The sequence below is a fragment of the Salvia miltiorrhiza genome, chromosome 3, assembly GCF_028751815.1.
Source record: "Salvia miltiorrhiza cultivar Shanhuang (shh) chromosome 3, IMPLAD_Smil_shh, whole genome shotgun sequence".
In the NCBI taxonomy this organism is placed as follows: domain Eukaryota; kingdom Viridiplantae; phylum Streptophyta; class Magnoliopsida; order Lamiales; family Lamiaceae; genus Salvia; species Salvia miltiorrhiza.
This window is the reverse complement of record NC_080389.1, coordinates 17,818,738-17,962,916: the sequence shown is the minus strand read 5'-3', so window position 1 is coordinate 17,962,916 and position 144,179 is coordinate 17,818,738. Positions and strand designations below refer to the sequence as shown.

Below are 144,179 nucleotides of genomic sequence, written 5' to 3'. Positions count from 1 at the left end.
GTAGAAGAATAATATAATAAGGTATAAATTTATAATTTAAAATATTAAATTTTTTTATATCTTATTTGATTTAAATGATACCACCCCTCCCTTAGGTATAAAATTATCCATTTCCTATGAAAAAAGGTGTTGTTCGAAAACATATATATATCATCTGCTTAAATTTTTTTATTACGTCAAAATAATCGAGGTATTTGATGGTAAATTAAGTTTATCCCTTCCTTATACTTATAACACAATAAGCGTAATTATTCAAACAGTCATACAAGCTTAAAAAAGTGGTTACATATTTGACAATATTCAATTACAAAAGGACACAAAAACATAAGAAGGTTGCACAAGCCAACGTCTTAATGAACTTCTTATTATAAATTATTCCTTGCTACAAAAGATTATTAAAATGATAAAATCATTTGAATATTTTGACTGTTACTTTCTGCACATAAACATAAACGTGTATGAGTTTATCATCATTAGTGTTCGGTTATTATGTTCGAAATAAAATGAATACGATGTTTGTCAGTGAACTATAAATTACGATCTAATATTGAATAGATGCCTACTTTTATTTAAGACGTGACATATAATACTTATATTATATAAGAGCAACTCCAGCGCGGTTCGAGCCGTGGGCTAGCAGCCCACTGCTGCTGCCGCATCTAGGAGCTCGAAAGGGGGCTCTTTAATGCGAGCCAGGCTCGAATGCTTTATATAAAGGTGCGTGCACAATACACACTTATTATAGATAAATAAAAAAAATAAATTTTACTCTATTCGTCCACCAAAAATATGTATTTTTTACCATTTCGGTCCGTCCACCAAAAATATGCCAAATTTATTTTTGACAATATACCTCAAACACTTTTTACTATTACACTCACAAATAATGTGCGACCAATATTCCACTCACAACATTCAACAAACACTTAACACAATTCCTAAAGCTCGTGCCAAAGCTATTTAGGCATATTTTTGGTGGACGAAGGGAATATTTTTAAAATTTACAACGGCTATTTTTCAGACATTTTAAAAAGAAAAATTAGCCTTTTGAAACGGCTCTTTCACTTTTCTTTTATTCTAAAATAATTCTATAAATACTCCCTCCATTTCATTCAGTTTTTCCCACACCAAATTCAACTCCTACTCAACATCTTCGAGCGCATATAGCTCGAGAGTCATTCATTCGTGATGAACGAATCTACAAGTCTACAACGGCCTCATTCATTCATTATTTTCAGCGATTTTTTTTTTAAAAAATTAGTTGTTTCAAACTACTCTCACTTTTTTTTGAAAAAAATCTAAAATAATTCTATAAATACTCCCTCCATTTCATTCCTATTTTCCACACCAAATTCAACTCCTACTCCACATTTCCGAGCACATATGGCTCGAGAGTCATTCATTTGTGATAAACGAATCTACAACTGCCGCCAAGAGGATTTAATCAAGCACATTTTAGCATGATTTAGTCTTATCCAGTCGTAGTTCAATCAATTTTTTTTTTTAACTATTGTAATGTTCTTTTTAATTATTATTAGTTTTTTAATTAATGTAATGTTAAAATTTAAATTTAATGTATTTCAATATTCAATATTTATTTTAATCTTGAAATGCATTTATTTTAAAGAAAATGAAAAATTAATTTTATAGAACCAGGTTTAAGAGCCTCATTGTGGAGTAGAGGTTCTTAAGGGGAACCACTTCTATAGAGTATAGAGCTCCAAGGGGGCTCTTGGACGGTGATGCTCTAAACATGTCAATTTTAAATGAATTACTTTATCAAATTTATATTCACAAGTATATTATGATTTTATTTAAATATATCACATTAAGTAATTATTAAATAAATTAATCAGATCTATATTCACCAAGTATTTTAAAAATATTTTAAAGCTCAACTAATATCGTGTCTTAAGAATTTTTAATGTTAGACTATATATATAGCAAACTAATCTATCTTTAATTCGTTGATATTCGACTCGACTTGCCTCATTCACACTCCTATAAATTATGACCCTACGAAACTATTGATAGCCAGCTCCACCAATTCACCATGTCTAATTCCAATTACCATTCTAAAATATTAGGTTCAAGACTGAAAAAATTGTTGCCAATGTGTTGGTGATGGTCACAACTAATTTGGACTAGAGCCTCTCAAAAGAGATCATATAAAAATATGTAGCAGTGCTGAGTTTATTAATTTATTGATATATAAATTAAAAGGAGATATCTTGTATTTGTAACAAACCAACAATAAGAGACAGTATTGGTACACATATATGGTTCCCTCAAAAAACAAATAAACAAAAAGATAATAGTAGTACATAAATGGTGATCATTTTATTCAAGGACAATATTCGAACACAAAATCCTGATTTCGCCTCTCCAACCTCCCCTTCACCCCTTTTGGTTTGGGGATTTGTAAATTCATTTGGATCTGCACCATTTTCTCTCTCATGTTCAGGTAATATTGTTCTTGTCATGCATCTTCTTTTTTGTGTTTCTTGAATTTACTTGGGAATTACCAGAAAACCTTTTACCTCAAATCATGCATGCATGTTCATGCATAATTCTCCTATTTATTTTGTGATATCTGGAATCCATTGCTTTTATTTCAAAGGCAGATTTATTTCACACAAAGTAAATGAGGAATAGGTTTCAGGTGATCCCATTCATGATATTAGGGAGAGGATTAAAGAAGATAAACTAAATTCATGCAAAAGTGATGGTCATAATCAAAGGATGATATTAGGGAGAGGATTAAGAAGATAAACTAAATTCATGCAAAAGTGATGATCATCATCAAAATCATGCATTCATCTTCACAGGGTCATTATTATTAGGACTAGTTGCATCTACATAAACTAACTTTTACCCAATTCTAATTTTTCACACGAACTAAAAATTATGCTCCAAATACACCAACTTTCAATTGTTTTGATTTTTTCACACGGTTGTCTACATGGCTTAAACGCGTACTGAACGACGCAATTGGATGTCTACGTCACTTCAGCTAGTCGCGATGGCACTAATTCAGCGGAAATTGACAACAGTGTGAAAATCAAAACAGTGGAAAGTTTGCGTATTTAGAGACAAGATTTTTAGCTCATGTGGAAAATGAGAATCGAGAGAAAGTTTGTGAATTCAGACACAATTACCCCTTATTATTAATATAGGTTAGATGGCCAAACTGTGATGACACTAACATTATAAACCACGATATAATGCTGCAGATTAATATGGATGTCATTTGATTTAGAGAGAGATAGAGAGAGAAAATGAGATAAAGGGAAGGGGTAAAGGGAGAGGCAGACCTTCTTTAGCATCATCTGAAGCGGAGATGGCAAAGCAACAATGGAAATCCAAGTCCTTTCGCAACCACATCGATCCTGATAAGGAAGAACAGCTCAAACAGAGTCAAAATAGGTAACGCAACGTCACCTTCAACATCGATATTTAGTTCAAACTTAACAATATTACAAAATATAGCTTGCACTTAATTATCTTCGTTGTTCACTTAATAGCCCAAGTCACAATTTTCGTCCAACTTAAGCTGATGTGTGTTCAAGAAACAGGCATAATAACCAATGATATGCCAACGAAAACTCTCATAAGTTGCCCAGAAATTGTGACTCGGGCTATAAAGTGAACAACGCAGATAAATACAGTTTGGACTATAATTTAAGAATAATTATTGATGCAATATGGTGTATGCAGCGGTTGAGGATCAAGTGAGCAACATTCTCAAGATCATGAGTGAAATAAAACACGGAAACAAAGAGAGGAACTTGAGGAAAAAGTCGGAAGCAATCGAACTCATCCAAGACTTCCACCAGCAGTATGAGAAGCTCTACATTCTCTACGAGAATCTGAGAGAGAAGGTAAAGAAGAGCGTCGATGGAGAGGACTCCTCTTCCTCTGCCCCCGACTCGGAAGCAGAATTGGATAATTACTGGAACGGTGGGAACGACGAAGTGAGCAGCGGCAGTTCAAGAATCTCGGAGAGGGAGAACCAAGAATCCGAAACCTCAGACTCGGAAGATTCCTTGACTTGCTCGAGTGAGGTGACTAAGATAATGAACAGCGAGCCGGGGTCTCCCTTCGACATCCTGAGGGACTTCGAGATCCAAAGGGAGAAAGCCGGGAAGACGCACCAGATGCTGGCTGAGATAAGGGATTTGGAGGGACAGCTTGCTGCATTGAGGGTCGAGGTTTCCACCCTCCGTGCAGACAAGACACGGCTGGAAGAGCAAGCACAGGACACAATTTCTGGGCTCGAGGCTCAGATTTTGGAAATGGAAGCCGAGGCTAGAGAGCAAGAGGGCGTTTTTACCTCGTTCAGGAAGCAGTTTGAGGGCGACAAGCAGCTCTACGCGGCTAGGATTACAGAGCTCGAGACTCAAGCTGAAGCGATGCAGCTCGAGCTGAGCAGCTTGAAGCATCAGAAGAGAGAATTGCAGGCCGGATTGTTGGATGAGACGAAGCACTGGTCATCTAAAGTCGAGGGGCTAATGGAACAAGTTGGCTCCCTGCAGCAACAGCTCGAGACTGTATGTAGCCACGAGGAAGAATTGATGCTGGAAATTGAAAAAAAAACAGAAGAAATGTCACGGTACCTGCTGCAGATAGAAGGCCTGAAAAACGAGTTGAGATTGAGCGAGCAGGAGAAGGAAAGCCTGCAAGTTAAGATACATGATTTAGCGTCAGAGGTAGAGTCTTTAAGCAACACCAAGAGCAACTTGGAAGAGAAAATACTCCACGAAGCATCTCAATCGAGTTTAGAGAGAAAGAAGCTAGAGGAAAAAGTGTCCGAACTGCAGAGAACTATTGTTACGAGGGAAAATGAACTCTCGACTGCACAGAACAAGTTGAAATCCTTGGAAGAAGGGTTTGGAAGTCTCACGAGCAAGTTGGAATCTTCAGAAAACGAGAGAAGCCGTTTGCAGCGCCAACTGGACAAGGAGAAAGAGCAAAACAAGTCCCAGTTGGAGAAGATCGCCAGAACAAACTTCCACAACGTGGAAAGGAAGATTGAAGAAATGGCTGTGGAGTTCCGAAAGCAGTTTGAGGACCAGTACAGGATCCTGAGCCGGAGGATTAGGGTTGCGGAGCAGCTGCAAGCCGAGAACAAAGAATGGTACCGGAAGACAAGAGACACATACGAGCAAGACAACCGGGACCTCCAAATGATGACGACCAAAGCAGCTACCGAGCTGAAGAATGTGAAGGTTACAGCAAATGAATTACTCACATTGATAGACTCAAAGACCTTGAGATTCAAGGAATGCACTGCCAGGTTCCAGAATCGGATCATTAAAGCCTCGCGTGGGATCAACTCTGTGAAGCAGTGGGCAGCAACGAAGAACAAGCCATCTCACACATGAAGGGTGATTTAGAATGCTTGCTGGCCCAGCTTGATGACAAGGAAGCTGAGATACTGGCATCCCGGGAGAAGGTGTGGAAGTTAGAGGATAAGGTGACAGAGTTGGAGAAAATCATAGAAGTGAAAGAAGATGAAATGCAAGTACTTACAGAGGAGAAGAGGGAGGCCATAAGGCAGCTATGTATTTGGATAGACTATCACAGAGGCCGGTCGGATTTTTACAAGGATTTGTTGACGCGGGAGAGCATCTTGACTGCTTCCTGGCAAGAAAACATTGTAAGAATTTTGTAACTCAGTAACCACAGCCACAAATTAATTCTTCTTCTTTTGTATTCCTATTCCCTTTAAACCGGGCATCGGAGATTACAGAGGGCAAGCTTCCTCGTGGAACCATCAAACATCGTTCATCTAAACAGCAACGTACAGTTTAGGCATTCAAACGTGAGGTCTTTGGTAGATTAACCTTGGCACCAGGACTGCAGTTGAACAGCCAAGACAAAAGCTCCCATCACACCTAATCAAAAAACAGAATAAAATCGAGCATAGAACAACACAATCTCATAAAAATGTATCCTTTATTTTGCATAAGATCTCAACTTGCAACGCATCAAATACTACATATTTATAAGATACACCATGTCAGTTTCTAGGAGGATAAAGCTCCCATAGCGCTATAGTGGCATCTTCCGAAGATGAAGCCATCAGTTTACTGTCAGCTGAGAATGTGACAGCATTACAAATCGAGTGATGATATTTCAATATAGCCAACGCATTCCCTTTGCGATAGTCATATACCCTCACCCTGTGATCCCAACCAGCAGTGGCAAAAATCTTACCATCGGGCCTTATCGAGGTGCCTGCTATACCGGGCCTCTCCAAAACCGTTTCTTTCTTGACCAAACAGGACCCCATCGAAGGATTCAAACTAAATGTCACAATTTTTTCATCAGCAGATCCAGAAACCCCTCCTCCACATGAATTGTCAATGGACAAGCTCAGGACTGTCTCCGAGTGAAACTTCACACTCGTCACCGGCAACGAAGGATTTCTCAAATCCCACAACACCATTGAACCATCCTCAAATCCAGCTACAACATTTGCATATACCTCTGATTCAGATGGTGAAAAAGCTCCAACCGCCATGCACATTCCCCTTGATTTTGTAGAACGATCCACGGAGCTCGAAGGCAGTTTCACAAGCTTCTCAGCATTGTTGACATCCCAAATCTCAACCACAGACAAATCTTCCCCAGCTGTGGCAACATAACTACGCGCTTCCAGCTTCATCGGGCTATTCTCACTCCCTGAAACCTCAGTTGGCATGATTTCAACACGGGGCTTGTTCAATAAAGAGAGCTTGCAGAAGTGATACGAATTCGTGTGAATCGCAGTGAGCGGGCTTCTGGACAGGCTGCCAGCTTCTCCTAAATCCCAGAGTTTGATAGCTCCATCCCTTCCTTGACTAATCACTCTGTTCTCCCCAACAGTGGCGATGCTGATGATGCCGTGAGCTGCACTGTGAGCCCATGATGATGAAATGGTCCTACGCTGCAATGAGTCCCAAATGCGCAATTCCCCATCAGTGGAACCGCTGAAGAGGATGTTCTTGACGGGATGCAAGCAGACATCCGTAACAGAAGCACGGTGGCCACGGAGAACAGCCACCGGATCAGGAGGAGGCCGCTTGCTCATTTTTTTTCTTTCTTTCTTTCTACTACTGCTCTGTGAGACAATTTATCAAACAGTTGGGGTACGCTACGCTCAAACCCCAAAAATATATCACGCTATACAGAGTAAACCTACCTTTGTTAGTTTGTTTATCTAGATTTCGGCAATTACACATGGAAGGGTCAGTTGATGTGTTCAATTGATGGCCGGTATTTGAAGAGATGGATGATTCCAAAGTATAAAACTGCAATTGTTTATGAGACTTTAGCTATCAAACAATCTTGGGCTATTTAGTTCGGTTTAATAAAGTCAATAGCCGAAAATGTAAAAGCCCACATTAAATTAAATTAATCACGTTTTAAAAAAAGAAAAAGAAAAAGAAAGACATGACATGTATAAAAGTCCCAAATCAGAAAGCCCTAAATTAACCTTCGCCTTCTTCACTCAATTAGACGCTGGCTTCAACCTAACTTTTCTATTTTCTTCAATCCATAAGGGCATCTTCACACAAATTCACTGTTGAAGCCCTCCGCTTTAGAGACGCCGCTTCCATTGACGATTCAATCTTCGATCTCGGTCCGCCAACGACTTCCACATTGCTGATAATCTGTCTAATTTAGTTCCACGACTGGATTGAGCATCGTAATCAAGATTCCGGCGGCGGCAGTTACGAGAGGTCAGAATTCGAAGAATGGTCCCGTAGAGTTTGAATTCCATAAGGAACCACCCTACAAATCCATCTCAAACAAATCATCTTTCGAAAGAATATGCAGATTTCTATTTCATTCATTCGACACTCCTCATCCTTAATTGCACCCAGAGCCCCTGATTTCCCACTCAAAAGATTCCTCTTTTTCAGCAAATACTCATCAATTCCAGCTCAAGATTTTCTCGCCCATCTGCAGAAAGATCAATCCCATATCGAGAAAACCCTGGACACGGTGAAATCCGATCTGGATTCTCGATGCATCGCACAAGTGTTGGAACATTGTGCTATTGAAAAGCCCAAATTGGGCATCAGATTCTTCGTTTGGGCTGCTCTTCACCCTACACACAGACACAGTTCGTATATGTATAGCAAAGCTTGTAAGCTACTGAATCTTGAGAAAAACCCTAGAATTATTGCTGATGTTGTGAATGAATATAGGGCTGAGGGTTTTGCAGTCAGTATTAAGATGTTTAAGGTGCTATTGAATTTGTGTAGAGAAGCTCAAGATGCGGAGATGGGATTGTGGGTTTTGAGGACGATGAAGGAGTTTAGGTGTATGCCTGATACGGTGTCGTATAATGTGGTAATTAGGCTCCTTGTGGCAAAGGTTCGATTAGATGAGTCAATGGGGTTGTTGAAAGAGATGCGTTCCATTGATGTTTATCCCGATATGGTTACCTATGGTTCCATCATTAAGGGCTTCTGTGATGCTGGAAATTTGCTGGCTGCTCTTGGATTGGTCAGCGTTATGAAAGGGCATGGATGTGTGCCCAATTCCGTAATCTATTCGACCATACTCGATGGAATTTGTATGCACGGGAGGTTGGATGTGGCGTTGAGATTCTTAGATGGAATGGAGAAGGAGGAGTGTAAGCCAAATGTGGTGACTTACACTACTATGATAAAGGGCTTTGTCGACAAAGGAATGACGAATGAGGCGCTGACGATCTTGGATCGGTTGTATGATTCAGAGGTGAGACCGAATAGGGTGACATTTGTTACTGTGATTGATGGACTCGTCAAAGAAGGGCAAGTGGAGGAGGCTCTTAAGGTGATTGATAAGTTTGGAGGAGATGGAGTTCGGTTTGATGAGCTTTATAACGTGCTTGTCTTGTCTCTATCGCGAGCAGGAAAGCATAAGGAGTCGGAGGAGATGTTTAGGACGATGCTGGCTCGTGAGCTGAAGCCTAGTGGCTTGACAGCAAGTAGCATCATAAAGAGAGTTGTTTTGGATGGGAGGGTGCTTGATGGATACTTCTTGTTTCAAGAAGTTGAGAAGTTGGGAAATGCGGTATCCATTGATCCTGATGTTTTCTCGAAGCTACTGACTTGCCTTTGTCAGGAGAATCATCTCACAGAAGCTGGAAGGGTGCTTGATATCATGGTAAAGAGAGGGATTCATCTAGATCCTGAACATTTAGAGAAACTTAGGAGTTGAAAAACCTTCATTGTTAGTTGAAGGCCTATAATTTAGAAAAAGAAAAAGAATGAGAAATCCTTGTATTTTGGCATGTTTGCATTGCTAGAGTTATGATGTGGTTGCTCATAGTTTCATATTGTTGCTTTCATAGAAAGGTTCTCAAGTCACTGGCTTCTCTTGCAACATGTTTTGAAGAAAGAAGTTTTGCTTGTCTTTTTCAGTGATCTTCTCTTGAGCCCCAAGTAGATGAGACAACTCCCTGTTTGTTTGTTTCGAGAAACCAAAATTTTAATATGTTTCAAGTAGCAGGTAGAGAGCAGCAGTACCTCAACCAGGATACATTTTTTTTCTTCTCTTTTTGGGGTAATTACGTCAAAACCCATGAACTTTGGCCCATTTTTAAACTTTTCCATGAACTCAATTTTTACCTTCAACTAGAACGATCTCTCGTGCGATGCACGGCGAGTATCGAAATTAAACGACATCAATTACTCAATAAAATTTTGGATTTGAAAACGTAAATTTTCAACTTTGTATAAAGTGTAATGACAATTATAGTTATTAAATAATTAATAAGCATTTGATAATGAAAATTAGCATTATATTTTATTATAATTATAAAGTATGATGCATCATAATAAATAAATAATTCGCAAATATATAAAAAAAATTGAAATTATATTTTTTTTTAATATATATACTAATTTCATCTACAAAGTTAAATTAACATTAATACAAAAAAATCATTTTTAAAAAAGAGTTATAAGATGAACCAATATATATTCCTTCACCTCTATTACATTTAAACTATTATAATTAAAAAAATATATGTAAACACAAACACATGATATTTACTTATTTTTATCTAAAAATACAAAAAAAAATTAATTAATATAATAGAAAAAAGTAAACATGTCATTAAAGAGAAAATTAGCACTCATTAAAGTAGAGAGGAAAGAACAAAATACTAATATTTTAAAACTTTAAATTATCATAACTTATTCATTCTAAATTATTTTTTTTTATCAAAAGATGAAAGATAAGAGATAAATTTTGTAGTAGAGAGAGAGAGAGAGAAAATATAATAACAACAATTATTAAATTACAATAAAACAATTTTCATATAATATTAATAACAACAATAATAATAGTGCAAAAAAAGGAAGAGATAAAAATATAAAAGAATAGAGAAAAAGAAATAGGAGATAGAAAAACAATTACCATAAATTTTTTAATTACAATAACTTATTTGTTTCAAATTCATATTTTATGATTTTTATACCAAATTAAAGATCTTGTCATTATCTTTAATTTAAGATACATATAGAATATCTTTCCATATATCAATTTTAATTTTTTTTTAAGAAAATCACTAAAGTATGAAAGAGAGAGTAGAAGAGAGAGAAATTGTATGAAAAAAAGAGTGAAAAAAAAAAACGTGTGATAGAGAGAGGAGAGAGAAAATGTGAAAAAATGCATAGGAAAAGGAAAGAGAAAAATTGGCGGGAACAAAAACTGGTGTTTCATATATATATAGATTCCCTGAATTTGCCATCGTTCAATTTTTCCACACTTTTCTTAAATCCCCTAATTAGAAGCCGACATGGCACTTTTTAAGTTGCCGGAAATATGACATGGAATTTTTCAGGCGAATGAATAAAACGACGTCGTTTGAGCCTAGATACCGACAGTGTTCGACTCCCTGCCCGATCTCCTACATCTGCACTCATCGGAGAATCAACTCTCGGGCGATATCCCGCTGGAGTTGGGACAGCTGAAGCTCACTTCCCTCAACCGCTCATCAAACCGAGAAGCTGAAAAATTACCCGACGAAGCTTCTTCTGGTCACCCTTGCGACCCTTGCGACAGCGCGTTTCCTAGTGAGAGAATACCGAAGGAAGAAGCTGAGCAGACGCTGCCGTTTTCCCCTGAAATCTTTGGCGAACAACAACGACAAGGTCAGAGGCCATCGCCGTTTCCTCTACTTCACTCCAGTGGCGGCGCCGCCCCTGACTCAGAAACCCTAGGCCCCCAATCGCTGCCGTCAGTCTCGGTCTCTGTCGACAATGATGGGGGATGGGGACCTTGGCTGCCATATTTTCTCCACTTGTTCCCCTTCCCCTTCTTCACCTTCCGGTTATCCTTTTCAATGCTCTCGAAAAATGTCAGATTTGATTCGAAAAATATCAGATCTTGAATTTCCCGTCATCGATTGTACAAGAGTTGGAGGCCGCCGGCGGATTTTCCCGTCACCTTCCCATTTCCCTTCTTCATCTTGATTTGGAGGAGGCTGGCGGACTTGGAGGAGGGGGAAGGAAAGTTGCCGGCAGATTCAGAGTAGCCCTTCCACATTTTTTATTTTTTTTGTTTATTGTTTTACAAGTGTCAATTCTTGAGTCCAAATAGGCGCCATGTCAGTTCGATTCTACCACGTCGGTGTCATGTCATCTCGGTACTCAACGGAGCTCAAAAGTATGAAAAAATTGAACGAGGCTTTAAATTCAGGGAATTAAAGGTGAAAATTGAAGTTCATGAAAAAGTTTAAAAACTGGCAAAGATCATGGGTTTTAGCATAATTACCCCTTTCTTTTTCTATTGTATGTTGGTTTGGAAATATACATTGAGGCGATCACCTCGAGAGCGCCCTCGAGCCAATATTAAGGTGAACACCTCCGATCATTGATAAATTAAGGCCTATGTATATAATCTATACAAAAAAACTTGGGTGTAACCGGGTGTACTGTACAATCGGGTTGACTCACATCCAAATTCTGACCCGCATTTTGATCCGAACTCGCATCCTGACCCAAATCGTGACACTATTCGGTTATACAAATGACATTGTCTATAATTGACATTATTCGATTATGTAAATGATATTGTAATATTTTAAAATGTTATTGTGTTATTTTCAAACTTGTAATGTCATTTAAAATATTATAGTGTCAATTAGAAGAAAGTGTCATTTATATTTTTGAATAGTGTCAATTATATGCAGTGTCATTTACAATGTTATAGTTTCATTTATACACAGTGTCATTTGTATAACAGAATAGTGTCAATTACAGGCAGTATCATTTGTATAAACGAATAATATGATTTACACGATTTGGGTCAAGATGCAGGACATGGTCTGGATGCGGGTCAACCCGATTGTACGGTACAGCCGATCGTAAACAAGACCACCTTCTAATCTATAATATAGTTCTTATATATTTCATGCGCTTCGTTATTGTTGTCCCACTTACCACACTTAGGGTTGTCTTATTATTATTATCCCACTTATCACACTTTGAGTTGTTTTATTATTATTATTATTATTATTCCACTCACCACACTTTGATTATTTTATTATTATTATTATTATTATCTCATTTCCATGAAAAATACTAATAATTAATTATTCAAAAGTTGTGGGTCCTATTATTTTTAACTAATTTATACAATTTTTCTAAATTTTCATGCCTTGGACAATAATAATGAGACATAGGTGGTCTTGGGTGCACTCAATATAACCCAAGACCCGCCGTCCCACGTCCCGACGTGACCCGCGCCCCCTCCTCACCCTAAAACCTAATCTTTAGCCACTATTTCCCCTTCCCTTTTTCTCTCCCTCTTTATCTTCTTCACTTTATCTTCTTCATGCACACACATCCTTCTCGCCGCCGTCATTGCTCAGCCATCTCCCTTCCTTAATGAAATGAAAACAACCACTCACCGTCGACTTTGCTGCCTTGTTACCTAGTGGCTGGGTAGATGAAATTTCTTCGCTCGATGTTGATGTCATGAAATCTCGGCCAACATCTTTGTCCTCTTTGATGTATGAATGTCGCTCTTGAGATATAACGATTTGAACTTTTGATTGTGTCGTAGAATCTTCCATGCATTCCACCACTTGAATGCAACGCCTTTGATCCTGATTGTGAACAAGGTTTGCGTCTTCTTCCTCATCATATCGTCGATATGGCTGTTTGGCCACTTCTCCTGAGCTTCAACCCATGTTTCACTTCATAGGTGACCCCCTTCTCTCCCAATGACTTTTTACCTGTCGGAGCGTGAATGGCTCGGGCACCAGCTCGTTGATCCGCTTCATCACCTTCCTTTATAGGCTTCATTTTTTTTGTTGATTGTAAATGTGCACTTCTTGTCTCATCACAAATACAAATATGAATATGGGTGAATCGAAATCGAACTGAACCGAAGAAAATCATATTATTGAATTCGGTTCGACATTTTCAAAATCAAATCCTCTGCTTTATAAACAAAAAAATACTGTGAACTTACACCAAGAAAAACCATCCCACCTAAAAAAGTCTAGCAAGTTTTAGACTAAAATTACAAATTTGGTTGAATTTGAGGCTAGTGAGAAGAATTAAGAATGTGAAAAAGGACTAGATTTGCTTGCGCTCTGCCTGGAGCGCCGTAACCAGATTGTTGAAGCACTCATCTGCATCTCCAGGTACGCTTTTGGGCATTAAATTCTCGGCAACATCTGCCGAGAAGTGTATTTCCTGTTGATGGCAGCAGAAGTGGTGTTGTGCTAACCACGAGGTTGTTTGAGGTGGCTTCTTATCTGGATCCTTCGAACAGGCTTCATGAGATGAGCTTGTTAAATGCAGAGCAGAGTTGGAATTTGTTCAAGCATAAGGTGTTTGCAGATGAAGAATGTCCTTCCTATTTAGAAACTACTGGTAAGGAGATTGCAAGAAGCTGCAAAGGATTGCAACTTGCGATTGTGGTGATTGTGGGGCTTCTATCTGATCCACAGTCACTAGGAATCCATCTTCATGGCAGGAGATTGCAGAAAAGGTGAAATCCAAATCGATGAAATACTATCTTTGAGCTACTTCGAATTACCTCAATATTTGAGGCCATGTTTCTTGTACATGGCTTCATTTCCAGAAGATCATCAGATCCATGCAAAGAAACTTATAGATTATGGGTAGATGAGGGCTTTGTGAAAATTTCAATAAACTCCAAGAGTTTTGAAGAGGTGGTGGAAGAGTGTTTAGATGAACTCGTTTTCAGTGTTGGAAGTTCTTCTAATTGAAGATCGAAGGTTGGAGAATTGGATAACTGAAAGTAGCCATTTCCCAATACTCAAACGGCTGCTGCTTCGTTCTTGTCGTAATCTCAATGGGATCACAAATGATATTGGAGAAATTCCAACTCTTGAACTCATTGAGGTTACATGCAAAGTGAAAAAGTCTCTAATGGAGTCCGCTGAATTGATACAAGAGGAACAAGAAGTATTGGAAAACAACATCCTTCAAGTTGTCTGCAGTGCTGTTCTAAAGGAGTCACTTGAATAAGGTACTATACATAACACTAACTACATTGGTTAAAACTTTCCAAGCTTAGTTTTTATATGTTAAGACACATCTAGTAATTACACTAACTATTCTTTGCTACATGCATCTTATCTTATCCTAATTTTATTCATTTTTGGTTAGAAGTTTGACAATGATGATGACATAAACATGATGATGTACCTTTCTCATGATTAAGAGATTCAAGGAGATCTAAAAGAGGATTGGAATGTGTAGTCATATTGAAGAGGTCCTCTAAAGCAATGAAGTTTGGAACTTGTTTTGATTTGTAGAAGTTTGTTTCGCATGTGAGTGGATAATGTTTTGAAGAGTGATAACATTGTGTGCTTTATCATGCGTATATGTCTATGTTTTTATGAAGAATGTTGATATTTCATAGTTAGTTTCTTTTTTCCAAGATACTTGGTTGCCATTCAATCAACTAGGTCACTCATACGAGAATAAGTTAAACCATAAAAATCACAAAATAGGTGTTAAAATGAGTCAAAGTTAGAAATATCCCTAAAGCTTATGAATGAAGATCAAGTCAGGGAGCACTAAACAGAGGTGATTGCTGAAATCAAGGGAAGCAAGCGAATGTCATCTAATGAGTTTGCATATTTTAATTAATTGATTATGTTATACATGTTGTAGCTTAATTAAATAATCTACTTGAGGTTTTAGGCTTAATCTTCTCTCTCTAAGCATGTTGAGAATATGAAATGACTCATTCCAAACACGATTTTCTGAAGTAAAAAATGACGTCAAAAGCATTCTAAAAAGAGTGCAAAAACCATGTTTATCAGTAATCTTCATCATACCGTCACCATTGATTCAATGCAAACTGCTTTCACAAACACAAGAAAAAAAAAACTTCGATGGCTAGACTACTTAGCACTGCAGAGAACTTGAAGGGTGGTGTTTCCCATATCTTCTTGTTCCTCACGTATCAGTTCAGCTGACTCCATTAGAGACCTTTTCACTTTACCTGTAACCTCAATGAGTTCAAGAGTTGGAATTTCTCCAATATCATTTGGGATCCCATTGAGATCCCAACAAGAATGAAGCATCAAGCGTTTGAGTATGGGGAAATGGCTACTTTCAGTTATCCAATTCTGCAACCTTGTATCTTCAATTACAAGAACTTCCAACACTGGAAATGCTCCTTCAGTTGTTTCCCATGTGCCACCGTCGCAACTACAACGTTTTAGTTTAAGCACTTGAAGATTAGGCAACGGACCAACAGCACTTTGAGGAAATTCCGAATTCCTCAAAGTCAGCTTTTTGAGATTATCAGGAAAAGTAATATTGTAGTACTTGGGCCTAGATAGAACCCGACGACCACCATATACTTCCAAATTCTCAAGTCGACGCAGATGTACCAGATCTCTCAAGCAGGCTGCATCGCGACCACCAGAACAATCCACCTTCAGTTTTTTAAGGTTTGGAATCTTCTTCAGAATCCGCTCACTACACGCAACATACGAAACTGTTTGCAGATATTCTAGAGCACAACTTCTTTCTTTGGGATCTTCAAAACAAATTACCCCGTGAAAGTAAACATGTCTTAATTGTGGCATGCACCACGGCACCAGTATCTCACAAGCTACTACAACTCCAAACTTGGAACGCTCTTCGCGAATGATTAAGGTTTGCAGATTTTGAAGGTTTGATAAGATTCTAGGAATATGCTGACTATACCTAATAGCAAGGTATCTTAAATGAAATAGCTGGAATAGTTGAGTTGGCAATGATTTCACATCAGCAGGTTCAGCATCCAGCACTTTCAGCAATCTAACATCCTCGACAAAGTCCAGTTTTACTAGATGATATGGAAATGACTCCACAACAGCAGATTCAGCATCCCACACCCTCACCCATCTAACGCCCTCGACAGAGTCCACTTTTACTATATCATACTTGGAGCATTTGATGGAGCGGATAATTGAGGCACCATAGCTTGAAAGGTAATTTAGATAAGAAGTATCAACACTTACACGACGCTCTTCCTTTATGCTTTCTATAAAATGTTCCTTTTCAATATGCCTATCCATCAGATTCAAGAAAAACTTACTTTCGCGAGCTTTTCTTATGCACAACTCCCGTAACAGATCATGGAGACAGCAACTTTTGATTCTGCCATCAGATTTCCTCTTTGTGACCAAAACAAGATTTCTCTTTACAAGTTCCTCCAAACACTCTTCAGCCACCTCTTCAAAGCTGTCAGAGTCGCTTGGATATTTCACAATGCCCTCAGCTACCCACAACCTAATGAGTTTCACAACATGGATCTGATAATCTTCCGGAAAGGAAGCCGTGTACAAGAAGCAGGGCCTCAAATATTGAGGTAATTCGACGTAGCTCAAAGACAATATCTCCTCAATTTGGTCATGCACTGCAGTTTGTGCAGACGTTACCTTTTCTGCAATCTTCTGCCATGAATTTGGATCCTCACTCACTGTGGACAGAAGCCCCGCAATCACCACGACTGCGAGGGGCAATCCTTTGCAGCTTCTTGCAATCTCCTTACCAATAGTTTCTAAATAGGAAGGACATTCTTCATCTGCAAACACCTTATGCTTGAACAAATTCCAACTCTGCTCTGCATTCAACAAGCTCATTTCATGAAGCCTGTTCGAAGGATCCGGATAAGAAGCCACATCATACAGCCTTGTGGTTAGCACAACACGACTTCCGTTGCCATCATCAGGAAATACCCATCTGACGACATCCCGTGCCTCACTACTCCACATATCATCCATCACAACTAAATATCTCCTGCCCATTAAAATTTTGTGCACTTTTTGATAGTCACTTTGTCCCAATCCACCTGTGTTGTATTCTTTCAAGGACTCCAGAAGACTAGAAAGAATTCTCTGTGCACTGTAATCTTGTGATATTGTAACCCAAACACGAATCGCAAAATGGCCTACTGTTAATGGATCACCATAAACGTTCCTGGCAAGAGTAGTTTTGCCGATGCCACCCATACCACAGATTGGGATTGTTAAGAAATGATATCATCATGGTGGAGAGATAAACACTGAAAATTGTTTCTCTCTTTTGTTATTATTTCTGAAGTATGCAATGGTCTATTTATAATACATTACATATCTTAAAGTCATACCAGGATCCCTATTATTAAGGGATCCTTGGTAAATATTTCTCATGTAAAATAAATGCAGCTTCTCTTTATGACTAATGCAGCTCCTCTTTACGACTAATGCAGCTCTTTATGACTTTTGTTTGTGTTATTTTCAACAGGGATGACTTGGAGTGTTTTGAATGGTTCTCCACATAGCCGATCCTTGAGGTCTAGCACTGTTAAAACATGCTATTATCATAATGCATAGAGAAAGATAAAGGAAAGCAAATGATTGTTATTGTATTGATTGATGTATTGCTTTCTTATTTCCTTGATTACAATGCATCCTTATATAGTATAAGGATAGATAAAAAGTCTTACAAAATCTTCTTAAAATCAAATATACACACTCTTATATTCAATTCAAAGATCTGATCTTTGAATTGATTTTAATACTTTTGACTATTGACTCTTATTTTCAACACTCCCCCTCAAGTTGAGTGACGGGATTTCCGATACTCAACTTGGAAAGAACATCTGAAAAACTTTTGGAGTTTACAGCCTTAGTTAAGATGTCAGCGAGTTGATCTTCGGATCTGACAAAGGGTAGGGTCACGATCCCTCCTTCGATCTTCTCTTTGATGAAGTGTCTATCCACCACTACATGTTTTGTCCTGTCATGTTGCACAGGATTCTCTGATATACTGATAGCAGCTTTATTGTCGCAGAACATCTGACACGTCTTTGATGGTAGGAGACCCAGTTCTGAGAGTAGTCTTCTTAACCAAGGAACTTCGGTCAGACCACTTTTGATTCCTCTGAACTCTGCTTCGGCACTGGAGAGTTTTGAAATTTTAAATAGTTTTTACTCGTATTTAGGAGTTCTTCATTTGATTTTGAAATTTTAAATAGTTTATACTCGTATTTAGGAGTTCTTCATTTTGATTTTGAATTTTTTTTTTTTTTTTTTTTTAATTTTGAAATTGGGCTATGTTGTATCTGTGGCCCTACAATCAAAAAACCATCTTTTATCTCTATGTGGTTTATCACTAGAGATTTGATTTGCAGCGGAAGTATTTAGTGACTTTCTACATAATTGAGAGGTGCTTTTAGTATTATGTAGAAAACTAGGACACTTATGTAATTTTTGGAAATCAAGTGGGGCAGATTGTATATCATGGGGTGACATTTGTAATAAACGAGAATCTGAGGGACTTATGGGCAAGGCATGGGGTATTTTGTGTAAATATGAGAAATTAGGAGGGTTTGGTGTAAAAACATCAAACCCTATACCTGAATTCTTAGAAGTTCCGCCTCCTTCATTCGGCTCTTCCCCATTCACGCCAATCTCCTTAATTCGGCCTCCTCCAATCTGCCCAGACTCCGGCGACCGGTCCACAGCCACCGCCGCTGCCTCTTCTTCCTTGGTAAAATTGCTGCTGTTTGACGGAAGTGAACTCTTGAGGGCTGCGAATCTGATGAACAGTTCGTCATCCGCCGCTTTGCTGTCGCCGGCGTGAGCTTCTTTTGGGGAATTCTTGAGGGCCAGGAAACGGCGGTCGAGATCTGGGTCGATGGCGGCGGCGCCGGAGCCGCGCGCCGTGTGGGAATCGACGCTGAGTTTGAGAAGCACGTCATCCTGCGCTGCATGCAGCAGCTGCTCCACCTCATCGTCGTCGCTCGCTTTCTTCCCTTTGGCAATTTTGTGATTGTTTTCCCACCACTCCGGTGTGTTGCCTGGACCGGCGGCGGTGTGTGGCGGTTGGACCTCAGGCTGCTGAGTAGGGCGGTGGGTGGCGGCGAGTCCGGCTCCGACCCCTCCCGATGATGAGGCGTCGATGTCGGAGCGATTGGTTGCCGGCTGCAAGTTTTGTAGTCGGGCGGCCTCCCTTTTCACTTTTGAGAACGCCGACTCGACTGAGGTAACGGGAACTTTCTTGAGAATGTCCCGACAAAGTTTATCATATCTGCCATCTAATCCAGGGAGGAACTGAAATAATCGGCAATTTCCGATTAATTTTCGGTGCTTATTAATCCCTTCTTCATTGCAGTTGATTGGATTTGGGTCTCTTCGACCCATTCTGTGGATTCTGTTTGGATTTGGGTTATTTGAATCTGTTTGGTTTATGGTTTCAATCTCTCCTGGCATTTTTTTTTCAGGAAATGAAGAACAGAGGCTGCCTTGATTTGGTGAATTGGCTAAGAAAGGTTTTGGTTTGGGATTATGAACGATGATGATTTGTTTCTGAGTTCCTAGGATTGAACTTGCTCTGATACCATGTTGAAACATTGTATTATCATAATGCATAGAGAAAGAGAAGCTAAAGATTGTAATTGTATTTCTTATCCCATCTTCATATTACACTGATATCTATTTATAGAATACAAAATGAAGCAAAGTCCTGCAAAATCCCACTAAAGTCACACACAATATATCTTTTGACTTTTGCTAAATATTTCTATACTTCTAGATGTAGTTGTTTCTTGACTTTGATTAGTATTTTCAACAAGCACGTGATCTTCAAAACCAACCATGGAATCTTTGTGGATGGATGGATCAGTTGATGATGTACTAGGAGCAGCAGAAGTATCAACGTCTTTGCTGCTGGAGCTATCCTTGATTTCCTTCACTTGTGCAGCAATCAAAGCAATCTCCTCCATCACTCTTTCCATCTGGAGTTCATGTTTTGAACTTCGATAGCATGCAGTTTCCTCTTCCTCCTCCTCCTCATCGTCATCATCATGTAAAACAATCGTATCACTAACCTTGTCGGCCGGTGCGAGTCCAGATGAGGAAGCAGCCTTGTCGCTGCTGTTATTCTTCAGGGAAATTGCCTCCGCCATGATCGAATCAATTTCATTTCCCATCTTTTTCAAGTGGTTTATGAACTGGAGTTTGGACTTGAACATAGCAAACTCGGTTGGTAAAAATCTCCACTTGTCTCTGAAATGAATGTGATTTCTTTCCCATTTTAAGAAGCTCTTGGTTTTTTTCACTTCATTTACCACGTCGCGAATTCGGCCTTCCAATGTGCCTTTGTCTTTGTCTGTAGCTTCCTCGCGAAGAAGATTTTTCTCACGAAGAAGATCTTGGCCACACTCCTTCAACATTTTTTTCAGCTTCAAACTAGTATCCTTGATCATAGAGTCCCGGTCGAGTTCGTCGTGGATTTCAGACTCTTCATCAGAAGACAAGGAAACCTTTTCCAACACAAGATATTCCAAGATATCTTCTGCTTCATTTGCCACTTCCTTCATTCGCTCTTCCAAACTCTTGAATTTGTCTGGAAATTTATCAAGGAAGTCTTGAAAGGGAGTAGCATACTCAAGGAGAGATGTAATTTGTTTTTCCTCTTCAACAGAGACGGAATATTGATTGCTGTTAAGGAATCGGTCTATGGTGTTTATGAGGGAGACAAGAGCAACATAGGCCATCTCTGATGATGATGCAGGAAGCTATTAACTTTTTTTTTCTTTTTCTTTCTTTTTTTGTAGTGGCGAGATTGAAGGAAGAATAAACAGGATGACCTACACAGAGAAGAATTGAATGAAGAAGATAGTCCACAAAAAAAAAAAAAAAAAAAAAGCAATCAAGCAAAGTAGTGCAATCGATTACCTTTTTGTGAAATTGTTCTATAGCTACTTTTACCAAAAGCCAAAAAGCATGTGGAATATAGATAATTTTTGTGTGGGTCACACCCACATTCTTCTTAACGAAAAAGAGACTAAGAGAGAGAGAAAAAGTTAATGGTGCCCAAAAAAACTTGTTTTGCTTGATTATTAATATACTAGAAATTTCACACCGCGTAGGACGCCGCTATGTTTCTATAATTGCTCCGTAAAATATGGGATTAATAACGATGCTAGTCAAATCATTTCCAAGTGCAGCCATAGTATACTATGACTTGTAGAAGAATTTCTATAAGTCATTAACTCATAAAAATTGCAGCAATCCACAAGTACAGTTTACATACAAACTACTTAAATATTTTTAAGAAATTATGCATCATATATACACAGTGCATTCAACCGGAAGCTACATTGAGGCATATACAATGCACACACAAAAGACAACCTCAAAATGTTAATAAAATATCACCGACATGGTGTAATAGAACCAAAACTCATAGATAGAATTGTACAAGTACATACAAAAGTTACCTCAAAGTCTCATCGAATTTTTCACTTTATGAGTCCAATATTCTTCGCTTGATTGTTACATCACCCCTTGGTTTGAGTGCTGGTCATGTTTGTGGGATTATTTTGTCTGAAAAGTAATAATAATAATAATAATAATAATAATAATAATAATAATGATGATGATGATGATGATGATGATGACGATGACGATGACGATGACGATGACGATGACGACGACGACGACGACGACAAATTAACAATAATGTATTTGCATACTATCCTATATTATTGATGACGTCATTCAACTATTAACATCGTTGTTTCATGTAGAATATTCACCATTATTACACTTACCTTTATTTTGGTCGGCAACCACTGCAATGAACATGTGGATGTCCTTTTTTCTGAAATTTGCCCACATAAAAATAAGCAGCAACCATCCAAAACAACGAGTCTTTTACAATTTCTTTTTTCAAGTACTCAATTTTTGGTCTGAAAACTCTTGCATGCTAATCAACTCTATTATGACTGTTTTCAATAGGAAATGATCAACTTTGAATTTCCACTCACTTTGGATTACAAGTCATTGTGAGAAAAATACCTCGGAGTCCATATTTCCACTCACTTTAGATCATGCAGCCCACCTATGACATTGGAACACCCACCAGTGTCAACAACAACACACATCTTTCTTTTTATCACTGTCTTATTTGAAAATTACAAACCACAATCAATAAAAATATTAATAGCAACACCACTTACTAAACAATCTCACATAATGATAAATTGAATTGTGCAAATCTAGACACACAACAAATATAATTATGCTTGTCTCATGCTTCTCGACCGAGTAGCTAGAGCAGGTGAACACTCACGGCCGAAAATATTTGGCATAGCCATAACAATTGCAGATGGATGAGGTAAACTAAAATGTAAACGTTTTGAAGTTGTCGCATCGCTGTGTGTGACATTTGAATAGAGATTTAATCTTAAATTCACACCAAAACAAATACAACCAACAAAAAAATTGAGAAATACATGGCAGGTGTGATAACACAGCTCACAACATGCACTATAGAAGAATTAAAATTACCATGCACCATACTCTAAAGCAAAGACATGGAACCAATAAACTAAAGGTAAGTGTGCAACCGATACAAATGAGCCCCAGAAAAAACAAAGAAAGCTCATCGGTAACCTTCTTTGAAAGCACACATCTTCTTTTTGCCATAATAAGATATATAAAAAATGTGACCAAAGTCACGATTGAGAATTCAGTAATTTAGTCAGTCATATAAAAAAATATGAAAAGAAAATAAAGCACAAAAATACTATTTTGAACAAAGTAGGGTAGTGAATCACCGAAGGTGCAATAAACCGATGAAAAGTGTTACAACAAATAAATTCGATGTGAGCAAAGACAAGCGGACCGTGAGGGCACCCGTCGAAAACCAGAAACTGAAAATAACAATCTTCGTATAACACAAAGTAACAAATCCTTAAAAAACCTAAAGGCTAGAGGCAATAAGCCAAGTCCTAATCCTAGAGTAACAAATCCGATCTAGTGAAAAATACAAGACAATTTACTCACAATCAACATCAAAAAGTAAAAGATTTTGCCAAGAACTCAAACAATAAAATTAATCAAATTAACCATAACAATTCCTATTGCTGCTGAAATGGAAAGTTTATTGAAAAAAAAGAAAAGCTGAAAACCCTTGAAAGCACAGGCGCAGACAAAGGAGTGAGCCTCAGGAAAGAGAGCTCAAAAAACAAAAAACCCTAACAGCTGAAAAGAAGAAAAAAGAGAGAAAAGGAACAAAAAACCAAGAGAGAAAAAACCAGACGAAGGACACCCGCAAGAGATCAACCAAAGAGATCGTCTCCATCCAAAGAATCTTCATCGTCCAACAAGTCTCCCCATTTTTTCTTAGGCCGAACAGTGTCAGGAGGAGAATGAGACATTACACCTCCAGCCACAGCCGACATAGCACGAGCTGCATCGGACTGAGAGTGAACCACAAAATTCTGCATGATTCTGCCTTCAGATTGAGCATGTTGCGCTTTGTTCAAGAACTCAGTCGGCAAAGGGGTGTCCAGAACGGTTCTCTGCAACACGGCACCCGCAGCAAGCCCAGCTGCTTTTTGAAAATCCGAAGACATACCATTCTTGATTATACGCCGTAGCCGGTGCTTGATAGAGGAATCTGAAACTTTCCCCTTCTTGGTAGTCCCCTTTGGACGCCCTCGGCCTCGATGCTCCACCAACGTCTCTGGCGTCACAATCTTAGCCCTATCTTGGCAGACAGTATCAATCTGTGTAACTAAAACAGTATTCGTAACCATCGGTTGTGGGGAAGGAGAAACAACCTCTGTTATAGAGCCCATGGCAACCATGGAAGTTGCCGAAACCGCCGTGGGAGTTGCCCGTTCAGTCGAGGAATCACCACCATCTCCTAGGGTGTCACCAAATAACTCTGGCTTTTGAGAGGAATCCGTCATGTGAGATTCATTCGGACCCTTTCCCTGGTCAATCGCAGTGTCATCTTTAAGGATCTCAAACTGATTAGACGTTGCAATACCTGAAGTAACCGCTCTCGAGTCGTGATCAGCCTCAACCCCAGACTTCTTAGGAGCCTCCGCAGTCATCGCCTTCTTATCATTGGTCTCCCTAGGTCGAGGCCGCCAGACCGAGCGACTCCTAGCTCGCTGGCGCCTTGACCTGTTCCTGCGTCCCCTACCGCGCTGGCCCAAGGCCGGACTCGAAGGTTGAGTCGGAGAAGACGGTTCCATATTATTGGCCTTAGACTCCGGGGAGAGTTCCCGGCAGCTGTCTGTCGAATGCCCGATAGTAGAACAAAGACTACAGAAGAGAGGCAGATCTTCATATCGAAATTCAATTTCGAACTTGTCCTCATCACATTTCACATCAAGGAATGAAGGGTTATCGATAGCAGCGTTAATTTCAACCAGCACTCTAGCAAAGTTACCCACTGACCCTCTAGCAGACAGCCCATCAATAAGAAGAGGGGTACCGACATGTCGAGCAATACCAGTTAAGACCTCTGGATGCCAGATCTCATGGGGCAAATTGAAAATACGAACCTATACCTGAGCCAAGGAGGACTCCAGCTTGTGCGGATTGAAATTCGGGGTCCAGACTTGTAGAAAAAGTATCCCAACACGCAGACGCCAAGCATTCCTAGCAAAGGCAGTTGCAAAGTCTTCTTGTGATGAGAATTACAATTCCTATTGTTAATATGGAGCAATAAGGCTACAACATTTGTTAGCCAAGCAAAACTTGGCCATTTTCAGAAGCACCACCTGGCAAATGAAAAGAAAATGATTGTTAATTGACAAAAAAACATTATTTGAGCATACACGCAATAAATTCTTACAAGTTTTAAAGAGATCTAAAATGAAGAAAACAAGTGAAATCATAACTTGTTTGTTGTAGGATTGGAATACTTAAACCAATCTCACCTACGATAACACACCTCTTTGATTTCTTCGGAGTCTTATATGAAAATTATCAACCACAATAAATAAATAAATATTAGCAACATCACTTAAAAGAATAACAAACCCACATAATGTTAAGAGATTACCAAATCTCATAGATCGATCAATAAATTGTATCAAGAACTCACATTAGCATCCACAAAACCTCTACGTTAAATTAAATTGTGCAAATTTAAACTTAACTTGACCAACATAAATAAATTTGAACCTATCAAATGCCTTGACCGAGTAAGAAGACCGAGCGAGCACAGCCTAAAAATAATTGGCAATGCAAATAGAGGTGACAAACTAAGTTTAAGCCTCTTGCCACCATTCAGGTCCAAAACAAAGACACAGAAAAAATGAATTAACAGTAAGAACGCGTAAAAAAAAATATAAAGAAAACTCGAGAGTAAGTAACCTTTAGTTGAAAGCACACATCCTCTTTTATCCTTAACAAAAGATCTGAAAAATGAGACCAAACTCAGAAACAAGAAGTCACTCGATTAAATAATAAAATATGTAACAAAACAAAACACAAAAAAGAATACTATTATGAGAACAAATTAAGATATTGACTCTCATAGTTGCAATAAACTAAGAATCTCGGTGGGAGCACAAGCAAGCAAACCAAGAGAGCATCAATTGAAACTAATCAGAAACCAAAGATAACAATCTTCCAGTAACACAAAGTAATGAAACCTCAAAAATCCAAAAAGGCTAGAGGCACAAAACTAATATGGGCCTAATCCTAGAGTAATGAACCCCGTCCCCTAAACCTAAAAATGAGAACTATAACTAAACGACCATGCACATCTAACAACAATGGAAGAGTGCAAAACCGTGAAGACGAAATATTACAACACAAATAAAAAGCAACACAAAAATAAATGCACCTTGAAATTTGGAGAGGCGGAATAGCTTTCTGATTACATAAGAAGGCAAAATGTCTTGCATAAATGATGAGCACAAGAGAAAAGTAGCCTAATGGTAGACATGCTCATGATACAATTGAATTTTGTTATTATAGAGAATTACTTGGTAAAGTTATTGTTCAAATATTTAAATTTTATCTAAACTAACAAACTAAATAATTTGTTAAAATACGGCACACGTGACAAAAATACTACATTAAAATCAAAATCATCAGACAACGACTACTTCTTCTTAGATTCTTATTATTAGCTTACCTCAGATAGAATAAAAAGAATGCGAAACGCTAGCGCAACAGGGTCGGTTTTTATCAACCTATAAACATCATTACACGACAAAGAAAAGGATGTCAAGTATTTATCAAAAAATGCTACTTAATAATGTATCTAAATTTGCAAAATATGAACTCCAACTCAAGTGCAAGGTAGTGCTTACTACTCCCGTGGAATAATATGCAACTCTTGAAGAAGTGGATGTCGCTGAACGAGCACGTATCTAAGAATAATTTAGAAAAGGCATTGCATGAATATTTAAATGGCATGTGTAAAACAACCAAACAAATCATATTAAATAAAAACTATATCTTACATTAAAGAAAAAATAGTACACGACAAAAAGAAGGATGTCAAAATTTAACTAAAATCCAACTTATATTAATGGATTTAAATTTTAAAACAAAACAAAACAAAACAAAACAAAAACAACCACAAATTAAAATTACAGTAATTCCTGTTAATTATAAACATGTAATAAACAATTTAAAATTAATAAGTCAAACCCAATAGGTAGCTAAGTATCCCCCAATTATATTCATAAATTTAAGCATTTCATGTAATCTCATTGGATTTTAGAACAATGTGATTGAATAATCTATATATATAAGAGGTAATATTATATTAAAGAAGATTTGTATATGCTCAAAACATAAAGAAGAGACCAGAGCAAGTAACTCACCCACATCAAATAATTAAGAAAACTAAACTAAACTAAACTATCCCCAGAATATATATAATACTACCATATAAAATGGGTGATGGCTCTCATTGTGATTGAAAAGGTAGGATTTTGATTTGAGATGTGGTTTGTTTGAATATTTTGCATAATAATTTTGTGCTATATATATTTATAGTTAGTTTATATAACCAAATTTATGTAGCTCAAGGCGATAAGAGATAAATGATTAATGCCCATTCCTAATCATCAAGCCCAACTATATTCCATGCACTATATCATGATCCAGTTCAATTATATTCCATTATTATCAATTAAAAATAGAGAGTCAAAATCCCTCACAATATACTGCCCCTGTTCTTTCGCTCTCTCCATTTTCTCATGCTCCTCCACTCATACTTTCGCAACAGCAAGTAAATCCTAACCGCTATTCTTCCCTATTCTTCTTCCCTTTCTCTTAATTTCTCGCGAATAATCTGAAAATCAGTCGCCCAACTACACCTCACCGTCGTTCCAAATTGTCGACCCACAATCCTCGCCCCAACCCGAAAATCAGCAGTCAAGCAGACAACAACCCAATTAACCCAGCCCCAACTCGCTCTAACTCGGCCAAGACTCGCTGTTCCCCATCGTCAACCATCCTTCTCCGATAACCAGAAGCCTAGAAAGCCGCCTCCGATCAGCACCCTCAACACCAGAAACCTAGCCGCAGCTTACTCAAACTCTGGTCAAGACACGATTTTCTGTAAAACAGGGAGTACCCTTTCCTCTTTGATTTCTCTTTGATTTCTTAAAATCATTCATTATAATTTGATTTCTCTTTGACTTCTTAAAATTATACTCGTTTCAAGCTTTAGTGGTCACTATATAGTTCTAGGGTTAATAAAAAAAAAGTAATCATAAAAGCAGGTTTAAGAAGATAAGCTCATCTTTGGTTTTGTTGCTGCAATGGCTTTCTCAAGTGGGTTGATTTTGATCTGGCTTTGCACCGATAATTTGAAGAAGATTTGATTTCTTATAGTAGAATTTCTAAAGAGAGAAACCATAGAAAGTAAAAACGGAGAAAAAGAAAGCTGATCTCATCTGTCATCGCCTATGAGGAGAAAACTGCTGAGATAAATCAATAGTTTCAAAAATCAGCCTCCAAATAACATCACTATTGTTTTTACAGTACTATTCCTCCCAATAGTATCGCACTACTCTCTTATTAAGATTGTTAAATTAAATTAAATATACCTATTATAAAAGAACCTTCGCTTACAAATTTTAATTTATTTTTTTATATTTTTAAATCTATTTTAAGGACAATAATATGATATCACATTATTATTATTATTATTATTATTATTATTATTATTATTATGAACATACAAAAATCTCACTCCAATATAACAATTTCAAATAAGTTTAAATTCTTCAAAATTATTCGTTATTTATGTAGACTAGTGTACCACCCGTGCTATGCGCGGTGATTATAATTTTAGATTTACGTAAATTATTATTTTAGTTTCTCGTAAATTGTATATATGCTTTATAATTATTACTCATCTAGTGCCAATTCGATATACCATATTTTTTTATTTGAAAAATCTAATTTAATATGTCACTTTTTAAAATGAAAAATCAATATATAATAAACACCCTCACTCAACATCATTATTTACATTAAATATCATTCTGGCCCACAAATTATTATCTATCTTTTCACTTAAAATTCATGCCCAAGCTCCGTGCCCTATTAAATTGGACGGAGTGAATTTATTATTAAATTGAGATTTAATACTCCCTCCGTCCCAATAAATGTGGCCACCTTTCCATTTTGGTTTGTCCCACTAAAAGTGGCCACTTTCCCAAAATGGAAATATTTATCACATTCAATCTCTTACTTAATCACATTATCTCTCCTACTTTATCACTTTATTACATTCTCTCTCCTACTTTATCACATTCTCTCTCCTACTTTATCACTTTATTACATTCTCTCTCCTACTTTACCCACACACTTAAAATACTAATCTACAACTCCTTAATCTCCGTGCCGAAAACCAAAGTGGCCACATTTATTGGGACGGAGGGAGTATAAAAGAAAAAAGAAAATTCCCTTGAAAGCACAGAGACGCAGACTAAGGGCACAAAGCTCAAAAAGAGAGAGAAAAAATACGGAGCAAACAAAAATTAATACATGAAATCATGAAAATCATCCATTTCATCCGACCAACGTCCCTGAACGACCTTATTCATTGCATTCATACTGGGCCTATTGGTAAGGTCGACCACAAACTCCCTTGGCTTGTATCCCATTTCCTCCACATTTCTAAGTCTACTTTTAATGCAGCCTTCCGGAATTGCATGTACAGACTCTCTGCCCTTTCCTGATCCCTTTGGACGGCCACGTCCGCGCTTCTGCTCTGAGAGTAACTGCATTCCTTGATTAACCTGCTCCTCTAACCGATTTATACGATTCGTAATATCCTCGGGAGCGGGGCTGCTTATCCCCATTCACCTCCTTAATTGGAGAATTAACATGCTGGCCCTTGAGACCTTCTGCCCCAACTACCAATTGCTGCTCTTCTCCAATCACGCCCGAAACCGAGGACTTATTAGCGTCACCCACATCCACATCGCCTACAACATCTACAATGATCGTCTCCTCCTCTTCAGAGCTACACTCTTGGAGAGGCTTGTCATAAACCGAATTCTGGACCGGTTTCGCGATGGCCTCCAATAAATCTGGTCCTGTCATCGTAGTCGCATCCGTCCCATGACTTGAATCCTCAATAGCAAGAACGGCAAAACTATTGCCTTTAGTAGGAGAAGTTGCCCTCAAAGCCGGAGAACCCACAACCGAATTTTGCACCACCAGTCCCCTCGGCGTGAACTGCTGTTGCTCCTTCAAAGGAGCAGCCTACTGTTGCTCGGTCTCTGGCTGAGATTGTGAGCCATCTGCAGCCTCCTCAATCGCATCAACCTCCTGCCATTGTCGTCCAACAGGAGGCTGATGCTTAACTCCACCCGTGTCCATAGCGGACTTCCTTCCAACCACAGCTTGTTTCTTTTTGCATTTATCAACACTATGCCCAGTGATCCTGCAATGTGTACAGTAAAGAGGTAACTTCTCGTAATAGAATTCCACGTGATAAGCCATATCATCTCCTTGAACTTGCATCGACTCTTGCAGCGGAAGAGATAAATCAACTTCGACAAGCAGCCGAACATAATGCCCAACATCGGCATAGGCAGACGCCCCATCAATTTTAATAGAAGTACCAACGACGTTGCCAATAGCTGTGATAACTTCAGGATGCCAGAACTCCACAGGAAGATTATATATTCTTACCCAAACTTGGCTCAACGAAGAAACTTCCTTATAGGGATTAAACCCTTTCACCTACTCCCTCATACGAAGGGATCCCTTCGACAAATCCCATAACTTTCGAGCCTTAACAATGTTCTTATCCTCCATTGTATCAAACTTCAAGATATAAAAGCCCTTACACATTGGGATCAACTTCCACTCCGAGGAAATCTTCCATATCGATTGTAGTTCCTGCTTAAGTTCAGCGGTAGGACGAGGCGTATCACCTTTTTCCAATAACAGTTTTCCAATCATTGCGTAGCGATATTCCTCAAACCGTTTCTTGCAAAATTCAGAAGGCAAAGAAAGAGTAAAGCCATGACCTGATTCTTGTGCCTGAAGCGCCGTGAACTTATGAGTAAAGACATCTGGGCGTCGCAAAAGGCGGGGAGCAACCGCACCCGCGTAAGAACCACGTTAATTATCCGGGAGAAAATCCCCCTTCGCGCCGGAGCCACCAGGACAGCTGCTCTTTGACGTAGCAGCATGAGAAGCGCGCTTTCCCGGAGAGAGATGAGTGTCTAGTGCCGTCGGTTGCACCCCCGTAGAGGATCTGGCATCGACAGTGGCTAGAATACGCTGTTCATGGGAAGAAATCAGATCCTTTCCCCGAGCAGCAAGCGGAGGCAAGGAATCAGCCGGCAGGTTTGTGACTCTGCCGGCGGCGACACCCGACGAGACCCCCGGAGAGGACCTGGCGTCATCAGCAAGGAGACGCTGTGCGTGAGTTGAAGGTTCTATGTCTCGGAAGGCATGTCGGTTTCCCGAATCACAGCGGACGAAGTTGTTAGAGATAGGGGGGAGGTTAAGACCTGACCGGTCCGGCGAAGCGCCAGGGGACCTGACCGGAGGGCTCATGGAAGGTGGCGGCTAGGGTTCCATTTTCAATCGTCTCTCCCTTGGTTGATATATATGATCCCAGACGGAGTGAATAATATAAACTAATAAAATTAAAATTAATTTGATGCCAAATTTATTATATGTAAAGTGATCAATGTAATTTATACAAAAATATAACATGTCTATATATATATAATGTCATTTATATAGGGAGTTCTATAACTGTATAAATCAAATTTATCGTATAAAATATTGTCTATGAATTCGTTATGTAACATTACGATTTTTCTATGAAAAATGATGAATTTTAATTTAAAGAAAAAAACTATAATATTCAAATTTTGGACCAATAATTCATTTAGCAAAGCTATGATTTCTCCAAAGATCTTCACAATTTAAGGGATTAAAATATTTGCTATTAAGAATAATGGTCTGTGACATGCTATATTTCAACACATATTTTTGAAATATTAATAGACATGTAAAGATATTCGAACTTAACTTAATACCTATCAAAGTTAATCGTATAGTTACAAAAAAATACATACATTAATAAAAAAATGCACACATTAATAAAAAATACATAAATACATAAATAAAAGTTCCATTATTTAACATTATTTTTTAAAAGGGTCAATTATATTAATATTGTTAATATTAAATTTGTTAAATTCAAAAATGGGGACCCCAAAATAAATTTTGTTTACAAACTTATATTTAATAAACAAGGGTACACTTTCAATAGGTTTATAAATTTTTGCGGTTTATAAAAGGAGTAATTAAGTTACATAACTTACATCATTAAGAATGAAAAAAATAAAACAATGTTGCGGTTTTGTTGGAAATGGAATCAACGGTTTTTGTTAAATTGGTTTATAAATTTTTCACTCCAATTTCAATTATATCCTTGCAATTGAATTAAATACATTTACTTTGCTTTTTAATATATATATAAAGATTCAAAACAAATAAAAAAAAGAGCTTATTGCACGATGTCAATACACTGATAATGTATAGGATTATCAAAGTAGTGAAGAAATAAAAAGCCACAAAATTTTCCATTCAGCACATTTCTCCCAACGCTGTTCACTTTTATCTCGATCCAGAAAAAAAAATTTACCCTCCTTTAATAGAAAAAAAAAAAAAAAGTAAAAAAGAAGAAGATGAGTGTGTGGTTTTCATTCTCAACACTTTTCTTTATCATATTGGGCATGTTTGTTTGCCAGGAAAGTAATGTGAATTGGGATTGTTATTCCCAGGAAAATGATTCCGTGGAAAATGAATACTAATAGATTCATTTTCTAGTGTTTGGAAATACCAAAAATATTTATTAGTATTCTGGATTTGTATCATTAAATAAATATAAAGTTGATACATAGTTACGAGAATTACATTATAATTTGCTTAAAATAAATTATGAACTAATTAAATAATAATAATAATAATAATATAAAGTTGATACATAGTTACGATAATTACATTATAATTTGCTTAAAATAAATTATGAACTAATTAAATAATAATAATAATAATAATAATAATAATAATAATAATAATAATAATAATAATAATAATAATAATAATAATAATAATAATAATAGAAACATTAAATTCCAACTAAATAAAAATTATAATTTACATTTTATTATAAAATAATACAAATAAATAAGAATCCTGAGAATGAGGAAAAAGAATACCTAAGAAAAGTTAGGGAATAAGAATCCTGGAAAGTTGCACTACTTTCCTTGTTTTCAGGATTCTTATTACTTTCCTTGACTCATAAAAATTTAACCAAACACAGGAATTTAATATTTTAGAATCAAATTACTTTCCCATGCCAGAATCCGTGCCAAACAAACACGCCCATTAGTCTTTCAGAAATTTATTGCAGATATGCGCATTTATCTTTTTTCGCTAGGATCCAATAATCACATGGGTGGGGGGGCCATCAGTTATGGTGCTCAAAAAGAAGTTATTTGACTGTTGATTGTACTGTCCATAAATTAATGAAGAAGGGAATGAACTACCAGTCTACATGTTTATCTTATTAATTAAACAAATTTCTCATTCATCCAAAATTAGTTTACGATTAATTAGAAATGCTAAATTATTCTTACACTAATTCCAATTGCAAAATCATGTTATTTCATTCTTTACATCGTGAAGATCTAATGTGAATTCATAACTAATCGACTTATCGAACTGTTCAATTTGAACTAATCGGGTTGAATTTTTCTCACAGCAAGTAAATATTCTCGTAACATTTCTAAACAGTACGATTGGGCTCGACTCTTTCCAACAGAAATTTTGGCCATAATTAACCCTCATTTTTTTTCGATCTATTCAGACCATTCCATCAGTTTTGAACTTAAATTAAAATCCCTAGTGACTACTGAGAGAGATTGCGGATGCAACAGTGGAATTCCTGCTGAATAATACTCCCTTCGTCTGATAAGAGTGTGCATGATTATTGGTGACACAGATTTTATAAATATTAGGTGAATGTGTTATTAGTGAAAGAAGAAGCACACTTTATTAGTAGAAGAAGAGGTTCGAAAAAAAAATACACGTGCACATTCTTGCGGGACATTTCAATTAAAATAGCAAAAAATGCATATTCTTACGAGACTAAGGAGGTGATTGGTATGATGGAATGAAATGAGGGTGAAATGGAATGAAGATAGGAATGGAATGGAATGGAAGGAGGAAAGGAATGACAAACCTTGGTGATTCATTTGCATGGTATGCATAAGGAATACAAAAGGAATGGAATTGTAATTCCTTGTTTGATTCCTATGATTGGTATCTAAAAATAAATTTTAGGAATAGAATGAAATTATTTTGTTTTACTAAATTAACATTTACATCATAACTAGCATTTGCACTCGTGCAACGCACAAAAAATATTTTTATATTTTATTATATATAAAATTTATATTAATTTGATTTTTATATAAAAAATTCTAAATATAATAAAAAAATACTGTAATTTAAGATAAATATTCACTCTTCCCTCTTCCCCCTCCCCCTCTCCCCGTCGGCTCTCCCCCTTTCTCCATCTCCGTCGGACGCTTCCCCTTCCCCCACCCCCCACCGCCGCCACTTCCTCCGCCCCTTTCTCTCTCTCTCTCCTCCACTGGATTCCCGACGGATTTCCAGCCATAAAGTCACCGCCTGAATACCCCTACCCCTATCCCCCGATGACAACTTATCACCGCCGTCAAATTCCTCATTGCTGGTTGCTGCTGGCACACGGTAGAGGCGAAATTGAAACCGCCACCACAACCGCCCAGATCCACCCAGATTCTCAGAGTTGGCGTTGGTTCTCAGAGATATGGAGCAAGAATTATTAATAGAGGCGAAGAAATGCGTATCTGATAATTTAAGGGTGTTGGAATCATCATTGATTTCGCATTTCTGATGCCACGTTGGCATTTCGGCTGCCAACTCAGATTTAATTTGGTCGAAAATTTACTCCGAACGGACATTGCAATAAATTGAAATGTGATGAAATTTTTGCTACAATTAAAAAAAATTATCAAAAAATCAGATTTTCGAATAAGGTCAGGTATTTTCATGCAATTAACCCTTTTTAAAATGATGTGGCATATTTAAGGATTAAGTACCACTTTTCCTCTCAACGTTGACACCCCTATCGCCTTTAACACCCTAACGTCAGGGTTGACGTTGTTTACTACCTCAGCGTTTCAAAACTAAAGCAAAATGCCTCCACATTTTAACAGCCATCCCAAGCGCAACTCTAATGGGATCAATCACTGTAATACCCCGTTTTCCTCGAGCTAAGTTTAGAATAATTTTTGAACTTAGATTTAAGATGATTCACGCCGGATTGAGAAAAAGAATTTATTTTAATTCCAACAAAAATGATTTACAAAAGCATTTGTAAATTTAGTCATTAAATTTATATGCATTGCATATTTATTTAATTAAGCATTCAAGCATTTAAATGAGAGTATGTGAATTTTATTCTCATATTGGGCCTCATGTTTTAATTTCATTATGTAACCAAATGAAGGTCCAACCCATCATCTTCCAAACAAAGCCCAACCCATCTTGATTCCTAGATATTTTCTCCATCTCCACCGCCTCACTATTCCCCCTCTTCAAATACACCTCCCCTGCACTCTCTCTCTCATTCACGCAATTCTCTCTCTCTTTCCAACCGAAGAGAACTTCAAGAACAGCAGCCACGATTCACCCAGCAATTCAAGCCAAGGTTTCACCTTTAACTCATTTGCTTCTTCACTTCACTTTTCGATCTTTAAACCCAAATATTCATGTTCATGTTTTCGTGTGTTTATTTGTTTTAGCATCATAACTGTTAAATGAATAAGGATAAAGGTAGAGTCTTGTTGTGGAGTTGGCTGTGTGGGCGGATAAGTCGAGAGTAGAGGAGAGTGAGGGTGGCGGCCGTGGCTTGCTGCGGTTGCCGGAAACAGAGGGAGGTGACGGCGCTTCGCCGTTGCCAAGGAGGAGATCTGCGTGAGCTGTACTGTTAGGCTGAGAAAGAAAGGGGCGTGAGGTGTTCAGAGGTTGGGGGTGAAGAGCAGAGCAGAGTAGCGGGAGTTTAGAGCTGGGAAAGACCACCAGAGCTGGGAAAGCCAGGGCTGGAAAGGTCAGAGCTGGAGGACAGAGCAGAGCTGGAGGGCAGAGCAGAGCTGGATGGCAGAGTAGAGCTCGAAAGTCAGAGCTGACCCCAGAGCTGACCACCAGAGCTGACCACCAGAGCTGGAGGCCAGAGCTGACCACCAGAGCTGGAGGCCAGAGCTGACCATCAGAGCTGACCGCCAGAGCTGACCATCAGAGCTGACCACCAGAGCTGACAAACCAGAGCTGACCACCAGAGCTGACCACCAGAGCTGAATGCCAGAGCTGAAAGTCAGAACTGGAATGACAGAGCTAAAAGGCCAGAGCTAAAAGGGCCAGAGCTAAAAGGCCAGAGCTGGAAGTCAGAGCTCGAAGGCCAGAGCTGAATGACCAGAGCTGAAAAGCTGAATGCCAGAGCTGGAATCCAGAGCTGAATGCCAGAGCTGGGATAGCCAGAGCTGGTAGAGACCAGAGCTGGTTAACGTAACAGAACAGAACGAACTAGAATTTTGTGTTTTTTTTAAAACACTTCTTATATGCTTAAGTATGAAATGAGCCATGCATTGCATCATGTTTTAATTGGTTTTATTTATAATTCCAATTACAAAAGAAGGATGAGTAATATTGTTGGTGTTCTTAACTCAAGAGAAATGTTTTCAATTATTTATTCTATAAATTTTGAAAACCCGGCTAAGTGAATCATAGAATGTTAAGTACTTTACCGTGACTTAAGATTAGATTCAAGGAGACCTATTAAGAATAGATTTCTTGTAGGCTTTGAACGTCAGGAGGATTAGCACTGCTATTCCGATTCAGAGATAAGGTTAAACGACAGGCTTTGCCTATACAGGTGGGCTTACTTTCCAAATGTATAAAGTATGATTGAGTTATTAAGCTCTAAATGTTTCAATGAAATGCAAATTGTTTATTCAATGAAATGAAAACTGTTTATCCAATAAAATGTTTATGTGCACTCTGCTCTGTTTAAGGCTCGCCACAACGAATCAATTGAGGTTCTCTTATGGCCTAACACGCTATTTGAGAATTGTGTACACTCGTTAGCTGACTCAGTGGGTTGATCTCCATCGGGCACTAACTAAGAGGCGTTATAAGGGTGCTTGCTGGATGTGTTCCGAAGCATGTAATGTAAGGGCCTGCCTGGGTAGCATCCCGAGGTCAATTCAACTTGTCTGAGTTACGTCCTCAGGGCAAGTGCAATGGGAGAAATGGATCCGCCGGTGGCTAAAAGGTCCGGGATCACAGCGAGTAACAGAAAGGGAGTGTGACATGTGCGCACAAAAGAAAGAAATGTTTTAACATGCTTAGAAGTTCTTTCACTTTAAAACCTTCTAAGTCATGTCAAGTATGATTGGATAAACTGTCTTTATTAAAATATGAAATGTTTATGAAAATGCATGCCCACTGAGTACATTAGTACTTAGCCCAAAATTATTTTCAAATGTTTTCAGGTTGGCTGGCCGGTGCTGACGGGACTGAGCTGAGGCTAAGGTTCAATTGCTATATAGACTTCCGCTGTTGTAATAACTCTTATACATCTTTTGTTTTCTCAACTTAAGATGACTTCATGTCGAGCTTCAATTTAAAATTTCTAGTTTCAAGTCAATGAATGTCAATTATCAGAGACATGAAACAAAACTTGTGATCCAAAGGGGCATAGCCCGACTTTCTATCCTATTCCGATTTTTAACAAGGTTTTTCCCTTGTTTATTTCTATGAATTATTCACGCCTCGATTATATTTATTCCTTCAAGAATTGGGGTGTGACAATCACCGTTAAAATGCATGGGGCAATTAGATTATCATGTCACATAATTTTCATGTAATTACATTGTATTACCACGTCATTTAAAATTTTGATCAAAATCTGTCATCGTGGAAAATTCCAAAAAAATAATTTATTATGAATTTTGAAACAAGAATGAAAGATTGTGGGAAAAACCAAAATTTAAAAATTTATTATGATCTTATACCAAATTTACCATTTTTTTTATTGCAGATTCATGTTCACCAGCAAATTTTTGCCTAAGAACTGGATCTTGAGTTGCAATACCAATGGGGCATGTGTCTTTGTGGAATTTTGCATCATGATGGATGGGTGTGGGAGGGGTGGGGAGAATTTTTTTTAAAAAAATAAATAAAATAAAAATTTTGGGGGTGGGGGGTGGCGAGAAAAACTAAAAAAAAAGTTAAATTTTTTTGGACGGGTTAGGGGGGTGGCGAGAAAAATAAAAAATAAAATAAAATGTTGGGGGGTGGGGGTTGGGTGGGTGGCATGTGGGGTGGGGAGAAAAACAAAAAAAAATTGGGGGAGAGAGGGGTGGGGGTGGCGAGAAAAATTTAAAAAAATATATAGTTTTTTTTGGGGGGTGGAGGGTGGTGGATGGGGGGTGGCGAGAAAATTAAAAAATATTTTTTTTGGGAGGGGATTGAGTGGGGGGTGTAAGTAGGGGTGGGGTGGGGGATGGGAGTGCGAACTATATAAGGGTAATTTTGTCAAAACCTAAATTTAGGTGAATTAGAAATGGAATAGAATGGAATGGGTAATACCATGTTGGAGGGAAGGAATGATGATTCTTATATATAAATGAATGATGATTCCTAAAATAAAACTATATCAAGTATAGGAATGGAATGGAGGTAGGAATCACCATTCCATTCCCACCTTCATTCCACCATACCAATCACCTTCTAAGGGCATGGTTGGTATGCAGGAATAGAATGAGAATGAAATGGTGATTCTTGCGTCCATTCTCAATCCTATGGCTGGTACCGTTTTTGTAATGGGAATCGTCATTCCCGATGGAATGCCTATTCCCATGCATATGAGATTAGTCATTCCTCCCCTCCCCCATGGTATTATGTATTCCCACGGATATGATATTACTATATATAAAAGTTTAATTGTTTAATTAAATAATTAATAATAATACTATATAATAAAAGTTTAATTGTTTAATTAAATATTTAATAATAATAATAATAATAATAATAATAGTAAAATAATTTAATATTATTTAATATAATAAATAATAATAATTGAGAAGATAAAATATAATACAATAAATTAATTAAAATAATATATATAGAATAAAATAGTAAAAAAAATAAATAATTTAATAATAATAATAAATAAATAATATTATATATAATAAATAATTCTAAAAATAATAAAACCACTTTAGTAATAATATAATATACTAAAACTAATAATAATAATAAATAATATAGTAAAATAATAAAATAATTTAATAATAATAAATAAAAAATAACATTAATAGTAAAATAATAAATGATAAAATAGTAAACAATGATAATAAATAATAAAATATAATAATAATAATAATAAAATGTAACAATAATAATAATAATAATAAAATAATAATAATAATATAATAATAATAATAATAATAATAATAATAATAATAATAAAATAATAATAATAATAATAATAATATATAATAATAATAATTATTTTATAATTATTTATTATTATTATTATTGTGTTAATTTTATTTCATTCATATCCATTCATTTCTTAAAAATACCAATCATAGGAATCTTATATTTCATTCCATTCTATTCCTATTCTCATTCCATTTGAAAATCAATTCCATTCCCTACTAAGGCCATCTCCTACCATTTACACCAAACCCATTTTACAGTATATGTCACATCCAACAGTAATTCTTCTCCAACCATTTACACCAAACTCAAACCCAAAAGAATATTATTTAAATATTCTCTTTCCACTTACTTTTTATACTTCTTCAATCATACCTATGTATTTCTTTTAAATTATACATTTGCCCCAATTTTTTAATTAACAATTTCATATTAAAATAAATATTATACTGAAATTATTTATAATAATAATAATAATAATTATTATTATTATTATTATTATTATTATTATTATATTAAATAAGCAACAAAAAAAAACTAAACTTTAAAATAAAATTCATTAAAAACTTGAAAATAAAATACAACAAATTCATTAATTTCGTATTTCTCGTGTAGTTTATTTATTTGCGTCTGCTTGATTTTCGAATTATGTTGTGTAATTATAATTATGTTGTTTTTATGTGATGTGGTATTTATATTATTAATATTATTTTAAATATTCTTGTATTATACATTTTAATATGTCATGTAATTAAAAATTAATCTATTTTATTGTTGCAAATTAAAACTCTATTTTCAACTAAATTATTCTCAACCAAATTATTATTATTATTATAACTTTCATTCTAATTATTTAAACCTATTAAATTAACAAAACAATATCTAGCAAAAAGAGGGGTTAATTTGTAATTCTTAAAATTATATAAAATGTTTTGATGTAGTAAATAGTGTTACATCAAATTTGGTGTAACACTATTCAAATGGTGGCCCCAAACTCATTTTGGATTTGAATTTGATGTACCATTGGAGAGGTTTTGGTACACCTAAATGGGATTTGGTGTACCATTGGAGATGGTCTAAGGGATGAATAGAGTATATGTCATTATTGACGAACAGACTGCTATCTCATGGAGAGATTTGTGATTTCGACTACTCGAGTTAGTGGCCGACAAAGGAAGGACCACTAATAATAACTACATAAAAACAAAAACAAAAAGTCCCCTTTGCTTTGATTTTTCTTCTTATTTTCTGACCAAAAAGCAAAAAGACGAAACTCGAGTCAATTAGACCCAAGCCATCTCTGAAACTATTCAATTGGAACCAATCAGGTTGAACTTTTCTCATAGCTAGTAAATATTTTTGTAACAAATCTAGTCAATCGGGCTCGACTTTCCACAACATAAATTTCCCTCATTTTTTCCGATCCATTCCGGCGGGTTTCGAACTTGGATTAAAATCCCAATTGAAAAGTGATTAGTTAAGAGGGGGAGAGATGGCGGATGCAGCAGTGGAGTTCCTGCTGAATAACCTCAAGGAGCTACTGCTTTACCACTCAAAGCTAATCACAGAGACGAGGAGCCAGATCGAGAGCTTGGAGAAGGATCTCCGCGTCTTCAAAGCCTTTCTCAAGGACACCATGAAGAAGCGGAGAGAGGATGAGCACACGAAGGCGCTGGTGCAGAACATTCGCGACGTGGTGTATGAGGTGGAAGATGTGGTCGACCTCTTTGTAACCAAGGCTTTGGAGAAAAAGGCCAACGCTAACTACCTCAGATTTTGGAAGCCTTCATACGATCTCCACACCATCGGTGTAAAGGTTGAGGAGGTGAAAACGAAGGTGGAACGAGCCAGGATTGACTTCGCTAACCTCAGAATCGATCATGAAGACAGATCTGATAAACCTCAGGTCACCTTTATCTCGTGCTTGCTAATTACTTATATCTCTTCAGGTCGTGTGTTATTCATGTTTCGTGTCCCAACTTTTAGTGGTTTTTAAATGTGATAGTGTCATTTATAACATTTTGTAAATGACATTATAAGATTGAAGATGACATTATAACATTTTAAAATGCTACAGTGTCATTTATATAATCGAGTAGTGTCAATTATAGGCAGTGTCATTTGTATAACCGAATAATGTCATTTACACGATTTGGATCAGGATACGGGTTGAGATCAGGATGCTGGTTAGAGTTCGGATGTAGGTCAACCCACTTATACGGCACCTGGTTGTACCCAAATTTTTGTGATATTTATTTATGAGGCCTATCAAATAGCTATAGATATATATCAATAGTTTTAATGTAATATTTAATGAATTAATATATTCTTATAGATATATAATAGTATATAATAGGGATATAATATGCCATCTATATTTTGTGCCCAATACATTTTTTATATTAGTACAGATTGAGCTTGTTGTAATATTGTTAGAAAATGTCATATTAGATTAAATACATTCTACAAGAGTATTGATGGACTCTTAAGAGCGAAACTTGTATGGAAAAACTAATACACCTTGCACTTGATATTTGTTATTAGACTTGGCCGTTGAGAGAAAGAGACGTTGTGGGCTTCGTAGACGTGACGGAAGAACTAATACACCAACTGACTGAAAAAACCGACTATTTGGACGTGGTTTCCCTGATTGGTATGTTTGGGCTGGGGAAGACGACGGTGGCAAGGAAGATTTTCAATGATCCGGCAATCATCTACGAGTTCCCTGTCCGTATATGGCTTCATATTTCTCAAGAGTTCTCAAACAAGGAAGTCTTTCTAGCCATTCTCAAAGAGTTCACCGCCATCACAAAGGACATCCGTCAACGAGACGAGCAGGAGTTAGGTCGAGACGTTGCTTCTCGTCTTGAGAAAGTATGTTTCCTGATCGTGATGGATGATGTCTGGAATCGAGCTGATTGGGACAGACTCCGCATTGCTCTACCAGAGAACAATAACAACGGTAAGATCTTGATCACCAGTCGCAATGAGGATGTTGGCACGTATGTTAGTTGCCCGAGAGCTCCCCACAAGTTGCGTCACTTTAGACAAGATGAAAGTTGGGAGCTGCTTCGCTTGGAGGCACTACGTAGGTTGGACTGCCCTTCTGACTTGGAAGGCGTTGGGCAAATAATCGCAACCAATTGCCATGGATTGCCACTTTCAGTAGTAGTCATAGGCGGCATCCTTGCTACGAGGTATTCAGCCTCGGATATAAGTGTAACCAAGAAAGCATGGGACGAAGTGTCCACTCAGGTGAGCTGAAGCATCCCCAACCAAAAATTTTCACATTATATTTCAGAGTCCTATTTTGATATAGTCATTTTGAACAGTAAAACACAATATTTGGTCACCGATCTAAAAAACACAAATTTTGGCAATTTTTTACGCTTTAAGACTGTTTTGCCCTTAATTAGAGCGGATTGGATTCGGGTTTGCGCGCGGGTTAGGTACACTTGACACTATTAGAGCCAAAAGTATCATCAGGAAAAAATAAAATAAAAAAAATACACTAAGTAAATTGGTACTTTTGGCACAAATGACAATATTAGTGCCAAAAGTACCAACAGAAATTAAGCAAAATCAAGTAAATTGGTACTTTCAACACAAATGATAATATTAGTGCCAAAAGTATCATTCGATGATTAAACCCTAAATGAGTAATCTAAACCCTAAATGGAGAATGTAAACCCTAAATGAGGTTTCTAAACCCTGAATGAGGAATCTAAACCCCACATGAAGAATCCAAATCCTACGGGAAAGTGTTCAAAATAGTCATATAACTGTACTCATCTATATAAGACAAGACAGTGTATTAGCACAAATATATGACATTATTGACATTAATATAGTCACTAGTACCATTCGTGCATGACACTATTGACACTATTAGTGCCAAGTGTATCAATTTACTTGATTTTTTTTCTATTGGTACTTTTGGCACTGATAGCGTCAAGTGTACGTAATTCGCGCGCAAATTCAAATCCGGTCCGTCCGAATTAAGGAAAACAGTCCTAAAACGTAAAAAATGGCTAGATTTTGTGTTTTTCAAATCAGTGGCCAAAATTTATGTTTCCTTCTTGAAAATGGTCACGCGGATGTATTGTTTCTTATATTTCATATGTTTTTTTATTTTAACTCCCAAAAAATAATTTTCTACGTCTGCAGGCGGATCTAGAGGGGGCCAATGGGGCATTGGATCCTATTGAAATTTTCAAAATAATGGATATATATGTATCTTAGATTTGGTTTTCATTTTATCGTTATTGGTATGAATTTTCTTAGTAAAATGATTTAGTATGCAAATGAAAGTACATTTAGAACTAATTTTCTATGACATAACTTTCTCTTGTATGAAAAAGGTGTTATTTATATTTTCCAAATATGAGAAACTTGATATCCTAAGTTGATATTATTAGGATTGAATTCTCATTTAAGCTTTGCATGTGTACTATATATTATGTTACTCTTGCATTTGATCATTGTTTGTGATGTGTTATGAATTAAAAAGATATTCTAGTTTTATATCATTGTACATGAGGAAGCGAAGCTCTCTTCACATCTCTTTCCTCCCAATTTAGATGATTGGAAATTAGTTATGAGAAACTTTGAAATTTGTTACTCCCTCTGTCCGTAAGAGTGTATCACATATGGGATGACGCAGATTTTAAGAAAAGGTTGGTAAATAATGTGCTGAGTGGAAATAAGTGGTTGTGATTGAATTGATTGTGTGGTGTTGTAGAAATGAGTGGTTGTGGTTAAATAAAAAATGTGAGGCTATTTCCCAAAATGGAAGAGAGACACAATGATTTTAAACAAACTATATGTTTCATGTTCACCATTACTGAAACTAGCATTGTCCAAATCATGAAGAAGAGAAAAATACTATGAGGTGGCTTGTTTAATTGATTTTTTAATATATTATATTGTTATTTAAAAATCTTTGTATGAAATCATAAAATTATGATTAGTTGGAACTGACTTAAAACGTTTGGATCCACCACTATTTGCAGGTGAGCACATTTCTCAAAGAAGATCCTACGGATCGTGTGAACAGGTTCATATCTTTGAGTTACGATAGATTGCCTTACCACTTGCGCGCATGCTTTCTGTATCTGGGGATGTTTCCTGAGGATTATGAGATTCCAGTGTCGAGATTGACCCGCATGTGGATTGGAGAAGGATTCATACAGCAAAGTAATGATTCCAGCTTGGAGGAGACTGCGGAAAAATATTTAAAGGATCTTATAAACAGAAACTTGGTCATAATTGACAAGTTTAAGCCAGACGGCAAGGTGAAAACATGCCGGATTCATGACACATTGCGTGAATTCTGCAAGACTGAAGCAGGAAACGAGAACGAAAACTTCTTCCAGGAAATCAAGTCTAGAAACGGAAGTTTTGCATCTGACTTACACGAGTATCGTCGTATTTCTATTCATTCCAATTGCCGGGGCTTCATCTCTTCAAAACCTGCTGGTCCTCGTGTACGCTCATTTGTTTGTTTTTCCAAAGATGGATTCACCTTGTCCCAAGAAAACATCCCACACATCCTTGGAGCTTTCAAATTGCTCAGAGTTTTAGATGCCAAACCCATCAAACTCATCAAGATCACCGGTCACATGTATGACTTGGTTCACGTGAGGTACATTGCCTTATCGTTGGCCAATATGTCGAGCCTTCCTTCAAAATTCAACGAGCTTTGGAATATACAGACACTTATAATTGACACCACATGCCGTGAGCTTGCGGTGAAAGCAGATATATTGAAATTATCTCGGCTAAGGCATTTCAAGACAAATGCAGCAGCTACCTTGCCCAAGCCGGGTAAAGACAGCAAACATGGCGCAGAGCTTCAAACACTCGGCACAATTTCAGTGAAGAATTGCACAACCGAGATTTTTGACCGGGCTTGCAATTTGAAGAAATTGGGCATTCGTGGGGAACTAGCCTTGTTATTGGAAGGAAACATGGGTTCTTTTGATGCAATTGGTAAATTGAAATATCTTGAAAAACTTAAACTAATGAACGATGTACATCCGAGGCCAGCTTCAGAAGGTGGATTGTGTCGCCTTCCTCAACCCTATCAATTCCCATCTACACTTAAGAGCCTTACACTGGTCTCTACTTTCCTTAGTTGGGATTTTATGTATATCCTTGGGTTGTTGGATAAGCTCGAGATTCTCAAGCTAAAAGGTAAGGCGTTTATGGGGAGTATGTGGAAGGCAGTTGATGGAGGTTTCCGGCATCTTGAATTCTTGCTGATTGAAGAGACAGATTTAGCTTTTTGGGAGGCTTCATCCCATCATTTCCCTAGACTTAGAAGCCTTGTGCTCAAGAACTGTGAGAAGCTTCTTGGAATTCCAATTGCATTGGCAGACGTAGCAACCCTCCAAATGTTGGAGTTGTACGTCTGTAAATCTGCTGCTGCATCCGCCAAGAACATTCAGGCGAAGAAAAAAGAACAGTCACAAGGCTCTACCTTCAAGCTCTCCATTTTCCCTCCTCTTCCAGAATGAATGACAGGTAACTTAACTTTCCCAGTTTAAGCTTAGTATCACTTAGATTTTTGTGCAAGTTGTGAATGCAAAAAATGTTTTAGCAATGTGCCTTAATTTTGTTCTCACTATTACTTGACCCTTGGTGTGATTGCTTAAAACTTTAAGCATAAAAGTTTCACCATGAATATTTTTTCTTACGATTGGAAACCACAAGTTCTGCAAAATTTTTACTTTGTGACTTGAACTTATGTTTTGGGCGAAATTTTGCATCATACTTTGATCGTTGGGATTACTTTTGTCATTTCATGATGGATAGTTTTTCTTTTCTTTAAAGGAGGATTGATAATAGATTCAACCCTTAACATTACCTGAATGAATGACTGCAGGTAACTTATCTTTCCCATAGCTAATTGATTAACTGCTCCCCAATTTGACTCGCAAAATGTTGCATCTCTTGGAGCAAATATAAGTATCTAGGAGAAAAGGGCTGTTTTTTTTTTTTTGATAAATTACATAATTAAATAAAGAAATTTAAAGATCGCACGACAGTGGACTCGATCCAAGACCTCAGGCTTTGAACATTAACCACCTACCGCTAGGCCAACACATGCACACCGTGCGATGTACTATTGTTTGCACTATGCGTGGACATATCAAGTAATCTATTTGTTACATCTTATTATGCCATTGAGGTTTGGTCAGTTTACATGATATTTTTCGAAGCAGAGATGTACTTCTACTGCCGCAGGATTGGGTTGGTTATTTTCAAACGGTGCAGATCAAGGCTGGAGCTGGATTAGTCATTGTTTTCCCTTTAACTTTTATTCTCTTAGTTTTTAGTTCAGTTTAGTGTGTGCGAATTCCAGTAGATTGAAGAAATCAGAGTGTTATGAGAGTTTTTGAGCGAGCATTTACTGAGTTTTGAGAGCTGCTATAGCTGCTGTGATTCTTGTACCGATTTTTACTCTTCTTTGATCATCAATAAACACCAAGAGTTCACCCTCTCGTGGATGTAGATCACATTGATTAACCACGTTAAATCTTTGAGTTCTTTACTATTTTTGTGTGTATTCTTGTTGCTGTCAAATTTGTGGATCGAGGTATTTGTGTTTCTTCACAAATCGGCACCGTATGTGAGAAGGGGATTCGATCCGCGATGGCAACTCAATTCGATGTAGAGAAATTCTCAGGGAAGAACGATTTTGGTTTATGGTGCATAAAGATGCGAGCAATGCTAATCCAACAGGGATTGGGTGATGCACTCAAGTCTGATCTGAATAAGAGAGAGACTGATTCAGAGATAGATTTGCAGAGGAATGAGATGATGGAATGATGATGACTGCAAGTTGATCAATCTTCTTTTGGACAACAACTGATTATCTTATCATTCAACAAACGAATAATTATATATGGATTTCATTTTCATGATTGATTGAATTGTAATTGGTATTGTATAGGTTTTGAAGTTCGATTGAATTAAAACTTTGGTACTATAGTTTGTTCAAAATGTATCATTATGTTATCTTCATGTGTGAAGTTTGAACTAAAACTTTGGAACTAGTTTGATGATAATGTATTAATGTTGATATGTTTGTTGCATGCTAAATAAAAAAGTAAAATGTAGTGAATGCCAAGATGTTGAAGCCTTGCTATCCAATACTTTGAGAATGTAGCTATGTTTGTCTGTATAAGTTTTAAATTTTAAGCACCTGTAAAACTAATCCATGTCATTTGGGTCATTTGTGGTTAGAAATGCATGTACCTTTGTGAAAAAGGTATTAAGCTTTGAGGAGGTTTCTCTAGCCACAAAATGCACATAATGTTTGATTGACTGAGCTTTGGAAACTCTTACCATAAATTCATTATTTTTGTAGTTTAACTTCATCAATCTGCTCGCAAGTGCCTACATTGATACTGCACCCTATTAGCTAAAAATGTGGAGTAGTCACTATTGATAATGATAGTCAGTTAAAACCTAAACAATTTGTGCACTATCAGTTTATTTTTTAAAACCATAAACAATCGATCGATTTGTAACAATAATAATGCCCCATTAAAATTTTTTAGCTGTAAAAATTCATGCTCCCTCCGTGACTCCGTCCCGCTAAAATCGTCTCGTTTTTCATTTTGAAATGTCCCATTAAAATTGGCTAATTTACATAAAATGCAATAATTAGCTTTTCATTAGTTGTGGGTCCTACCACTTTTATCCGATTTACATTTTTCCCTTAATTTTTGTGCCAAAAGAACTTAGTAGAATAATATCTTATATAATTTAATTTTAATTAAGGACAATTGTGTAAAATAATATATTATATATTTAGAAAAATATATTAATATATTTAATTTCTACAAGAATATATAATTAATTATTTGATAGTATAATTTTACAAATTGTGAAATTTCTTGAAATTATTGAACTCTAACAATTAATTAATGTGAAGTTCATGAATTATATACAACACACACGCTCTCCTAATATAATATGAAAATATATTAGATGTGGAATATATAGCTCATCAACATTTGGGCCAGACCCAAATGTGAAGGTTAAATATGTGGCTTATCTTGTGATATGAAAATTAACTATCAAATACTCAACATTCTTCAGAAAAGCAGACATATACACGTGATAAAGCACACTATGTTATCACTCTTCAAAACATCATCCACTCACATGCAAAACGAACTTCTAACAAATCAAAACAATTAAGTTCCAAATATTACTTAAGAATATACCAACACATTTCCATCCTCTTTTCTCCTTCAATCTGAATCATCACAAAGGTACATCATCGTGTTTCTGTCAACTCTCTGAAAGCTGAAACCAGATTATCGCCAACCAAACACACATAACACCTGCTCTGAAATAATTAAAAATGAATAAAAGTAGGATAAGATGCATGTACCAAACAATAGTTAGTGTAGCTATTAGATAAATCTTGGTACTCCCTCCATCCACGAAAAGATGTCCTAATTTGCCATTTTACTCCGTTCACAAAAAGATGTCCTAATCTATTTTTAGTAATAATTTGTGAGTCCTTTTCATCACTCATCACTAACTTAATTAACTTTTCCACTTTTGTTAATTTGTGGGTCCCTTTCTCCATAGAAAGAGAGAGTATCATATAAAAACTAAGTTTGGAAAGTTGTGATGAATGCAATTACTGTTTATGTATGGAAGATTCAAGGGATGATTGGCAGTACCTTATCCAAATCACATCTTTAGGACTTAGCACTGCAGACAACTTGAAGGATGTTGTTTCCCAATTCTTCTTGTTCCTCTCGTATCAATTCAACCGACTCCATTAGAGACTTTTTCACTTCACCTGTAACCTCAATGAGTTCAAGAGTTGGAATTTCTCCAATATCATTGGTGATCCCATTGAGATTACGACAAGAACGAAGCAGCAGCCGTTTGAGTATTGGGAAATGGCTACTTTCAGTTATCCAATTCTCCAACCTTCGATCTTCAATTAGAAGAACTTCCAACACTGGAAATGCTCCTTCGATTGTCTCCCATGTGTCACCATCAACCCACGTACAACTTTTTAGTTTAAGAACTTGAAGATTTGGCAATGAACCAACTAGAATCATGTGGCTCCAAGAAAGTCTCAAATCAATCAAACTCAACTTTTTCAGCATGCTAGGATAAGTAATCTTGTATTGCTCTGGCCGAGATTGAACCCATCTACCAGCATATACTTTCAAATTCTCGAGCCGGTGCAGATGCACCAGATCATTCAAACAAGCTTCATCTTCCCGATGACTACCCTTTGAACAATCAATCTTCAACTTTTTAAGGTTTGGGATCTTCTTCAAGATCCTTTCAGTGCAACTCGAATGCGACACATAGGAAAGTGTTTGCAGGCTTTCTAGAGAGAGATCTGTTTCATTTGGATCCTCAAAATAGATTGTGCCGTGAAAGTGAACATGTCTTAATTGTGGCGTGTCCCAACCCAACACAAGATTACAAACTACTGCAACAAAGGTTTTGTCTCGTTTTTCTCTATCAATGATTAAGGTTTGCAGATTTTTAAGCATGGACAGCCCTACGCAAATTAATCCCATATAGTTAAGAGCAAGGTATCTTAAATGAAATAACTCACTTAGTTGATGCAGCGATGGCGAGCTCTCCACGTCAGCAGGTACCGTATCCAACACCCTCAGCAACCTCACACTCTTGACAAAGTCCAATTCCACTATATGGTATTTCGAGCATCTGATGGAATGGATGGTTGAATCATCATCGCTTGAAAGGTATCTTAGATGAGAAGAATCAATGCTTACGCGGCGCTGATTCTTTATCCTTTCTGTAAAATGCTCCTTTTCAACATTCTTATCCATCAGATTCAAGAAAAACTGACTTTCATGGGCTTTTCTTATGCACAAGTCCCTCATCAGATCATGGAGGCTGCAGCTTTTGATTCTGTTATCAGACTTCCTCTTTGTGACCAAAACAAGATTTCTCTTCACGAGTTCATCTAAACACTCTTCCGCCACCTCTTCAAAGCTCTTGGAGTTGATTGAAAATGCCAGAAAGCCCTCAGCTACCCACAACCTCATGAGTTTCACAACATGGATCTCATCATCTTCCGGGAAGGAAGCCATGTATAAGAAACATGGCCTCAAATATTGAGGCAACTGGGCGTAGCTCAAAGATAGTATCTCATTGATTTGGTCATGCTCTGTAGTTTCTGCAGACTTCACCTTTTCTGCAATCTCCTGCCATGAAGATGGATTCTTACTCTCTCTGGATAGAAGCCCTGCAATCACCACAATTGCGAGGGGTAATCCTTTGCAGCTTCCTGCAATCTCCTTCCCAATATCTTCTAAATTGGAAGGACATTCTTCATCTGCAAACATCTTATTCTTGAACAAATTCCAGCTCTGATCTGCATTCAACAAGCTCATCTCATGAAGCCTGTTCGAAGGATCCGGATAAGAAGCCACCTCAAACAACCTCGTGGTAAGCACAACACGACTTCCGTTACCATCATCAGGCAATACCCTTCTGACGACATCCCATGCCTCACCACTCCACATATCATCCATCACAACTAAATATCTCCTGCCCATTAAAATCTTGTGCACTTTTTCATCATCACTTTGTCCCAATCCACCTGTGTTGTATTCTTTCAAGGACTCCAGAAGGCTAGAAAGAATCCTTTGTGGAGTGTAATCTTGTGATATTGTAACCCAAACACGAATCACAAAATGGCCCACCGTTAATGGATCATCATAAACGTTCCTAGCAAGAGTAGTTTTGCCGATGCCACCCATCCCACAGATTGGGATGACTTGGAGTCGGGATGGCTCTCCACAGAGGCGGTCCTTCACGTCTAACAGATAATCTTCAAAACCAACCATGGAATCTTTGTGGATGGGTGGATCAGTTGATGGTGAAGTAGGAGCAGCAGATGTATCAGCACCACCGCGTTCAACGTCTTTGCCGGTGGAGCTATCCTTGATTTCCTTCACTTGTGCAGCAATCAAAGCAATTTCCTCCATTACTCTTTCCATCTGGTGTTCGAGTTTTGCACTTCGATAGCATTCAGACTTCTCTTCCTCTTCCTCAGCATCATCATCATCATCATCATGTAAAGAAATCATTTTAGTTGATGAAGCGGCTGCAGCAGAATCACCTAGTTGCACCTCCTCTTTGATTGTGGCGGTTTTATTCTTTACAGCTATCGCCTCCGCCATGATCGAATCAATTTCACGCCCCATCTTTTTCAAGTGGTTTATGAACTTGAGCTTGGACTTCAACATAGCAAACTCGGCTGGTAGAAATCTCCACTTGTCTCTGAAACGAATGTGATTTCTCTCCCACTTTAAGAAGCTGTTGATTTTTTCTGCTTCATTTACTACGTCGCAAATTCGGCCTTTCAAAATGTTGTCTGTAGCTGCGTCGTCTAGAAAATCTCGGCCGCACTCGTTCGACATTTTTTCCATCTTCAAACTAATATCCTTGATCACAGTGCCCCGGTTGAGTTCATCGTTGAATTCAGACTCTTCATCAGCAGACAAGAAAACCTTTTCCAACACAAGATATTCTAAGATATCTTCTGCTTCATTTGCCACTTCCCTCATTCGCTCTTCCAAACTCTTGAATTTGTCTGGAAATTTATCGAGGAAGTCTTGAAAGGGAGTAACATAATCAAGGAGAGATGTAATTTGTTGTTTTTCTTCAACAGAGATGGAATATAGATTGCTGTTAAGGAATCGGTCTATGGTGTTTGTGAGGGAGACAAGAGCAGCATAGGCCATCTCTGATGAGGAACAATTTTTGGGTTTCTTTTGTTTTATTTTCTGGGAAAATGAAATGAAGAAAGATTAACGACAGGATGATTGATGATGATCATGATTCATCGAGTATTTTTCGTGAAGTGACACCTTGTATCAAAAAAATTACAATAAGGAATAGAGATAATTTTTAATTGTTGTGGTATCCAAAAAAGTGGCTTTGCTTGATTGATTTTTCATTTTTCCAATGAGATCTAGAAGGGAAAAGAAAAGTAGATTGGTTTATAATATTTCCAAGAACACCATCAATTATGAAAGCAGAGGACATACTGTAGTGCCGAATCCTAACAAATCCATTAAAGAAGTGAAATTGCTACTTTATTTGAAGTAAAGGAAGATTAGGGTAATATACTTTTTTCATATATATTGTAATATCCAACTCCACAATAAAGCTATGGATACTTGGTGTTCTGAACATGGTATTCTTAGGCATAAGTCAGTTCCTTACACTCCACAACAAAATGAAGTGGTTGAGAGGATGAATTTAGAAGCTTGCTTGTTGCCTCTGGTTTATCCAAATATTTTTGGGGGAAGCCCTTATGACTGCTACCTACTTGATAAACAGATCCTCTTCTGTGCCTTTACTTGAAAAATTGCTTGAATCTGTTTTCTTAAATAAACCTGTGTGTTTGAAAAATTTGAGGATTTTTGGCTGTGCTGCTTATGTGCATCAAAGTGTTGGCAAGCTTGATCCTAGAGCTAGGAAATGTGTTTTTCTTGGGTATCCTGAAGGGGTAAAAGGCTATAGGTTGTGGGATAGGAGTGTTCTTGGTTTCAAAACTTGCATAAGTAGGGATGTTGCCTTCAATGAACAAAATTTTCCTTGTCTACTTGAATCCTCACAATCTGATGCTCCAAGTAAGGTGGAGAAACTGAATGTTTTTTTTATCAAAACAAATATGAGTTTGTGTTTTCTCCCCCCCCCCCACTGCTCCAATTGAGGTGGATCCCCAATCAAATATACATGCTGAACCTGTTGCCACTAATAATCTTGATGAAAATGTTCATGAGTATGATTCAGAAACAAATGATGAACCTGCTAATGAAACTCCTCCAGAAAATGAGAACATGAATAACTACCAGCTTACTAGAGATAAGGACAGAAGAAATGTGAGACTACCTGCCAGATTTGATGATTATAATCTGTCTCTATATGCCTTTAATGTGTTTAGCAATGTTGATCATTCTGAACCTTGCTCCTATTCTGAAGCTCTTAATTCTCCAGAATCTGAAAAGTGGCTTGCTGCTATGAACTCTGAAATGAACTCTTTGCATGATAACAATACTTGGATTCTTGTTGAAAAACCTGATGACTGCTCTATTGTTGAATGCAAATGGTTGTTTAAGGTTAAGAATGAAATTGATAATGTGAGATATAAGGCCAAATTAGTTGCTAAAGGTTTTACACAAAAGGAAGGCATTGATTACAGTGAAATCTTTGCTCCTGTGGTGAAATTTACTACTGTGCGCATTATGCTTGCCTTTGTTGCTCATTTTAACTGGAAACTCAAACAAATGGATGTTACTACTGCATTTCTACATGGTGAACTTGAAAACAACATTTATATAAAACAGCCTGAGGGTTTTGTTGACAAGAATTTTCCTGATCATGTGTGTTTGCTTAAAAAGTCCCTATATGGTTTGAAGCAATCCCCTAGGCAGTGGAACCTTAAGTTTGATAAATGTATGCAAAGCATGAACTTTTCTAGAAGTAAATTTGATCATTGCCTGTACTACATGAATTCTGGAACTCCTGTATTCTTGCTGCTTTATGTGGATGATATGTTATTAATTGGTCCATGTCTGAAAACCATAGAGCATGTTCAGAAGTGTCTGTGTGATAATTTTGATATGAAAGATCTTGGTGATGCTAAGAAAATTCTGGGCATGAGCATAGAAAGAAATAGGGAGAAATCAACACTTTTGTTACACCAATCTGATTATGTGAGGCAAGTTTTGATGAAATTCAACATGAAAAATTGCAAATCTGTTAATGTGCCTTTAGCTTCTCATTTTGTGTTGAGTAAGAACAAATCCCCCCAATCTGAGTCTGAACTTGATGAGATGAGAAATATCCCATATGTCAATGCTATAGGTTCTGTTATGTACCTGATGATAAGCATCAGACCTGATATAGCCTATGTTGTTTCTTGCTTAAGTAGATATATGGTTCTCATTGGGAAGCTCTGAAATGGTTGTTAAGGTATCTGAAATTCACAATTAACAGTGGTCTGATGTTTTCTAAGGCTGATGATGAGATTAAATGTGTGGGGTATGTTGATTCTAATTATGCTAATGATAGAGATCAAAGGAAATCCACTACCTCATATGTGTTTACTCTGTGTAAATCATGCATTAGTTGGAAATCTCAGTTACAAAGCATTGTTGCATTGTCTACCATTGAATCTGAGTACATTGCAACCACTGAGGCTGTAAAAGAAGCTAAATGGTGTGTTATCTGAAATTAAGTACATTGATGATAAACCTATAATTTTCTCTGATAGTCAATCTGTTATTCAACTGTGCAAGAATCCTGTATTTCATGATAGAACTAAGCATATTGATGTCAGATTTCATTTCATTAGAGATGTTGTTGAAAAGGGTGAAATATTACTTGATAAAATCCCATCTGAGTTCAACCCTGCAGATATGGGCACTAAATGTTTACCTGTTGCTAAACTGATGTCATGCAAGAAAACTTTAAATATTGATCTTGGTTGATTTTTGCTTTGAACTTTTCTGTTCTAATTTTTTTTGTGTATCTTTATATGTTGTGTTACCTTGTTGTGAGCTTATTTCTTGCTTTTCTTTCCTGGTTCTTTGTCTGTCTGCTGAAAATTCTATGATAACCTTATAGGTTCTTTGTCTGTCTGCTGAAAATTCTATGATAACTTTATAGGTTTGAGAATTGTTACTTCCCTTTGGGTTGGTCTCATGTGTAGAGATTGAGACTAATATGCTTAATATTACTCTCTCATTCTCTTGTCTTGTCTGTGTGATAGATAAGAGTAAAAATATGGCTGTGATGATAAACTCAAAGGATGGCAAGAGCACTTCCCTGGTGACATAAAGACCATTGGGCCAAATGTGGATATGTGATGGGTTGGCCCATTGCTCTTTATTTTCTTACCTCTCTCTCTCGGCCCACTTACCCGAGCCCATTTTCCCTTAACCCCTCTTACTCCATCCGGCGCCTCAGTCACTCTCATTTTACCCTAATCTGACTCTCTCTCTCCACCCTTTCACCTCCCCCATCCCCTCGGTTTCTCCAATGACTTCAATGCTCTCTCCCCTCATATACTCACCTGCTCCGCCGATCAAAGTATGCGACACACCATCTTTCTCTAAAAAAGGCTCTGCTACTCCTTTGTGAGATAAGTTACCGGATTCCTGACTTTAGGTTTCCTACTGGTAACTGAGTGTGAGGGTCTGTTGTGCCGCCGAAATCCTGACCATCGGATTCCTGACTTTAATTGGTGGTTGTGCATGTGAGAATTGAGTGTTGATTCTCTCTATCCATGCACCACCAAACCCTTGGTCTTCTCAGCTGCTGGAAGTGCTGCGCCACTGTGGGAAAAATCTGAGCCAAAAGTGTCCAAATGACACCTTTGTCCCACTCCCTTTATCTTCTGGTTTTTCTCTTTTTCTTTAGTTCTTTCTCTTTCCTTTTTACTTGATATTTTCTGGTGTTATTGCAGGTAAACGGAGAAGAAGAACGAGAAGGAAGAAGGAGAGTGAAGCTCGTGAAGCCTGAGGTACTTGAGCACCTGTGAAGTAGGCAGGACGGTTCGGGAACCAAGTGGTGGACCTCCGGCTAGGCGAAGATACCCAACAGTTGGCCTAATCTTTCATCTCCTCCCCATCTTGACGCCATAGAAGTTGGGCTTCTGCATCGCGCTCGCGAATGCGCGGAAGAAGGTGTTCTGATCTCTCGAATACCGCTCCACAAACCCTCGAGTCCTCAGATCTGATCTGGAGCTCAATCTTAAGTTCCGACTACCTTTACTTCATCAGCGGCTGCCTCGCCCTCTCCTGTGGCCGGAGCGGCGCTGATCTCATCGCGAGGGCAGGGATGGCGGCCACTGCTCTTAGCCAAAAGAGAAAGAGACGAGAGGAAATGATTCGACGGCGATGCCCAATGCAGCTGCTCGCCGGAGTCGAGAGGGAGAAAGATAGGGTTTCGTATTTGATTTGGGAAAGAAGGTGTTTTTTGAAATTGAGCGAGGATAGAGAGGCAGCGTCAAACTGGGAAGGAGGCGGCAGCGACTGTCGGCGTTTTCACTGGAGAAGGAGGTGTGTGTGAGTGTGTGCGTCTTCTGAACCCTCAATTGCGTCGTAGCAGAGGTTTGGTCGAGATTTCCTGTACTTGAAGAAGCTGATTTGGTCGAAGAACTTGTATGCGATTGGTTCCAGAATTTAAGGATGAGGGGATTCAACAATGTCCACACATTGGCATGAGCAGTAGCTTCCGCGTACAAGACCCCGTCGTCGTCGCAGTCCACTGATATCTGGCCTTTTATCCTCCCTGCGAGGGGATAGAACTATGCCAGAGCATCCAAGAGTGAGCTCTTGAGGCGATCACACATTCCGAATTGGCTAATGTTGCTGTCTTCATTGGAAGTGTAGTAAAGGATGAGAGGTATATAAGAAGCTGGAATTCTCTCATCAATGAAAGAGAGCTTGAAATCTCTTATATGGGAAGGGGTCACTGAAGAAGGCTTGATTGCTTGTTTGAATACTATTTTAGTCTTCATTTTGGGTGAGTATTGGAGGATAAGGAAAGGTATTGATTGGTTCAATGTTGGGGAAATATGAGACCAGAAATTTGTGTAAAATATTTAAGTGTTGTTGCATTGTGTGCAATTAATTAGAAGGGGGTGAGATTTTTTTATTGTAGTTTTAAGAATCTGGTCTTATTGTGTTTGTGCATAACTGGATTTAAGATCTGGAGCACTGCATATATGTATGTATTTTTGAGTTGGCACTATATATTTAGGGCACGTTTGATATTTATGAAAGGATTAGTCACTATAGTTTGTAATTAGTTACCTAACGTGGATAGAGGGTGATTAATAATATTGATTTGGTGTTTGCTATTCTATTTAGTTACGCAAGTTTTAGTTTGGTATCCACTAATATAGGAAAACTTAAGAAGGACACAATTGTCCCTTTACAATTTTAAAAAATACAAGCGTACCCTCTGTATTCCACATCATCGGCAGACCTATTTTGATAATATATTTTGCCGGCCAAGCCAAAGTTTTCACAGTTGCGAAACGTCGCTCAACATCGAAACAACAAGACGAAGGCTTGGGCTTTGCGAAAATGAGTTCGACGACTCAAGGTTATTCATTGCTTTCTCTTCTCGCATCTCGTTACATTAGTATTTGATTATGTGATAATGAATATTGATAGCGTAATTGAGTGTCTCGAATTGAACGAAGTACCATTTCTAAGTATTATGCGATATATGCGTAGGGCATGTTCTGAATGAGATTTGTTATATTGGTATATCTGTATTTTTTTGATTTCGTGCTGATTTTGTATTCTGCCGATGAGGAAATTGTTATTTTTTTTGAAGGGTTATTCATACTATGAAATGATGTATATTTCAATTAGACATTCTTGCATTATATTTGTTGTGAAACCTTGTATTCCAAACTCATCATATATCTTAGGGAACAAATGTTCATGTGTTTACTAGTTCACCACAACAAATCATCATATATATTTCCAGAGGTTGTGTTTATTTCTTATGTTATAAGATTGTCACAAACGTCGATGTGAAAGAATTATTTTTGCTGTCTGATTTAGTATATTCACATGTAACAATGGATTCGTACGCGGTGGCCGCGTTAACAAAATGGACAAAAAGTGCCGCAGTTGGTCCACTCGCGAAGAAGAAGTGCTAATTGCTGCATTGAAAGTGCTAGTCGCACAAGGATGGAAATCCGACAACGGATTTCAAGCCGGCTATTTGAACAAGTTAGAGGAAGCTATGAAGAAAGACTTTCCTACCACCAACTTGAAAGGGATGCCTCACATTAACTCCAAGGTGATGACGTGGAAGAAGAGTTACTACTCACTGTCACACATCCTCAAGTTTAGTGGAGTTGGCTTCAATGCGAAGGGCACGCACATGGTTGATTAAGACGATGAACAATGGGAAAATATTGTGAAGGTTAGCGAGTTTATTGTACTTAGAATAGGCAGCCCACGTTTTTGATGTATTGCTTAGTCATCATTCTCGAAAATATCTTCTAGTGAGACGTTATAAGAACCATCGGCCGTGGGTTGGCTTAGATCGATTTTTCGATACCATTCATGCGCCGCCTCCAAGAGATCTTCCGCCTCCTCACCTGTAGCCCTATCCTTGCCGAAAATTAATTTCCAATCATCATGACACGAAACACTTTGTTAGCATTTGGTGTCTAGCAAGAAGCGTCGACATGGTACTCCACTCGATGACAGAATGTATGAGGTGTTAACTGAGATTAGCCGGGGTGCGGAAAAGAGACTTAAGATAATCGCCGATAGAATGGGTTATGACTTCGATACATAGATTGTAAAAGGGATAGTTATATATTAATGAGCTAAAACTTATCTTCTGAATAAATTGTTGGTATTAGTCTTTATTTTTTAATGCTAATGTGCAAAAATTTAATTGTGGCATGGTTAATCAGGGAACAAGTGCTCTGGAGAAATCATCAAATGCTAGTTTCAAGTACTTAATTTTACTTTTAGTTATACGGTGAAGTAATTATTATAGTAAGAAAAAGTAATTCTTGATATGAATAAAAATAGTGCTTATTTTTATTCATTAGAACTTATATTTCTAGTTGTTTAGTCTAGTAAAAATTGTCCTAAGAAAAAGTAACTATTGATATGATGAAAGGTAATCTTTCAAAATACTACATTTCTTCACAATAATGTTATTTTTATTCATAAGAATTTTTACTTTTATTTATTTGCTCAAATAACTATTTTTATAAGTAAAAGTAATTATTATGTGAAGAAAAGTAATGGTATTTTCCATCGCTAGAACTTTTATTCTTAGCTATTTGGTCAAATAATTATTTTCGTAATAAAATTTAATTAGTATGTATAATATTTTATATTGCATGAAGTTACCAACTTAAATTAACATAAGTATACATTTGTGTGAACAAATGTATATCTTATGCTTCTTAAAAGTAAATATTCCTATTAGGGTTCATGATTTAGTGTTTAGAATTTAGTGTTCGAGGTTTAATGTTTAGTGTTCAAGGTTTAGAAAATATAATACTTTATATGAAATAAATGTAGTTACGTCAAAATTTTGAAGAAATGGGAAAATCGGACTTGAGATAAAATAGGTTCTTGAAGCTGCTGACTGCTGAAATAGAAAATTTATTAAAAAGAAAAAAGAGAGTAAAGGGACATGAAAAACCCGTGAAAGCACAGACGCTAACAAAGGGCCGGGTCACAAAGGATCCGTCTAAAATCAAAACAAAAAACCATGAAAAAAGCCCGCAAAGGGCCCCGAGTAGTCTTTCCTTACGGGTTTTATGTTGGAAATTTGCTTGGAAGGTCTTTCTTCGGATATATATTGTTTGGTCCGGAGGGTCTCGAATAGGTGTATGAGGGGGGGAATACACCTATAGGCTATTTTTAAGAAGATCTCAATACATAGATAAAAAATAAAACTACAAACACAAATTCAGACACCTGTTTACTGAAAAGAGTTTTGACCAAAACATGGTTGACGACTGATACTGAAAGACTCTTCAGTAAGGAGTTATCAGTTAAGTCACAGGAACTTAACTGATGCATGTAAGGCTTCAGTCGAGTTTGATAAACAGATATGTTATAAATCTCACTGACTATCAGAGGACAGATCAGTCAGACTGATAACACACGCAGCGGAAAACTTTTGTTTCGCAATAGCCTTTTGGGTTGAGCACGTTGTTAGTCTTATGTTTCTCTTTGCAATTAATCAGTTTTCAGTTGAAGAGAGGAAGAGCACAAGTAAGAAATTAAATACTGAAAGCTGTAAATAACACAAAGATTTTTACGTGGTTCGGAAAACACTTCCTACATCCACGATCGGTTGATCAGACCAACAACTTCACTCTGCAAGTGCTTACGGGTGCACTGCAAACCGATGCTCGTGCTTACGGGTGCACAACAAATCGAAACGTGTGCTTGCTGGTGCACACAACCGAAACAACTGAAGATCCAATCTTCAGTACCAACACACCTTGTAGGATTTCTCACTCCTAGCACGAACTGGCACTAGGACCTCACGGAGACAGAGTACCTTCCTGAACTCCTTTGCAACTCAAACACTCGATTCTATCGGTCGAATGGAAGTTTGAAATCTTGCCCACTGAACTTCAAAGAACAAGTTCTTTGGAGTTAGTTTGACCTAGGCTTTTGATAATCAAGGTTTGCCTAAGGTCTAAGAGAATTTATGTAATCAGCAGTGACTGATTTTTGACTTTGGGATTCTCTTCTTCGATTCAAGCTTTGGGAAATTTGAGCTTTGGCTGAGAAACAATTTTGGCAGAGCTTCAGCTTATGTTGTTGAATCGGTGAAGATTGAAGTGATCCTCGAGCGCTATTTATAGGAGAAGTCTTAAATAGATCCGTTGGCGGAGAAGGTCTTCAAGATTTCTTTCGTTAGAGAGTAATTTGAACTTGGGTTGAGGCTTCAATCTTCGAGGTTCTTTGTTTGGTGAGAACGGCTATGTTGAAGAGCAGGAGATGCGACGTCTCTGATAAAGTAGTCACCAAATAGGAATGACCTCTGCAGAGAAAGGACGATCATAAGATCTCTGCATTTAATGCGGCTGTATTTCTGGAGTACGTGGCTTCCTTTGAACGTTGGAGGTTCAGTCCGAGGAAGAATGTTTAACTGATACTTGACTTTTGTATCAGTCCACTGATTCCACGTGTCTCGCATTAAGTAATTAGTTCAAGACTGATTCTTCGACTGCTGCTTCAGTCGGTAATTTCAGTCTTCAGTCTTCAGTCTTCAGAACAACAACTAAACTAGAAAAAGAACTCTAACACTTGAGTTCGAGCAGTTCTAGTCTATTACAAATGAGACCTATGGATTTTGGTATCATCAAAACAAGGATTAAGATATTCCATCAAGTTCCCAACAATATCCCCATTTTTGATGATGCCAAAACCACACAACAGTTCTAAGTAAGAAAAAGACTGAACTCAGAGCACAAGTTCTAAAACAGGGTGAATACTATTCCCCCTTAACAATAGAACCTAAAACTTGTACTTAGAGAAATAACACAACTGTTCAAAGATAGAATAAGGACAAGACAGAAAAACATTAATCAGAGCCTGGACAAAAAGTCATTGTCTTCAGGTTGAGATCAAAAGAATTTATTTTCATTAACAGAAAGACTGATGAGACATCTGTCGAGGTACAGGGCAAGACTTACAAAGGAGTAAAAACAACAAAACAAAACATATGGGAAACCCATGGACTCCAGCAGTCTGCTTGTCTGCGCTTTGAACTTCTTGATCTTCATCTTCAGTCTTCATGTTCCTAAGCTTGTTTGACTCACACTTGTTTTCCGTTGACTTGAGGTCTTCCTGGCTAACCTTCCTCATGATCATTTTGATGATCATTTTACTTAATTAGCTTCAGTCTTTTGAGAGGATAAGTCTCTAAGTTCTTTCCCCCTTTTTGGCAACATCAAAAAGGAAGAATTGACTGAAGAATGAAGCTAGGATCATGCGAGGGTTGAAGGAGGCTCGCAAGAGGATCCAGAGAAAGGTGCTGAAGGTGTGATGGAGGTGGAGAATATGAAGGTTTAGAAGAAGAAAGTGAAAGGTGAGGGTGAGGAGTAAATGGGGGAGGAGACGAAGAAAGGGACAGAAGTTGGTTTGCATGGCTCTCAGAGATGAAAGAGAAAGAGCGGTAATCATGCAAACCGAAGGAGGGTGAGGAGAGGGTTCTTGAAAGAGAGAGAGGAGAATAGGTTGGGAAGTGTGTGGGAAAGGAAGATCACATCAGTGACAGTCGTGAGGACAGCCACTGTCGATGTTGCACCGGCTGACAACGAGCTCCTGCTCATTGTTATTGCACCATATGGAAGTTTCACAAAAAGATGTGAGGCTTGCCTGAGAACCAGGTGAAGTCCGTCTTCTTGAGATAGGTACTTCAAACCGTATGGGCCGGACATGAGGATGGAAAACACTCTCGTCGCTGGATACAAGTGAGAATGGAACAAGCTTTGACGTCGGAGAGACGTTGAGATCCAGTGGAAGGATCCGGTGAAGACCAAGTATGTGAGCGTCATTCTCCCACTCAATAACTTTACAGTCATTGATTTCTCCTTTGTCGGAACAAAATTTTCTCTGCACTTTTTGAAAGATTGAAATTTTTTCTCACAGTGAAGGCTGTGGAGAATTGTTAGTTGATGCAGAAAACAAGCGAAGACATCAAGGTATAAATAGAAAAATTTTACCAAGAAGGAAGATGATTTTTTTTTCGAAAACTGTGCCTAAAATGTTTTTGAAGGAAAATTTCACATCCGCCGTCACTGCAGAGGACGGAAGCTTCAAAAGGTGAGAAAGATCATTGCATTTTGTCAAATCAATGAGATTCTCAAGATTTTCATTTCAGAGGCAAAAGGTTGGAAAGATTTTTAGAAATGATCAGGACAAGTTAAATTAAATACAAATTTTCCCTTTTAAAAGTACTTGTCCTTCTCGGATATTCCATTTTCCAACCATCAGTTAAAGATTTTGAAACAAACTGATCAGTTAGAGAAAACTTTTGAAAACAGACAAACGACTCATAACTGAACTAACTGATTTTTAAATAGTAAGTTAAAGATACTTACTGATCGACTGATCATTGTAGTCAGTCGATACCACTGATCCTGGTTGACTTATCAGGATGTGTTCTCTTCAGATGAAGACTTGTCTTCATTGCTTTCCACGTCAGCAGTTGTGGAGCACCAGTTGGTTGACCACCAGTCATCATGACTGTTTGAGGAGATCTTCAAACACAACATCACTCTTCTGGGTTGATGAGGCCGATCCTTCCTCACAGATCGTTGAACCTTTCTTCAGAAAGAGCTTTGGTCAGCAAGTTTACTCTCTGAACTGCGGTCGGAATCCATTCAACAGAGATATCCTTCTTTTCGACATGATCACGAATGAAGTGATGTCGAATAGCAATATGCTTGACTCTGGTGTGATGAACTGGATTATGTGAGATTGCAATAGCACTGGAGCTGTCGCAATAGATTGGGACTTCCTTCTCTTCGATCCCATAGTCCTTCAGTTGTTGGACTAACCATAGGAGTTGTGAGTTGCAACTTCCCGCAGCAACATATTTAGCTTCAGTTGTAGAGGTGGTGACTGAAGTCTGCTTCTTTGAAAACCAAGAGATGAGCTTGTTGCCTAGGAATTGACAAGTTCCCGAAGTTGATTTGCGATTAATTTTGCATCCTGCAAAATCTGAGTCTGAATATCCGGTGAGCTTGAAGTCATTATCAGCTGGGTACCACAATCCTAAGTTGGGTGTGCCTTTGAGATATCGTAAAATTCGTTTTGCAGCATCCATATGAGCTTCCTTTGGATCTGACTGATATCTTGCACAAACCCCGACTGCATACGTGATATCTGGTCTGCTAGCAGTCAAATACAGCAATGATCCAATGATTTCTCTGTATTTGATTGACGATACAGATTTTTCTTCTGATCCTGGATCAACTTTCCAGTTTGTGTTCATTGGGATCTTGACTGATTTCACGTGTTGAATACCGAACTTGGCGATTAGTTCTTTGGCGTAGTTTGACTGATTGATCAGTATTCCTTCGCTGGTCTACTTGACTTGTAATCCAAGAAAGAAATTCATTTATCCCATCATGGACATCTGAAACTTGTTAGTCATGATATCAGCAAACTTCTTGCACATGCGTTCGGATTTGGATCCGAAGATTATGTCATGGACATAAATCTGAACAAGTAGAATATCTTCTCCTTCCTTGAGAGTGAACAAAGTTCTGTCCACTGATCTTTTCTTAAATCCTTGTTCAACAAGATACTCAGAAAGAGTATCATACCATGCTCTTGGTGCTTGTTTCAAACCATAGAGCGCTTTCTTCAGCTTGTTCACCTTTTCTGGTCCTGCAACCTCAAAACCTGGAGGTTGTTCTACGTAGACTTCATCGGTGAGCACTCCATTGAGAAATGCGCACTTCACATCCATTTGGTGTACCTTGAATTCTTTGTGAGCTGCAAAGGCTAAGAAGAGCCTGACTGCTTCCAATCTAGCAACTGGGGCAAAAGACTCATCGTAGTCGATTCCTTCTTCTTGACTGTAACCTTTTGCTACTAGCCTTGCTTTGTTTCTCACAACATTTCCTTCTTCGTCTTTCTTGTTTTTGAAAATCTATTTCAAGCCGATCACCTTTGCATCATCTGGTCGATCCACAAGTTCCCAAACTGAATTCCGATTGAATTCATTTAGTTCTTCTTGCATTGCGATGACCCATTGAGTGGAATTCAGAGCTTCTTCGACGTCCTTGGGCTCTGTAGATGATAAGAAACAGCTGAAGTTCTTATCTTCGTTGATGCGGTTCTGGTTGATATCAAAGACGAGGTTGCACATTGATCTTCGAGTCTTTACACCATCTGATGGTTCTCCAATGATGTTATCCTTCGAATGGAGTTCAAACCATCTTCGATACTTCTTGAACTCTTCAGGTGATGGTGGAGGTTCTTCAATCAGAATGGTTCTGAATCGTTGAGCATTTTCTTGAGCAGGGGAGTGTTGAACTGGAGTTGCTTCAGCAGGTTTAACTTGTTCTTCGGCTACTAGAGTTCCCCCTTGACTGATGCCATCTGCAGTGGCTCCAGTCTGAGCTTCAGACCTTTGACTGATCTTCTGATACTGAAGCTTTTCAGTATCTTCTTCTTTTCCTGGTTCCCACACCAAGACTGTAGAAGGTTCGGTGTTGTTTATTTCACTTCTGGAAACTTCAGTGTTCTCAACACTTCTTTTAGTTTCCTGTATCCTGAAATCATCAGTAGACTCATCAAAAACAACATGTGGTGTTTCTTCAACACAAAGAGTTTGAGAATTAAACACTCGATAGACTTTGCTGGATCGTTCAGTTCCAGAGTATCCAAGAAAGATTCCTGGATCAGCCTTACTATCAAATGTGTTTAATCTCATCTTATCATTGTTGTGGATAAAACACCTAGAACCGAAAGCATGAAAATTTGAGATTGAAGGCTTCCTGTTCTTCCATAGCTCGTATGGAGTTTTCCCATGTCTTTGAGTGAGGAATGAGCGATTTTGCGTGTAGCATGCGTTGTTGACTGCTTCGGCCCAAAACTTGAAAGGGAGTTTTGATTCGGCTAGCATCGTCCTTGCTGCTTCCTTCAAAGACCTGTTTCTTCTTTCTGCTACTCCGTTTTGTTGAGGAGTCCTTGCTGCAGAAGTTTGATGACTGATTCCTTGTTCCTCACAATAGTCACTAATGACAGCATTGAGGAATTCAGTCCCTCGATCTGATTTGATGCTGATGATGTTGACTTCCTTTTCAACGCTTAGTCTTCTCATCAGCTTTGACAATTCCAACAGTGTGTCTCTCTTGGTGTATATAACCCAAGTATATCGTGAATAATCATCCACGACAACTAAGGTATACTTTATACCGTTGTAACTTCTGGGAGAGATTGGGCCAAACAAATCTATGTGAACTAGTTGAAGAATTCTTTCAGAGGAGTGTCCTGACTTTGAATTGAATGATGTCCTGGTCTGCTTTCCTCTTTGACATGCTTCACATTCTTGCTTCTTCTGGAACACAATAGAAGGTAAACCTTCTACCAGTTGATGCTTAGAAAGTTTGTTGATCGTTTTGAAGTTGAGGTGGTTGAGTCTCCTGTGCCACAGCCAGTTGAGCTCCGAGCTGCTTTTGCTGATGGGATATGTTTCTGGAGGGCTGTCTTCCCATGTGACGACGTAGAGACTTCCTTGTCTGATCCCTCTCAGAACCACCTTTCTTTGACTGTTTCTGACAGTGAATTCATCCTTTTTTATCTTCACTGCGAAACCGCTGTCACAAAATTGACTCACATACAACAAATTATGTTTTAGTCCAGAAACATAGCTAACATTACTGATACTGGCGTTACCCATGTCGAGCACACCATAGCCTTTTGTTTCTCCGATTGAGTTATCTCCGAATGCAACTTTTGATCCAGCTTTCTCAACATATTGAGTTAAATATTCTTTGTAGCCTGTCATGTGCTTCGAACAGCCGCTATCCAGGTACCATGTTCTGATTGAGGCTTTAACTTCTTCCTTCTTTTTGTGTTTCCTATTTTTGACCTGCAATGAAGAGTTAATTTAGGTACCCAATCAATGTTTGGGTCCTTCATTGTTAGCTCATGTTCCTGTTGGAACCCATATCTGCTTCAGAACTGGTATTGGTGTTGATCTCTTGCGCTTTGTCGGTTGTCTGACTGAAGTAGTCGGTGCTTCAGTTGGCACATGAGCAATCTTCTGTTGAGCTTTCTTTATGAAAACCTCACTCTTGTAGAAGCTTTGTCTGGTGAGTAGTTGAGGTCTTCTTTGATATACATGAGTCATTCTTGCCTGATGGAGACTTGACTGATGTTGTGGAACATGAGTCATATGGTGTCCAATTGCTTGTCGTCGTGATTGGTGTTTGGCTCGTCTTTACTTATCATAGCTTTGTCTCCATGGATGTTGTTTTCTTCGGAACTGAACTGGTTTCAGTTTCTGACTGATGTTGTTCTTCCCCCTGGACTGGTGAGAAAGATTCTTCTTGAGTCCTGATGTTCCTTGCCAATCTTCGACTGAAATCTGCTTTCCAGTCTTTCCAGTAGAATGATCTGGTTGGGAGCTTCCTTGACTCGTCTGTAGCTTTGTGGAGGAGGAACATTCGTTCTTGCCATCAGCTTGCGTTTCCAAACTTCATCCATATCATGATCTCTTGATTCTTCTGAGGTGTTATTTTCAGAAGCATCATCCACTTCGTTGATCATGATATTCTTTCTTTTATCAGTTAGAGCAACCTTTCCTCCGATGCTTTCAACGAGGCCTTTCGAAGGAAAGTTGGTCATCATGGGATATTTCATCATGCAGTCCTTGACTATTTCTTCCAGTTTGTGATTGAGCCTCTTGATTTCATGAGATGCTCTGTCACATTCTGAAGTAGAAACTCTGAGCTTCTCTTCCAGTCGACTGTTCTCCATGATCAGTTGATCAAGACAAGTTTCATCCGGAAAGTAGATGATTGTCTGATTCTTGGCTCGTTCATCATTGATCTCCTTTTCCATTTTCTGATTCTACTTGAGGAGATCTTCAAACATTTTCCTTAACTGACAGTGATCAGTCATGAGCTGATCGAACTCGTCAGTTTCATCGGCTGAGCCTTCTCCGAATTCTGAGTGATCTCCTGAAAACACAGGGAGTTATCAGTATAAGGAGTTTTTGAGTGAGAGTTTACCTCTGGGCTGTTCATTCCGTTGTCGTAGCTGTTGTCGGCCACACTTTTAGTTTCATTGGCCATCAGGGCTTGGCTCTCATCATCTGAGCTAGTAGAGTTGAAGTTGGATGATTCTGATGCTTCTTCGGAGGATCCTGCATCGTCAGCACCCATCATTTTCTTCCTCGCATATTTGCGTTCTTTCTTGGCTTTCAGCTCCTTGCGCTCAGGCTGCGTCAGTTCAGGGCATTCAGTTTGAAAGTTCACTTTCTTTTTGCATCCAAAGCATTCCCCATCTTTCAAGTTGAAGGCGGTTGATTTTCTTTCTCCGCTTCTGTCAGTGGAATATCTGGACTTGCTTTCTCTTTCCTTTCCTTTGTAGTGCTGCTTGTGGAACCTTCTGTACTTGCGGCATTTAGACTCCATTTTGTTGAATCTTTCAGTCAACATAGCATATTGATTGAAGAAGTCTTCGGGCTTGAGTTCCGGCGATTCTTTTGTGTGCTTCTTGATTTTTTTGTTGAAGCTTTCAGTGCTGCTCCTTTTGAGGTTGATGGACCATCTTCGTCTGATCCTCCAACCCTCTTGATTCCAAGATTTATCTGAATGTCGAACTCATTTGCCAAGAGGTCAGAGAAAAGCTTATTTGTCGGGAGCTGACTGAATCCAGGCTTGTTCTGATGAGCAACTGAGTAGATCTGCCAATCTCCTCGCGGAAGTGCTCGAAGAATCTTTAGGTTGATTTCTCGTTGAGTGTATTTGTCCTTCGAGATGGATTGAACTTCGTTCAGGATTTGGTTGAATCTTAGTTCCATCTCGTCGACAGATTCATTCTTGAGCATGAGGAAGGAGTCAAACTTCTGACAAGCTATGGACAGCTTGTTCTCCTTTATTTCCTTGGATCAGATGCATATTCTTTCAAGAATGTCCCACATCTCCTTGTCTGGAACTGTGCTGGAGATGATACTTTTGGCGAGGTTGTCAAGCTCATCTTGCTTCCTTTCTTCTGTGGTGAAGTCTGCCTTTTGCTTGATCTAGACCTCATTGTATAGATCCCAAGCTGGGTCAACAGGAACTCTTTTGATAATTTCGGTGATGATGATTGGTTCGTTGGTGATGACTTTTCCACATTCGGCAATGCCGAGCGGTGAGGAAGCTTTCAAGCCGAAACTTTCATATGTAGTATTCATAGGTAGAGAGGATATTCTGCTGTGGTTAGTCTCCATTAAAAAGAGAGAACAAGTAACAACAGATAAGGCAAATATCAAGCACAAATTGAAAGAGACAAATTTTTCGAGACCTTAAAAAAGAAGGATCTAGTTCAATTAGAACCTAATCAAAACAGAATTGTTCTTGCGAACAACCTACTCTGATACCAATTGTTAGGTCCGGAGGGTCTCGAATAGGTGTATGGGGGGGAATACACCTATAGGCTATTTTTAAGAAGATCTCAATACAGAGATCAAAAATGAAACTACAAACACAAATTCAGATACCTATTTACTGAAAAGAGTTTTGACCAAAACAGAGTTGACGACTGATACTGAAAGACTCTTCAGTAAGGAGGTATCAGTTAAGTCACAGGAACTTAATTGATGCACGTAAGGCTTCAGTCGAGTTTGATAAACATAGATATAAATCTCACTGACTATCAGAGAACAGATCAGTCAGACTGATAACACACGCAGCAGAAAACTTTTGTTTCGCAATAGCCTTTTGGGTTGAGCACGTTGTTAGTCTTATGTTTCTCTTTGCAATTAATCAGTTTTCAGTTGAAGAGAGGAAGAGCACAAGTAAGAAATTAAATACTGAAAGCTGTAAATAACACAGAGATTTTTACGTGGTTCGGAAAACACTTTCTACATCCACGGTCGGTTGATCAGACCAACAACTTCACTCTGCAAGTGCTTACGGGTGCACTGCAAATCGATGCTCGTGCTTACGGGTGCATAGCAAATCGAAACGTGTGCTTGCGGGTGCACACAACCGAAACAACTAAAGATCCAATCTTCAGTACCAACACACCTTGTTGGATTTCTCACTCCTAGCACGAACTGGCACTAGGACCTCACGGAGACAAAGTACCTTCCTGAACTCCTTTGCAACTCAAACACTCGATTCTATCGGTCGAAGGGAGGTTTGAAATCTTGCCAACTGAACTTCAAAGAACAAGTTCTTTGGAGTTAGTTTGACCTAGGCTTTTGATAATCAAGGTTTGCCTAAGGTCTAAGAGAATTTATGTAATCAGCAGTGACTGATTTTTGACTTTGGGATTCTCTTCTTCGATTCAAGCTTTGGGAAATTTGAGCTTTGGCTGAGAAACAATTTTGGCAGAGCTTCAGCTTATGTTGTTGAATCGGTGAAGATTGAAGTGATCCTCGAGCTCTATTTATAGGAGAAGTCTTGAATAGATCCGTTGGCGGAGAAGGTCTTCAAGATTTCTTCCGTTAGAGAGTAATTTGAACTTGGGCTGAGGCTTCAATCTTCGAGGTTCCTTGTTTGGTGAGAACGGCTATGTTGAAGAGCAGGAGATGCGACGTCTCTGATAAAGTAGTCACCAAATAGGAATGACCTCTGCAGAGAAAGAACGATCCTGAGATCTTTGCATTTAATGCGGCTGTACTTCTGGAGTACGTTGCTTCCTTTGAATGTTGGAGGTTCAGTCCGTGGAAGAATGTTTAACTGATACTTGACTTTAGTATCAGTCCGTTGATTCCACGTGGCTCGCATTAAGTAATCAGTTCAAGACTAACTCTTCGACTGTTGCTTCAGTCGGTAATTTCAGTCTTCAGTATTCAGTCCTTCGTTCTTCAGTCTTCAGAACAGCAACTAAACTAGAAAAAGAACTCTAACACTTGAGTTCGAGCAGTTCTAGTCTATTACAAATGAAACCTATGGATTTTGGTATCATCAAAACAAGGATTATGATATTCCATTAAGTTCCCAACATATATCTTGTAGATCTTCTGTCTACATGTGAGTCCTTGTTCTTAGAGTTTATTTGAACCCTATTTGGAGTCGCCACAAGTAAACTCTCTTATGGGTCGTCCTTTATCCATGTCCAAGGGCCCGTTTCTTAACCCTAGGGTTTTCATATATATTGTTGTAAAGAAGGACAGAAGAGGTTGTTGCGTTTATTGTTATTCTCTTTATTGATGAGAGTATTTTAATGCATATTTTGAGAGCATATATACAGTTTGTATTGAGTGTGCTCTAGTTTGTTGCTTATTTCTTTTGTAAGCGTGGGTTGTGGGTTTGTTCTTTTGTGTTTTCGATTGCTCCAGCCTGTTAGAGTAATATTGTTGGTTGGTGTTGAGCGCTGATTGAGTAGCAATCACGCCTCAGGGAGTAAGTTGCTATCTTGCCCTCCGTTGTTCACGTAGGTGACGGTTTGGAAAGATATAGAAGCTAGTAAGATTGGTTCTTCGCGTGTAAGTCCTTAATATATCTTATCATCACTAGTGAACGTTTATACTGGGCGTAGCCCCCAGACGTAGGTGTTTTATCACCGAACTGGGTAACCATTGTTGGTGTTCTTGTGTTCTTTATTTTTCTGAACACTATTCTTTTTTAAGTTCTTTTTGTGTTCTAACATCATATGTGTGTGAGACATATGATTCCTAGATAGGTACTTTTTCAATAATTTCTGTAGGACTAAATGTCAATCTCTCAAGCATGTGTCTATTGTTCTGTTTATGGTTCTGTTTTTATGATTTTTTCTTCAAAAGCTATTAATTTTATTTCATTATATCCAACACTCCAGAGTCCAACCTTATTGCAGTTTGTTTATTGTTAGTTACGTCTGTTATTGTTTTAACCTCCAAACGTTAATCCTTGATTGCAGTGAGTATGATTCTAAAGCCATGGCAGAGATAAGGGGAGCTTTTGAAGAGCATGGAGGCGAGACAGCCTCAACGAGATGCGCTAATGATCTTGCTCGTGGGGAAGAACAAGAATGATTACAGTGTAGTTGTTGACTCTGAAGAGAAGGATGATGACAAAAATTCCAATAGCAATGTTGAAGATGAAGATAGTGAAACAGAGGATTCAACAACAGTGGAAGTTGAACCCAATCCCAGCAATAAGGGAAAAGGAAAAAAATGATAAGAAAATCAATTCAAGGAAAGGGAATTCAGCAGCGGTGGAAGTGAGATGAAAGAATGAGAATAGAAACAAGCCAAAGAAAAGGAAAGGGAGTAAGAAGAAGAGGTAACCAGCTTTTTCCATTTCTTGATGAATGAATGTCGCAGCCCGGCATCTAGCCAGTGATAGCATAGACCGAGTATCTATACGACTAAATAAAAGAATGAAGTAAGGAAGGAAGATTTAGATCAAACAACAAGCAGAAGCTCACAACAACATAAGCAAAAGTGAATAACAATAACATCATCTCAAAGACACAAATATTATCGGCTTTGTAAATTCAAAAGTACAGGGATTCTCGACAAAGTTTACAAAGCGGACATAGTTAAATATTCACAAAGGTTCATAATTTACAGAGTCTCGCAACAAAACGTGAACAGACTATATGTATGAAGACATATAGCCGAGAGTATACTTCTTGACTAAGTCCAAAATATAAACTTCGACATCAAAAAGCTACCGTATGTAATTGAAATACGGTACAACATAAACATCTGAAAAAAATCCTCGCCAGCACCAGACCATTCTGCTTCCTCGCTTATCCTGCACATTTAGAAATACATGCAGGGTTGAGTACAAAGTACTCAGTGGACATAAGCCAAAAATAAATGAAAGCGTGCTCTTAGAGCTATATGTTGAACTTGCCCAGTTAATATGCAAACACATGATATATTTATCTTTTAAAGAGCCTGTGCATGCACAAACAATATAAACGTCAAACTTAAACAACAGTAATATGAGTTTGCAGACAAATAGTATGTATGTACCTTAATGCGGCAAAACAATAATAAACATCGGGTGAAGAGAAGTTGGCCTTCTTCTCAACACCATGACCGGCCGACTGAAAGACGGCTCACGGTCAACATCCGTGTACACAATAACCCAACTGATATGTAGGGCCGATATCGTATCATCATCATCACAAATATCATTTGCCGAGGCAACATACAACATATAATAATAAAGGCATGGCAAGTCAACAACATTAATCAAAATTTTAACTCAATCATACTCATAAGTATCATATCATTTAAGAAAGCCTGTATATAGGGGGTATTAAAATAATGCCCACCTGAAGTCTTTAGCTTACTTTCCTCGATACTTGTCGTAACTGATTTTCGTCCTCTGCTCGTTTCTTCGAATATCATGGTCGACATAGATGGTCCATGAGGTAAGATAAAATAAGTCAGAAGACTTCCTCACAAACAATACTACTCTTATCTTAGTATTATTCTATCGCTTCTCATCACTTCGCTCCAACTTATATCATTCTCATATCAACTAGACTTCCTAAGTAAACAAAAATCCTACTCTCGACTTATCACTCATATAAAACTAGACTACACCAACATACATAAACATATATAAGCACACACAAAGCATCATCAATTAATTCTAAATTATCTCATAAAATAATTAATCAAGTTCAAAAGCACCTTAGCAAACACATTTTAAAACTTTTTGTAAAAATGGAAAAATATTTTTTGTTGGGGAAAAATTCCCAAAAATTCAATTTCGAAAGCTAAGAGCATATTATAAAGCATTCTTGAATCGATTAATTAAAAATAATTCACATAAGATGTAACACCCCGATAATTTAGATTTATTTTATAAGTTTAATTAATAGTATTTTCTTGTATAGCTTATTTTTTTAAATAATTACATGATACATATAGATATGCACCATTAATTTTATCTAGACTATTATTATTATTATTATTATTATTATTATTATTATTATTATTATTATTATTATTATTATTATTATTATTATTATTATTATTATTATTATTATTATTATTATTATTAGTACTGTATTATTTTTGTTTCCTATTAGAACTAGAACTCTTTAAAAACTAGTATAAATATGGGATCTATTTTTAAACCCTAGAGGAGACGGACACACTAATTAATTAGGGTTTTAGAGAGAGCAGAGAGGGCCGGAAACGTGTAGGCAGAAGATCTGAGCTGGAGTCAGATTTTCGCAGGAAATCAAGTTCTGGCAGTTTCGGGAGAACGGCCATAACTTCCTCCACAGAACTCCGATTCAAGCGAAACAGGCGGCCACGGAAAGCTCTCTCGAAGACGAAGAAGTCGTATTTCTGGGTAAAATATGATTTGAGGACGTTTGGGGCTTCAAACGAAGGTTTGAAGCTGACTGGTCTGTTCAGCTGCGATTTGACGAATTCTTCTGGTGCGGCGCTATTCAGACCTTCATTCCGGATTTGATTTATTTAGCTTCGACTTTAAGGTGAGGGATTTTACACTTATTCATATGGTTATATATGTTTTATTATCGCGTTGATTACTTGTTTACGTGCATCCTTGACTATGTTGTTATGTGTGATCATGGGATCTAAGCCATTGATCTATGTTATGTGCGATCATGGGATCTAAGCCATTGATCTATGTTATGTGCGATCATGGGACCTAAGCCATTGATCTATGTTATGTGCGATCATGGGACCTAAGCCATTGATCTATGTTATGTGTGATCATGGGACCTAAGCCATTGATCGATCATGGGACCTAAGCCATTGATTTATGTATGTGTTTGGTCATGGGACTTAAGCCATCGACTCAAAATATGATTATGTTTGTCAAGGGGCTCTAGTCTCTTGGCGTATGTTTGCAAGTATGATAATGTGATTTAATTATATATGTGACATATATGAATATTTTGTTATGTTCCTCACTGAGTATATTTTCAATATGCTCACCCCTTATTTTCTCAGTTTTGCAGTTTTGGAGTCGAGGTGGCCATGGAAGTCGAGAATGACTAGAGATTTAGTATTTCCATAGAAATTTAAGTTGAAACATGTTACTTTTTTAGTTTTGACAAGTTGATTTCAAATTGATTTAAACTTTTATAATTCAAGAAATTTTATTTTTATCTATTAGTTTTCAAAGATTTTATATTGAAAAGTTTATGAAAATTGGGGTGTTACATAAGAAAGTAATTCCATTTTATGTCATTTTTAACAAACTAAACTCGATATTTCTATGTTAGAAAATTCTCAAAAATTCAACTTAAGCTCACATAATACACAAGAGCACAAATATATGATCAAATGACTCAAGAAAAATCAACATTCGACTTCCCCTTCTTTAGCATGTATTCGGTTCACACATAAGTTTTTAGGGGACGATTTGTTTCGTCTCATATCTCATATATAGGCCAATTTATCATTAACAAGCCACATATAAACATCTTTAACTCATAACTCATCTTATATGAAAGATCTTTTACATACGTGCAAACTAAACTCGGTGAATTTCACAAATCAACATCATTAACCAATTTAATCATGTTATCCTCCTTTATATAGTCCATTTAATATATTAATATCATTAATCCAAACATTGACCTCATAAATCAAAAACTCCCAAATCCTAGTAAACTAAACTCAAGTAAATTCACACATAATCAACAATTAATCAAATTGATCATTAATAATCATTTCTATCATGCTTAATAACAATTAACCTTAGCCAATTTAGACATTTAGCACATAAATCAAAAAGTCCTAACTTCTGACAAACTAAACTTTTTGAAAATTTGTAAACATGCATAAATCATTAATCCAACCTTAGATCTATCAAATTGGCATACTTAATAGCATAAGTAAGCTATCAATTAGTAAATTAAACCATAGAATCAATTTTACCCAAATTACATCAAACTAACTCATATCAAAAATCACTAATCAATTTCAACCACCAATTCAATCCATCAAATCTCATATAAACACTCTCAATAGCATATATCAACCATCAACTCATCAATCAAGACTCAAGATCAAAACTTCCCAAAATTACACAAACTAAACTATTTCAAATCTCATATCTCTTTTTAAATCAATTATCTACACATGGAAATAGACTAATTAGGAACCCAATAGTATTTAAATAACCTCAATTTAAGAAAAGAAAATGAAATTTTTTTGAAGGGTAAAAAACCCTAATTTTTGAAAATTACAAAGAAGGGATAGGGGTGTTTCCTTGCTTCAATCATCAATATATACACAAATATAACACAAATAGATCTAGATCTAAGTGGATTGAACACTTACTCAAGAATTTGAACAAAAATAAAAATCTCCTCTTTTGACTCAAATCTTGAAACTCCTCCAAGTATGCTCTTGATTCAAGGCTATAGGTGTTTAAAGTTTGATTTTGATGGAGATCTATGGTGTAGAGATGATCTTAGAAGCTTGGAAATTGATTAACAATGGTGGTAGTGAGAGAAAAAGTGAGAGGGGGAGAGAGTGTAGAGAGGGGCAAAAATGATGGGAAAGGAGAGAGGAAAAAGAGTTTTGTTTAATACCTAATACTTGCTCACTAAGTTTCGTCAATGGATAATCCCTATCCAAACTAAACTTCCCCAACACACTTGGTAATACAAGTGGCTTGTCCACTTGCCCACTTGTCTAAAATATCTTAGGTTAATGGTAATTAAAGAATGTAAATGGTGAAATTTTGTAGTAAAAGTGTAGTAGAAGATAGGTTAGGAAAATTACTCACTATTAAACTGCGATTTTATTAAAAAAAGAAAAGAAAAAACCTAAAAAAACCATTGAAAGCACAAGAAAAGCAGACTAAGGGCCGAGCCTCATTAAAACTTTTTTTACAGAAAACCCAAAGGGAAAAACTGTAAAAAGGAAAAAGAGTACTCGTCTACCAGACGGAAACAAAAAAAGGAAAGAGCGGAAGAGAAAGTTTTCGGAGCGCTGGCCGAACCATCGCCCCCAAACAATCTCGGCTCAGACCCAAACCAACAAACAAAAACACAGAAGGCAGAAGACCGATGAGACGCCGTCGCTTCTGCCAACCTCTAACAAGCCCAAACAAAAAGGGAGACTACACGGCCGGTTATACGCCGTCGCCGTTAGCACCCCCAAAAGAAACAACCAACCCAACCCCGCCAAAACCCAGCAGCAAGGGTAAAAACACGGCCGGTGAGACGCCGTCGCCGTCAACACCCTCACTGCCGATTAGAAGCTAAAAATGCAGCAAGATCTCTGCGCTCAACGCTGACTCTGCACAGAACCAGGAGCTCAGCTCTGGCAAACTGCTCTGCTCTGGCATAGAAAAACTGCTCTGTTCTAAACATCCAGCTCTGGAAAGACTAGAGCTGAAGCCACGCTCTGCTCTGACCTCTGAATGCCGAATGCTCTGCTCTGGCGAAACGGCTCTGCTCTGGAAAAACAGCTCTGCTCTGGCAAACGACTCTGCTCTGACCAATCAGCTCTGCTCTGGCGAAACTGTCTGGTCTGCTCTGGCGAAATGGCTCTGCTCTGTCAAACGGCTCTGCTCTGCTCTGGCGAAACAGCTCTGCTCTGGCAAACGACTCTACTCTGACCAATCAGCTCTAGAAAGTAGTCCAGAGCTGCATCCAAGCTCTGCTCAGTCCACTGACTTCCGAAGGCTCTATTCTAAAACATACAGACTTCCATCTCTGACCAAGGCTAAGCAGGCATCAATGTTTAATGCGAACCGCGCTATGCGTCGCCATATCCATAATCATCGCCGACTTAACCTCCTCAATAGCATATGGCCACCAGCCCTCAACACGATCCTGATTAGCCATAATATTTGCAGCTCTATTTCCCTCACGAAAAATGTGCGATACCTGTACACGAAAATCCGACAGCTTAGCAAGCACGTGCTTCCACAGAGCAACAAACCGCCAAGGAACATCCACACCTCTCGAATTAAGAAGCCGGACCACATACTCAGAATCAGCTTCGATCCAAAGCAAAAGCCAACCACGATTATGAGCAATCAAGATTGCATGAATAACCGCCAACAACTCAACTTCAAAAGCGAACCCACGACCACCCTTAAAATGAAAACTACCGCGCACCCAACCCCAACTGTCCCTGAAAACCCCCCAGCCGCAATATTATCGGGCGAACCATGAGCCGAACCATCCGTGTTTACCTTCATCCAGCTGACAGCCGGCGGCCACCAATGAACCTCAATTAGCCTAGGCGGGGGCATCGCTCTGGTAGTAACAGCAAGGCTACTAATAATGAGATAATCCGACCAAGAGTTGTTGGAATGACCCAACTTTTTGAAATTTGCCTCCAACTCCTTAAAAGTGACTTTGAGAAAGCCCATCACCATCTTGGCATGAAAAACCAACTCCTCAAAGATAACCCTATTGCGGCAATCCCAGATTTTCCACAATAAAGTAATGACACCCGCCTTCCAAAAAGAACGAATCAAAGAGCTAAACTCCGAAGACCAAGCCATAACCAACAAGCTATGAATGTCCGCGCACTGCATAAGCTCTCCTTTTTGAAACCAATCTAAAAACTCACCCCACATAGGTTTAATGACATCACAATCCCAGAACAGATGATTGATAGATTCCTCCGCATGTCCACAAAGAACGCAGCGGTTGGGACCATGCAGACCCCGATGAATAAGGCCATCGATCGTCGGCAAACACTGATGTATAATACACCAGCACACAATCGAACGCCGGTCAAGAATAAAACGCTCCTAAATCCACTTCCCCCACAAAACTTTAGGAAAGTCTTGACTAATACGCGCATAGGCCGTGGCAGCCGTCACAACACCACTCACCGAATGCTTCCAATACCGTGTATCCGCTTCACCACCTACAGGAAGCAATAAAACATCAATAATAATATCAGGATAAGTAATAATAAAATCAGGAGTAAAGTGCCATATCCCATCAAAAAAAAAATCATCCACTGCTTGCTTCAAAAAATCATGCATGAAGTGAGGTGTTCGCTTTTATTTTCACCACGCCGCAAGTATACGGGTAGTTGTAATATATGGAAGCAAGGTCGTATCCCACAAGGATTAGTAGTTCAATCTAGTGATTATCCTAATTCATTTTACTCGACTATTTAGACTAAACGATTGAGTGATTGGTTTGATTATCTAACTAAATACTTAACAAGTGCAAAGACAAATAAAAATCAAATAAGCAAAGTGGATAAATAAGATGATTAAGGCGATTTAGGGACTAGGCATCGATGATTAAGTAAAAGACTTCAATTATAGCTCAATATTAATCTTGACAATCCTAATTATCTAGAGTGATCTCCCAACTAGTTCTAGCCCCCTCCCGGACGACTAGAGCGGTAGATTACGGGTCATAGTTGCCGTCCCCGGTCAACTTCTAACCTATAACTCCCAAAAGCACACAAGGATCGACATACTCTCACCCAACTCTCAACCTCCCGGTTATCGAATTGATATGTTTCAAACACCTTATCTATTGCAATTATCCTCTCCCGATTCAATGTGCAAATTAGAAATGCATAGAATGTGGCCAACAATCCATACAAGAAATAAATCAAGGGTTTGAAAAGATAATGTGCAAATGAACAAACAAGATTTATATTGAGCATAAATAATCAATCCATTACAATAATCATCTAGCCTAATCCCCAAATCAAAGAGAAATTTAGCCTAACATGTTCAAACACAATAAATCAAAGTTAAAGGTGTACATAATGAAAGAGAGAGTAAGAAATGACAAATCCTATTTATGAGCTTCTTCTTCCTTCTCTTCTCTTCAATGGTCTTCAATGGTGGATGGGTGTGTTGATTGGAGGCTAGGGTTTAGTGTGTGGAGTGTTGGGGAAGATGAGTGATGGAGAAGAAGAAGAATAATGAGAGAAAAAGGGGGAAAATGGGGTTTTTGGGCTGGAAAACGCGACTCCGCTCTTTTCCCGCGGTCACGGCCCGCGCCCGTGGTGCTCAAACGTGGGCGAAACTCAGGTAACCCGCGGTCCCGCCCCGCGGTCGCGGGTGGTGACCGCGGGCACCCTGGGAGTCTTCACCTTTGAAAAAATCAATTTTTGGCGTTTTTTTTTTTTTTTTTTTTTTTTTTTTTTTTTTTTAAGATAAATGGAATTAAACTCACAAACAAAAGAAATCACACACATATAAAAATATATACATAGATGAATATATAATACCTATGTATATGTGTGTTTATTGAACTTGCAAAAATTAAAGATACCTTGTTGGGGTGCCTCCCAACTAGCGCTTAGTTTAACGTCGTGAGCTCGACGTCTTCATGATGGTGTCATGTCTTTGGTTCGGCGAGAATGATGACGGACACTTTCTCTCGTGGCTCGGCTCGAAAGTATGCCTTAATGCGTTGGCCATTCACCACAAAAGTGCGTCCATCGTTGCCCTTCAATTCAATAGCTCCATTGGGGGAGACCTTGTTGATGAGGAATGGGCCCGACCATTTGGACTTGAGCTTTCCCGGAAAGAGTGAAAGGCGGGAATTGAAGAGAAGGACCTCATCCCCGGGTGCAAATTCCCGTTTGTGGATCATCCTATCATGAAACCTCTTGGTCCTCTCTTTGTAGAGGCTTGAGCTTGCAAATGCCTCACTTCGAAATTCATCCAACTCATTGAGTTGAAAGACTCTAGCTTGGCCAGCCTTCTTGAAATCAAAATTGAGCTTCTTGACCGCCCAATATGCCCTGTGCTCTAACTCTACGGGGAGATGACATGACTTCCCGTATACAAGTTGGTATGGTGACATGCCAAGCGGTGTCTTGTACGCCGTTCGATATGCCCAAAGTGCGTCATCAAGCAAGAGAGACCAATCCTTCCGGCTCCCATTCACCGTCTTCTCAAGCACTTGTTTAATCTCCCGGTTTGCCAACTCGGTTTGACCATTGGCTTGGGGATGATAAGCCGTTGTCACTCTATGCTTCACCCCGTACTTTTTGAGAAGTCCTTCCATCCACTTGTTGCAAAAGTGGGATCCTCCATCGCTTATCAAGGCCCTTGGAATTCCATGCCTTGTCAAAATATTCTTTTGAAGGAACTTGATCACCACTTTGGAGTCATTGGTTTGAGTAGGAATTGCTTCCACCCATCTTGAAACATACTCCACGGCCAACAAAATGTATTGGAAGCCGAAAGACATTGGGAATGGGCCCATAAAGTCTATGCCCCATACGTCAAAGAGCTCAACTTCAATCACATTGTTAAGGGGCATCTCGTGCTTCTTTGATATTCCTCCCATTCTTTGGCATTGATCACAACTCAAAATAAATGAGTGGCAATCCTTGAAAATAGTTGGCCAATAGAAGCCACTTTGAAGCACCTTAAAAGCGGTTCGGTTGGTGCCAAAGTGCCCTCCACTAGGGGAAGAATGACACTCCCTCATAATAGCTCCCCATTCCTCTTCGGGTACACACCGCCGGATGATGGTGTCGGCACATCGTCGATACAAGAACGGCTCATCCCATAAGAAGAATTTCACATCATGAAAGAATTTTTTTCTTTGGTAACGATTCAACTCGGGTGGTGGATGAATGCCGGATGCAAGATAGTTGACGTAGTCCGCATACCATGGGGTGTGGGTCTTGACTTGCAAGATTTGCTCATCGGGAAAATTCTCATTGATGGGCACATCGGCATTTTCCCCTTCCACGGGATTCTCAAGTCTTGAAAGGTGATCCGCCACAACATTTTCACATCCTCTCCTATCTCGGATTTCAATATTAAACTCTTGAAGGAGGAGGATCCACCTTATTAACCTCGGCTTGGCATCTTTCTTCTCAAATAAATAACGGATGGCCGCATGGTCGGTGTGAACAATAGATTTTGTGCCAATGAGGTAGGAGCGGAATTTGTCGAAGGCATACACAACCGCCAAAAGTTCCTTTTCAGTGACGGTGTAGTTTGATTGAGCCTTATCTAGAGTCCTACTAGCGTAGTAGATGACTCTAAATAGCTTGTCTTTCTTTTGCCCCAACACGGCCCCGACGGCGATGTCGCTTGCGTCACACATGAGCTCAAACGGTTGTGACCAATCCGGTGTGATCAAGATGGGAGCACTCACTAAAGCCTTTTTGAGTTTCTCAAAGGCCACCAAACAATCTTCATCAAAGTTGAACTTTGCATCTTTTTCAAGAAGGTGACATAAGGGTTTGGTGATCTTTGAGAAATTTTGGATGAATCTTCGATAAAACCCGGCATGTCCAAGGAAACTTCTCACGGCTTTCTCATTGGATGGTGGTGGAAGCTTCTCAATGGCCACTATCTTTGCTCGATCCACCTCCAATCCGGCTTTGGAGACCTTGTGTCCAAGCACAATTCCATCCCTAACCATAAAATGACATTTTTCCCAATTCAATACAAGGTTAGTTTCCTCACACCTTTGCAACACAATAGATAGATTATGGAGACAATGATCAAAAGAATTGCCAAAGATAGAAAAGTCATCCATAAAAACTTCCATTACATTTTCAATTAAATCATGGAAAATGGCCATCATGCATCGTTGAAAAGTAGCGGGGGCATTGCAAAGACCAAATGGAATGCGTCTATAAGCAAAAATGCCATAAGGACAAGTGAAAGCGGTCTTTTCTTGGTCCTCCGGGGCAATCATGATTTGATTATACCCGGAGTACCCATCAAGAAAACAATAAAATTCATACCCCGCCAACCTATCAAGCATTTGGTCAATAAAAGGAAGAGGAAAGTGATCTTTTCGAGTAGCTGTGTTCAACATCCTATAGTCAATACACATCCTCCATCCATTTACTAACCTAGTTGCAATTAGCTCATTATGCTCATCTTTTATGACGGTTATCCCCCCCTTTTTAGCAACAACTTGAGTGGGACTAACCCACTCACTATCCGAAATAGCAAAAATAATTCCCGCATCTAGTAATTTGAGAACTTCTTTTCTTACTACTTCTTGCATAATAGGGTTCAACCGTCTTTGGCCTTGCCTCCTAGGTTTAAAATCATCTTCCATCAAAATCCTATGCATGCAAATGGATGGGCTAATCCCTTTTAAATCGGAAATTGACCATCCTATAGCGGACCTATACTTCCTCAAAACATTTAGCAATTGATCAAGCTCATGAGGAGAAAGGTAGGATGATACAATTACCGGATACGCCTCATCCTCACCAAGGAAGGCGTATTTCAAGTGTTCGGGGAGAGGTTTTAACTCCAAGCTTGGAGTCTTCTTCTCCACTCCTTCATCTTTCGGCTCTCCATTTCTCAAGTCCAAGAAACATGCCTCTCCTTGTGAAATTTTCTGCACAAAGTTCATTTCATTAGCCTCAATAAATAAGTTAGAAGCATTAAACTCATCATTATCAACAAAAGAGAATAGAGGGTTTAGGAGGCAAGTGTCCATTGGATTGTTGTAGATGTGGTACTCCTCCATGTTGATGCAAGACTCTATCACTTGCATCATCTTGCATTCACCAACCCTCTTTTCTTCTTCCTCCTTGTACTTGAGAGCTTTGTGGATTGAAAATGTGAAGCTCTCGTCATTCACTCTAAGGGTGAGTTCGCCCTTAGCAACATCAATGAGGGCTCTCCCCGTTGCCAAGAAGGGGCGCCCAAGAATTAAAGGTACATCTTTGTCTTCCACCATGTCCAAAACAACAAAGTCCACCGGGAAGATGAAATTGTTGACTTTCACGAGGACATCTTCTACTATCCCCTTTGGATAAGAAACGGAACGATCCGCCATTTGAAGGGCAATTGTGGTTGGCTTGATGGTGCCAATCTCTAGCTTGTTGAAGATTGAGAGCGGCATCAAATTTATACTTGCTCCCAAATCACACAAAGCTTTCCCAAAACGATCATTCCCAATATCACAAGGGATTGTGAAGCTCCCGGGGTCCTTGATTTTGGTGGGGATTTTTCTTTGGAGAACGGCACTACATTCTTCGGTTAGATTGACCGTCTCATTCTCTCCCATCTTCCTCTTGTTTGATATGACCTCCTTTAGGAACTTTGCATAGGAGGGCATTTGTTTCAAAGCTTCAATAAGTGGAATGTTGATGTGCACCTTTCGAAAAATCTCAAGAAACTTGGAGAATTCATTCTCCACATTCTTCTTTTGATGTCTTTGAGGAAAAGGGATTGGTGGGCAATAAGGTGGTGGAGCCACGTACACCTCCTTCTTCTTTCCTCTATCTCCTTGTTCCTTTGAAGGGTTGCCATCTCCAACTTCAACCACAACACCACTTCTATCTTCTTCGTCGGGCATCTTGGGCTCTTCATATGTTGTCCCACTCCTTAGAGCAATGGCCTTGCAATGCTCCTTGGGATTCACGATTGTGTTGCTTGGGAATTGCCCTTGTTGGTGTTGATTGTTTATAGACTCGGCAATTTGTCCCACTTGTATTTCAAGCATTTTCAATTGCTTGGCTTGAGCCTCTAACTTCTCATCCGTTCTTGTCATGTGAGCTTGAGTCGTGGTCATGAACTTCATCAATATTTCTTCAAGGTTGAGCTTCTTCTCTTCCTTGATCATGCCATGGCTCACCGCAAATCCGGGCGGTGGTTGCAAGAAATTGTTTGGATTGCTATAGGAGAGGTTGGGGTGGCGGTTAGGTTGGAATCCTTGAGTGTATTGCCCTTGCCCTTGGTAGCCACCTTGTTGTTGGGGCCGGAAGTTCGCATAGCCTCGGTTGTTGTTGTTGTTGATGTAGTTCACATCCTCGAAGCTAGTTTGTTCTTCAACCACGGGCTCTACCCTTGACATTGATATAGCATCAATCTTGCTATTCATGGCGGTCAATTGAGCCGTCAAAAGAGCTATCGGATCCGAGCTTGTTGTAGCCGCCACCTTCTTCAAGATGCTCCTCTCCGTTGGGAATTGATGGCAATTGGTGGCCAAGTTCTCTATGATGTGAGCGGCCTCCGCGTGGCTTTTCTCCAACAATGCTCCATTGGCCGATGCATTCATGTCTCTTTGCATCTCACCACTACACCCGGTGTAGAATACACAAATGATTGTGTTTTGATCTAAACCATGGTTAGGGCACTTCCTTAGCATCTCTTTGAATCTCTCCCAAGCTTCGTAGAAGGATTCTCCATCAAATTGGTGAAATTGGACTATGTCTTTCTTCATCTTCATGGTTCTACCCGGAGGGTAGAACTTGTTGAGAAACTTTTGAGCCATGTTCTCCCATGTAGTGATAGAACCACCCTCTAAAGATTGGTACCATGTCTTGGCCATGCCCCTTAGCGAAAAGGGGAAGAGTCGAAGTCGAATGGCATCCTCCGGGACTCCATTCATCTTGATGGTGCCGCATATCTCCAAGAAGTTTCCAAGATGTCCATTCGGGTCATCTTGGGAAAGACCGGCGAATTGGTTTTGTTGTACCATATTTATGAGTGCCGGCTTGAGCTCAAAATTTGTGGCGTTGATTCTCGGGGCATTCACTCCTCCTTGTTGGACAATGGGTTGGAACATATTGCTAATAGGTGGTGGTGGAGGTGTGTTTCTTAGAGCTTCTTGCTCATTGATTTTCCCTTGCATGGCTTCTAATTGCATTTGAAGTTGACGGATTAAGTCGTGATTTTCCGCCATAGCTTCCTCCAATTCTCTATCTCTTCTTGTTCTTGCTTTGTTGTGTCGACAAAAAGCTTCAACCTCAAGGTTTATAGGTATAAGAGGTGCACCCTTAGATCTTGTGTTCATACACTACCTATCAACCAACAAGAACAAGAAGTCAAAACGCAATCTTAAAATAGAAAACAAAAATTAAAGCAAGTAAAATGTCTAAAGTAGTTAAGCACAATGAAGCAAAATATCACAAGCAAAGAAACTAAACTAATCCCCGGCAACGGCGCCAAAAACTTGTTCGCTTTTATTTTCACCACGCCGCAAGTATACGGGTAGTTGTAATATATGGAAGCAAGGTCGTATCCCACAAGGATTAGTAGTTCAATCTAGTGATTATCCTAATTCATTTTACTCGACTATTTAGACTAAACGATTGAGTGATTGGTTTGATTATCTAACTAAATACTTAACAAGTGCAAAGACAAATAAAAATCAAATAAGCAAAGTGGATAAATAAGATGATTAAGGCGATTTAGGGACTAGGCATCGATGATTAAGTAAAAGACTTCAATTATAGCTCAATATTAATCTTGACAATCCTAATTATCTAGAGTGATCTCCCAACTAGTTCTAGCCCCCTCCCGGACGACTAGAGCGGTAGATTACGGGTCATAGTTGCCGTCCCCGGTCAACTTCTAACCTATAACTCCCAAAAGCACACAAGGATCGACATACTCTCACCCAACTCTCAACCTCCCGGTTATCGAATTGATATGTTTCAAACACCTTATCTATTGCAATTATCCTCTCCCGATTCAATGTGCAAATTAGAAATGCATAGAATGTGGCCAACAATCCATACAAGAAATAAATCAAGGGTTTGAAAAGATAATGTGCAAATGAACAAACAAGATTTATATTGAGCATAAATAATCAATCCATTACAATAATCATCTAGCCTAATCCCCAAATCAAAGAGAAATTTAGCCTAACATGTTCAAACACAATAAATCAAAGTTAAAGGTGTACATAATGAAAGAGAGAGTAAGAAATGACAAATCCTATTTATGAGCTTCTTCTTCCTTCTCTTCTCTTCAATGGTCTTCAATGGTGGATGGGTGTGTTGATTGGAGGCTAGGGTTTAGTGTGTGGAGTGTTGGGGAAGATGAGTGATGGAGAAGAAGAAGAATAATGAGAGAAAAAGGGGGAAAATGGGGTTTTTGGGCTGGAAAACGCGACTCCGCTCTTTTCCCGCGGTCACGGCCCGCGCCCGTGGTGCTCAAACGTGGGCGAAACTCAGGTAACCCGCGGTCCCGCCCCGCGGCCGCGGGTGGTGACCGTGGGGGGACCCGCGGTCCCGCCCCGCGGCCGCGGGTGGTGACCGCGGGACATCCCTGGAATTGAGCACTTAGCCCGCGGTCCCACCCCGCGGCCGCGGGTGGTGACCGCGGGCGATACCTTCCCCACGACGCGTGCCCGCGGCCGCGGCCTCTGTGCGCGGCTGACTTTGTCGGCCCCGTTCTCCCTCGTCCGAGCTCCGATTCGGGCGCCGTTCACGCTCATGGATTCCTCTCGAGACGTACTTCAATCCTATGCTCTCACAATTCTCCAATCAACTCTTGATTTGCCCTGAAAATACTCAAAAACTATACCAAGCAATCAAAACTTCATAAATACTAAATATTCGGGCACAAACAAGCATTCACAAGCAAAACATGAAGGGAAATGACAACAAAACATGTGGAATTGAGGTACGAAAACCATGTTTGTCATGAGGCACCTGCAGCTTGTCCGTCAATCTATACCCAAGCCAGTCATCACACCAGAACAGCGTATTAGCTCCAGAACCAATATACGAATAGGAATCATCAACCAACTGATTCACATGATCACGAACACTCGTCCACATCGGAGACGACCCAAGATTATGTTTAGCATAACCAAAGGAGTTGAGATACCGTGTGCTCAAGATTTCAGCCATAAAATATGTGCCCTGTACCAGGCACCGAGCCAACTTCATCAAAAAATTGTTATTCATAGCAGAAAAGGAATGCACTCCTAAACCTCCCTCCACACGTGAGCTGCACACACGCGACCAACTGACAGAACATGATGGCTTCGTATCAATGCAGCCGGTCCAAATAAAATTACGACAACAACGATCCAGGCTATAAATCAGGGATTTCGGCCATCTGTAAATCATCATGAGTGAGTGACCAAACTCTGAATAACATAGCGAACCAAGTAAATGCGACCAGCCATCAAAAGCTGAATCCCCTTCCAGCGAGCAAACTTCTGAATAATCCGATCATGAATAGCAGCAAAATAAGAAGCTTTAATTCTACCAACAAAAAGGGGAACGCCGAGGTAAGTAACCGGAAGCCCACCCATAGCAAACCCCAAACTGCGCAGAATATCATTTTTCAGAGCCGGCGAAACTCTGTTAGCAAAGAAAATGCGAGACTTATCCAGGCTGCAGATCTGCCCCGAAAGCTCACCATACAAATCCAAAATCTCCTTGATTTTACGAGCATTCTTAACAGAGGCTTTGCAGAAGAGCATAATATCATCGACATAAAGCAGATGAGTAGGAAAATGCGTCGAGCGGCTAAAATCCATGGGAACAAGATGTCTCGACTGCAGACAATTCAAGAAAAGGTGACTAAGCACATCCTCAGTAATACCAAAAAGAATAGGAGAAAGAGGATCCCCCTGCCTCACACCACGGGAACAGGCAAAGTAACCGCTAAGCTGACCATTGTAAAGAATGGAGATACGAGCCGAATTAAAAATTACCGAAATCCACCGAATGAATCTCTCATGATAACCATTCACCCTAAGCACTTGCAAGATAAAATCCCAACTCATCATGTCAAAAGCTTTACAGATGTCAATCTTACACGCCATATTAGAACGTCTCCCCGTTCTATTCATACAACTAAATCCCTCCGACCCCATAACCATACAATCATGAATGGATCTACCACTGATGAACCCAAACTGATTCTTAGAGACACAACGGGAAGCAACCCCTCCAAGACGCGTAGCCAAAATCTTTGAAATAATTTTAAAAAAGAAGTTGGAAAGAATGATAGGCCGGAGATCACCCACAGTATCCACCGTGTCCTTCTTAGGGATGAGAATCAACGTGCTCGCATTACAACCAGCCGGCAAATAACTATTGAGAAAGAAAGCCCGAATGGCAACAACCACATCAGCTTTAATAATACTCCAACGATTTTGAAAAAAACAACCAGAAAACCATCTGGACCAGGCGCACTATTAGCATCCATCTCAAAAATAGACGCCGCAATTTCCTCATCAGTTGGAATACTAGTGAGAATACCATTCTGCTCCTCAGTAACGCAATCATCAATAATGGCTTCAAGCATACCTCTATCCACAGTGTGCGGGCTATCTTCCCTAAAAAGTCCAGAAAAGAAATTAATAATGTGGTCCTGAATGACATTCTGATCATAAACCATGGAACCGCCAATCTTTAAGTGTTCAATCCGCTAAGATCGCCTCCTGAACTTGATCAAGCGATGAAAAAAGGTAAAATTTTGGTCACCATCATTAAGCTAGTTCACCCTACTCTTCTGCTGTAAGAGACTACATTTCCTGTTGAGCAAAGTCCCAAGCGACGTCTGCACCGAGACTTCCTCATCAAACAGAGCATCAGAATATCCCATCTGTGAAATTTGATTATGCAAATCACTAAGCCGCCATTGACCATCCGCAATCTAAGTATCCACATTACCAAACCCCGTTTTGTTCCAAGTTCTAAGATCCATACGTAACCGTCTGAGCTTAGCCATAACAGTAAAAATCGGACAGCTGGTCTCCACAGCCTTTGACCAAGAAGAAGCAACCACGTCACTAAAATTCGGATGGGTGACCCACATGTTCAGGAACTTAAAAGCCCGTCCTCCCCGAGGAATATCTGAACTACACTGCAGCACAAGCGGAGAATGATCCGACGACAGATGGGGCAGAGCATGAGTGACAATGGCCGACCACATACTAGCAAACCCATTCAAAAACAACGCTCTATCCAGGATAGACTCCGCATGTCTCGGAAGAAGCCTTCACCCCGACCAAGTGAAACGAACTCCAGAAGTGGGGCATTCAATAAAATCCGAAGTCTCAATAAAAATGCAAAACTCACGGCAAGAACTTCGATTAGGCACTACCGATCTCAATCTTTCATTAGCTCATTTAACAGCATTAAAATCACCAATAAAGACCGTACTACCATCAGTATAATTGAGCAAATCAGCCCACATCTCCCTTCGAGTGGCATGATCATTAGCACCATGCACCACCGCCACTCTAAAATTCCGAGAAGACCACATACAATCCACAATAACCACTTGATCGGAAGAGAAAACAATCTGAGTAGCCACATCAGGATGAGCAAGAAACCAAATGTTAGATCGGCGAGGAAGTCTACAGTTTTGATGCCGAGGAACCATGTTGATAGATCTCCAAAAACTTTGACGAACTTTATGAAGTCTCGACTTCGGCTCGATAAGACCCAGCACCAGAGGAGAATAAGAGCAGCAATGCTCTTTCAACAACTGTTTAGAATCATCCGATAACCCACGAATATTCCAAACAAGAATATTCATGACAAAAATTAGCGTCGCGTGGTCTGGGCATCCCCCAGTTCCACTTCATCACTCCAACGTTTATTAGAGACGTTATCCATAATACGCAGAGCTTTCGTATTACTATAATCCACCACATAGTCTCTCGGCGTGTGTCCAGCCTCCACCGACTTATGAAGCCTGATCTTTATATTTTTCTCCTGTTGAAGCAAAGCACGGTTATGGTTCCGAGCAGACTAATCCTGTTTGGAGGGTCTCTCTCTCCTTTTTTGCAGCGCTGTTCATGTGCCCTCCGAAATAATCTCCTTAAAACGCTGAATTTTAATATCATTTTCGAGCGCAAGAATTTTCTTGTCCTTCGGCCCCGGATTCATGCCAGAGCCAATGCTATTCAGCTCTGGCGGCTCCTCGATCGAGCCAGTTCCAACGTTCTGCTCTGGATCCTCAACCGAGCCAGAACCAACATCCAGCTCAGGTGCATCAACCCCGTCAGAGCCAGAGCTAACATTCAGCTCTGGCCGCGCGCCAAAGCCAGAGCTGACATTCAGCTCTGATGCCTCCTCTGAAGAAACAGTTCTGATATTCAGCTCTGGTGCCTCAAAAACGCCAGAGTCAGATCTAACCGTCAGCTCTGGCAATTCTCCAGTTCCAGATCTAACAGACATCATATAGCCAGAGTCAGTTCTGACAGTCCGCTCTGTAGTCCTCTTCTCCCCAGATCCCGATCTACCTGTCAACTCTGATGTCTTCCTCGTGCCAGACCCAGTGCCCTTGGCAGAGTCAATCCGCAGCTCTGATGAAGCATTCCCACCAAATCCAGTTCGAACAATCGGAGTGTCAGGCTCCCGAGTACCCTTTTCCCCAGAACTGACCTTGTTATTGTCAACCCTATCAATGTCTTCATCCACATCTAATAGGTCCAAAGCTTTGAATTTATTCTCGCTCTTCTGATTTTCCTTGCAAGCGATCTCCAGCAAATCTGGCCCCGAGAAAGTTTTCTCCTAATCCGACTCATTATCCGAAACCACTTCAGTAATAATCCCTTCTGTGACATCAAGTGCTTCTCATGATCAGAGTGAGAATTATCACTTCGTCGGACAACATGCCATTCGGGCTCTTTTGGTGCAGGCACCTCCACCGGCTGTTTCCCCATCTTCTTCCCCTTGCGACATCGATCCACTGAATGTCCTAGGATCTTACATTTAGTGCAAAAAAGATGGAGATATTCATAACTAAGATCAATAGTAAAAGCATAGTCACCGCCATCAATCACCATGCTTTCCGCAAGCGGCTGCGCAAGATCAATCTCTACCAAGATTCGAGCATAATGAGCAACATCATCATCAATCGAGTTCCCATCAATCTTTAGAGGCTGCCCCAGCCAACAGGCAAATAATAAATGCAAACCCAGACTTGTGCCAGAGAAGAAGATTCCTTGTAAGGATTGAAGAACCTTACCCACTCCCGGAGACGTAAAGATACGGATGAGAGCTCCCATATCAGCTGCGACTTCTCAATGGCCTTGTCCTCACTAGAATTAAATTTCAGCGTAAAGTAGCCCGTGCCCATCGGCATTAGATTCCACTCGAATTTAATTCCCCAGCATGATTGCAATTCAATCTTCAACTCTCTTGTGGTTCGTGGCTTTTCACCCTTGTTCATCATAAAACGCCCTATCAACGCAAACCTAAACTTGTTTGCTTGAAAATTTTGAATATCCTTAGGGACTTTGAGAACCCCTTTCCCCTCAGCCAGGAAGGGGTGCAGAGACTTAAATTTGTGTGCCGGGAGATCCGATTTTTTGGCGCGAACGGGAGCAGTAACATTCACGTAAGAAATTCCAGTCCTAGTAGCAGGACCACGGTCGGTAGCAGCTTTCTCACCGGAAGGACCCGCAGCAGTTTTCTCCCCGGAAGGAGCAAGGGCCGGCGTACGGTTATTCATTAGAGTACGCGCGGCGCCGCTAGAACTATCAGACGTCATAGGGTTTAAACCCTTAGAAGAAGCGGAAGGAGCGTTGTTATCACCACGGACAGAAGGTCGATGAAAGTTACTCGAAACCGGAGGAAGGTTGACACCACTCCGGTCTGTCGACGTCGGAAGCAGCTGATCGGACATGGCGGCAGTCGACGAGATCAAACGGCGAAAGTAGGGTTAGGGTTAGGGTTTGAGAGAGACATCATGCTTTTTCCAATTCAGAATAATTTTGGAGAAAACAATTCATTCAATTGACAGGAAAATTACTCACTAATTACACTCATTAATAAATTATCAAGAAATGGTATGATCAAAATAATTAAACATAAATAGAATACACATAATTCACATCACATCTAGCTCATTAAAATAAATTCCAAGAAATTCATGTTTTTCTTTTCATTTTTTGGTCTTTTGTTCCGAGTATTTAAGAAGACTTTTGATATTAACTGAGTAGACTCAAGTTATATATAAAGCCAGCCTAGTTCTGTATGTATTGTGGCTTAGTAATCAAGAGTAGTTCTTCGAAAGTGTAAGTAAGAAATCTAATGCAGATGCTCCTGTTTATTAGATTTAAATTAATCTCTTTTGTATCTTTGAGTTAGCTCTGCTGCTGAGTCAGCAAATAGTTTGTTAATTAGCTAGAAGCTTCCAAGTTTGTTAGTATACTTAGCTATAAATCATGTCGTTTGTAGTCAGTTTACTCAATTAATGAAAATCAGTTTCAACTCTCATTCTCTCTCTATTACTTTGCTTTCTTCCCTTCTTCATCTCCTGCTTTACTACCTCTATATCTCTGCTTCAATTACATCTAACATGGTATCGAGCGCCAGTTTTTAGATCTATTATATCTCTACAAATTTTTTTAGATCTGTTCTCTGCTCCATCTCTCACTCATGGAAAATCATTCTTCCGCTGCTTCTCTGCCTCATTTTCCTCAAATCATCAAGCTCGACCGTTCCAATTATGTGTTTTGGCGAGCTCAGGCGCAATCAATGTCACGGACCCTACTCGACTTAATTAAGGATAACTAAGCCGGGAAACCGCGACGATGGGACACAGTTATTGACGGCGATAGAAAGGGAGTTTCTGTCACGACCGGACTTAATTGAGGATAATTAAGCCAGGAAAGCGTAACTAAGGACACAGTTATCGACGGCGATAGAAAGGGAATGAACAAATAATAGAGGATCGAACTAAAATTTGTTTAAAGAAGGGAAAATTTATAATACACCTGATGTTTAGTCACAAGACTCGACATACTTGTAGGTTCAGATAAAACCGGCTTAACTGAAAGAACATAAAACCTAAGAGTACGCAGCGGAATAACATAATCTGATTACATGTATGAAGACATGTATCCAAGAGTTCATTTGACTTATGACAAAAGCTCCGCTCTTCACTTCATCTCCATCAGCCACTGCTCAACCTGCACATTTAGAAATATATGCAGGGCTAAGTACAAAAAGCACTCAGTGGGCACGTATGCCTAAATAAACGTATAAACATGCATCGTGAAACTGTAAATTGTCATGCCATTTATAAACAGTACAACAAGGGAGTTTTCGTGAAATGGGCCCAAGCTTACTAAATTCATTTTTGGTTCTTAAAGTTCGTCTGCAGACTAAGTTCTCTTGTATTCTATCATATCTGGAACTGTGTGTCGGAGAGGTGGCCACCTCTCACGAACACTTGACCGGCCAACCCGCTAGATGACTCACGGTCATGGGTGTACACTAGTCAAGGCAGGATAGCTATCAACTGCTCAAGACCCGAATTCGATTACATCATTGGCAAAGCCAAAGCAGATAGATATCATACTAAAACTGAAACATTTTATGGCAAGACAATACTTGAAATAACTTTAATTCAAAGATTTTGTAACGAAATAACTTGTTCAAAGGTAGAATTAAACTCGTTTGATAGACATATAAAACTGAAATTAACAGTTAAATCATCTCATGCATTTATCTGTATAAGAGGCCTACGCCACGCAGGGGATCTCTATATACGTATAGTGAAAGTAATGCCCACCTGATCCTCAGTGCGGAAGAGAGGTGATCTTAAGCGGTGGTACCGTCCTGTGAACCAGTTCCTACAAGACGAGTTCTTAACTCTTAGCACATATCATGGATAACAAAAACCGTTGTCTACTTGGGATCTCTAGGTCAACCTATTCCCGGACTTACAACGCAAAATCGAACTAGGGATTATGCATTTTACATACGTTAGCTTATCTTGATGCCTTATCTAGGTTAACTCACTCATTTTCATGAAAACTTTGCACAAAACATATCCCAAACTCGTCATGCACATATACATAATATTTCATGAAACATCCTTTAAAACCAACTTTCAAACTTAGAAAATAATTCAACAACTTGAGCTCTTAAGGGGCTGTTTTGCAACAGACACCAATTCTGCCTCGGATCTCTAAATGCGGCTCCAAAGGATATTCTGGAAACTAGACATTTCAAGGATCATTCTCCAATTTGAATCGAATGAAACAGAGTTCAAACGAGCAAGATATGCCCACTCAAAGATGGGTACTTAACAAGCAAAAATCTGGAAACTTCAGATTTCCAGATTAGAACCAAGTCAATGGGCCTTCTTTAAAAATTCATATCTCCCATTACAAAATGCCACTGGGAACTCCAAGGGTCAATCTGAAAACTAGGGATAGAGTGTGACACTCTCCAGTTGAATTTACCCCAAGAAGATTCATGGTTTAGGAGATATTAACATCCAAAGTTCAGTGCACAAAAAGAGTTCAAGTTCGGCAGATTCAAAGTTTAATTCAGAAAAACCACTTTAGGCTTTACCAAAAATTCTACAAATGAACAAATAAGTTCCCAACATGTCAATGGATATTCAATATAAAAATGGGCTTGAGAATCAAAGATTTAGGTTGGCCTGTGCCACCTCAAAGTCGTAGGTTTGTAAAACCTACTGGAGGATACACAGAATAAGAACTAGACTTCAAAGAATTATACCGGGCATTTCCCTCATCCAAAAATAGTGAGGCCAGTTTCAAACGAAAGATAAGGGAGTCTAGAGTATCATATTAATGTTTCAAAGGGTTTTACCGATTGAAACGTGACTTATGGCCTCCCAAAGATTGTTTACCAGAAATGCATTCCAGACGGGCAGTGATGTTTAACAATTCATAAATAAATCATAAGAGGTCTAAAAATTCTGAAAATATACCATAGTGTAGAAAACATATACAATATGATACATAATTAATTTGGGAATTTTTGGGCACCGTTTGGACGGCTGAAATCGCCTTGCAAAATACTGCCGGAGCAGTGTGCTTATGGCAGATTCGCAGCTTTACCTCATGCACGATTTTTCACCCAATAAACTCTACCAAAATAAACATCCAAGACCATAAAACATATCCTCACACAATATAGCACACATATGTGTAAAAATCCGTGGTCTTAAAGTATTTTCAGTTGAGAAGACAAAAGAAAACTCACCCTCGATGCACAACCTTCACTCTAACTTTACGCCCTAGTTTTCCCATGCTCTCCCTTGCTTTGATACTCCTCTTGGGGCTTCAAGGGCTTCTATGGAGTGTGATAATGGTGGGAGAAGAGTCTTGGGAGTGGGGGAGATGTGGAGGGACGAAAATGGAGAGGGGAGTGTTGGATTTGTATACTGAAAGCAAGAACTTTATGCTTGTATACAATGATTCCTGTTATTCACTATTCTTATCTCCTATCTGATTGTGTTCATGATTGCATATGTATGTTCTTTATCTCTGTATAAGTAGATTATATGGTGTGTTGTAGATCACAGAAGACCATATAATTGGAATAACCTTAAGAGATATAATATGATCACAGCCGAAATAACTCTAGGACAAGTTATTGGTTTAGGCTGCAGTATAGATGGAAGTAGTTTGTCTTGGCTACTTGTCTATACTGGTACGTCATTACGTATTGATAGGACCAACAGTTGAGATGTATTCTTCTATCTGACTTAAGTGAAGAATCAAGATCTCGGTGACTCATAAATCTTAATACTAATAAGTATTCAGATATATATGTTAATTCGTATATCACTTTGACTTACTATGGGCGAGAGTTAAATACTAACTCGAGTACTCTGTATCTTGGGTGATAGCGGTTAATATATGATATTTGATTATCTGTATTAGTACCCGTATCCGGTATAGGATAATGACATCCCCTTAAGGAGCTCAATAAGGTTTATTACGCTAAACCCTGCAGGTTGATTAAGTTCAGGCGTAATAATAAAGATTGAGTGGTACTGCTTAAGGAATTATTAAGAGATTAATTAATTTAAGCAGTCAGAGCTCTAATTAATTAATGGATGTCGGATATTTTAAATACGGAGATTTAATAAGTCTAAATACAAGCCCCGACTCATCACCGGCAATAAAGGGGTAAGTCAGTATCGGTTCTCTAGTGGAATGAACTGATATTTATAAATTAATTATGGTCTGGGCTGACCATGGATAAATTAATTTATTTGAGGCCCATCTTTATTCCTTGTATCTGGTCCCTGGGCTGGCCCAATGTCTCCAAGCCCTAGAAGACAGTAATTTTCGGCCCTCTCACTAATGTGGCGCCTCCTCCCTCTTTTCTGTATTATTAATACAGCTGTCAGCTCTCAGGAAAACACACTGATAAAATATTAGGGTTTTGAGAGCAGAGGGAGGCGCAGGAACGTGATTGGCCTTTCTGTCTTGGGAGTTCTCATAGCTCGTTGTCCATCCAACGTTGGGAATTGAGCGGGATACAGTCGAGAAGATCAGAGCTGGAGTCTGAATCATTCGACGCGATCATCAATCATCTGTGCATCCAATTCTCAAGTAAGTATTTCCTAACACCTAAGTGCAGCTGTTAAATTCATAGGAGCATGTTAGGAATTAATCGTTGTATGATGAATTAATAATAATCCAAGAAACGATCATCGGGCAATCGAGTATTAATTCAATTTAATATTCCTTCAATTGGTATCAGAGCCCAGGATTAATTTCTTGGCTCTATTATTAATTTGTGTACGATTAATAATGTGCGTTGTTTTTAACTGCTGTTGTTCTTCGTGATTCGTTGATTCGTGGAATACGTCGTTTTGACGTTGTAATCGTTTTTCACCACGAGAAAATCCGTGGTTAGATTAGGATTTCAATTGTATTTGTTTTTCCGTTGTAAATCTGTAAAACCGAGGAACGAAACGAGGATGACGACGAATCAACGACGAGGAAGGTGTAAGGAGGGCGGGACTGCACGGCGCGACACGGGCTGCCGGCGCCGAGGGCGGCGCGCGCACGAGCACTTGCGCGCTGTGCCGCGCGCGCCTGGTCGGGCTACCGAGCAGCGCCGGGTGCCGCAGATGCCGAGGGCGGTTGCTGCTGCTGCTGTTGCGTGCGAGGCGTGGCGAGGCGAGGCAGACCGAGGCGGGCTCGGCTAGGGCTGGGCGAACGGCTGGAAGCAGCGGGCAGGGGCGGTGTGCGCCTGGGGTTGCGTCTGCGCGCTCTGCGCGCTGCGCGCCCGGCGGGCGGCGCGCTGCCGCTGCTGTTGACGTCCGCTGGAGCAGCTGCCGCCGAGATCGCTGAGGGCCTGATGCTGCTGCCGCTGTGCGCGCGCTGGAGGCGCGCGGAGGCTGCTGCCGACTGTTGCTGTTCGCCCGGTGCCGCGCAGAGGCTGCTGCCGCTGGGCTGCTCGCTCGCCGGGCTGCTGGTGCGGCATACGCCGGTCTGACGCGCGCGCCGGGGCGGCTGTGCAGAGAGGCGGCGGCGCCTAGGGTTCCAAACCCTAGGTGGCTGCGTTTCAAACCCTAGGGGGCCCAAACCCTAGCTTGACGGGCCCATGTGTTCGGGCCGAGTTTTATTTTCAGTTTTTGGGCTTGTTTTTCTATTTTATTTTGTAATAGAATAGATGTTGGGTTTCCACGAATGGGTCACGAAGAATTTTAATTCTTTTATTACTGTTCTTTGCATGTCGTGGTTGTTAATCCCTTATGCTCTTTACCTGCCTTTTTGCACGTCTTTGCTTGTTAATATTTGTTTATTAATTGCGCTTAGACGAGCATGTTAGTAGGTTTGCCGTTTTCTTAAGCATGTTTTAGAATTCTGCGAGCATGATTTACATGTTGCGTTCTAGAGAAGCATGTTTAGGTTTATGTGCTTGAGCATAACAAACCTTTTGAAAGAAAAAGACTAAGCAGTTTAATAATTTTTATAGTAATTAAAAATTATTTTAGACCTCCACATGCGGTCTCTAGACAAAGTGATTAGCAATATGAGTAAACGTCCACCCAACGTGGCTTACTTCATATTTGTTTTTCATAAGTTTGTCAGAAGAGGTTTCTATAAAAAATATTTAAACCATTAAAGTAGTGGGAGTTATGCAGTAAACGTCCACCCAACGTGGCTTACTTGTGTAATTTTCACAAGTACTTTGGAGAATGGAATTAAATAAGATAACCAAGAAAATTAAATTGAAAGCGGCATGGTCCTAGTGAGTATGCTAATTTCGAGAATTTAATTTTCAAGGTTAAAATGTGGTCATTGCTTAGATATCATATCAAGTACAATGTACAACTCCCAAAGGAGTCCCTTCTTGATGATGATATGGTCTAGTTAAGGTGCCAACTATTAATTTCCTTTGTCGAAAGGTTAAGTTGACATGGATGGAAATTAAATGACTAGGTAAATAGTCTGGTTGAGGAGTTCATGTGTAAACGTCCACCCAACGTGGCTTGCACATGGGATTCTTTGAGCCGTTGGAGGTTTCATTAATATTGTTTTATCAAAAGGTTACAATATTACTGTTACGAACTATATGTTTTTTTTCATGTTCTTACATGTTTATTTGTTTACTTTCAGATATGTCTATGTCTCCGATTATTAACATTCTAGCAAACAATCCTCTCACCGGTCCAAATTACACCGAATGGAAACGCCATATTATGTATATTCTTGACGCTGATGAGCACAGTTTTGTGCTTACCACTCCACGTCCCGCGGCCTTAACTGATGAGTCGACTGATGCGGAACGTGAGGCGCATAAAAGGTGGCACAAGTCGAATAATATGGCCAAGTGCTATATTATGATGACTATGTCGCAAAATTTGCAACTCCAGCATCAGGTCATGGATGACGCAGCGACCATCATGTTAAACCTCAGTGAGGTTTATGGGGAATCCGAGAGGTCTGCTCGTTTTAACTTGATGAGAGAAATCTTATCTTGTAAAATGAGCGAGGGCAGCTCGGTGCACGATCATGTCATGCATATGACAAATCTGTTTGACAGGCTTGATCTGCTAGGAGGGGGTATCGAAGGCGAAGCCAAGGTCGATATCATCCTCAATACTCTCCCCAAGACTTTTGAGCATTTCCGTCTCAATGTCGTTATGAGCAAGGCCAACTATACTCTTAATGAGTTATTGAATGCTCTAGTTTCGGCAGAGGGGGTCATGGGCACGCGCAATGGGAAAGAGGTCCTTGTTGCTGCCAAGGGATCTACTTCTTCGTCGAAAGGCGGGAAAAAGAAGTGGAAAGGTCCAAAGGGCAAGCATGACCATGAGGCTAGTGGGAGCGGTAAAGCCAAAGTTGATGGTCCTAGCGGCGGCGTGAACAAGCCGACAGCCAAGGGAAAGTGCTTCAAGTGCGGCAAGGTTGGGCATTGGAAGAAAGATTGTCCAGTGCTCAAGGCAAAGGGACAAGGTACGTCACAAGTTTTAGTAACAGAAACATGTTTAGCTTCGTTTTCTACTCATTCGTGGGTAGTGGATACGGGGGCAACTGACCATGTTTGTTACACCTTGCAGGGGTTCAACCCAACAAGGGAGCTGGCAAGTGATGAGATCACCATCTCCATGGGTGTAGTGACCCGCTCTTTTATATATTTTAAATCTAGTAATGAGTGTTTATTTTTGTTCATCAGTGAATGAAAACGGTTTTTATCCTAATATGAATTCAGCTTATGATCCTGAATTTATATTGTTAAAGCAGTAAATGATATTATTTCAGAGTTATAACTGACTTAGCAAAGTCACGTTATTTATTTAAGCAAGATGAAATTAGATTTTATCTTTATTCAAGTCGTGATTTATTTCTGACTCGTGAGTTAATTAAATCTGCGGATTTAATTTAAATATTAGAACAACAAACGAATTAAATCTACGGATTTAATTTAGATTCATTTTATAATTTATCGATTTAAGCGAGAAATCACATGTCGAAATACGAGATTTATTTAAATAAACAGTATCAAGCATATACGAGCACACGATCCATCTTACAGTTACAGAATCACCGAGACAGAGAAAATACATCAATAATTCTCCTCTACATTTTTTTCCTTTCTTTTTCTTCTCTTTTTCTTTCCATTAATTTTGTTCCCCACTCCATTTTACCACTAAATCTACTTTTTGACTTTCACCACCATTTTCCCCACCACTTTCACCACCAACTCAATTATGCAACAACACATATTGTTCCAGCCATCAAGTCTTTTCTTCCCTCACCAAAACGTATAGAAGAAGTTGAGAAAGGGAGAGAGAGTTTCCTCCAACTCCAAATTGTAACTTGAAGAGGTATATACTAAGCTTCTTTATTTTGAATTCAGTTTCATATCATCCAAACGGTTCCCAAAAATTCTCAAATTAATTGTGTATCATCTTTCATACATTTTCTATATTTTGGTAAAATTTCAGAATATTTAGAGCTCGCATGATTTATTTATGAATTTGTAAACATCACTGCCCATCTTGAATACATTTTTGGTAAATAATCTTTGGGAGATCATAAGTAAAGTTTCAATCGGTGAAAACCTTTGAAACTTGAATATGTCACTCTAGACTCCCGTATCTTTCTTTTGACATCGGCCTCACCATTTTTGAGTAAGGGAAACAACCGGTATAAATTCTTGAAATCTAGTTCTTATTCCATGTACCATCCAGTAGAATTTACAAACCTACGACTTTGAGGTGGAAAAGGCCGACTTAAATATTTGATTCTCAAGCCTATCTTTCTACTGAATATTCACTGACATGTTGGGAACTTACTTGTTCAGTTTTAGAATTTTTGGTGAAGCTTAAAGTGGTTTTTCCGATTTATGTTCTGAATCTGCCAAACTTGAACTCTTTTTGTGCACTGAACTTTAGATAGTCATATCTTCTAAACCATGAAGGTTCTTAGAGTAAATCCAACTGGAGAGTGTTATGATCTCTCCCTAGTGTCCAGATTGACCTTTGGGGTTCCCAGTGGAGTTTTGTAAAGGGAGATATGAATTTTTAAAGAAAGCCCACTGACTTGGTTGTAATCTGGAAATATGAAATTTACAGATTTTTGCTTGTTAAATAACCATCTTTGAGAGGGCATATCTTGCTCGTTTGAATTGTTTTTCATTCGATTCAAATTGGAGAATGATCCTTGAAATGTCTAGTTTCCAGAATGTCTTTTGGAGCCTCATTTGGAGATCCGAGGTAGATTTGGAGTCTGTTGTAAAACAACCCCTTAAGAGCTCAAGTTGTTGAATTATTTTCTATGTATCAAAGTTTATTTTAAAGGATGTTTCGTGAAAGATTTAGTATATGTGCGTAACAAGTTTGGGACTATTTATTTTAAATGAGGTCCGTTCTTTATTTAAATTAGGATGGACTTTTAATGAATATTTTTGGGATTAAACTATTATTTCTTGATTTATATAAATTATTTTTAAGGACTTATAAATATGAATTTCGTAGGCCTACTGACCTACTGTGATCGACGGTTTGTCGATGTCTAACAGCTTTGAAAAATTTTATAGCAAGTCCCTACATGAGTCTTGAGTACCCTGGTAAAATTTCAAGCCATTCCAACTTCGTATGATACTTCTTTAAAATGCAAAACCTAAACTGCACATTACTACTGAGAATTTCAGAGAACAGAGAAAAGAGTCATTTATTTCAGTAGCTTCCTGGGTGATCTAGCTTTCCAAATTTTTATGGTATTAACCTTATTGTGTTATTTAGATATCCACCAAAGTTGAGCCCAGTTTGACAACGTTTACTATTTTTCAAAAATACAAGTTTTCGATTGTTCAAAACTACCGAACATGGTAGATCGTGGTAAAAACGTCATATCTCTCAAACCACTTGGAGTTTTCGACTCTATTTTTTTTATATGAAACTAGACTCGAAGATATTTCTTTCGGTATAAGTCTCGAGTCCAGGAGATGTCGGAGTCAGAACAGATTAAATTTTGAAGTTGAGTCAGTGTAAAAGCAGAGCATGTTTTGATGATGTTTGATTGTGATTCTTATGTGCCTTATGTTGAGCCTTTTTATTTTATTTTATTTTTTTAATTTTATAACATTACTTGTTCTTATTTATTAAGCCCGATTAATTATGAGATTATAAAGCGAATAAGTTGAAGTATTTATTTTCTATTGACTACGAGGAACGGGGTTTATTTAATTGACGGATTAGAACACACGATGAGAACGGATTGATTATGATAATCTATCCGACCTCATGTGACGAGCCTTATTTAAATTATTTTATTTCGACAATTAGGATTTATAATAGAATTTCCCAGATTATTATCTCAGAATAATAATTATCGGAATATGAGTCATGCATAGTTAAATTACGCATTCTCATTAATTGAGGATTTTATTCGAGCAGTATCTTATTTATATTCTCGTAATAAAGGTCAAACACGAGATTAATAATCAGTCAAGGAGCTACTGTACCACAGAAAATTTCTATCAGGTGGGCATTACTTTCATATATATCAAATGAGTTTAAATGTTACGTTCAAGCAAGTTATTTTCATGATAAAATCTTTGAGTTAAAGTTATTTCAAGTATTGTCTTGCCATAAAATGTTTAAATTTTAGTATGATATCTATCTGCTTTGGCTTTGCCAATGATGCAATCGAATTCGGGTCCTGAGCAGTTGATAGCTATCCTGCCAGGGCTAGTGTACACCAGTGACCGTGAGTCATCTAGCGGGTTGGCCGGTCAAGTGACCGTGAGAGGTGGCCACCTCCCCGGCACACAGTTCCAGATATGATAGATTACAAGAGAACTTAGTCTGCAGACGAACTTTAAGAATCACAAATGAATTTAGTAAGCTTGGGCCTTTTAGCGAAAAACTCCCTTGCTGTACTGTTTATTATGGCATGACAATTTACAGTTTTGAAACATGTATTTTTATACTTAGGCATACGTGCCCACTGAGTACTTTTGTACTCAGCCCTGCATATATTTCTAAATGTGCAGGTTGAGCAGCTGCCGATGGTGATGAAGTGACGAGCGGGATTCTTTTGTCTTATTATGTATTAATGAACTCTAGGGTTACATGTCTTCATACATGTAATCAGAACCTTATTCCGCTGCGTACTCAGAAGTTTTATGTTATTTTGGATAAGTCGGAGTTATCCGAACTTGTTAGTTATTTGAGTCTATACGACAAAAACTCTGTTATATTATAGATATCCATGTTGTTATCAATGATGAAATACGATCCTTTCTTGTTTGATTATTTCCCTTTCTACCCCGCTTCTAATCTCCCTCCATTAGCCACGATTTCCCGGCTTAATTATCCTTAATTAGGACCGGTCGTGACAGAGTGGTATCAGAGCAGTTTATTTGCTCTGAACCCTAGAGTTAACCAAATTTTCTAGTATGATCACTAGTATGAAAGAGTCAGTCGACAAAAGCTCAGCACTTCATCACATCGTCATGCTCAGCAAGAAAGAATGTGGTAATGATTTTAAAACATTGAGAAGTTCACGTTTTATATGAATGTACTGATGCTTACATTCAAGTTTATGCATTATTGATTGATTAGATATCTCAATGAACTTAGATGCGTTAAGAATGCATGATCACTGTTACGAAAAGAACAATAGAAGCTAGGAACTCAGTCATATTTCACTATAGCCATGGTGAAGAGCTAAGAAAGAGGAAGAGAATCCAATGAAAGCAGTGCAAGCAGAGTGCCACGCACGAATCACTGAAGCAGGCATAGTTCTTCATTCAGGTTGTTCACGCAAGACGGAGCACCTAATCGACTATTGCCTTCGATGATAGTTTAAGTACAATATTGCTTATAAGTGATGAGTGCAACTGATGTAATCAGTTAGCTAATCCCTAATAAGCTGAGACTCGCTTCTAGCCTCGCTTATCACTAGCTATGGCTTGAGGATAACCTTCATGATTCATGTATGAACTTCAGAGTTAGACTTACGAGGGGTCAAAATGCTTTGTATATGATGTTATAATATTACGATTAAAGCTATCAGCTTATAGTTTCAGATATTCGGAACCATTCTACTTACAGTACCTATCGCAATAGATAAGGACATGACTGAGAATCCCTATTGATTACGATCACCTACTACGAATTGGAAAGACGAGATGTGATATGGGTACTAGCAGTTATCAACCATTATGATTGATCATAAAAGTTTACGCAAGTGTATAAGACGAGAGAAGTTCTCGAAGATGGTTTAGAGTTTAATAATAGCTAGAAGCGCCGACAGTGGATCAATGCTGGAACAAATGAATTAAGATTCTAATGAGACCCTAAGGATATACTCCAGATAAGTATATATACCTTAACCTATCGAGGACATCGTCTCAGTTAGAACGTCATGGATTATGCATTTAGTCTGGTAGCCGTAATGAGAGCATTGACTAAGGTCATTCCATGACTTAGTATTACACATGGAGACACATACCCTATAAGGTGCTCAGATGAGCAAAAGCTATTTCCTTATTGAATGCGTGATGATTCAGAAGGTCTTTTGCAATAACACGGAAGAGTGCTTCAAATTATATGGTTGCATTTCAAGCGCTATGTGAAGGAACACTAAGTACTAGAAGTACTACATTAAGATCATATAGAGGAACATTATTGAGTAAGGTCGAGCCTACCTTATTTCGCCTATAGAAAATGTTTAAGGATTGCATTAAACTAGGAGGCAGACTCCAAGTTTGAGAAGCTCTAGAATATTCTCAAGGACATGTTCAAGATATTAAGAAGAAAGTGGTGATTTTAGACCAAATATACCTTTTGCAGCCAAGGAACAAGAATTGCCAAGTTCGGAAAAGTATTTCCGAATGACTGAGAAGTAGTTGTGTCGGACCTGGCCAGTCCACATGGCCAAAATCTCAGTAGTCGTCATATATGGGTCTTTAAACCTATATATTTTAAACCTTCATCTGAAAAGCCAAACGGGTTCAGACTATTAGGTCATTTCGTTTCGACCTTTCAGTCAATTCATTTCTACCCTATGGTTATTCATTTTCAATTGTTTGGCAAATTATTGAAACACTTTGCCTAATTGCCATTTGTTATTTGAATCATTGCGATCTACTAGTTGTTGGTAGATTTTCTGTGACCCAAGGACAAACAGATACTTATCTGATTAAATCAGTCAAACACATATGCTTCAACCCAAGGGTCAAGCACGTAATGCATACAGACAATCTCTTGTGCATTTAGTAGGACCTTATTTGTGTATTTCAAAAACGATGATCATTTCGATGCTTTTGTATGCCCCTATGTTGGCTTAGTTATTTTGACTAGTATTAGTACGGAAACGCTGGTTAATAGGGCATTTTGGAACTGAGATCTTTCATGATGAATTTGCAAGATAGCCAGTTCATCATGTATAATGCTTGAATAGATCACCATATTTAGATTCAAATGTTGATGAAATAGTCCTCATTGATACTAATTTCCCATGTCTATGTAGCGACCCTATCAGTCTTTCGCGGCAAGTCGAACCGCTATGTTTTATTTATATGTTCGCTTAAGTTTTAGCAGGAGCAGAACTCGATGAGTTAAGGAGTAACTATAGAAACGATAGTATGTCCTTATTGCATTTTAATGCGCTGATAACTTGTGTTTTTACTCATTAGAATGCCACCAAGACGAGGGCGTCCGAGAGGAGGGGGAAGGATTCCCCGTAATGATGAGAGAGGCCCAGAAGCAGGGCCAGAACCTGAATTAGTTCAACCACCTGTTCAGCCAGAACGGCGGATTGAGGAATTATTCTTGCGACAGAACCCACCTACCTTCAACGGGACAGGAGACCCGGCAGAAGCTGAGACTTGGGTTCGCGCTATTGAACGCATTTTCAACTTCCTGCGTTGCACCGACCAAGAACGCCTGACTTGTATGTCCTTTCAGTTGACTGGGTCAGCTGATTTCTGGTGGGAAGCAAGGATGAAAACGATGACAGCAGAGCAGTTAGAAAACCTGACTTGGGAACAATTCAAAGCCGGTATATATGACAAGTATATACCCAAGAGCTACCGCAAGAAAAAGGAGGCTGAATTTTACAATCTGAAACAAGGAAAGATGTCGGTAACTCAATACGACAGGATGTTCTGCGATATGTCTAGATATGCGCCGGAACAAGTTGACACAGATGAGAAGATGGCTGAAAAGTTTTGTGCCGGTCTGAGGCACGAGATTAGGATGGCTTTGGCAAGCCACGGAGGATTGTCTTACACTGAGTCGCTCAGCCGAGCGTTAGACATTGAGGCAGCCATGCCAGGAGAAAGACTTGCAATTATACCTGCGCCAGCACCTCCACATGATCAAAATCATAATCAGAATTTCAAAGGAAAGAGGAGATGGGACAACAGTAACCCGAACCAAGGCGAGAAGAGGCCATGGCAGGGACGGGTCTTCCAGTCACAAGGTTATGGAAGCCAGGGCGCACCGAAACAGATGGGAAATAACCAACAAAGAGCCCCACATTGTCCCAAATGTAACAAAAGTCATATGGGAATTTGTAAGGCCGGCAGTGATAGTTGCTATATCTGCAACCAGAAGGGGCACTATGCAAATCGGTGCCCGAATAAGCAACATGGAACGAGTTTAAGGCCAAACCCACCTATCCAGGCTCCGCATCTGCGAGCAATCCAAGCTCTGCCCCAACCATACCCAAGGCAGCAACCACAGTATCAGCAGCCACAGCAGCACCAACAGCTACAGTACCAACCACAACCTCAACAACCGTATCAGCAACAGGCCCGCCAACAACAGCAGCGACAACAGAAACAACATGAAAAGCCTCGTCATGCTAGAGTCCTATGCTATGAGGCAGAAACAGCCCGAGAACAACCAGGGAAACCTGGCAGGTATGGGCATGCTACTCAATACTCCTGTTGTACTTCTATTTGATACGGGCGCATCGCATACTTTCATTTCAAGTACATGTGTTGACACATTAAAATTTAAAATGGAAAGAGCTGACCAGAAGTTGAGTATATCATCACCTATAGGAGGGATGACGACAGTAGATCATGTGTGCTTGAACCTAGAACTGAACATAGGGTCACTCAAGATTGTAGTGAACAACTCCTATGTTATACCGATGGGAGATGTGGACATAATCCTAGGAATGGACTGGCTAGTCGAGAACTATGCCACCATCCTTTGTAACGAAAGACGGATATCGTTTCGACCCCCAGGAAGGGAGCCGTCACATTTCCACAGAATTAGTATGGGAAGAAGAAAAATGATCATCTCCGCCCTGCAAGCAACGAAAATGATGAAGAAGGGATACCCAGCTTACCTCGTATACTTGCACGGAGAATTGGGTACTGAAAAGAGTATAGAAGATGTAGAAATTGTACGGGACTTTTCAGATGTATTTCCAGAGATTCTGCCAGGATCACCACCGGACAGACCAATTGAGTTTACCATTGATTTGGAGCCCGGGGCAGCTCCCATTTCGAAGGCACCATACCGAATGGCTCCTAAAGAGTTGGAAGAACTCAAGATACAACTGCAAGAACTTTTAGAACTTGGATTCATTAGGCCAAGTGTATCACCTTGGGGTGCACCCGTACTTTTTGTGAAGAAAAAGGATGGCACATTGCGAATGTGTATAGACTATAGAGAACTGAACAAAGTGACACTGAAGAACAAATATCCTTTACCAAGGATAGATGACCTCTTCGACCAGCTCAAGGGAGCAAGCGTGTTCTCGAAGATTGATTTGCGATCTGGTTATCACCAGCTGAAGATTCGACCAGAAGACGTACCTAAGACGGCATTTCGAACTAGGTATGGCCACTACGAATTTGTAGTTGTGCCATTCGGGCTAACCAATGCGCCAGCTGTGTTCATGGACCTCATGAATCGAGTGTTTCATCCGTACTTAGACAAATTTGTCTTGGTGTTTATAGATGACATCCTGATCTACTCGAAGAACGAGAAAGACCATGAGGAACATCTGAGAATTGTCCTAGAAACGTTGAGGACGGAGCGCCTTTATGCCAAATTCAGCAAGTGTGAGTTTTGGCTCAGCGAAGTCACGTTTTTAGGACATATTGTATCATCAGAAGGGATTAAAGTGGACCCTGAAAAAGTGCAAGCGGTGCGTGAATGGAGATCGCCTACTAACCCTAATGAGATAAGAAGTTTCTTAGGATTGGCAGGTTACTATCGGAGGTTTATGGAAGGATTTTCCAAAATTGCAAGGCCAATGACGCAACTACTCAGGAAGGGAATAAAATTTTCTTGGACAGAGGAGTGCGAGAAGAGCTTCCAAGAACTCAAGGAAAAGTTGACTACGGCACCAGTGTTAGCCGTCCCAACAGCTGATAAGGAATACGTGATCTACACAGACGAGTCCAAAAATGGACTTGGTTGCGTGCTGATGCAAGAAGGAAGAGTGATAGCATATGCGTCACGATAGCTTAGGCCACATGAACTGAATTACCCGACTCATGATCTGGAGTTAGCTGCAGTGGTGCATGCGCTGAAGATTTGGAGACACCACCTATATGGAGTTAGGTGTGAAATATTCACAGACCACAAAAGTCTGAAATACTTTTTCGAGCAAAAGGACCTTAATATGAGACAAAGGAGATGGCTCGAACTAGTGAAAGATTATGACTGTGGTATTAACTACCACCCAGGCAAGGCCAACGTAGTGGCTGATGCATTGAGTCGTAAGACTCAATCTAAATTGGGAGCTCTCATCACTCGAGAGACGGTGCTCATAAGGAAATTTAGCAAAATGAGCATAGAAGTGGTTAAACCACCAGGGACGATAGCAAGCGTTGTGGCAACGGTACCTAACTTGAGGAAGACGATCGTGGAAGCACAAAGAAAAGACGGGAAGATGGAAAAACTACGAGAAACAGTAAGGAAAGGAGGCGTCAAGAATTATCAAGAAGCATCAGATAATGCTATCCTCTTTGAGGGAAGGATATGCATCCCCCACGATGATGAGCTTAAGGATAAAATCATGAGTGAGGCTCACGATACCCTTATACTGCCCACCCAGGGAGTACTAAGATGTATCAGGACCTAAAGAAACACTTTTAGTGGGAAGGCATGAAGAGAGACATAGCGTCATTTGTGGAGAAATGCCTGGCATGCCAACAGGTGAAGGCCTTACACCAAAGGCCATATGGAAAACTACAATCGTTGGAAATTCCAGAATGGAAGTGGGAGCACATCGCAATGGATTTTGTGACCAGTTTGCCCAAAACAAAGAGAGGAAACACTGCCATTTGGGTAATAGTGGATCGACTCACAAAATGTGCTCATTTTATACCAATACCGATCACACACGGGTCAGACAAGCTAGCTCAGTTGTATGTTCGAGAGATTATACGCTTACACGGTGTACCCGTGTCAATCACATCAGATCGAGACTCGAAGTTCACATCTAGATTTTGGATGAGCTTACAGAAGGAGTTAGGCACGAGGCTAAATTTCAGCACCGCCTTCCACCCGCAGACAGATGGGCAGTCTGAAAGGACAATTCAGACCCTTGAAGATATGTTGAGAACAGTGGTGTTAGACAGAGGTGGAAGTTGGGAAGCAGTGCTGCCGTTGATTGAATTTGCCTATAATAACAGTTACCAGGCAACTATCGATATGGCACCATATGAGGCATTATATGGAAGAAAATGTAGATCACCGCTTTATTGGGATGAAGTGGGTGAGAGAAAAGTTTTAGGACCAGACATGGTCAATGAGATGGTTGAGATAGTCCGCCAGATCAGAGGGCGAATAAAAGAGGCACAAGATAGACAGAAATCTTACGCTGATGCACGTCGAACTGAGTTATGTTTTGAAATAGGAGACAAGGTCTTCCTAAAGGTATCTCCTACCAAGGGGATAACTAGGTTTGGTGTCAAGGGAAAACTTAGGCCCCGATTCGTAGGACCTTATGAGATTTTGGAGAGAATAGGCCCAGTAGCCTATAGGTTGGCGTTACCGCCAAGCTTTGGAAACGTTCACAATGTTTTCCACGTATCACAACTCAGGAAATACGTTTTCGATCCAAAGCACATAATCCACCAAGAAGAGATGATCCTTTGTCCAGACTTGAGCTAATGAAGAAAGACCAGAGGCCATTCTAGATCGAAAAGTACAACAACTCAGGAATAAGGCAATCACATCAGTGAAAGTCTTATGGAGACACCACGGACAAGAGGAAGCCACGTGGGAGCTTGAAGACAAAATGAAGGAGAAATACCCCGAACTGTTTTAGAAGAAATATGCAAATTTCGGGACGAAATTTTTGTTAAGAGGGGTAGTATGTAGTGACCCGCTCTTTTATATATTTTAAATCTAGTAATGAGTGTTTATTTTTGTTCATCAGTGAATGAAAACGGTTTTTATCCTAATATGAATTCAGCTTATGATCCTGAATTTATATTGTTAAAGCAGTAAATGATATTATTTCAGAGTTATAACTGACTTAGCAAAGTCACGTTATTTATATAAGCAAGATGAAATTAGATTTTATCTTTATTCAAGTCGTGATTTATTTCTGACTCGTGAGTTAATTAAATCTGCGGATTTAATTTAAATATTAGAACAACAAACGAATCAAATCTACGGATTTAATTTAGATTCATTTTATAATTTATCGATTTAAGCGAGAAATCACATGTCGAAATACGAGATTTATTTAAATAAACAGTATCAAGCATATACGAGCACACGATCCATCTTACAGTTACAGAATCACCGAGACAGAGAAAATACATCAATAATTCTCCTCTACATTTTTTTTCCTTTCTTTTTCTTCTCTTTTTCTTTCCATTAATTTTGTTCCCCACTCCATTTTACCACTAAATCTACCTTTTGACTTTCACCACCATTTTCCCCACCACTTTCACCACCAACTCAATTATGCAACAACACATATTGTTCCAGCCATCAAGTCTTTTCTTCCCTCACCAAAACGTGTAGAAGAAGTTGAGAAAGGGAGAGAGAGTTTCCTCCAACTCCAAATTGTAACTTGAAGAGGTATATACTAAGCTTCTTTATTTTGAATTCAGTTGCATATCATCCAAACGGTTCCCAAAAATTCTCAAATTAATTGTGTATCATCTTTCATACATTTTCTATATTTTGGTAAAATTTCAGAATATTTAGAGCTCGCATGATTTATTTATGAATTTGTAAACATCACTGCCCATCTGGAATACATTTTTGGTAAACAATCTTTGGGAGATCATAAGTAAAGTTTCAATCGGTGAAAACCTTTGAAACTTGAATATGTCACTCTAGACTCCCGTATCTTTCTTTTGACATCGGCCTCACCATTTTTGAGTAAGGGAAACAACCGGTATAAATTCTTGAAATCTAGTTCTTATTCCATGTACCATCCAGTAGATTTTACAAACCTACGACTTTGAGGTGGAAAAGGCCGACTTAAATATTTGATTCTCAAGCCTATCTTTCTACTGAATATTCACTGACATGTTGGGAACTTACTTGTTCAGTTTTAGAATTTTGGTGAAGCTTAAAGTGGTTTTTCCGATTTATGTTCTGAATCTGCCAAACTTGAACTCTTTTTGTGCACTGAACTTTAGATAGTCATATCTTCTAAACCATGAAGGTTCTTAGAGTAAATCCAACTGGAGAGTGTTATGATCTCTCCCTAGTTTCCAGATTGACCTTTGGGGTTCCCAGTGGAGTTTTGTAAAGGGAGATATGAATTTTTAAAGAAAGCCCACTGACTTGGTTGTAATCTGGAAATATGAAATTTACAGATTTTTGCTTGTTAAATAACCATCTTTGAGAGGGCATATCTTGCTCGTTTGAATTGTTTTTCATTCGATTCAAATTGGAGAATGATCCTTGAAATGTCTAGTTTCCAGAATGTCTTTTGGAGCCTCATTTGGAGATCCGAGGTAGATTTGGAGTCTGTTGTAAAACAACCCCTTAAGAGCTCAAGTTGTTGAATTATTTTCTATGTATCAAAGTTTATTTTAAAGGATGTTTCGTGAAAGATTTAGTATATGTGCGTAACAAGTTTGGGACTATTTATTTTAAATGAGGTCCGTTCTTTATTTAAATTAGGATGGACTTTTAATGAATATTTTTGGGATTAAACTATTATTTCTTGATTTATATAAATTATTTTTAAGGACTTATAAATATGAATTTCGTAGGCCTACTGACCTACTGTGATCGACGGTTTGTCGATGTCTAATAGCTTTGAAAATTTTATAGAAAGTCCCTACATGAGTCTTGAGTACCCTGGTAAAATTTCAAGCCATTCCAACTTCGTATGATACTTCTTTAAAATGCAAAACCTAAACTGCACATTACTACTGAGAATTTCAGAGAACAGAGAAAAGAGTCATTTATTTCAGTAGCTTCCTGGGTGATCTAGCTTTCCAAATTTTTATGGTATTAACCTTATTGTGTTATTTAGATATCCACCAAAGTTGAGCCCAGTTTGACAACATTTACTATTTTTCAAAAATACAAGTTTTCGATTGTTCAAAACTGCCGAACATGGTAGATCGTGGTAAAAACGTCATATCTCTCAAACCACTTGGCGTTTTCGACTCTATTTTTTTTTATATGAAACTAGACTCGAAGATCTTTCTTTCGGTATGAGTCTCGAGTCCAGGAGATGTCGGAGTCAGAACAGATTAAATTTTGAAGTTGAGTCAGTGTAAAAGCAGAGCATGTTTTGATGATGTTTGATTGTGATTCTTATGTGCCTTATGTTGAGCCTTTTTATTTTATTTTATTTTTTTAATTTTATAACATTACTTGTTCTTATTTATTAAGCCCGATTAATTATGAGATTATAAAGCGAATAAGTTGAAGTATTTATTTTCTATTGACTACGAGGAACGGGGTTTATTTAATTGACGGATTAGAACACCCGATGAGAACGGATTGATTATGATAATCTATCCGACCTCATGTGACGAGCCTTATTTAAATTATTTTATTTCGACAATTAGGATTTATAATAGAATTTCCCAGATTATTATCTCAGAATAATAATTATCGGAATATGAGTCATGCATAGTTAAATTACGCATTCTCATTAATTGAGGATTTTATTCGAGCAGTATCTTATTTATATTCTCGTAATAAAGGTCAAACACGAGATTAATAATCAGTCAAGGAGCTACTGTACCACAGAAAATTTCTATCAGGTGGGCATTACTTTCATATATATCAAATGAGTTTAAATGTTACGTTCAAGCAAGTTATTTTATGATAAAATCTTTGAGTTAAAGTTATTTCAAGTATTGTCTTGCCATAAAATGTTTAAATTTTAGTATGATATCTATCTGCTTTGGCTTTGCCAATGATGCAATCGAATTCGGGTCCTGAGCAGTTGATAGCTATCCTGCCAGGGCTAGTGTACACCAGTGACCGTGAGTCATCTAGCGGGTTGGCCGGTCAAGTGACCGTGAGAGGTGGCCACCTCCCCGGCACACAGTTCCAGATATGATAGATTACAAGAGAACTTAGTCTGCAGACGAACTTTAAGAATCACAAATGAATTTAGTAAGCTTGGGCCTTTTAGCGAAAAACTCCCTTGCTGTACTGTTTATTATGGCATGACAATTTACAGTTTTGAAACATGTATTTTTATACTTAGGCATACGTGCCCACTGAGTACTTTTGTACTCAGCCCTGCATATATTTCTAAATGTGCAGGTTGAGCAGCTGCCGATGGTGATGAAGTGACGAGCGGGATTCTTTTGTCTTATTATGTATTAATGAACTCTAGGGTTACATGTCTTCATACATGTAATCAGAACCTTATTCCGCTGCGTACTCAGAAGTTTTATGTTATTTTGGATAAGTCGGAGTTATCCGAACTTGTTAGTTATTTGAGTCTATACGACAAAAACTCTGTTATATTATAGATATCCATGTTGTTATCAATGATGAAATACGATCCTTTCTTGTTTGATTATTCCCCTTTCTACCCCGCTTCTAATCTCCCTCCATTAGCCACGATTTCCCGGCTTAATTATCCTTAATTAGGACCGGTCGTGACAATGGGCAATGCGTCGAAGGTCGCAGCTGTTGCTATTGGAGATTTATCTTTATGTTTTGGTGATGACATTTTAGTTTTGAGAGATATTTTATATGTGCCGGAGTTTCGGCGGAACATAATTTCTGTTTCAAAGTTGTTTTTGAATGGATATTCTGTTACTTTTGATGGGGGTGTCTCTATCATGAGAGATAACAAGATTATTTGTTCTGGAATTTTGAACAACTCTCTCTATACTATTACATGTCCAATGAATAACTCTGTCCATGTTGCATCTACATCACAAATTCTTCCAAATCCAAATAAGAGAAAATATTATTCTCATGAACAATATACACATACTTGGCACCTAAGATTAGGCCACATCAATCTAAATAGGATCCAAAGGCTCGTTTCAAATGGAATCTTGAAAGATTTTCAAGCTGTGCCATTTAGAACCTGCGAATCCTGTATAGAGAGAAAGATGACGGCAAGGCCTTTTAAGGCAAAGGGGAATAGGGCCTCGGATGTGTTAGAATTGGTTCACTCTGACTTGTGTGGACCAATGTCCACTAGAGCTCGTGGAGGGTATGAGTACTTCGTTACTTTTATTGACGATTACTCAAGATATGGGTATATTTACCTACTTCAACGCAAGTCTGAATGCTTTGAGAAATTCAAAGAATTCAAGGCGGAAGTGGAGAAGAGAACGGGTAAATCTATCAAGTCATTGCGGTCTGATCGCGGTGGCGAATACCTCGGGAACGAGTTTCTGCAATACTTGTCAGATCTTGGGATTACATCCCAATTGACTGCACCGGGTACTCCCCAACAGAACGGTGTAGCAGAGAGAAGAAACATGACTCTTATGGAAATGGTACGATCTATGATGAGCTATGCATCATTGCCTATTTCGTTTTGGGGATATGCCTTGGAAACAGCGGTTTATTTGCTGAATCGGGTACCGTCCAAATCGGTTCCTAAAACTCCTATTGAGTTATGGTCAGGGCGTAAGCCCAGCTTGAATCATATAAAGATATGGGGTTGTCCTGCATACGTGCTAGACAAGGAAGCGAGGAAATTGGAGCCGAGATGCGAACTAATGTTGTTTATAGGATACCCTAAGGAAACGAAAGGTGGTTACTTTTATAATCCAAATGATCAGAAAGTGGTTGTTAGCACCAACGCACGATTCTTGGAACACGATTATGAAAGTAATCACAAGTCTAAGTCCGAGATTGTCCTTCAAGAAATCGAAGGCAATGGACAGGCGATTCCATCACCCCAGCCAAGTGTGCAAGTGAATGCACCACAAGACACTGCACAAACCATTGTCACAACTGTACCACCACCGCTTCGTCGTAGTGGGAGGGTTGTAGTTCAACCCGATCGATTTATGTTCTTGGGAGAATCTTCGGATCTTCTCCCTGTTGATGAACAAAAGGATATCGACCCTGACAACTTTAGACAAGCGATGAAAGATCAAGATGCAGATTCTTGGTACGAGGCCATGGTTTCTGAAATAGAATCCATGGGTGCTATGGATGTATACGAGAAGACCGAACTACCAGATGGCTTCTTAGCTATAGGTAGTAGGTGGGTATACAAGAGAAAGAGAGATTCGGATGGCGAAGTCGCAGCTTTTAAAGCTAGACTGGTGGCGAAAGGTTATACCCAGGAACAGGGTATAGATTATGATGAGAACTTCTCGCCGGTTGCCATGCTCAAGTCTATCCGAATACTCCTTGCCATAGCAGCCCACATGAACCTTGAGATTTGGCAAATGGATGTCAAGACCGCTTTCCTAAACGGTTTCCTTGAAGAAGGAAGGGACATCTATATGCAGCAACCTGAAGTGTTTGTGAAGAAGGGCGAAGAGCATCTTGTGTGGAAGCTTAAGAAGTCCATTTATGGACTTAAGCAAGCTTCGAGGTCATGGAACAAACGTTTTGACGAGGTCATTAAATCCTACGGATTTACTCGTTGTGAGAACGAAAGTTGCGTGTACCGTTTAGATGCCAATGGTGACGTGGTTTTCCTTGCACTTTATGTAGATGATATCCTCCTCATTGGCAACAATGTTGAGCTATTATCGGACATAAAGAAGTGGTTATCCGAACAGTTTCAAATGAAAGACTTAGGAGATGCAGCGTACATCCTGGGGATCAAGGTCGTTCGTGATCGCCAGAAAAGGATGTTGAGCTTATCTCAAGCGTCTTACATTGATACTGTGATTGCTCGTTTTAGCATGCAAAATGCCAAGAAAGGCTTGCTACCTTTTAGACATGGCATTCCTCTGTCTAAGGACATGTGTCCTAAGACGCCTAGTGAGGTTGAGGAGATGAGGAAGATACCCTATGCTTCCGCCGTAGGTAGCCTCATGTATGCGATGCTATGCACGAGACCTGATATTTGCTATGTCGTTGGCATGGTTGCAAGATATCAGTCGAACCCTGGACCAGGACACTGGACTGCGGTAAAGCATATTCTCAAGTACCTGAAACGGACTCGAGATTATAGGCTAGTTTACCAGTCAGACAGTCTATTTCCTTTGGGTTACACCGATTCGGATTTCCAGGCTGACCGGGATGAGAAGAGATCTACCTCTGGTTATGTGTTTACCTTGGGAGGTGGAGCCGTATCGTGGCGGAGTGCAAAGCAGAAGTGCATTGCAGACTCCACCATGGAAGCCGAGTATGTAGCTGCTTCGGAAGCTGCTAAGGAGGCTGTATGGTTCCGGAACTACCTCTTGGATCTAGGAGTGGTCCCTAATTTGCCTAAGAGTATCATAATTTATTGTGATAACTCGGGTGCAGTGGCAAATTCTAAGGAACCCAGGAGCCACAAGGCGTCAAAACACATAGAGAGAAAGTACCACATCATACGAGAAATCGTAAACAGAGGAGATGTGCTAGTAGAAAAGATTGATACATTGGAGAACCTAGCTGATCCTTTCACGAAAAGCTTACCGCAAAAGACCTATGAGAAGCATGCTCGAGGGATGGGATTGCGGTTGATGCCACCCACTTAGAGAAAAACTTTCAGTATAAGTGGGAGAGATGAAGTGAAGTCTTGTAATAGCTAGTATTTAGACACATTGTATACTAAAAGTTTTGCTTTAGTATAAGTGGGAGATTGTTGGATTTGTATACTGAAAGCAAGAACTTTATGCTTGTATACAATGATTCCTGTTATTCACTATTCTTATCTCCTATCTGATTGTGTTCATGATTGCATATGTATGTTCTTTATCTCTGTATAAGTAGATTATATGGTGTGTTGTAGATCACAGAAGACCATATAATTGGAATAACCTTAAGAGATATAATATGATCACAGCCGAAATAACTCTAGGACAAGTTATTGGTTTAGGCTGCAGTATAGATGGAAGTAGTTTGTCTTGGCTACTTGTCTATACTGGTACGTCATTACGTATTGATAGGACCAACAGTTGAGATGTATTCTTCTATCTGACTTAAGTGAAGAATCAAGATCTCGGTGACTCATAAATCTTAATACTAATAAGTATTCAGATATATGTGTTAATTCGTATATCACTTTGACTTACTATGGGCGAGAGTTAAATACTAACTCGAGTACTCTGTATCTTGGGTGATAGCGGTTAATATATGATATTTGATTATCTGTATTAGTACCCGTATCCGGTATAGGATAATGACATCCCCTTAAGGAGCTCAATAAGGTTTATTACGCTAAACCCTGCAGGTTGATTAAGTTCAGGCGTAATAATAAAGATTGAGTGGTACTGCTTAAGGAATTATTAAGAGATTAATTAATTTAAGCAGTCAGAGCTCTAATTAATTAATGGATGTCGGATATTTTAAATACGGAGATTTAATAAGTCTAAATACAAGCCCCGACTCATCACCGGAAATAAAGGGGTAAGTCAGTATCGGTTCTCTAGTGGAATGAACTGATATTTATAAATTAATTATGGTCTGGGCTGACCATGGATAAATTAATTTATTTGAGGCCCATCTTTATTCCTTGTATCTGGTCCCTGGGCTGGCCCAATGTCTCCAAGCCCTAGAAGACAGTAATTTTCGGCCCTCTCACTAATGTGGCGCCTCCTCCCTCTTTTCTGTATTATTAATACAGCTGTCAGCTCTCAGGAAAACACACTGATAAAATATTAGGGTTTTGAGAGCAGAGGGAGGCGCAGGAACGTGATTGGCCTTTCTGTCTTGGGAGTTCTCATAGCTCGTTGTCCATCCAACGTTGGGAATTGAGCGGGATACAGTCGAGAAGATCAGAGCTGGAGTCTGAATCATTCGACGCGATCATCAATCATCTGTGCATCCAATTCTCAAGTAAGTATTTCCTAACACCTAAGTGCAGCTGTTAAATTCATAGGAGCATGTTAGGAATTAATCGTTGTATGATGAATTAATAATAATCCAAGAAACGATCATCGGGCAATCGAGTATTAATTCAATTTAATATTCCTTCAGGGAGAAGAGAGTGAGAGCACTTTCTTGCCTTAGCACTTTCTTGGAGTGAAAATGAATGGAATGGGAGAAGTTTGCAGCCACTCTTGCTTTTGGGGAGGCTATGCACGAAAATTTGGGGTAGGATAGGGTGGGGGTGGCTGCCACCAATGGAAGGTACCTTGTGGCATGCAATTTGGTAGTTCCAATGCCAAGTCATGATGGTTCTTGTCCCCTTTTGAATTTAGAAAGGTGGCTGATGTGTAAGTGGGCTTTGGGGCTGAAATGGGCTGCATTTGGGCTCTAAAATAGGGCCTTAAAATCGGCCCAAGCCTCTCTAAAAATCGGCCCACCCTTGGCCCTCTATACGGCCCGTAATCGCTCAAACCCGAACTAAAACAAACTCGTATTAGAAATAAATATGCACTTTGCTTTTCATACTTTGAAATGAAAATAAATATACCTATTTATTGAAAACAACAACACACGGAAAAAATAAAAATAATCATCTTCTTATTTACCGACTTTCTTAAGAGAAAACCTAGGCATCAAGACTCATTAAATCATCGCTAGGATAATTATTCTTTTTAACCGGGAATCAGGGATCTATCATATCCTAGTAATATCAATAGGATCATGTGAAACCTAGGATCGAAAATCCAGGGTATTACATCCTTTGAATAATAATTATTCATCGACTCAAAGATTCTTATCGCGGTCTTAAACACGCGAAGATAAATAATTGCATGCTTGCTAGTGTAGTGACTCTGTCTCCAAAATACGAAATTCAAAAACATAGATGAAAACATAAAACACTTCAATTACTGGCAGATAGAAAAATTTAACACACAATACTGTAATTAAAATACTGATAAAAGAGCGGGTCACTACAATCAACCATCCACGCCCATGGATTTCATGACTACATCGACGCTGCGGCGGCACCGCCGCCTCCACCGAATCCAGCTCATGCTCTCTGGATTCGCCGAGATCAATTTCTCCTAAGCTGGTTACTCTCCTCCGTCACAGAGTCCATGCTAGGTCATGTTGTACGTTGTACAACGGCGAGCGATCTATGGTCCGTCCTTGAACGTCTGTTCATGTGTCAATCGAAGGCACGAATCATGCAGCTCCGTCTTCAACTTCAATCTACGAAGAAAGGAAATCTATCAGTTGAGGGATTTTTTCTCAAAATGCGAGGCTTCGCTGATAGGGATGGTAGTGGATCTTGGACCCGGTCCAGATCCGTGGATCCAGATCCGTTTTTATGGATCTGGATCTCAATTTTTTGGACCCGACTGATCTGGATCTGGATCTGGATCTGGATCTCAGTTTTGAAAACGAATCTGGATCTGGATCTTGAAATTTTAGATTCGGATCCGGCCCAGATCCGACCCGTGGATCCGTTTTATTTTATATATATTTTTTATATTTTATATTTAGTTTACTAATAATATTAACTAAATTAAAAATAATAAATAAATTATATTTAAAAGAATAAAAACTAAAAGTAATTACTCCCTCCGTCCCATAAATAATTGCTTGTTTTCCTTTTTGGGTTGTCCCATATATAATGGCCTGTTTCCATTTTGGGCTAAAATTAACACTTAATTAAAGCTTTTAATTATACCCAACAAAACCCTAATTATTTCAACCTACGCCTAATCTTTTTCTTCCTTAATTACCAAACTTTTCTACCTTTTTTCCCAAAACATTCTCTCTCTCTCTCTCTCTCTCTCTCACACAGACACTCCTTTGAGCATGTCGTCTCTCTCTGTCACTGGCGACATCGCCGGTTCTCGCCGCCTCCGGCGCGGCGAGACCGGCGCCTCTTCTTCTCCCTCATTTCTTTCTTTTCTCTTTACCTCATTATTTCTCTCTCTCTCTCGATCTCTCTTTCTCTCTGCCCTCTCCCTCTCGATCTCCCTTTCCCTCCCGTTCGCGGTGGCCGCTGTGAGCCGCGGCGGCGCAAGCAGCGCCGGCGGTCACCGCCGTCTCTGCTCCCTCTCTCACTCCGCCTCCATGCCCTCACACATTTGTCTCTCCCTCTATCTTGAGAACAGTGAGATCTCCACCCCTTGCATCCTCCGCCTCCGCCTCCGCCTCTGCCTCCGCCTCCGTCTCCGTCTCCACCGCCTCCATCCTCTGCATCCACCGCCTCCGATTTCCTCCGTCTCTGCTTTGGATCTCCTCCGCCTTTCATCTCTCTCACCCTCTGTATTTTGGGGTTTTCTTGGTTTTAGGGATTTGGGTTTTCTTTGTGTAGAATTTGGAAAAACGGTGGGAGATGGTTTCGATGGTGGAGGGATTTAGGTGGCGGTGGTGGTGGCCGTTGCCGGAGGAAGGGTTGGGTTTGGATGTTGGTATTGCAGCAATGGTGATGGTGATGGTGATAGTTTAAGGAACTGGTGGTTTTAGTTTAAGCTTTCTTCATCACATTTCTGTTTTTTGGGGGTGGAGGTGCGGCGGCGGCCGTAATGCAGCAATGGTGATGGTGAGATGCCGCCGGAAGGGGAGAGAGAGTGAGGAGAGATGGGAGTATTGTATTAAAAAAATTTAAAACTAATTAACAATAAATTAAACATGTGGTCCCTACAACTTTTCTCCCTAATTCAACACTCCTTAATTCCCGTGCCGAAAAGAAACGGGCCATTAATTGTGGGATGGAGGGAGTAGATAAAAGTATTTTGTGTTATATTTTTCATGATGGAAATTAGATGTTGTTGATTTTGTGAATTTTTTTTAATTTAATTTAAAAATAGTAGATCCATGGATCTGGACCCGTGGACCCGCGGATCTGACGGATCTGGATCTGGATCCAAAATTTTCAGATCCACGGATCTGGATCTGGATCTGGATCTGGATCTAGTATATGAAAACGGATCTGGATCTGGTATTGGCCAGACCCGGTCCAGATCCGGCCCGTTGCCATCCCTATTCGCTGATCAGTTGTCTGCTGTTGGACAACACGTCTCCGATGATGAACTTGTAATGTAAATCTTTGCTGGTTTTGGATTTGAATATGAAGCACTTGTTGTGAATATTATGCATCGATCAGACACTCAAAATCTGCAAGAAATCCAGTATGCGTTTCAAGCATACGAACTTCATCTTCAACAACAACACTCCTCTATATTTGATCCTTCCGCAAATATTGCCTATCGCGGACAAGGAAGAGGATTCACACCAGGTCGAGGCTTGGGCGGTTCAGGATCTGGAAACTGCGGTGGTTTTAATCGAAATATGCCTACATCTAAAGGCATTATCTGTCAGTTGTGTGGCAGATCTGGTCACGTAGCAATCAAGTGTTTTAAACGATTTGATGTTCATTTTACTGATAATTCCACTGTTGCTCCTCAGGCTTTTCTCTCTGATGCCAATGGTGATTCTGACTCTCTTCCAACCGATGGTATTCACACTCCAGAATCACACTCTGCAGATCCTACTTGGTATGTTGACAGTGGTGCAACCACACACATCACGGACAATTTACAGAACTTGGATGTTAGCAATGACTACTGTGGCTCTGAAACTCTTATGGTTGGCAATGGTAACACCCTTCCTATCTCTTCCATTGGTTCTTCTAAAATTCCTATTCCTCACCTATCTAGTAGTTCTCTCCTTCTCAATAATATTCTCTATGTGCCACATATTACTAAAAATTTACTCAGCATCAGTCAATTTACCAAAGATAATAATGTTACCATCGAATTTAATCAAAATTTCTGTTTTGTCAAGGACAATCTCTCCCACAAGACACTCCTGCAGGGCACCCTATCTAGAGGTCTGTATCAGCTCAATCTATCATCCTTCTGCACACAGCCCAAGCCAAGTATCAAGACTGCCTTATCATCATCTTCTGCCCCTGTTGCATTTGTCTCTTGAATCTGTAATAATACTGAATATAGAGCTCCTAGTGCTATCTCCAATGTATCTCAAGTTCATCTTACATTTAGCTGTACTTCTCTAGATACTTTGCATAGGTCTCTTGGCTATCCTGGCCCCAATGTACTAGCTACAATATGCAATCAACTTCATATTCCTTTTAATGCCACCTCTTTGAGTTTTTGTGAAGCATTTAAAATGGGAAAAATGCATCAAACTGCTCACAAAACTCAACCTATTAAAACTACATCACCTTTTGAACTTGTGCACTCTGATTTGTGGGGACCTGCTTATCTTCCTTCCATAGCTGGATACACATATTATATCATATTTGTTGATGATTTCACACGCTTTACTTGGATTTTTCCTCTTACTCGAAAATCTGACACTGCTCAAACAGTTAAACACTTCTTAGCTATGGTTTTATGTCCGTTTTCTACCACAGTTAACGCCTTTCAATCTGATTGGGGGGGTGAGTTTCGAACCCTTGTCACTCATCTTAAAACTCTAGGTATTCACTTTCAACATCCATGTCCGTACATTCATACTCAAAATGGGAGGGTTGAGCGCAAACATCAACACATAGTAGATACCGGTCTCACTCTTCTAGCTCAGTCCACTTTACCTTTTGAGTTTTGGTGGGACGCATTTCAGGCTGCTACATTTCTAATTAACAGACTCCCCACACCAACTCTTACCAATTTATCCCCCTTTCAGTCTCTCTTTCATAAAGTTCCAGACTATAAAATGCTCAAAGTCTTTGGTTGTACATGCTTTCCTTATCTAAAGCCCTATAACCAACATAAGCTTCAATACAGGTCCTCCAAATGTGTTTTTCTCGGGTATAGTGAGTGTCACAAAGGTTATAAGTGTCTTAGTCCTTCTAAGAGGGTATACATAGCTAACACAGTTCACTTTTTTGAGACTGAATTCCCATATACCACCATATTTCCTTCACCAACCTCAAAGTCCACCACGCATGTTTCCAGTCATCCCCTTCCTATTCTTCCTTTTCCTCCACCTGTACCTCATTTAGAATTGTTGTCTATGATTTCGTAAGCTTATAATCTAGTTTGTATACTCTGGAGTTGTAAAGTTTACTCTGGTGAAGTTGCCAGAGCAGAGGAATCGGTTCGTCAGAGGATTCACTGCTGGCAGACCAGAGGAATCGGTACGCCAGAGGAATCGGTTCGTCAGAGGATTCGCTGCTGGCAGACCAGAGGAATCGGTTCGCCGGAGGAATCGGTCTTCTGCCAGAGCAGAGAGATCACGCCGCTGGCAGAGCAGAGAGGTCGCGCTGATGCCAGAGTCAGAGCCGAGGCATATCAGAGTCAGAGTTGCCAAGGCAGAGTTAACACTCCAGAGACAGAGTCAAAGTTTCTTTTGCAGAGCTAACTGTTTTGCATAACGGTTTCTTTGATGGTTGTTTACAGCTCGTTATTTTCAAAGCTTGCTATATAATGAGCAATTGGGTGTCTAATGTAAAAACACCAGTCAACACTTGTAACACCTTGTAAAATTCTCAGTTCGTGAATCAATAGTAGAAGCTCCCTTTCTTGGTCCCGTGGATGTAGGGTTTCAGCCCGAACCACGTACATCTTTTGTGTTCATCGCAATTTCTTCGTCAATTTACTTTACAAGTGGCGCCGTCTGTGGGAATTCTTGATCCACAACCGACGCAGGAATGTCGATGCCACGAATTGAGACCGAGAAGTTTACGGGGAAAAATGATTTTGGGTTATGGCGTATCAAGATGCGTGCATTGTTGACCCAGCAAGGTTTGGCGGCAGCTCTGAAAGGGGATGATGAATCTTCTTCATCGGCGGTTACAAGGGATTCCGCGGCAGCTGTGGAGGCAGAACTCAAGAAAGCAGAAATGCGTGAGAGGGCCCATAACCTTATCATCCTATGCCTAGGTGATAAGGTTTTGAGGGAGGTAGCCAGGGAGAAATCTGCAGCGGCGGTGTGGGCAAAGTTGGAGGCGATTTACATGACGAAATCGCTTGCGAATCGGTTGTTCTTGAAGCAAAGGTTGTACTCCTACAGAATCTTGGATGGAAAACCGATTGATGATCAATTAGAGATATTCAATAAGATCATTGATGATCTTGAAAATGTTGATGTGCGAATAGGAGATGAGGATCAAGCAATTATCCTACTCAATGCTCTCCCGAGTTCATATGATCAACTCAAGGATGCTATGTTGTATGGGAGAGAAATTGACATCACAGTGGAGGAGGTTCAGTCTGCTCTAAAATCTAAGGAACTGCAGAAGGCATCATCAACATCAGCTCACAAGAAAGAGTCTGTTGGTGAGGGCTTGACTGTAAAACAGAAAGGGGATAAATCCAAGAAATCCAAGAAGGAATTCAAGAAGGGTAAACAGGAAAAGGGAAACAAGAACTCTGACGATGATGTTCAAACTTGCTATCACTGCAAGAAGCCGGGCCATTGGAAGAGGGACTGCCACATTTGGAAGAAAAACCAAAAGCAGTCCAACACTACCAAGAAGCAAGAGCCCAAGGAGCAAGAGCAGTGTGACACTGCAGAGGCTTTGAATGTGATGCAAGGTGATTTGGATGACCAATGGATACTGGATTCAGGGTGCTCCTTCCACATGTGTCCAGTTAAAAGTTGGTTTACTGATTTGCAATTTCAATCGGAAGGAACAGTGGTTCTTGGAAATAACCAGACCTGTGAAATCAAAGGAAAGGGGAGTATAAAGTTCAGACTGCATGATGGCACCATCAGGACTTTGATGGAGGTGAGGTACATCCCTAGTCTGAAAAGGAATCTGATATCCCTTGGATCTCTTGAAACGAAGGGGTATGAATGGAGATCTGTAAAGGGTGGAGTTGTTGTCACCAAAGACAACAAGGTCATTTTGAAGGGGATGAGGAGAAATGGTTTGTATTACTTAGAAGCCACAGCCATCACAGGGCAGTCTAACTCCATGAAGAAGGATGATTCAATCTTGTGGCATAAAAGATTGGCTCATGTTGGAGAGAAAGGGCTCAATCAGTTGCTGAAACAGAACAAGATCAGCAACCATATTCCATTCAAGGTGGACATGTGTGAGCAGTGCATCTTAAGCAAAAGTAAGAGACTCCCATTTGATACAGGTAAACATACATCTAAAGCTCCTCTGGATTATGTTTACTCTGATTTGTGGGGACCAACACAAACTGAAAGTCTTGGAAAAGGGAGATATTACATGTCTATAATGGATGATTACTCTAGGAAGTTGTGGATTTTCATCTTGAAGGATAAAACTGAGGCACTAGAGAAATTCAAAGTGTGGTGTAATGAGGTGGAGACTGAAAAGGCAACCAAGGTGAAGTGCCTGAGGACTGATAATGGTTTGGAATTTGTGTCCAAGGAATTCAATGATTTCTGCTCTGGAAGGGGAATCCAGAGACACAAGACAGTCCCAGGAACTCCACAGCAGAATGGGGTTGTTGAGAGGATGAATAGGACCATTCTGGAAAGGATAAGGTGTATGTTGTTTGACTCAGGGATGCCAAAGAAATTCTGGGCAGAGGCTGCTGTCACTGCAGCCTATTTGATCAACAAATCTCCTTCATCCGCTATTGATTCAGAATTCCAGATGAGCTCTGGTATGGTTCTACATCCAACTATTCACATTTGAAGATTTTTGGGTGCAGAGCATACATACATGTCAGACAAGAGAAGCTTGAACCAAGGGCCTTAAAATGTGTGATGTTGGGCTACCCCAAGGGTGTGAAGGGGTACAAGTTGTGGTGCACTGAACCAGGAATGGGGAGAGTATACATCAGCAGAGATGTAGTTTTTGATGAAGCTCCCATGCCTTATAAAGTAGGATCTGATCCAGAGAAAGAAAATGCAGATGGTAAAATTCTGTTGGATGAATTGTTTGATAGAAACCATGCTGATAATGAATCAAGTGGAGCAACTGAAGTCTCTCAACAAGCTGCAGATGATGAAGATGTTGGGAGCAGCTCTGATAATCTAAGCTCATACCAACTAGCAAGGGATCGAGCAAGGAGGCAGCCCAAGCCACCTCAGAGATATAACCAAGCTGAGATGGTATACTTTGCTTTGAGCATTGCAGAGGAGCTGGAGTATCAGGAGCCCAAATCCTATGCAGAGGCTATGAAGGGACCAGAGAGAGAACAATGGCTCTTAGCCATGAAGGAGGAGATGAACTCTCTTGAAAGGAATGGTACCTGGATACTGGTGTCAAAGCCACTGAACAAGAAATTAGTAAGCTGCAAATGGATCTTCAAGAAGAAGATTGAGGTTATTGGGAAGGAGCAGACCAGGTACGAAGCAAGATTGGTGGCAAGAGGTTTCACTCAAAAGGAGGGAATTGATTATAATGAAGTATTCTCACCTGTGGTTAAGCATACTTCCATCAGAGTTATGCTGTCAGTTGTAGCTCAGTTTGATATGGAGCTTGAGCAGATGGATGTTAAAACCGCATTTCTACATGGAGAGTTGGAGGAGAAGATCCATATGGTCCAGCCTGAGGGGTTTGTACATCCAGAGACAAGCAACAAGGTGTCTTTACTTCAGAAAAGCTTATATGGTCTCAAACAGAGTTCAAGGCAATGGTACAAAAGGTTTGATGAGCATATGGAGTTGATGGGATTCACAAAGTCTGCATATGATAGCTGCGTTTATTTGAAGAAAATGAATGAAGTTACTGTTGCATATTTGCTGCTATATGTAGATGACATGTTAATAGCTAGCAAAGATAAGGCTGAAATCAAGGTAATCAAAGATGGTTTGAATCAAGAGTTTGAAATGAAAGATCTTGGTGCAACCAAAAGGATTCTTGGGATGGATATCGTGAGAGACAGGAAGGCTAGAAAGCTATGGTTATGTCAAAAAGATTACATATTGAAGATGTTAAGGAAATTCAATATGCATGAATCAAAGGCTGTTACAGTGCCCCTAGCTGTTCATCTGCAACTCTCAGATAAACAGAAACCAAAGAATGACACAAAGAGACACCAAATGATAAATATACCTTACTCAAATTTAGTGGGAAGCTTGATGTACACAATGGTCTGCACTAGGCCAGACATTGCACAAGTTATAAGTGTTATGATCAGGTATATGGTGGATCCTGGTAGAGAGCATTGGGAAGCTCTCAAGAAGGTGCTGAGGTACTTAAAGGGCAGTGCAGACAGAGCTGTTTTGTTCCAGAGGAAGGAAGACATCAGCAAGCCTTTCTTGATGGGATACACTGACTCTGACTATGCTGCTAACACAGACAACAGCAGATCTCAGTCAGGTTACATTTTCACACTCTTTGGATCAGCTGTTAGTTGGAAATCTTCACTACAATCTGTAGTTGCATTATCAACCACTGAAGCAGAGTACATGGCTGCAACCGAAGCTGTCAAGGAAGCTGTGTGGCTCAAAGGATTAGTGCACGATTTTGGTATTGAGGAAAGTTCTGTAACTTTGAAGTGTGACAGTCAGAGTGCTTTGTATCTTATGAAACATCAAACTTTTCATGAGAGATCTAAGCACATAGATGCCAGAATGCATTTCATAAGGGATATAGTTGATCAAGGACTGGTGAAGATGGAAAAAGTTGGGACAGAGGAGAATGCAGCTGATGCGCTGACTAAGGCTTTGCCTACTGCTAAGTTTGAGCATTGTCTTAAGTTGGTAAATCTGCTGATTTGAAGTTTGATATAGAATTAAAATGTTTCGGAGAAAGAACTGGAGCCTTTGTTATTGTTGTCGATTATTAGCTTAGAAATCAGGTGGAGATTTGTTGTCTATGATTTCGTAAGCTTATAATCTAGTTTGTATACTCTGGAGTTGTAAAGTTTACTCTGGTGAAGTTGCCAGAGCAGAGGAATCGGTTCGTCAGAGGATTCGCTGCTGGCAGACCAGAGGAATCGGTACGCCAGAGGAATCGGTTCGTCAGAGGATTCGCTGCTGGCAGACCAGAGGAATCGGTTCGCCAGAGGAATCGGTTCGTCAGATGAATCGGTCTTCTGCCAGAGCAGAGAGATCGCGCCGCTGGCAGAGCAGAGAGGTCGCGCTGATGCCAGAGTCAGAGCCGAGGCATATCAGAGTCAGAGTTGCCAAGGCAGAGTCAACACTCCAGAGACAGAGTCAAAGTTTCTTTTGCAGAGCTAACTATTTTGCATAACGGTTTCTTTGATGGTTGTTTACAGCTCGTTATTTTCAAAGCTTGCTATATAATGAGCAATTGGGTGTCTAATGTAAAAACACCAGTCAACACTTGTAATACCTTGTAAAATTCTCAGTTCGCGAATCAATAGTAGAAGCTCCCTTTCTTGGTCCCGTGGATGTAGGGTTTCAGCCCGAACCACGTAAATCTTTTGTGTTCATCGCAATTTCTTCGTCAATTTACTTTACAAGAATCCCCATCATCATCCTCTGCTTCCTCATCGTCATCATCTTCTCCTCCACTTCCTGCACCCTCACCAACACCACCTCTCTCATCTGACTCCTCTTCTGTCACTCCACCACCACCACCACCACCACCACCACCACCACCTCCACAATCCAAGAATACTCATCATATGGTTATACCAGAGCTAAGCATGGAATTTTTAAGCCAAAAGGTCTTGTTACGCACCAGGTATCTGCCCATTCTTCATTACTAAATGATTCCCCTTGCATGCAATCTGAGGTACTGGTTGTTATCTCCACTTCTACCCATGAAGCTCTAACTGTTATGAAGTCCAGGTCGAAGTTACCCTCTGTTCCTCAATCTGATAAAGAAGCTCTAGCCAATCCCGAGTGGATGGCTGCTATGGATAAAGAGTTTCAAGCTTTAAAACTCAAAGGAACTTGGATCCTTATTCCACCAGATCCTAGCTACAAAATTATCAGTAACAAATGGGTTTATCGGGTCAAAACTCTTTCAACTGGAGAACTTGACAAACTCAAAGCACGATTGGTTGCTCGTGGCTTTGAGCAGGTCGCTGGTATAGATTTTCTTGAGGTGTTTAGTCCAGTGGTTAAAGCTTCAACCATCAGACTTGTCTTTGCTCTTGCTGCTTCTAGGGGTTGGCTTATTCACCAAATAGATGTGAATAACGCCTTTCTCAATGGAGACCTTGCTGATACTATCTACATGAAACAACCGAAGGGATTTGAAGATTCCGAACATCCGGACTATATATGCAAATTACAGAAGTCATTATATGGATTAAAGCAGGCTCCGTGGGCATGGTATGATAAGTTGCGTTCTACTCTTACTCAGCTTGGATTTCAAAGGTCTGTTTCAGATTTTTCCTTATTTCATCGTCGACATAATGATGCTCTTACTCTCATTTTGATATATGTGGATGATATACTAATTACTGGTGATAGTAAAGCTGAAATCCTCAGCCTTATAGATCTTCTACATGCTCAATTTGCTCTTACCTCTCTTGGTGAAGTACACTATTTTCTGGGATTTGAAGTTGTTAGACATGGCTCTGGCTTCTCTCTGTGTCAAGCCAAATATTTGAAGGAATTACTGCACAAAACCAATATGACAAACTGTAATCCTTGCTCAACTCCAATGACTCCGGCTACAAAACTCTCAAAGCATGGGGGGATTCCTTTTGCAGATTCCTCACTATATCGCAGTACTATTGGTGCACTTCAGTACCTTACTCATACTCGTCCTGACATCGCTTTTGTTGTTAATAAGCTCAGTCAGTTCTTACAACATCCCACGACTCTTCATTGGGCTGCCTGTAAGCGTTTGCTGAGATATCTCAAAGGGACTGCTTCTCTTGCTCTACATTTTTCTCCCTCACCTTCTCAACAGTTGGTTGGTTTTGCCGACGCAGATTATGCGAGATGTGTTGATGATCGTCGTTCTACCGGCGGTCATTGTGTCTATTTTGGAGATAACTTGATTCTCTGGAGTTCCAAGAAACAGTCAGTTGTCTCTAGAAGTAGCACGGAATCGGAGTATCGCTCATTAGCAAATGCAACCTCAGAAATTGTTATGCGAGATGTGTTGATGATCGTCGTTCTACCGGCGGTCATTGTGTCTATTTTGGAGATAACTTGATTCTCTGGAGTTCCAAGAAACAGTCAGTTGTCTCTAGAAGTAGCACGGAATCGGAGTATCGCTCATTAGCAAATGCAACCTCAGAAATTGTTTGGCTTGATGCCTTGTGCAGTGAACTCGGTATCCCTGTTTCTACACCTCATAAGTTGTGGTGTGATAATTCTAGTGCAATGGCCCTCTCTTCAAATCCTGTTTTTCATGCTCGGACAAAGCACATAGAAGTCGATGTGCATTTTGTCCGTGAAAAAGTGCAAGAAAACTTCCTTGAAGTAGGCCATGTACCTGCAGCAGATCAGATTGCCGATCTCTTCACCAAGCCATTGGCTGAACCTCGTTTTATCTTCCTCCGGGATAAACTTCTTCTATCTTCTCTTGATGATCCTGGTTAGAGCAGAAGATCTTCTTTGGTGGCTATTAGATTTAAATTAATCTCTTTTGTATCTTTGAGTTAGCTCTGCTGCTGAGTCAGCAAATAGTTTGTTAATTAGCTAGAAGCTTCCAAGTTTGTTAGTATACTTAGCTATAAATCATGTCGTTTGTAGTCAGTTTACTCAATTAATGAAAATCAGTTTCAACTCTCATTCTCTCTCTATTACTTTGCTTTCTTCCCTTCTTCATCTCCTGCTTTACTACCTCTATATCTCTGCTTCAATTACATCTAACACTGTTGGCAGGCTAGTGTAATTAGGAAAACGACCGTACTTGATGTGATGAAGACTTCTTCAAGCAAGAGAAATTATCTTCATTTTGCTCATGCACTTTCGAAAAAGTCTCTCATGGTATTCTTGTTTGCAGACAAAAGATATCATGGTTTCATCTCGTGCCTGAACAAAAGAGGCTAGTCAGGCAAAATATATATCGATTTTGAACATTATTCAAGGAGAAGTGGGTCCTACTCAGGTATTTATTCTAAATGCTCAACAAACCATGCTCTGGTTTGAACATTTTTTTTTAATGTTGCATGTGTGTTCTATCTATAATACTGACTTTATTTATCGTAAAACCAGGTTCATGATAGTTTACAGAGAATACGGGAAAGAAAAGTTGTTAACTTTATTGAATGGGGCCCTGCTAGCATCCAGGTATGTTTAGAGCTTATTTCCCTTTTGATTTGGGTTATCAGATCAAGTTATTATCTGATGCCATTTTGCTATTTTGACAGGTTGCTCTGTCCAGGAAGTCTCCTAATGTGCAAACAGCTCACCGTGTAAGATTTTACTTGTTTAGTCTTTAGTGTTTGTATATAGACATGCACTACTTGAAATTTGAAGAATCCTGATCATATATTTCTCCAAGTGCTTGAGCCAATATGACAAGTTGAGAAAGAGGCATTCTTTTCTTGATAACTACAGGAATCACCCAATGTTTGCTGTAAGTTGTCTCTCGTTTTCTCTGTGTTGATTGTCGTATTTAGTCCATGTTTTTGGAACTTATGTTGATTTATAAGACTACACTACTAAAAAAATGGGCTATTACTACATAGTTATAATGACACAGAATATTAGATGTCATAATAAAGTCTCTATCGTGACATCAACTATTTTATTATTGATTTTTGAATATTTATTAATAATTATTGCAACACTGAATTTTATATGTCGTTATATTAATTTATTATGACATTATAGAGTGTTGCTAGACATCTATTATAAGCTATTACACCACAACATATTATATGTTGTTATACCTATATAATTGTGACATTGTTATATGTTGGTAAAATTAATTTTGTAAGATAGCAATTTAATATTTTATTTTTGAAAGTAATATAGATGATTTCGTTTATATGTTAGATTATGCTAATAAAATAAACCTTTTTATATAATAGATATGCGTATTTTAATGTATAATATATAATACTTAATGAATTCATTAATAAACCTAAAAGATTACCTAACTAAAGTAATTACCTAACTTTTCCTACCCTTCCAGCCGCAAGCCCCCTCCCAACCCTTCCCTGCCAAAAAATCCCAACTTTTCCTACCATTCCAGCCGCACGCCCCCTCCCCATCCTTCCCTACCAGCTGCAACTCACCGCTTCCCTCTCTACCCCTAGCGCCGCGCCGCCATCGTTGCAGCAGCCCCGCAGGCGGTAAACAGCAGGTGACCCTCTTCTCTCACACGCTGCGTCCCCATCGACAGTCGCGCCCCACACGGCCACAGTCGGTCTCGCTTCCTCCGGCGCCCCCTTGTAGCCTTCCCGGCGCCGCCTTCGGCCCTCTGCTTTCTCGCCTTAATAGAGGTAGGTTCCGATTAATACAATTGCTTGCTCTCTTTAGTTCTGAACTTTTAAAATCAAGCAATCTCTTTTTTTTAATGCAAATCAAATGCCCATATAGGGCATAAAGATTGAATGATAGTATTTTTTTTCATTCGACCTCATAAGTGATAGTGAAAGTGAATTGCTACTTGTCTTCACTCTCCTCTCTTTTTAACTTCTATAATTACTATCAATTAAAGATTATATCTTTTTATATATGTTTTTAATGTAATTCATTGTACTGTGTTACTGAATATGTGGATGCTCAATTTCCGAAAGTGATAAAAAAATTCTATCTTGAATGTGTTTCTTTGTTCGAGGTTTTTGAGTGATCACTTGAGATTGTATTTTGCATATGTATTTTTTGCAAGAAGTTATAGCTATTACTCGAAGAAATTTTGTACTGTTTAATGAATTGCTTCATTTTGGTGGAGCTATTATTGTTTTGGCAATATATATATATATATATATATATATATATATAGAGAGAGAGAGAGAGAGAGATTATGTTAGTAGAATATGTTCACGATGCTAGTAGATTATGTTCCTAATACTTTTATTACATATATGTTTAGTTAGGTTGGGTTTTTGGTACAGATTATAGTTTTGGCAAGAATGAAAAAATTGTGTAACAATTTTTGCTCTACTTTTTAATTTTTAATTTTTGCTATTTGGTTATGGGAAGAACAAAGAGGTTTTATAGGTTTTTAGTGTGAGATTTATATTTGCCATATTAATATTTTCTTTTGTGTTTTGTTTTTTTTTTGCATGAAGGGTTAGGTGTGCCAAATCATTGTTTCTCTTTCTAGAAATATGGATAAGAGTTGGATGAATAAACCAAGACATAGTGAACCGTACATACTTGGTGTTGAGAAGTTTCTACAGTTTGCATTTCGTAATCAATCAAGAAATGGAACAATTTTATGTCCATGCGTAGAATGCAAACTCGGTAGGTGTATGGGAAGAAATGATGCACGAGAACATTTGATAGTTAAGGGGTTTATTAAAGGGTATAATGATTGGATTGCTCATGGAGAGTTTTCATCACATAATCCAACTAGTTCTTCTCCAATTGATTTTAGGACTTCACATGATACTGATGACATGTATGGATTAGTGCATGATGCTTTTGGCACTCCACAAAATATAAGTGATATACGTAGTCCTTTAGGATCTCCTGAGGTTGCAGAAACTGCCACTGCCACTGGGATTGCTGGAAAGTTTTATAAGTTGATTGATGATTCCCAGAAGAATTTGTATGATGGATGTGAAAAATTTACAAAACTGTCATTCATCGTACGTTTGTTGCACATTAAATGCCTTGGTAAATGGAGTAACAAACACTTTGAAATGTTGTTAGAATTACTACGAGAAGCTTTTCCTGAGGCAATGACCGACTTGCCAAAGTCATACTACGAATCTGAAAAATTAATGAAAGACTTGGGCCTTGGTTAGGAGAAGATAGATGCTTGTCCTAATGATTGCATGTTATATTGGGGAGTGAATAAGGAGCGAAAATCATGTGTAACATGCAATATGGTAAGATGGCGTACTTCAGAAAAAGATCCAAGTGGTGAAAAAAGAAAGATTGCGCATAAGGTTTTATGGTATTTTCCAATTAAACCTAGGTTGCAACGCTTGTTCATGTCATCAAAAACTGCATGCCACATGCAATGGCATGATAAAAGTCGTACAAGTGATGGCTATTTTACATCACTACATAGTTATGAAGACAGGTGAATCTGTTGCATGACTGGTATAGATTTTCATTGGATAACAGACGTATGCTTGTCTGCTACTCTCTTTTTATTGAGAAGATCCGGACCATCTCATGTCAGGAGAAGGAAATGCTACTGGAACAGTGGATCCAAAGCTATCAGTTTGATTTGTAACCTTTCTGGTTGGTTTCCTATTTCTCATCCATATACTTCTAATGCACTGCCTCCGTGGCCTCAATATCCTGCTTATTTATTAGTCGACATTGTGTCAATTGATACTTTTAGACTTGTTAAGAATGAGTTTTATGTTTGTAGTCCATGCATCATTCTAGTGTTTGTTTGTATTAAGCAGTATGAAAGAAGTCTATCTATGTATATTAGGTTCTAATATGTTGGAGTCCATCAACAGGATTTGTCACACAGCTCAGCGACATTTGGAGCTTTCGAGTTCTTGTTATTCATATTTTTCAATCAGCGATTAATTTGTTTGGAGTTCTGTTTTTGACAGGGAACTGTGCTTTTGCAGTTAAAGCCGAGTAGGGAAGGTGAAGATGAATTTCGATTCTGCTTGTTATCGTGTGTAGTTAAATTTGAAAATTTTCTTTTATTCCTTTTTTTTTTTGTTTACCTTTGTACTAATTAACATGTTTGCCTATGGAAATCAATCATTTCCTCGTGTGATACATTACTCTATTCAATTGTGTGTGCCAAAAATTCAACACACTTTGAAACAAGTAGTGAAAGTTTAGAATTGGTCTTATGAGACCATTGCGACTTAAATATTTGATAGTTTGAGTTTTGTTCTGATAAAAACTTCTTATCGTGAGGATTTTTGCACGGAAATTGTAAATAATTCATATATTTGTTGATGATAGAGTTCAATGCAGTTGATGCAAGAATTTTCGCAATTTTTACCATAAGAAATTTTTATTTGAATTACGCCTTATGTTATATACTCATTATGTCCACGAAAATTATAGTGTTGTTTGGGAGCGCTGGGTTTAACAAATTGTCAGGAAGGGTCCCTTAATTTTAAGCGTTTTCATAAAATAATTTGCTATATAAAATTTGGTAATGGAAAGATAATTCATTTCATCGAGTCTAATATGATTTTTTTTTCTTTTTGTAACTTAATCTTCGAAATGATATCGTTTTGATTCTTAAGTAGAAAAATAATAAAAGATTCACTCATTTATCTCTATCAAAAATAATAAAGGCCAGAACAATTAGCATATTTTGGAAAATATTGCAGAAAGAACAATTAACACAATATGTAGAGCACATGATCCATCCCGAAAATCAAAGATATATAAGCATTGGATTAGGGGCGGATCCAAGATTCATCGTTAGGGAGCTGAATTTGTTGAAATATGATCGAAGTCTAAAAGTGTTTGCACGAGGGTTCGACAGTAGGAGCTTCTCTAGTTCAGTGATAATTCTTTTACAAATCAATTATTCAACAAAAACTTGATGGCATGCCTCCAATTATAGAATCATTCTTCAAAGCTTCAATTAGGTTGTTTGGGCTTATCTGGAAACTGAGTTGAGATGGGCCTCGATAATTTAAGCCTATTAAAATTTTCTATGTATTGATCCACCACGACGATGAGATTCTTTTTAGGTCGCATCTTTTCGAGCAATAATATTAATTAAAAATATTAATCTAGTGGGTCCAAATAGAATATTACTGAAATTTTATTTCATTCACTAAACTCACGCGGTAACTGCAAATAATTATAATAGTGTAAACAACTATTTTTTTTCTCTCTTACATTACTAATAGTGCAAGTTTACTTCTAAAAAATAATGATAAAATAAACACAAAAGCTTTAAAAAGTAAAGGCATAATTCAAATTTAATTTTATAAAACAAAATTCATGAAATAATCTTATACAATGAATTAGTTGTATTCATATTTTTTTAATAGAAGAAACAAATGATTTTAAATACGGTGTAACAGTAGACTTCGCCCTGAGATATTTGACATCAAACATTAATTTAACAATCTTAATAAGAGAGAAGTGGGAAGATGAATAGTACTGTATAAAGAATAGTGATGTGCTGGCATTTTTTTAATTTTATGTTATTTGGAGGCTGGTTTTTGAAACTATTGATTTATCTCACCAGCTTTCTCCTCATAGCCGATGAGATCAGCTTTCTTTTTCTCCCTTTTTATTTTCTATGGTTTCTCTCTTTAGAAATTCTACTCCAAGAAATCAAATCTTCTTCAAATGATCGGTGCAAAGTCAGATCAAAATCAACCCACTTGAGAAAGCCATTACAACAACAAAACCAAAGGTGAGCTTATCTTCTTAAACCTGCTTTTATGATTACTTTTTTTTATTAACCCTAGAACTATATAGTGATCACAAAAGCTTGAAACGAGTATAATTTTAAGAAGTCAAAGAGAAATCAAATTATAATGAATGATTTTAAGAAATCAAAGAGGAAAGGGTGCTCCCTGTTTTATAGAAAATCATGTCTTGACCAGAGTTTGAGTGAGCTGCGGCTAGGTTTCTGGTGTTGATGGTGCTGGTCGGAGGCGGCTTTCTTGGCTTTTGGTTATCGGAGAAGGATGGTAGACAATGGGGAACGGTGAGTCTTGGCTGAGTTAGAGCGAGTTGGGGCTGGGTTAATTGGGTTGTTGTCTGCAATTGACTGCTGATTTACGGGTTGAGGTGAGGATTGTGGGTCGACGATTTGGAACGACAGTGAGGTGTAGTCGGACGGCTGATTTTCAGATTATTCGCAAGAAATTAAGAGAAAGGGTAGAAGAAGAGGGAAGAATAGCGGTTAGGATTTACTTACTGTTGCGAACATGAAGTGCATAGAAAGATGGTCGAAAGTGTGAGTGGAGGAGATGGGAAAATGGAGAGAGCTAAGGAACAGGGGCAGTATATTGTGAGGGATTTTGACTCTCTATTTTTAATTGATAATAATGGAATATAATTGATCTAGATCATGATATAGTGCATGAGAAATATATTGGGCTTGATGATTAGGATTGGGCATTAATCATTTATCTCTTGTCGCTTTGAGCTACATAAATTTGGTTATATAAACCTAACTATAAATATATATAACCCAAAATTATCATCCAAAATATTCAAACGAACCACATCTCAAATATATGTCTCTTCTTTATGTTTTGAGCACAAATATATCAATTAATTACATTATCTTGTCCAAATTTATTTAATCTATATCTGAAACTCTTTTTAAAAATATTGAAAAAGATAAATATCTTATCAAATCTAACTATTTAACTAGATAAATAAAAATGACAATAAATCACTATTATATAATTAAACAAAGTACATATAAACTAAATTATATATAAATACTAGTTTTGCTCCCATGCGATGCACGGTAATAATTATTTAACTAAATTACTTAAAAATATAAATAATCTATACTTTTTAAAGTTGTATGTCTTTTTATATTATACAATTATAATGAAATTAGTAATATTTTTATAACTTAAAAGATAACATTCATAATTTTTTTCAACTTGTAAGACAAATCTCACTAATACTATAATTGTTCGAATAAATGTGACTTTTTATAGTTGTATGTGAGTCAAATCAATGACTAATATCTCAATTAACAACATATTTTTATCAACGATCATTATTATCTAGTTAAAATGTCCATCCAAATATTCATCTATTTTTTAATTTTAGGTTTCTTTTTCTAAAACTTTTTTTTATGCATATTAGTAATAAAGATTTTCTAGAACTTTCTAATATGTCCATATTTATTATTTGACAATACATTAATGCTAGAGTTAATCAAAGAATTGAATAGAGATGTATTTGTAAATAATTTTAAAATGCATTACCTTTTATGAAAATCGACCTATATTTTGGGATAGTTGGAATAGAAAAATAAGCCTATTTAATTGAGATGGATATAGTATATTTTATCAATCCAGATTAGCACAATAAAGATGAGAAGAAATTGGATGATTGTTTTGAGCACACTAAAATTTATACTCCTTTGTCGGTGTGAATTTATTATTTTTCTGAGCACATACATATATATTTTATATTTTGAAATATAGAAATTGGTAAATTGTATAAGCAACAATAATAAAAATATGTATCAAAAGTTTGATGTCCACTAAATTATAAATTAAGAAGCTTTTAATTTCAGTCAATTAAGAAGCAGCAGCAGATCCGGGCGGCGCGGCGTTGCTTCAGCAGCGGCGACCTCGACTCCGGGCGAAGCAGCAGCAGATCCGGGCGGCGCGGCGTTGCTTCAGCAGCGGCGACCTCGACTCCAGGCGAAGCAGCAGCAGATCCGGGCGGCGCGGCGTTGCTTCAGCAGCGACGACCTCGACTCCGGGCGAAGCAGCAGCAGATCCGGGCGGCGGCGTTGCTTCAGCAGCGGCGACCTCGACTCCGGGCGAAGCAGCAGCAGATCCGGGCGGCGCGGCGTTGCTTCAGCAGCGGCGACCTCGACTCCGGGCGAAGCAGCAGCAGATCCGGGCGGCGGCGTTGCTTCAGCAGCGGCGACGTCGGGGTGACGGTGGTTCCAGGCGTGGTAGCGCGGCACGACAACGATCGAGAGCGAGAGAGACGAGAGATGTGTGTGGGTGTGTTTCAGCGATGGAGAAGAAGAAGGGGCGTCGGCTCAAGCAGAGAGACGCCGGCGTGGAGGCGGACGGCGCCGGTTCGCGCCGAGCATTCGCCGGCCTCAGGCGGCGGCGGCAGAACCGAGAGAAGGGAAGGAGATGAGCTCCGTACTGGGTGTGTGGGTGAGTTTGGTAAAACCATAAAAAATAGAATAAAAAAATGAGAATAAAAGAATGACATGGATTAAAAAAAGAGAATAAAAAAATGACATGGATTTAAAAAAATAGAATTTAAATTACACTGTGGCATCCGGCGAGCCACGTCATATTTCTGGTGATCGGAAAATAGATGCGGGATATATTTGATAAAATCTTGATACTTTGAGGGTTTTGAGAGCATTTCGAAAGTTTCAGGGTATTTTTGATAAAGCGGGTATAGTTTAAGGTTTAATATGATATTTACCCTTTATTATTCATATAATTATGATGAGGAGCAATATATGCGGAGCAAGGGAATGAGCTTTATCAGAGGAACGAACTTCACCAGAGGAATGGGTGTCGTCAGAGAAATGATCCTTATCAGAGAAATGGCCTTCGTCAGAGAAGCCACACCCGTCAGAGAAATGGCCCGTGTCAGAGGAATGGCCTCCGCCAGAGAAATCACCAAAAGAGCGGAGAAGTCTCTCACTTGGGAGCAAATTTACTATTATGCCCCCAACCACGCAAGACGCATGTTCCAGCAATGAAATTACCATTTTACCCTTAACGTGTAATCTATAAATAGCCATGAGCATGTACCTTGTAAACACACGCTATCTTCACTAAAGAATACTACAACAATCAGATTCTCGTGCTCTCAACTTTGCTTTTCTCTCTCGCTTTTCCAAACAACACTAGGTATAATTCGTAATTTGACAACAAATCACCGATTAAATCTATATACGTTCAATTATAATTCACCAGCTGGCGCCGTCTGTGGGAAATCTGGGCTAAGACGTGAGGTTCGACCGCCTGCTGATGTGTGTATTTTAGCTACCTAGTTTAGTGTGCGTTTTGTCGTGGTTTCATGTGATATTACATGTTTTGCTATGTTTTGGCGCAGGAATGAGAAGAATTGGAGATGGAGCTGCTAATTGGAAGAAAGTGGAGAAAGACGAATTTGCGATGGGATTTGACGTGAAGATGGAAGAAAGTAGAGATTGGGCTTTTAATTTAATTGTTATATTTTTATAAAGCTCAAAACTCTTAGTTTTATTTTATTTTGGATATTAATTTAAGTTTAGGGCCAAAGCCCATGTTATTAAGGTTAAGCGGCCTAGAAGGGATTTATTTCCTTATTTTTGGTGTCAAGGCCGCGTAGATAGAGACATATATATTAGTTTAGGTTTTAATTAGACACACACATTAGCTTTTACTTACAGTAGCCGCAACTTTTGATTCTTAATAGCGTAGTTGACTTTTACTTTTGTTTATTCCATGCACAATTTTTTCCTTTCATGCAATCTCTCCATTCCATGCAATTCTCACGTACTAGCAAATTGATCTCTTAGTTTAGCTTTAGTTTTTAATTCTTGTTCATTCAATTATTGATAGCGGCTGGATTGGAATTTGAAGGAGGCAGACGAGTATTGGGTTAATTCAAGTTTGATTGATTTCTTGCAATTTATTTCTTAGTTTTATTCGCATATTTTATTATGTTTTATTTTATTTATTTGATTGTTTTTAATTTAAGCATGAGTAGCTAATTCGGTGATAATAATGAAACTCTAATTTAATGATCTGTGAGACCTAATTGGTTTAAAATTGATTCCTATTGATTCCGATTAATTCCTAGGTTCCAAGATAATTCTGATTTTATTTAAGCCTGATCAACTTAGGTTTAATTGGATTACAGTCAATTAGTTCCTGCCAATCCGTAATTGTTGGAATTGGACTAATTAGTGATACAACTACCGTGTTCGTAGGGGGAATTAATTGGTATATTAATTATTACTAGCGTCTCTAGGATAATTGGTATAAATTGGGTTCCTTCATCTTAATGCTATTAGAATATTAAATCTAGGTCTGGCGTCTCCAGCTAGGTTATATTTTAATAAGAGAAATAAGCAGGTCTGGCGTCTCCAGCTGTTTATCGACACCGTAAGTAGGAATTGGGGTACGTCCGTTGCGTTTCACGGTATCCTATAACTGATTGGTTGATAGGGATTAATTAATTATTGCGTCGAGGATCAGAGTTTGAATTAAAGTGGATTTATTTGAGCCGAATTACCTTTTTATTGATTATCTTCAAAAGTATTTTATTTGATTTAATTCTGCATTCTTAGTTTAATTAACTCCTCTTAAATTTAAGGCGTGGTGGCATCACCAATTTTATAGACCTAGGGATTTGAATGATTTTTACCTGCTCTCTGTGGGATCGACCCTGCTTGCCATTGTATTAATTTATTTTGGTAATTCCGCAGGAATTATTTTGGTGGTATAAGACGTCCACCAAATTGGCGCCGTTGTCGGGGAACGTGTTAATTAATTCTTTTTCCTTTGTCTATTTTTCTTTTTTTTATTTTCTTTGTTTATGAGCAGATCGTCCAAGCCAAACCTCCTCTTCGATAGTGAAATTGAGAAGACCGCGAAGAAGCTAAGGAAGGAGGCGAAGGCGAGGAAGCTACTGGATCTGCTGGATTCGCAGGCTGACCTTCCCGTTCGACCGGAGCAGTTTGTCGAGGAGAAACCCGGTTCTGTCGCTGCTGAAGAGGTTCTGTTTGCCCAAACAGACCACGACTCGGAGACAGAATCAGACTTTGAAGAAGAAACCGACTCAATTTCGGTTGCAAGTACTGAGAGTGACATGGCTGACGATCCGAGACTGTGCGATCTCTCCAGCCACGAAGCTGATGACCCCCCAACTCCGATCCGGATGCCAGCGGCTGCTACTGCTATAGAAATTAAGCTTGGATTGCTTAATGTTCTTCCTAAGTACTACGGGAAGAAAGGAGAAGATCCATATAATTTCCTGAGCGAATTCATCAAGATCTGCAAGGTACAGAAGCGCCCCACTGATGTAACGGAGGAACACTTCAGATTAGCTGCTTTTCCCTTCACCATGACAGCAGAGGCGAACTCTTGGTTCGCGAGTCTCCCACCGTATTCTATCACTACATGGGCGGAGATGAAAAGGCTATTCCTGGAGCACTTTTTCCCTCCCACCAAGACGAACACGCTAAAGAAGGAGATCAGTGGTGCAAAGCAAGAGTATGATGAATCGTTAAGCGCCTACTGGACCAGATTTAGGAGATTGGTGGATAGTTGCCCAAACCACAAGTTTTCTGAGGGTGAGTTGTTGCAGTATTTCTACCAAGGGATGATCGTTGACACTAAGAATTTGGTGAACTCGGCAAGTGGAGGGGGATTTTCCCAAAACACGGTGAGTGAAGCCAAAAGATTAATTCAACACTTGGTGGAAGCTACGAGGGAATATGAGGAGCCGCGCATCCAACTGCTCAAGAAAGCTACTCAAGCTAGTTCATCAGATTTTGAGGAGAAGTTCGAAGCAAGGATGGGGAAATTGGAGAGAATGTTGAGTACTGTGGTGGAGAAGGTTGCAACCGCTGGACAACCGACAGAAAAGCCATGTGGAGCATGCGGTAATTCAGGCCACACAAGTTTGCAATGCACAGGGGATGAGGAAGAGTATCAAGCCCATGCCAACTCTTCCCACAATTTTTACAGCTGTGACGCGCCACTGCCCCATTTGCCCAACCGGGACCAGTACGCGAACAATCATAATGCTCCATGGAGAAACCATCCCAATTTCCGATGGAGAGATCCCGAGCCGAAGCAACCACCAACGATGCAGCAGCCACAGCAGCAAAACTACCGTCCTCCACATCAAAGGACGGGGTATCAAGCTCCACAAGCTCAGCAACATCCTCCCGAGAAGCAAGGCAAGTCACTTGAGGAGATGATGGCGGATTTGATTGGCAACCAGCAATTTCTGCAAAATAATGTGCAACAATTTCAACAATCTCAAGCTGAGCAGAAGGTGCAAATCGAGGGACTATCTCGTCAGATGTCTCAGCTCGCCACATCCATGAATCAACTTAAGGGAAATAATGGAGCTTTGCCATCTCAAGTTCATGTGAATCCCAAGGAGAATGTCAACAAGATCACCTTGAGGAGCGGTACAGAGTTGGATGGACCGACAACCCAGAACTCTCAAGATGGACCACATGTAGATTCTGGAGTCGAATTTCGTGTGGAGGAATTCGAGCGTTCTGTTGGCGCAAAGGATTCGGTCATTCAGCAGGCAGAACAGCCTCGTTTGGCCAAACAGAGCAAGGGGCCGACAGCTGAGCAGAAGGGGAAAGGAGCAGCACTTGAATCCAACGAAGATGAGCAGACCAAGGTCTCTAAACCTTTGAGCTCACATGATCCCAAGGTTGCAACATCAGTCCCCTTTCCAGGAAGATTGGCGAGGAAGAAGCCGGAAGAGGAACTCATTGATTTTGTGAAGATCTTCGGCAAACTTGAAGTGAATCTTCCATTCTTGCAAGCACTGAAAATTCCTCCCTTTGGAAAATTTGTGAAGGACTTCATAGCTGGAAAGTCCAAGGCAACTGGTAAGATTGTGATGGGCGAGAACGTCTCAGCTGCACTCAAGAAGGAGTTACCCGCCAAATGCAAAGATCCTGGTATGTTTTCTCTTCCCATTTACATTGGTGATACTAGGATCGAGCATTCTATGTGTGACTTAGGAGTGTCTATCAATGTTATACCTCTCACTGTTTACAATAGATTGTCGGGTGTAGAATTGGTAGACACTAGAGTGGTCATCCAGTTAGCCGATAGGTCTTGTGTTTATCCCGAGGGTTTGCTTGAGAATGTTCTTGTGAGTGTGAATAATTTTGTTTATCCTGCCGATTTCTATGTGGTGAGGATGAGTGGAGTGCAATCTAAGGGTTCAACGGGAGTCCTTTTAGGTCGTCCGTTCCTAAGAACTGCAAAGTCAATCATAGATGTTAGTAATGGCACGATTTATCTGGATTATCATGGGGAGAAATACACTTTTAATATGGATGATGCCATGAAAACTCCTAATGACGCTGAAAATGCTTATTCTATTGATGTGATTGACCCTCTCGTCCAAGAATTTCTTGAGACCGAATTCATGCAGGATAAGTTGGAGCTCACTATGATCAAGAGTTGGACAGATTTTGATGCTCAAGGGATGAACGATGCAGCGGTCAAGGAGGCCATCATGTCTCTTTATGCACAACCGAAGGTGGTCAGTTCGGGAAGCTAGTTCTGTTTGCCT

The 144,179-nt window shown here is 39.2% G+C and overlaps 5 protein-coding genes, 5 long non-coding RNA genes, 1 other non-coding gene and 1 pseudogene across 17 annotated transcripts; 8 read left to right on the top strand and 4 right to left on the bottom strand.

Annotated features, from left to right (window-relative positions):
• Positions 1–3,704: 3,704 nt before the first annotated feature.
• On the top strand, positions 3,705–5,719 carry LOC131018486 (COP1-interactive protein 1-like; annotated as a pseudogene).
• Positions 5,720–5,941: 222 nt separating this feature from the next.
• On the bottom strand, positions 5,942–7,075 carry LOC131017956 (protein DECREASED SIZE EXCLUSION LIMIT 1). The gene has a single exon (XM_057946712.1). The coding sequence runs from the start codon at positions 7,073–7,075 to the stop codon at positions 6,023–6,025; it is 1,053 nt and encodes a 350-aa protein (XP_057802695.1). The 3' UTR covers positions 5,942–6,022.
• A 743-nt stretch (positions 7,076–7,818) lies between these two features.
• Positions 7,819–9,400, top strand: LOC131017955 (pentatricopeptide repeat-containing protein At5g47360). The gene has a single exon (XM_057946711.1). The coding sequence runs from the start codon at positions 7,819–7,821 to the stop codon at positions 9,196–9,198; it is 1,380 nt and encodes a 459-aa protein (XP_057802694.1). The 3' UTR covers positions 9,199–9,400.
• Positions 9,401–12,753: 3,353 nt separating this feature from the next.
• On the top strand, positions 12,754–14,899 carry LOC131017954 (uncharacterized). Its single transcript, XR_009099947.1, has 2 exons — positions 12,754–14,493; positions 14,689–14,899. It is a non-coding gene; the product is annotated as an uncharacterized LOC131017954 (long non-coding RNA).
• Positions 14,900–15,376: 477 nt separating this feature from the next.
• LOC131018485 (putative late blight resistance protein homolog R1B-16) lies at positions 15,377–17,479 on the bottom strand. Its single transcript, XM_057947201.1, has one exon. It carries the CDS (start codon positions 17,477–17,479, stop codon positions 15,377–15,379), a length of 2,103 nt encoding a protein of 700 aa, XP_057803184.1.
• A 22,961-nt stretch (positions 17,480–40,440) lies between these two features.
• On the top strand, positions 40,441–47,431 carry LOC131017947 (putative late blight resistance protein homolog R1B-16). Of its 4 annotated transcripts, none has more exons than XM_057946710.1 (4): positions 40,441–41,231; positions 41,870–42,580; positions 44,338–45,850; positions 46,926–47,431. In XM_057946710.1, the coding sequence occupies exons 1-3, from the start codon at positions 40,818–40,820 to the stop codon at positions 45,841–45,843; spliced, it is 2,631 nt and encodes an 876-aa protein (XP_057802693.1). In that variant the 5' UTR covers positions 40,441–40,817; the 3' UTR covers positions 45,844–45,850; positions 46,926–47,431. The 4 variants fall into 4 exon arrangements, with proteins under 4 accessions (XP_057802693.1, XP_057802690.1, XP_057802692.1 ...); XM_057946707.1 differs by lacking the exon at positions 46,926–47,431 and adding an exon at positions 46,552–46,830; XM_057946709.1 differs by lacking the exon at positions 46,926–47,431 and adding an exon at positions 46,212–46,830.
• A 966-nt stretch (positions 47,432–48,397) lies between these two features.
• On the bottom strand, positions 48,398–52,397 carry LOC131017946 (putative late blight resistance protein homolog R1A-10). Of its 2 annotated transcripts, none has more exons than XM_057946704.1 (2): positions 49,033–52,397; positions 48,398–48,689 (listed from the first exon to the last, which is right to left on the bottom strand). In XM_057946704.1, exon 1 carries the CDS (start codon positions 52,093–52,095, stop codon positions 49,051–49,053), a length of 3,045 nt encoding a protein of 1,014 aa, XP_057802687.1. In that variant the 5' UTR covers positions 52,096–52,397; the 3' UTR covers positions 48,398–48,689; positions 49,033–49,050. The 2 variants fall into 2 exon arrangements, with proteins under 2 accessions (XP_057802687.1, XP_057802688.1); XM_057946705.1 differs by having other exon boundaries at positions 48,398–48,684; positions 49,033–52,345.
• A 5,548-nt stretch (positions 52,398–57,945) lies between these two features.
• On the top strand, positions 57,946–71,629 carry LOC131017951 (uncharacterized). Its single transcript, XR_009099944.1, has 2 exons — positions 57,946–58,312; positions 71,458–71,629. It is a non-coding gene; the product is annotated as an uncharacterized LOC131017951 (long non-coding RNA).
• Positions 71,630–72,007: 378 nt separating this feature from the next.
• On the bottom strand, positions 72,008–73,317 carry LOC131017950 (uncharacterized). The gene is made up of 2 exons (XR_009099943.1): positions 72,524–73,317; positions 72,008–72,299 (listed from the first exon to the last, which is right to left on the bottom strand). It is a non-coding gene; the product is annotated as an uncharacterized LOC131017950 (long non-coding RNA).
• An 11,233-nt stretch (positions 73,318–84,550) lies between these two features.
• On the top strand, positions 84,551–84,657 carry LOC131019216 (small nucleolar RNA R71). The gene has a single exon (XR_009100137.1). It is a non-coding gene; the product is annotated as a small nucleolar RNA R71 (small nucleolar RNA).
• Positions 84,658–100,195: 15,538 nt separating this feature from the next.
• LOC131017952 (uncharacterized) lies at positions 100,196–103,100 on the top strand. Of its 2 annotated transcripts, none has more exons than XR_009099945.1 (2): positions 100,196–100,253; positions 102,926–103,100. It is a non-coding gene; the product is annotated as an uncharacterized LOC131017952 (long non-coding RNA). The 2 variants fall into 2 exon arrangements; XR_009099946.1 differs by lacking the exon at positions 100,196–100,253 and adding an exon at positions 102,116–102,413.
• Positions 103,101–110,586: 7,486 nt separating this feature from the next.
• LOC131017949 (uncharacterized) lies at positions 110,587–113,790 on the top strand. 2 transcript variants are annotated; one of them, XR_009099941.1, is made up of 2 exons: positions 110,587–110,945; positions 113,616–113,790. It is a non-coding gene; the product is annotated as an uncharacterized LOC131017949 (long non-coding RNA). The 2 variants fall into 2 exon arrangements; XR_009099942.1 differs by lacking the exon at positions 110,587–110,945 and adding an exon at positions 111,450–113,104.
• The last annotated feature ends 30,389 nt before the right edge of the window (positions 113,791–144,179 follow it).

What these genes read in the sequence shown, in the direction of transcription:
- LOC131017956 (XM_057946712.1), bottom strand. Translation starts at nt 7,075, where the DNA reads ATGAGCAAGCGGCCTCCTCCTGATCCGGTGGCTGTTCTCCGTGGCCAC.
- LOC131017955 (XM_057946711.1), top strand. Translation starts at nt 7,819, where the DNA reads ATGCAGATTTCTATTTCATTCATTCGACACTCCTCATCCTTAATTGCA.
- LOC131018485 (XM_057947201.1), bottom strand. Translation starts at nt 17,479, where the DNA reads ATGGGTGGCATCGGCAAAACTACTCTTGCCAGGAACGTTTATGGTGAT.
- LOC131017947 (XM_057946710.1), top strand. Translation starts at nt 40,818, where the DNA reads ATGGCGGATGCAGCAGTGGAGTTCCTGCTGAATAACCTCAAGGAGCTA. An exon ending in ACAGATCTGATAAACCTCAG is followed by an intron (nt 41,232 to 41,869) that starts GTCACCTTTATC and finishes ATTTGTTATTAG; the next exon opens with ACTTGGCCGTTGAGAGAAAG. An exon ending in GGGACGAAGTGTCCACTCAG is followed by an intron (nt 42,581 to 44,337) that starts GTGAGCTGAAGC and finishes CACTATTTGCAG; the next exon opens with GTGAGCACATTTCTCAAAGA.
- LOC131017946 (XM_057946704.1), bottom strand. Translation starts at nt 52,095, where the DNA reads ATGGCCTATGCTGCTCTTGTCTCCCTCACAAACACCATAGACCGATTC.